Source organism: Nomascus leucogenys, chromosome 7b (assembly GCF_006542625.1).
Source record: "Nomascus leucogenys isolate Asia chromosome 7b, Asia_NLE_v1, whole genome shotgun sequence".
Classification (NCBI taxonomy): domain Eukaryota; kingdom Metazoa; phylum Chordata; class Mammalia; order Primates; family Hylobatidae; genus Nomascus; species Nomascus leucogenys.
Genome location: NC_044387.1, coordinates 24,746,207 through 24,890,385, shown reverse-complemented (window position 1 = coordinate 24,890,385; position 144,179 = coordinate 24,746,207).

The window sequence follows — 144,179 nt, the reverse complement described above, 5'->3', positions numbered from 1 at the left end:
TAACATATTAACATATTAACATATTAATGATATCAGTAATTACATAATTTACAACCAAGAAAAACAATTTAAAATATCTACTGGTGATCCAGATATTGTAATGATCAGATAATGGCTTTAAAAGATCAATAAATTGATAAAAATATGTACAGAATAGGTTAAAAGTTGTTCAATTTTCAAAGAATTTTATTCAAATGAGTGTCCTGGAATGCAAAATATAAGATATGCAATTAACACACAATTAACACACAAAATATAAGATATGCAATTAAACCACTGAGAATTTAAAATTTATTAGGACATTATATCCTAGCTACACTGATATAATGCAGTATCCAAATCTCATATAAAGCTTTTCTCTTCCACAACGTTATTGTTTTCAGAGAGCAAGATTATGTTCCCTGTACATAGTTCATCCCCATGCTTTTTTTAAAGTATATGATATATAAACTCATGGTACCTGATAATTCATAAAAGATGTATGTTTCAAATCTAAAAATCAGTATTAAAAAGTAAAGTATATGATAAATAGCTGAAATTTAGTGTCTAGCTATTTTACATGTATTATTTATGTATATAGAGTGTAATTAGAATGTCCAAGAATTGCATTTATTTAAAAAATAGAGAGTGTGATGTTAAGACAAAACTACAGTCCTGACTGCCATAATAAGCAAATGTTCCTTGTGAAATGTTGAGAAAGTGGAAACACTTAAATTACTGAGGACAAAGAAACCATGCTATGTGTGTTATTGTATTTCATCTTTATAGTAAATCTAAGACTCCATTACTCTTATTATCATTTTATATATCAAGGAATAGAGCTAAAGGAATTATGTAACTTTATACAAATTTATATAGCCTGTGAGCATCAGTATGATTTTAAAACAGATTTTACAAGTAAATTTAGAATTATGCTTTAAACCTTATACATAGAGCTACTAAACAGAGGCATATTTCTCTGATGGCTATGATGTTGTTTTCTATGTACAGTTAACAGATATTGGGAAAATCCTCTTCCGTAATCATCTTTTTCATAATATGCTGAATCAAAACTCAATGAGTTTCAATAAAACATTTATGTGGTATAATAAAAAGCTAATTCTTTCATCTATTTGCCAGAAGTTGGCTTAATTTTTCTAATTTGTAAAACAGCTGGTGATCAAGGTTAAGACATTTAGCTGCAATAACAAAATTTACAACTAAGATTATTTAAAATAGTAAATTAACTTATTATCATATGCATTACAAAATACGGAGGTGGTATGTGTTTAGCATTAGTTGACCAAATCAGTGTGGTCACTGGTACTTCTTTGCTCATGGCCAGTGGCACATTCTTTCTTTGTTAATCTTGAATATAAGTCCACTCATCAATATTGTTGTGCCAACTTAGGTTAATACCCTTGTGTGTGTGTCTGTGGTGGGGACGGAGGGTGTCTCCAAACAGCTTTGAGCTGTTTTACTTAACTAGGGTTCTTAGATAACATGGCCGGAATAGTAGGATTATCATGATTAGTTTAGAATAATTGAGGGAGGAACAAAGAAGAAACTGGTCAAGCAGGTAGGCAGGGTGAGTCGTCAGTACAACTCCTTCAACATAAGCAGCCTGAAAATCAAGCTGCAGTCCCCAGATAAGAAAGAGCCCATGTCCTTGAATTGCAACGCCTATTCTGTGAACCTAGATGAATAAATGCCACTTCTCTTTTGGACACATTTTTCTCTCTTTGGCCAGCCTTTGTCTTGCTTCATGTGCTTCCTCCCGATTGGCCCTTACTTTTCATTGATTTTATATATATTTAATACCTCTCTTCCTGTGATTGGTCCTGGGCCACCGTTCCAGGCCAAGCCTTCACCTCTGCCTCCAATTGGTTCTTTTCACTATCATGTCTTTTTCTGAGTGGTGCTTTTTCCAAGATTGCACAGAGACCAGTAAGCACATTCCTCCCACTCCCCAGACCAGTAAACCCCGGGAACTTAGTCCCACAGCGGCAGCCCTTGTTCTGGTCCCCTCTCCTTGCCGAGAACTTTTCTCTCACTTAAGAAATCTGACTCTGCCTTACTCACTGTCTAGTGTCCACATGCCTTATTCTTCTTGGTCGTGGAACGAGAACCCCAGAGCTCGCCAGCAGTGGCAGTAAAAAAGCTGTTAACACTCCCTCCCACTCGGGACAACAGGAGTGAAAAACCTACAACATAATCAGAGTTCATCTTTGGAGCCAGTGATAGGCTTTGATTTCCTCAAATCATTAGTGCTATTAAACCCTTAGAAAACTATATGGTTAACTTACATTAAGTAGTCCACACAATAAAACATGTTTGGGTGTCTATTATGAGCAAAGCTCTCTACTAGAAACTGAGGATATACTAAAGAGCAAAATTGACATGGTCATTGCCCCCATGGAGATTACTGCCTTTAGCTAATAACTGCCAATTACAATTGTCACAGTGTAAGTCTGTATGCTATGCGCTTTATAAATTCTCCTCAATTTCCACAACATTTCCATGAAAAGGATATTATTTTAATCTTCATGTTAAAATGAGGAAAGTCAATTTCACTAGCTTTAGGTAAAATGCACAAGACTGCACAGTTATTAATTGAATGGGCCAGGTTTCTAATCCACTCAGTCTCATTCTGCTGCCTGAATATAGAACTTATCAGTGCTATCTACCCTTATTTATCACATATATTTCAAACTGCATATACCCTTAAAAAGAGCTGTTATCTTTGGGAGTGTCCATTTTTTCTCAATAGTCCATTCACACTACATGTGTATTAAATTAACAGTTGCTTAGAGTTGCATAGGTGTTGTACCCAATTTGTGTTTACCAGAAATCTGGACATGTTCAATATTATGTTTATGTATATTATGTTATTTAAATGAGAATTGAATGAGTTGCATCTGTGCTGTAGTAGAAAGAACACAGTTGCTGGAATCTCATGAACATGAGTTCATTTCCTGGTATTTTTTCCTTTTAACAGTTCAGTGGCCACAGACAATTCAATTAGCATTTATAGATTGATTCCCAACTTTAGATAAAGAGATGTGAACAGTAATATATAGGTATTAACCAACATTAAATTACACCCTAAAAAATTTCTGTTCAATCTGGCATGCAACATCAAATAATTCTTACTTATGCTTCTGCTGCTTTTTTATTTTCTGTTTTGACAGTCTTGCTTTGGTTCAAACATTTGATTAATAACATTTATATTTGCTTAATGAATGATAGCTACTTCCCATGCATAGTAGTTTTGTAAGTCATTTTCTAGTTGACTTGGATTTGTAAACCAACTTTGAAGCGGGGATCCTTACCTAATCTAGAAATGGGGACTCAGGTCAGAGTGGGTCTGTCATAGTTGCTAGATTACATGATGACACTTCTGGGTAGAAAGTTGTCATACAGCCACCATTATAGACTAACCAAAAATCAGAAGTCTAGTTTATTTAAATTATCATCTGGCTTGGAGTCAGAAAGAAATATTTTAGACACATTATTTATCATTTTGAGTCTGTATCTTCCACCATGAAATTTCAGGGAACAAGAATAATTAGCATTTCTCTTCACGTGGTATAGGTCAAATTATCTCACATGCATAAAAATACTTTATGAATTGTATAATAAAACAAATGGAAACTAGTGTGTTAGAATTTTCATCACCAATTATTAATAAAACCTGAAATTATAGTACACTAAGAAGAAATAGCCATATGTAGGCAAAAACATATCAGAGTATTATCAAGTTCCTATAAACAAGGAGCTTTATTACTTTGGACCTAATGTATTTCTGAAATAAATAAAATATATGAAATGTCATCCTGCTTACTAATAGTTTGCTTTTAAATTTATTTGACGTTTCTCTATGATTTAACATTAAATTGAAAGAGTTATGTATCACAAATATTTTAAGTGAAAGCTCACCTTTTTCAATGTGGCAAACACAATAATATTTGAAAAAATATCCATGTAAACATAAGCTTTTGTTGACCAAATATGGAAAATATAATAGAAACTGATTATATCAAATCATAAATGTGCATTTTTGATCTTTTAAAAAAGCTTCTCCTCTTATGGAAATCAGACATGAAATCAATTTCCAATATGACTTTAGATAAAGAGATATAAATGGTAATACACATTTTTTAATACCTGGGCCCAGATTAAAAAATTAAGTGCTTCAAGATTTCAGCTGTCACTTACTGCTCTCCACTAGGGTTTACATTTGTCATCTATGCTATACTGAAAGAAAAACTATTTTTCAACTACAAGTGACTACATATATGACAACAAGATGAAATAAAATAGAAAAATACCATTTATGTTTAGAAAAAAATACACATTAAGTCTTTATGTTTTTAAATAGTCTGTCCAGATTAATAATAGTGATAGTGACTGATATATTCTCAAAATTCTTCAGAATTTTGTTGTACTTGAAACTTTGCTTATAATCTTGCAAAAATATATAAAAACATATATAAAGCTTGTAATATTTAAGTATTCTGACACTCAAAAATAGTGTTTCATTTTAATTGTACCATTTTTCATTGTATAGAATAATTAGGTTCCAAACTTTCATTGACACACGTATCATGGAGAGAAATATTTCATCAACACAATGTTGGATCTAAGATGTTCAGTAATTGATAACATTCTTTCTCCCTATGAAGAAAGTTTTGGTATAAGTTATATTCCTAAGATTAGAGAGTGTGCATCAGCATCTAATTCGAAGGAAAATTACTTTATAGAGAGTAAAATTTAAATATAAATTAATATCATTTCAAAAACTCTAAGATTTGGCTTAGATTTCATTTTATGGTAGTGAATTAAAGTTCCATGGTTCATTCTTTTAAAAATCTTTGTATTAATATTTATTTTGAAGAACTGAATTACTTGACTGAGGAAAAGGATGTTGTATTCATCAAATCTAGTAATAGATCTGCCCAACATGACATTAGTGGAATAGGTACCATTTCATTTACGATTATATTTGAAAAATATAAATAATTCAATGAAAATTAAAAATACAAAGATAAATACCAAGTTTACAGAATCAGGCAGAGTCAAATAATTGTCGTAAGTAAACTTTACCCAATGGCCACAAACATTTTTAAATACTTCATATATAGATTATATATGATGTATTTTATAATAAAAGCTTAGTTTGACCTATATTTGGGAAAATCTTAAGTATTTTGACATGGATTGCTGCCAATTTATCAAGTTTTGGATTTGAAGAAGTTGTATAATTTGGTAGTATTTATGTGGGAGATATATGTGTGTATACAGAAATTTGATATTTAAATAAAATTTTGTGTTGGAAATGTATCGAGTGCCTACTCTCTTTGGATTCACATATGAAGATATATTAAAAATTTATACAATCTGAAATATTTAGAACCAGCTAGAATAACTGAAGAGATATTTCATAGTCTTTGGCTTATCATAATATCTTACCATAGTTAGTAGTAATCTGAAAACCAAACAGTTATTGTGGATCAAATGTATAGCTATGAACTAAATCAGATGTTAAAATTGAGGATTTTGGCTGGGCGTGGTGGCTCATGCCTATAATCCCAGCACTTTGGGAGGCTGAGGCGGGTGGACCACAAGGTCAGGAGTTCAAGACCAACCTGGCCAAGATGGTGAAACCCCATCTCTTCTAAAAATACAAAAACTAGCCAGGTGTGGCGGCATCTGCCTGTAATCCCAGCTCTTCAGGAGGCTGAGGCAGAGAATTGTTTAAACCCGGGAGGTGGATATTTCAGCGAGCCAAGATCATGCCACTGCACTCCACCCTGGGTGACAGAACAAGACTCTGTCAAAAAAAAAAAAAAAAAAAAAAAAGAGGATTTTTTTTTTCGTTTAAGAACGGAGAATTTGTGAATTCTGGGTTTGTTGCATACCTCTGGCCAATGAAAACAATATTTCTTGATGCAGTAGAGTTATAAAGTTCATTTGTAAGAATTTTGTAATACTCTGAGATCCTTTTTTGCCTACCTATGCCTATTTCTTCTTAGTAGATGCTAAAAACATAGTTTAGTTCTGAGTTCTTATTAGCAAATCATTTCAACTTTGTTAGAAAAACAGAATGTCTTAATGGTTAGTAATGATTACTATGTCCTATAAAAAGAAATGCTTGGAAAAGTAATTATATATTTAGCAGTAATATTCAACAGAGTTAAAGACCAGAGAAAAAATATTTTGTAAATCAATAAAATTGCACTTTCATATGGGATATATATTTTTCTGACTTTGATATGGCATTTAACAGCAGGATGTACCTTCAGAGAAATAGACATCTTTGCTCAACAAATGTTGATAAAAATGATAAGTTTTGTTCAAATCTCTCAAAATCTTTCACACAATAACTCAAATTTGTTTCAATGATTTGTACTTTTTGTTTAAATGCAGATTAAGAAATATTATAAAGTAGCACAAAAGCACAAACCAGGATTTTCTCTTTCACAAAACTATTAAGCTCTTGAAACTTAAAAAATAACAAAAGCAGAAACATAAAACCAAGTATCTCAGCATGAGTGTGTTTTAAACTACTTACTAAGTGATCTCTTCAATGCTGCTTAGCAGAACTATTAAAATGAAAAAGAAAAAAACACATCCCTGATACTAGTCACATTTTGATGTCTTCTAATGATGTACATTTTTTTCTGGTAAAACAATTCCAGGAATATAGAATATTAAGTCTTTCATTCATCTTGTTTTGGATTCACATAATCAGTCACTACATGGTTTCTTTGTCCACAAGCATATTAATTTCATGTTGTGTCTTTGATATGGTTTAGCTGTGTCTCCACCCAAATCTCATCTTGAATTGTAATCCCCATAATTTCCACGTGTCAAGGGCGGGAAAAGATGGAGGTAATTGGATCATGGGGGCATTTTTCCTCATGCTGTTTTCATGATAATGAACAAATCTGATGATATCTGATGGTTTTATAAGTATCTGGCATTTCCCCTACTTGCACTCACTCTGTCCTGCCGCCCTGGGAAGAAGGTGCCTGCTTCTCCTTTGCCTTCTGCCATGATTGTAAGTTTTCTGAGGCCTCCCCAGAAATGCAGAACTGAATCAATTAAAACTCTTTCCTTTATAAATTACCCAGTCTCAGGTATTTCTTCATAGCAGTGTGAGAACGAACTAATACAGCCTTACTCAAAGAATTGCCACAAAAGATCTGATTATACCTCCCTTTAAACAAGTCTAGGAGATAACTGCTTCACCCTTTAATGTGTTTTACCAGTGCACACACAGTAAAATGGGCATATAGCACCAAAGTTATATTTGAAATATACTTGCTCTAATTTAGAAATTTTTAAATACAGTCATGTGTCACTTAATGATGGGAAAACTTTCTGAGAAATGCATTCTTAGGTGATTTCATTCTTGTGTGAACATCACAGAATAAATGTACTGACACAAACCTAGATAGTGTAGCCCACTACACAGGTAGGCTATATGGCATAGCATATTGCTCCTAGACTACAAACCTGTTACAGCATGTTCGGGCACTGAATACTGCAGGCAATTACAACAGAGTGGTAAGTATTTGTGTATCTAAACATATCTAACCATAGAAAAGGTACAGAAAAAAATACCGCATGGCTGGGCGCAGTGGCTCATGCCTGTAATCTGAGCATTTTGGAAGGCCAAGGCTTGTGGATCACCTGAGGCTAGGAGTTCAAGATCAGCCTGACCAAGATGGTGAAATTCCATCCCTACTAAAAATATTAAAAATTAGCTGGGCGTGGTGATGCCTGTCTGTAATCCCAGCTACTCAGGGGGCTGAGCCAGGAGAATTGGTTGAACTCAGGAGGCAGAGGTTGCAGTGAGCTGAGATCACCACAAACATCCAAATGAATAACCAACAAATACATTTACACCTTATATTTTAGTTGTCCTATACTATTAATAATAATGCAAAATTTAACTAAGTCTGTGAGAATATAATTGCTAAAATAACATTGGCTTAAGCCAGGTGAAATGTATTTCACTCTCTCATAAAAGTACACATGTGCAGTGCAGTTCTACTCCATGATGTAACGCTGTTTCATTCTTCATATCACCTTCATATTCATATTCATAAGACGTTTCACTTTCTGTGTGAGGTTCAGAATGGCTTAAACTCACGTTTATATTCCAGTTTAAGTGAAGAGGGAAGTGAGAAGAAAAGGGTCTCCATTCTCTTTTTAAGGACTTCATATCACTTAGACTCAGCTCCATTTGACCAGAATGATTAAACATAGCTTTAAGAGGGCCGAGGTTTGAGAACTTTATTTTGAGTAAGCATAAGTAACAGTAAAAATTACAATGCTTATTATCATGGTAATTGAGGTTATAACAATCCTATCATCTGTGAAAAAGAAACAAAAATGCCACATAAGCTACATTAGGTGTGTCATATTAATATAATTTAATAAAAAAATTGATAGGCATCAGTGATCTAAAAAGGTATGAGAGACAGAGATGTAAAGAATAGAAATTTTAGCAAGCAGCTATCATTTTTATAACTGAGGGAACAAAAACAGAAGAGGTGCAGTTTCTAAAATCTAGGAGCATTGTTGAAGGGCCTCCTCCCCAGGAGATGTGTCCACTTGAAGAATTCACACCTGGGAGAACAGACTGTGACTACTGGAGAAGACATCATTTAGGATAGAGCTAAAAGCTTGAAGGACCATTAGCTTAGAGAAATAGGAAGAAGTAGGAAGACAGTTGGAATGCAACAGGAAAATAATACAATTTCTCTTGTCCTCTTAATAAGAAAACAATTGCAAAAGAACTTTGGAATGCAGAATCCTACAGTATATTACTGAAGAGTGGGCTGATTCTGACTAGCGTATTCTGAAGGCAAAAATTACCTTATTCTCTTTCCAAAAATAAGAGAAAAAATAGCTACTATATCCATTTCCAGTTTTTATTAAATCTGATTTCTAATACAATCCCACTCTTGTATATTCCATAATTTGAAGACTAACATTTGAAATTAACCACCACTACTAATCTGAAATCAGAGAAATAAAAAAGAATGTAAATATGTAGTAGATGGACAGATAATAGATAATAGACGGTAGGTAAATTAGATACAAAGATAGATAGACAGATAGACAGACAGATAGATAGATAGATAGATAGATCATCAAGAGAGGGAGAAAATACACATAGTAATACTGTTTTGTTTGTGTCCATGGTAATAAAGCTACAGTTTGTTATAATAACTTTATTCTTCCACCAGTTATTCCATATTTTCTTTATTCTCATCTAGTACCTCAACTGGTCAGGGTTCTATATCTGATAAGGTAATCAAAACTTTATTCCCCAATACTCTAGATTCCCAAGTACCTCTGCCTTTGTTAGGTTACACTGTTTTTTAAATTAACTTACGTGGTTGATCATCAACTAATAAAATCCCTAAAATACTTCCAAGTTTCAGATATCGTTCTCCCTGTTCTCATTGTGTGTCAGCAACCCAAAAAGTTCCCTCTGGCAATTGTGATCAGTTGTCATCCCAGCCAGTACAGATATTTACTTTTTTGACTAAATATTCAGTGGCATGTGGAGCCTCAAACTGCAAAGTTCTAGTGTTGTCCTTCCATTTAATGGAACCTTTATTTTCTCTATTAAAAACATTCCTTTTTTGGTAACCCTGAACTCTACACCAATCAATGATAACCACAAATAACGTTTTACTAGATAGAATTCAGGATTCTGACAAGTGGGAAAGATAGAGGGACAGGAAGCTTTTCTCAGAAGAGAGTAATTATCCACAGAAGGGAACACGGCTTCACCCCAAAACCCTAAGCACTTGCACCATAATATTCTGAATGTGGCTTGTAGTCCCTCTGTAGAGTATCCTGTTTTACCATAAATGCTTCAAGTGCCACTGGATGTACTTAATTACGAAAACTAATAGGAAGAGAAGTCTAAATATCCTTCAGAGTATTTTCTTGCTTTAGGCCTCACTGAAAACTGGAAATCTTACGAGCTTTTCAGTAAATAGGACAGACAAATACACACAAATGTTGCATACGGTATCTCAATTTTCAATATGCTCAACACGTTTGGCCTATTTCTTGATTGTAAGGATTACAAGATTCAGAAACATATATATATATGTTATGTATATAATATATATGTTTTATATATATGTTATATATAATATATATGTTATATATATGTTATATATGTTATATATAATATATGTTATATATAATATATGTTATATATATTATATATGTTATATATAATATATATGTTATATATATTATATATAATATATATGTTTTTTATGTATATGTTATATATATATATATTTACTTTAGAGTAATTATTCTGGCATGCCAGACACCACTGGAACCTGAGAAACTTAATTGGCATTACAGGTTTTGGCAACTTCCTGAGTTTAACTCAGCTTACTGTGTACACATCTTAGGGAGCCATCTTTGAGCTTGTTACTTTCTTATAGTCAAATTCAGTCAACTTATGTCCTCAGTAAAGTGGACCAGAATAATAGTTTAATGTAATGTCAGCCCGACTATAATATGGCAAGAAACAAGAATACTGACACAGCCCCAAAAGAGAGTGAAGTTGCATTTTTGTCTCAGCTAGTAAATAGAAAATGCTTCTGCATAGAAATGTGTCCCAGTGTTCGGTGCTATAATGCATTTCACCTGCAACTGAAGTCACCATCTAATTAAGTTCATTACAATTAATAATCCTTATCTATGATTCAGCAAACTTTTGTCCAAGCCAAAGAGGCAGAAAACAGGGAAGGAGAGATGCCATCCTTACATTTCCAAGTCTTTGATTGTGCCAATGATCTCTCAAATTCCACGAAGATAATATATTATGAATAGCTCATTATTCTGGTAGGGAGAAATTCCTGGAATTTACATTGATCCTTCCTCAAATAATAGTCTCACTCCATGGGTAAAGGGGATGATGCAGAGATTTCACCATTTGTTGAGCAGGCCTGTGGTAGTTATACAATTAGGTACTGGGAAAATAACCCAAAAATATATTTGTAGGCCCTCTGAACTTAATGTGAGACAGCTCACAGTAAAACTCCATATATCATTTGACCTCCAGAGGATCACATCATAATCTTGGATCGCAGTGGAGTTTTGGAACCTAGGATTTAGTGTAAATTCTTGAAATACAAGAGTATTTTCTCTTTCCTCTACACACGGTCATCTCACAAAATGACCATGGGTTTATTTAAAGATAGCTGAGAATAGGTTGAAGAAAATGATGCCACATATTAGTCAAAGTCCAAAGGAGGAAAACTGAGGAGGGAAGAAGAAAATTATCTCTTTTTCTATCTTCTAATCTCCTTGTACTGCCTTCCACTGGCAAAAATTAACAGCTAGGGCAGGTTGCCAAGGAGCTTCAGAAATCCAATTTGCATACACCCAGCTCCAGATTTACACAGCAGCACAGAGATAGATAGGCTAGGGACTGAGATACAATAAAAACATAACCAGCAATGCTAAGCAACTAGCCATTTGTGTCATAATGAGAAATTAATAGCATAAACCTTAATTATATAACTGAGAAACAATTTATTTTTATATATTCAAATATTTGCATCCAAACAACTTTCTCGCACCATTCTTGCAGAATATATTAGGTATTAACTGATAGGTAACATACTACTCAAAATTTAATGGCGTAAAATCATTGCTTATGGATAAGCTATGCTTGTTTTTAAGCTTCAGTTGGACTGACTTACCTGTTTTTGATGAGCTGCAGATTGGGTAGGTAGCTCTAAATATATTGGCTTGGTCGCATATCTAGAGCCACTGGGACAAGTGGGCTTTCTTCCACATAGTCTATTAATGTTTATCTAGCTAGAACAGGCAAGAAATGGTGGTGGTTTATTTCTAAGTAAGTGAACCAAATCATTCATGATTTTATGATGATTAGGCTTGACAATGGCAAATAATCCCTTTTTCTACATAGTCTTGGTCTAGCAAAGTAAAACCAGAACTGATAAATAAAGGGTTAAAAAAATAAACTCTACTTCTTAATACAAGAAGCTGAAAGACATGTTGTAAAAAAAAGCACTGTGGCAATCAGCTGCCATTAACTCCATCTCTTGGTATATGACTTTGTCTATTCTCCTATATTGTATCAGAGTTAGTCTCTAGGACAAATGGCATATGGCAAAAGTGATGATATGTTACCTTAGAGACTAAATCTTAAAAGATGGTCTAGCTATTGCCTTGCCCTCTCTCTTTGATTATTTGCTCGGAGTCATATGTGGTGAGGAAATGAGTTGTACTGCCAACAGTGCTCAGAAGAAGATTCTCAACCAAGTCAAGTATTCAGCAATGGCAGCTCTGGCTGATATTTCAACTGCAGTCTTGTGAGATGCCATGAGCCTGATTTATACAATTAAGCTTTTCACAGACTGCAGAAGCTCAGGAAACATTTGACATAATGTGTGTTGCTTTAAGCTGCTAAGGTTTGGGATAATTTGTTACATAGTAATATATAACTAATCCAGGTGTGAATACAAGAAGATGGTTACTTTTGGCAAACAAGCTGAGACACAGAACTTTGAGAGACGTAATTCACTTTTTGAAAATGAATTCAGGTATTATTAATCTTATTGTATAATTTACCAGTACAGCTTATCTGCAATGAATAGACCTCTAAGTTCTTCTAATTCAATTTCCTGAATGCATCATAGTTTAGCTCATTGGATGCCTTTTCCAAAGCAATAAAACATTTTAAGGAAAAATTTGGTTCCATATCAATGAAGAAAATATTATCACGATCTAGAAATAAGTAGCTTGAGGAATGGGTGAAATATCAAAATTTGAGCAAATGTTAAAGGACATTGAGATAAAGTATAATGACTAAATATATACTGTTTTTTGAAGAGGCTGATGTAGAGACTTAACATATAGCCCTATGGCAAAAATAAAAGGACTAAGAGTTATTAAACTTTTCTTATGTATCAAGTGCTTTTCTTATGTATCAAAGATTAGTCTAAATTTAACAACAGAAATCTTATGTGTTATATTACAGATATGAACACTGAAATTCAGAAATAGTAGTTACAGCACTAATCCAAGGGCTTTCTAAGTAATACTAAAATTCATAAGCATTACAGGAAGCCAAAAGAACAAAGCTGGAGGCATCACGCTACCTGACTTCAAACTATACTATGAGGCTACAGTAACCAAAATAGCATGGTACTGGTACCACAACAGAGACATAGATTAATGGATCAGAACAGAGCCCTCAGAAATAATGCCACATATCTACAACTATCTGATCTTTGACAAACCTGACAAAAACAAGCCATGGGGAAAGGATTCCCTATTTAATAAATGGTGCTGGGAAAACTGGCTAGCCATATGTAGAAAGCTGAAACTGGATCCCTTCCTTACACCTTATACAAAAATTAATTCAAGAAGGATTAAAGACTTACAAGTTAGACCTAAAACCATAAAATCCCTAGAAGAAAACCTAGGCAATACCATTCAGGACATAGGCTTGGGCAAGGACTTCATGTCTAAAACAACCAAAAGCAATGGCAACAAAAGCCAAAATTGACAAATGGGATCTAATTAAACTAAAGAGCTTCTGCACAGCAAAAGAAACTACCATCAGAGTGAACAGGCAACCTACACAATGGGAGAAAATTTTCACAACCTACTCATCTGACAAAGGGCTAATATCCAGAATGTACAATGAACTCAAACAAATTTACAAGAAAAAAACAAACAACCCCATCAAAAAGTGGGCGAAGGACATGAACAGACACTTCTCAAAAGAAGACATTTATGCAGTCAAAAAACACACGAAAAAATGCTCATCGTCACTGGCCATCAGAGAAATGCAAATCAAAACCACAATGAGATACCATCTCACACCAGTTAGAATGGCCATCATTAAAAAGTCAGGAAACAGGTGCTGGAGAGGATGTGGAGAAATAGGAACACTTTTACACTGTTGGTGGGACTGTAAACTAGTTCAACCACTGTGGAAGTCAGTGTGGCGATTCCTCAGGGATCTAGAACTAGAAATACCATTTGACCCAGCAATCCCATTACTGGGTATATACCCAAAGGACTATAAATCATACTGCTATAAAGACACATGCACACGTATGTTTATTGCAGCAGTATTCACAATAGCAAAGATTTGGAACCAACCCAAATGTCCAACAACGATAGACTGGATTAAGAAAATGTGGCACACATACACCATGGAATACTATGCAGCCATAAAAAATGATGAGTTCATGTCCTTTGTAGGGACATGGATGAAACTGGAAACCATCATTCTCAGAAAACTATCGCAAGGACAAAAAACCAAACACCACATGTTCTCACTCATAGGTGGGAATTGAACAATGAGAACACATGGACACAGGAAGCGGAACATCACACTCCGGGGACTGTTGTGGGGTGGGGGGAGCGGGGAGGGACAGCATTAGGAGATATACCTAATGCTAACTGATGAGTTAATGGGTGCAGCACACCAACATGGCACATGGATACATATATAACAAACCTGCACATTGTGCACATGTACCCTAAAACTTAAAGTATAAAAAAAAAAAAGATTAACATGGCCATAAAGCAAAAGGTAGAATATTGAATGTTCAGATAAAATAAAGTTCACCTTTAAAACAAAAAACAAACAAACGAACAAAAAAAAGACTTTATTTGATAACAGCTTGATGAAACAAAATATAAAGAAACTCAAAAGGAAAACGCCAAAATACATATGACAAGCTGGGATATAAAAAAATGGAATATCTTTGAGATAAAAACTTCAGCTTTCTTAATATACAAAGATTTTACACAGCATTTTTTAAAAAAAATCATGAAACCTCAAACTAATATCTTATTACAAAAATATGTAAGTGGCCTATAAGTATATGAAATGGGTTTTCAAGAGGAAAAATGCAAATCAAATAATAAAATGTTGTCATCTATAAGATTTTTAAGAATTAAAATTTATCAGTGTTGGCAGTGAGGAAAATTCAAGCACTACAGTACCCTGTAGAATACTGTAAATAGGTAAGTATTTTCTAAACAGCAATTTTTGTATATTCGTAGTTTAAATGCATACAATATGGTGTTGAACAAAACATACTACTTGTCAGAAATTTAAATAAGTCTCCAATATGAAACCAAAATTCTAAATAATTCAACTGTAAAGAGAATATGAAGTGCTTTCTAGAAGAGGCATTTTTATCTGAATAATTTTCATGGTTAGATCACTTGCCAACCTTCCCTTCTATCTTCTAGAGTTGGGAGTAAGATGGAACAAGATGGTAAAGTTAACAGGGTAAATAGCTTTTGAAAGACATGCATGTTCATTGAGAATATGCAAATTTATCCCAGGCACAATGGATCGGCCACCTCTGCAGGTGGCTGAACTAATGCCATTTAACTTGACAGAAGACAGTGTTCTGCCAGTGTCAGGAGTAGAGGAGAGGAGGGTGAGGTTTAAAAACAGCTTGATGTTCCACATAAGAGGACTATAGGGTGGAGAAGCATCAGAGTCTCTGAAAAATCAATATGTGTTTTCCACAATAGAGTCTATTTACATAAAAAGTACAAGGGCAGGCAGCTTGTCCTTATTCATATCTCAATAAAAATAGAATTGTAATTCGGTTCAGTTAGGTAAAACATAGTTACCCTTTTTTATTAGTCCCTATTCTACTTTTCTTCAGTAACCCCAGAGGAGTTGGAACCTGGACAGGGATTCTCTGTATGTACACATGTACACACTGACCTTTTTGGTCCCAATGTATCTCTAGCATGTATTTGGAAAATAGCTCTGCATTAGCTTAATATTTTTAAGTTAGGATGTACTAATTATTGCTAGCTAAAAAAAAAAAAAAAAAGATATGCTCATGATGTTAGTAAGTTATAATAGGGATGATTCAACATCCCAGAGTTGAGAACACTGACTATAAAAGAAAAACACCTTCATGTGTAATCATAGCAATTTGAGCACTTTAATAATCCACACTTTGAAAAGTGCTACTAGCTATGTGTGTATTGATTTTCTCACGGCAGCATTGTCTGCAATAGAGAAAAATAGGAAGCAAACAAGATACACAGTCATAGTAACTTTGAACCTCATTTATCCTAGTGACATATTTTCATACTCTAAAAACAGACTTAATTTGGAAAAAGAGAAAAAATTACTGTCATTCACTCCCATAATTTTTATTATAATTTCCCTTGTGTTACAAAATGATTGGCATAATAAGAAAAATCTACCAATGGTTTCTTCACTGTCTGAAATATTAGAATCAGTATATAGTCTACTCATGTTAACAGTTTGACAAAACAACAGGTTTATTTTTGCTATTGAGGTTATCATATGTCTTGAAACTTAAATCCTCATCTCTTTACATTCAATAATTTTCTAACAAATCTTTATAAGCTTTTCTTTTGTTTAAACAAAAATGTCTCCAAAGTTTGAGTCATCACTTAGGGACACTGAAAATATTTCAAAAACAGATACACCAAAGGTTTATTTTTATGCTTAAGCTTTACATTTAAAAATTTAAAAACCAAATGCCCTAATAAGATATAAAATACTGTGTTCCATTCCACTTTTTCATCCCCCCACAACACACACACACACAAAACAGAAACTAAACCTCACAAATAATTGTTTTTTAATTTTTCTTAAACATCCACTAATCCCAGTTTTACAAGTATGTGGCTACAGCTCAACCCATGAAGCAAAGCTTATATAGAGAGTATCGACTGTTTTAATTACTAATGGTATCAATGTTTGTATAAAAAGAGAAAGATAAATTGAGTTTAAGAGAGCTATAATGCTACCACAACTTTATAAGTAAAGGTAATTGGAATCAGGCACTGATACATCTTTTCATAAATGAAAAGTCTTCACAGAAGTTCTAGAGGGTAGCCCTGTCTGTTTTCTGTCCTATTTCTTATTATCAATATTTGTTAATGCAAATGTCACTTGCCAAAGCTTGATAAACTCAGCTCTAAACTTTTGCTTCTTTCCTTTCAGTGAGGAACTCTGACAATAGGGCCTAAAGGTCTCATACTATTCGTATGTCTTTGCTTCTGATGTTTGCTGACTGGCAGCAATGTATCCCTAGATCACATCTACCTGCCTAAGTCCCAGGCACAACTTGTTGATAGCACTTCCTACAAATTGAACAGGCTGTGGACCTCTTTAAGATTTTAAATAAATTGCATCTGTGAAGCACTGATTCACTGTGGCAACTGAAAACCAAGCCTTCAATTCTGTAATTCATTTCTTGAAAGACAGTATTGACTTGCAAAACTCTAGGGATGCGGATAATTCTTCTCCCAACCCTCAAAGGTTTGAGTCTACTGAAACAAACTGACAATAGATGGATAAACAGGAGAAAAGACATACAAAGTCATTGATGTGCATAATCATGAGAGCCATACAAAATATGAGAATCAAAGAAACAACAGATGGTTGAAGTTCATAGGGGAGCTTCACAGGGGAAAGGGAGATGGGGAAAATCTAAGTAATTTTGAGAGGTTGTAAATAGTTTTTAGATAAATTGAATGGATCTAAACAACAGACAATCGTTTGTAAATGATTCTCTTTGGACACTGAATGTGATCAAATTATGGAAGGTGAGAGGTAGAACTGAACTTTAAACAAAGGTTGTCTTGTTATGCGGATAAAGTCTCTTAGTATCTCTGGGCTTCCCTCAGAAAAATAGATTAAAAGTCTGTCTGGGCATGATGACAACTTTTAGTCTCTTCTTTTCTCTGGTGGTCAATCCAACCTGCTTATTTGATAAGATTCCTGTGGAGAAGTTTTTAAGACAACTGCATTTCTTTTGGAAGAATGAATGATTGTAAATGAATTATTTAATTCAATCATCTAATCTAATCTCTTTGCAATTCTTCAAATTGCCTGACTTGTAAATCTTTATAGCAGTATTCAGCAAATTGCATTTCGTGGAAATTCAAGTTTCCCAAGTTACACTTTTTTTTTTGGTAGCGGGGTGGCGGAAGAACTTTTCCTCAGTCAGGTAGAGGAACTCCCAGAAAGACCCCTTCCTACCTTTGGGAGAGGGGCAAGAGAAGATGAGAAAGTCCTTGGTTTTGAGCTTCTAAAACCTTCTGATTTTCTTTCATTCAAAAGTGCTCAGCATGCCAAAGCATCATACTTTAGGGTATCATTCTTTGTGCCCCAACTACGCAAAATTAAATACGGATGTGAACTCAATTATTTAAAATTATATTAGTTAAATATGCATGTAATATGTGAGCAATATGTTTATGATTTACTGCTATATTTTAGGAAAAGTAAACATTAGATAAGATAAATTACAAGAGAAATCAGAAAAGGGAGAGGTATAAGAAAATATAGGTTGAGAATAAACGAGTAGATGGTGAAAGAACTACAAAGAGAAGTACAATAGCAGAAACAGTGTCAAAGAAAGCAAAGATTATGAAAGAAGTCAATATGTAGATAACCAAGAGAAAGTAAAAGAGCAACCAAGGACTATGAGAAAGATGGAAAGGTAATTAGTAAGTTCTAAGTTATCAGTCAAAGCACATTGCTCTTAACATGTATTTTTAATTAAACAATGCATTTTAGTAGAATTTCACACTGGGTTTTTATAAATGAATGATCTAATTACCCTAAAATTGCCTAACTAGAAAATCTTTAAAGCAGCATTTGTAAATTGTATATTGTGAAAATTCAGGTTTCCCCAGAAATGCCTCAATGCTCTGTTAAAATAAATCTTTAGACAAATTAAATGTAGAAAATTTTAATTGAGCAAAGAGTGATTTGCAAATTGAGCAGCGCCAGACCAGAATAAGTTCAGAGCAACTACAGGGCTGCCACATGGTCAGATAACATTTAAGGACAGAAAGTGAAAAGTGATGCAAACAGAAAATAGAAGTGAGGTACAGAAACATCCAGATTGGCTACAGCTCAGCATTTGCCTTATTTGAACGTGCTTTACACACTTAGCTGCATATAGTTGACTAAAGTTTGGCTGCTGTTATTGCCTGAGACTCAGCTACTTGTTACAAGCATAGGTTAGTCCATTTACACATCAAGTTGAGTTACAGTTCATTATGTATGGAGAAACCTTCAGGCCAAACTTAAAATAAGTAAAGGAGGCAGCTTTAGGCCAAACATAATTTAACAGCTATAGTGTTTAATTCTAATTCAATTTAATTTTAAATATTTTAAAACATCAATAAAAAACACAAATGCTCAAATATATTATGTACAAGTCTGTAACCCATTGTGATCTTAGCTGCTGGATTAACTGTTTATTTTTATTTATTTATTTTTTTTTGAGATAGAGTCTCACTCTGTCATCCAGGCTGGAGTGCAGTGGCACAATCTGGGATCACTGCAAGCTCCACCTCCTGGGTTCACGCTGTTCTCCTGCCTCAGCCTCCCTAGTAGCTGGCACTACAGGAGCCCGCCACCACGACCAGCTAATTTTTTGTATTTTTAGTAGAGACAGGGTTTCACCGTGTTAGCCAGGATGGCCTTGATCTCCTGACCTCGTGATCTGCCCGCCTTGGCCTCCCAGAGTGCTTGGATTACAGGCGTGAGCCACTGCGCCTGGCCCTGTTTATTTTTATTTTTGTTTCAGACATCAGGATAAAGTTTCTCCTGCCATTTCTGTTTAAATAAATTGCATCTTTTAAAGTAGAAGGCATAATGTTAAAAAAAAAAAAGCATTTCTATTTTGAACCATTCATCTGAATCAAGATTATTTCATAGCTTATGAATTTAAAGAAAGAGAAACCTGATTCAATGTTCACATTAAAATAAACTTAATAATATTGTTTAAGTATAAAATAAAGCATCATTTATTTTGATCAGAATTTACTGAAAAGTTTTATTTTGAAAACAAAAAGCCAAATTGAGTACCAGTAGAGCAGTTTTAAACAATTAAGTCCAGGTCAGACTTCAGCCCAGAATAGTAGTGCTCATGTTTTACTACCTCTCTGTGAAAGAAGGGCATTTTGATTTTCCTCTTCATATTCATTTCAGGAACTGGAAAAAATTCTTTTTAAAAAAATACACTAAAACTAAAACAGCTCATCATATTGCTTCCCCAAGGAAGTTTTGACTTATAGACAGCAAATTAAGAGCAAGTGCAGGGTCCTCGTGGTTATTTCTTTCAGCATGCAAAACAATTTTCCTTTTATAAATGAGTTTAGCTAATGTGCCTTTGAGATGATTCATAGTTCACTGACAGCTGTTCACCTTCAAGCCCACCTCAGCTAATTTACCCTTCTCTCTAGTCGCATTTGAATTTAACATAAACATGCTCAGTAAATTCTCTTGGTAACAAGTTAAAGGTTAGATGGTTTTTCGGCAATGGATTTCCAACCAGGTGGAAAGCAGAGAAAGAAGTTGCGGATACTTGCAAGAGCAAAATTAAAGACAGGAAATTTTAATTGGCCTCTAGGTATGACTATTATTGGTTAAATTCTGATTAAGTGGTGTGAATTACATTTTATTAGTATGTACCTAATATTATTCAGAATTACCATATTCTATTTTCTTTATGTTTGTATAATTTTGAGATCACTAACTTATTAAAATATGCAATGTGATATAAAACCCAATTATATAATTCATATATTTAAAGTTGTCAATGTGAATACCACTCAAAACCTTTCTGAGGATATTATTTACAAAAAGTTCAGAAATGATGCCTACTCTTTAAGGTCACATTAGAAAACTGTAGTGTAGAACACATTATGTTATATATTTGCTTTATTTTCTTATAGTGGTGGATTAAATATAATAGGTCACATATTATGGCTTAGAAAATATTTTGAGTATCATAAATATTCTGTTCCCCAAACACTCTGTAAGAGAGACTGCAAATTTTCTTATTTCCATTTTAAAATAAATAATACTAAAAAGCTCAGTGACTTGACCTTTGTTACACTATTGGTAAAGTAAAACCAGAAACCATGCATACGTACTTCAAAACTTTAAACCATACTGCTTGTACAATGTATTTTATTCTAGCACAGATGCCCAAAGTAAAGCACACATTTTTGTTTTATTTCTCCCAGTTCTAAAATACTGGGTTTGCTGATTTTTAATTTCTATACAAATATAACTGGTGAAGATATGTTTCCCAAAGACCTTTTTTGATTTGGTTGGCTGATTATTATCATTTGAGGATCTTAACTGACCTCCTTAAAACAATCTTTGATAAGGTTGGTTGTAGGAGTGGGTTGTAGGATGTAGTCGGGGTACCCATAGAGAAAATAAAAAAAGATTCATATTTTCACTGACATCTTTACATATTTTGCTGCAAGATTATATTTACGCAGTTCTAAAGAAAGTTTTGAGTGTTGTATGATTGAGGCAAATAAATGAACTTTGGTTTTTTTCTGAGTTTTGGGCACTAGGAAAAGTATTAGTCTAACAGAAAAGACAGATACTGGAAGAAATCTAGATTTTTTGGAAATCTTAATTTTGGGTAATATTAATTTGATTTTAACTGATAGAGAGTACATTAATCCCAAATGCCGCTTTTCAGCAGCACAGTGTGAAGATTCGTAACCCTGGCATCACCTCCAGAGATTGTGCTTCAATTACTTGGTTAGAGCCCAGACACTGCTATTTGTATAAACGTCCCATGAGAGGCTAAAATGCTGCCATGGTTGAAATCCAATGGTGAAACTCATGCTAGTTTTGGGGTTGACAAACCTGGGCTTTCTCTCATTAAACACAGGTGTGGATCATGCTGCTATTTAACTTTTTTAAAATATCAGATCCTTTCTCTGTAAAATGAGGTTATTAAAGCTTATTTTGAAGAGTTTCTGTGAAGACTGTTAATTATCCATACCTTCCCATTTTGTTTACCATTACATACTGGATTTTTTTTCTTACTAATTTTTTATTAAGAAAAAACAATCTAAATTAAAAATTTGGAAAAAAATCAATTTTTAAAAATGGAATGAACTATTTTCACACAACACAGAGCAACATTTCTCATAGAAGTGTTTGAGATATGGGACTATCTCTAAGTCCCATTTCTCCAGCAGCCTTATCTCCAAACCCCTTTGTTCATTGTTAACTGTACTCCCAGTGCTATTTATCTCTCATTTTCCTCTGTTGCTTCTCTTTTCCTCCAACTTCCATACTTTATATGTTTTCTCTTCTATGTAGATCTCCTTTTTTGTTTATGTCAATCTATTTAGCGTCTCCCAGCTTCTCTTAAACCTCTTTTTCACAAATTAATATAATCTTCACTATAAAGGCCTAGAAGCTTAAGTGTTCAGATAAAACGAAAACAAAAACAAAGCAAGACAACTCTTTTAATGGCCACTTACAAAGTGAATAATTTTCAAGAATTCTTATATAGCTAGAATGTTTTTATAAATGAATAAAGAGTACTAATTAAGATATAAAAACTGAAAGTTACTATGCCCCCACCAAAAAGTTTAAACTACCTAACCAAAGGAAGATCCCTGTTTTCTGAAGCAGAGAGAAAGTGGCCCAGTTGCTAGAATTTAAAGTAGCTTTATTTCAGTCTGTAGGCAATAGTAACAGTATAAATTTTGGGGTCATGTTTCTTAAATGAATCCACACTTGACTTCTTTAGAGGTATTGTCAGTTGTTGAAATTTTATTTGAAAAACAATTTAAATTATATAAGCGCAGTCTGGATCATCTTTATTATCTTAGCCTTACAGAGAAGTTCTATTCAAAATTTACTGTGCATATAAAACACCTGAGTTCTTGTTAATTTGAAAATTTGATTTAGTAGTCCTAGCATGAAGCATAAAATCTGCATTTCTAAGGAACTCTAGGCGATTCTCATGATGACTAATTCCTATACTGTGGGTCTGTGAACCACCTGTTTTTGTATGTAGGCAAAGACCTAGACACTGTTTTTATATTCCAAGAGAAACAAAACAACACCAAGAAACAAAGAAGTTACTGTATTTTAATGATGAAATACGCATTTTTAAATAATAGCTTGGGCCCAAAGTGGAACTGTTTAACTGTCACAGCCTAGCAGAAAATAATAGAAGCAGATGCAGTACATTTATAATGTCAACACATGGCTCAGTGACATCTCACTATAAGATCTATATAAAAGTTTCAAAGGAGTTTAAATAATGATGGAGTGAAATATGTTAGCGTGAGGGTATTTTCGTGTGTGTGTGTGTGTGTGTGTGTGTGTGTGTGTGTGTATAAACAAAAAATATATAGAGAGATCAAGTTAAAAATAACCCTGTAACATATTTATGTTAAAAATGTAATTTATTTTAGTGATAAAAATCGAACATCATATTTAAATAATTATGCTCATTTGAATATCAGAGGTTCTGAAATATAGTGTGTACAGATTTAAAGTAAGTTTGTACTTCATGGCTGGATATGTTATAATAATGGGTACTTTATACTTACTAATAAGATTTTTGAATATTTAAGTCTTACTATAAAAATACTTTATTTCAACATTATGGACATGAAAAAGTATACATACAAAACATCCAGAGAAAAAGTGGGAAGGGAAGTTAAAAATTAATTTTCATTTAAAAATAGAACATTCTGTCATGTCTACATAAAAAAAAAATTCATTCTGGCTGGGTGCAGTGGCTCACTCCTGTAATCCCAGCAATTTGGGAGGCCAAGGCAGGCAGATCATGAGGTCAGTAGATTGAGACCAGCCTGGTCAACATGGTGAAACCCTGTCTCTACTAAAAAAAAAAATACAAAAATTAGAAGGGCTTGGTAGCATGCACCTGTAATCCCAGCTACTCGGGAGGTTGAGGCAGGAGAATCACTTGAACCCGGGATGCGGAGGTTGCAGTCAGCCGAGATAGTGCCACTGTACTCCATCCTGGGCAACAGAACAAGACTCCGTCTCAAAAAAAAAAAATTCTATATATATAAAAAAAATTGCTACTTAAGATGCATGGTAGGGTAATTACTTTCCTTTATAATTTTAATTTATTTTATTAAGTCAAAAGGGTAAGATGGATCTTTTACATTTGAAAATTTATTTGAAGTCAATTTGCATTCCCATCAAAAATTAGATTATGCTGTTTATATTTTTGGTTGTAGTAAGAGTGATTTATGCTATTTAAAAGTAATTTTTAGTGAGAAATGAGATGTTTACCCCTAGAATTAGAAATGAGACAAGGATCATCCTTCTTACCTCTCCTTTCAATATCTTACTGGAAAAGTTCTGTATAATGTAATAAAATGAGAAGAGAAAAGAAAATATATACAGACTGGGAGCAAAGAAATGAAGCCATCTTTGCAGATCACATGATCGTCTATGTAGAAAATCACAAAGAATAAAGAAAAAACAAAAACAAAATAATTCTCCTGGAAATAATAAGTGATCGTAGCAACGTTATAGGATACAAGCATAATATACAAAGGTCCATCACTTTCCTATATACCAGCAGTGAACAATGTGAGCTTTGAATTAGAAGCACAGCATTACTTACATTAGCATAAAACACAAATGAAACATTTAGCTCTAACAAAATTTATACAAAATCTATACCAGTAAAACTACAAAATTTGATTAAAGAAATCCAAGATCATCTAAAACCAGAGATTTTATGTTAATGGATAGGAAGTCTCAATATTACTAACATGTACGTTTTACCAATGTGTTCTAGAAATTCAATGCAGTCCAAATGAAAATTCTAGCAAGTTATAAAGTTTATATGGAAATTGATTTTCCCAGAAAAGCAAACACAACACTGAAGAAAAACAAAGGGAGGACTTAACACTACCTGCTTTAAGACTGACTAGGAAGATACAAGGATCAAGACAGTGCGGTATCAGTAAAAGAATAGACAAGTAGATCAATCAAATAGTATAGAAAGTCCAGAAATAGTAACATACACACACATACCGTCAGCTAATCTTTGATGAAAGAGCAAACACAATTCAATAGAAAAAAAAAGACTGCCACAAATGGTGCTAGAAAAACTGGTATGCACACGTAAAACAATAACAACTAAACAACCGCCAAACAAATCTATACACAGATCTTACAACTTTCACAAAAACTAACTCAGATTCAATCATATAATTAAATGTAAAACGCAAAACTATAAAACTTCTAAAAGATAGCATAGAAGAAAACCTAGGTGACTGTGAGCAATGCCTTTTTAGATAGAACACCAAAAGCACTAGCCAAGAAAGTGAACAAATAAGTTGGGCATTGTTAAAATTAAAAAAAAAGATTGATCTGTGAAAGACTTTTTTCTTGTTAGAATAAAATGCCAACCAACAGTCAGGGAGAAAATATTTGCAATTCATACCTGATGATATACCTATATTAGTCTGTTCTCATTATTACTATAAAACACTACCTGAGTGAGATTGGGTAATTTATAAAGAAAGGAGGTTTAATTGACTCACAGTTCTGTAGACTGTAAAAGAATCATGGCTGGGGAGGCCTTGGGAAACTTATATTCATGGCGGAAGGCAAAGGGGAAGCAGTCATGTCTTATTTGGTTGGAAAAGCAATCAGATCTCATGAGAACTCACTATCATTAAAACAGCAAGCGGGAAATTCACCTCCATGATCCAATCACATCCCATTAGGCCCTTCCTTCAACATTGGAGATTCCAATTTGAAATGGGATTTGGGTGGTGACAAAAATTCAAACCATATTAGTACCATTATATAAAATATACAAAAAAACCCTTAAAACTCAACAGTATGAAAACAAACAACACAATTTTAAGAAGACAGACAAAAAAAATCAAAAATACATCTAACCAAAGAAGATACAAATAGCAAATAAGCATTTGAAAGATGCTCAAAATTATATTTCATAAAGGAATTATAAGTTACAGCAACAATGAAATTCCATTACAAAGCTAATGGAATGGCTAAAATCCAGAATACTGACAATACTAAATTTCAGTGAGAATGTGAAAGAAAAGGAATAGTTTTTTATTGCTTATGGAAATGCCAAATGGTACAACCACTATCGAAGACAGGTACGCAACTTCTTTCAAAACTAAACCAAGGCTTGCTATACAATCCAGCAATTACACTCCTTGATATATATGCTGAGTTGAAAACTAATGTCCACACAATACCTTGCCCGTAAATGTTTACAGAATATTTGTTCAGAGCCACCAGAAATTAGATGCAGTCAAGATCCCTTCCAAACGTGAATGAATAAACAAAGTATGGTACCTTCCACACAATGAAAATATATTTTAGTGATAAAAAGAAATGGGCTATGAAGCTGTAAAAAGACACAGAGGAACCTCAAATACTTATTGCTGAGCAAAAGAAGCCAATCTGAAAGGCTCTAAATTGTGTGATTCCAACTATATAACATTCTGGAAAATACTGCACTCTGAAGACCTAGAAAGATCAGTGTTTGAGAGGAGTTTAGGTATGATAGGAAAGGATGAATAAATGTACCACAGGGCATTGTTAGGGCAGTGAAAATACTCTACGATACTGTAAAGGTGGATTATTGACTTTATGCATTTGTGAAATTTCATAGAACTATACAACACAAAGTGTGTAACCTAATGTAAACCATGGGCCTTAGTTCATCATGTATCAATATGGGTTCATCACTTGTAATTTGGTCATCAAATCTACCACACTGATGCAGGATATTAATATGAAGCAAATTGGCAGTGTAGGAGAGGGGAGAGTATATGGAAACTCTGTACTTTCTGTAAAATGATTTTGTAGCTTAAAACTGCTCTAAAAATAGTGTATTCAAAATTATTTTTGGCAAAACTGGAAACAACCAGGCTTTTCTTCAAGAGTATAGCAGATAAACACATCATGGTATATCCATTCAGTAGAATACTTTTCCATAATTACATGAAATATGTTCCTTATTCATATACCAACATGGATGAATACAAAATACATTTTTATAGGTGAAAAAAGCCTGACCCAAAGACTATATATTGTGTTCCATTCATACAACATTTTGGGAAGATAAAACTATATGAATGGAATTCAGTGGTTTTCAGATATTGGAGAATGGGATTGACTACAAAAGTGATGCACGGGGAACTTAAGAGGGCGATAGAAATGTTCTATATAGTATTAGACTAATGGATACATGCTTCTAAGAATTGGTCAAAACCTACAGTTTACAGATTGAAAAAAAAAACAAGCAGGATGCCAAAGATCTCAAGATGGAATGCAACTGTGACAAATTAATTAAACTATATTTTTATTGTACGAAATAACCTCTCTGAAGGGGATGGGGATAACAAAGAAACTGACCTAGGTAACTTTGGAAAATAATGCTTTGATTGTAAATGCTAGTCCAAAGACAAAATGTACTACATAAACACTATACTATGAATGTATTTATCATTTGGCAGGAGAGAATATGAGTTAACAATTGTAAACCTTCTTTACACTTAAAGTGGGGTTGAACAAATAAGTAAATGAACGAAGGATGGTAGGAACCAGGTGTCTTATTGTCATAGACAGAAGCTACAGATATGCAAGAAGATAAGTCTAGGATAAATCCTTTTGTCCTGAATTTGAGTCACAGAAATAAAAAAAAGGCATATTCTCAACTTAAAATATATATAGATAAAGATTTATTGACAAACAGATACAGAAATAATATAAAGTTAAGATATGTTAGGATACAGCATGTATTTCTCCTAGATCTGTCTCCTGAGGAAGCAGTGACCTTACTAGCAAAGAATGCAGCTAGCACTTAGATCTTGGTTTCTAAATACCATTCTCCAAATAGAGGAGCCAGAGCTCCTCAGAGGAATTGCTGTTTCCTAGGTTTAGGACAGAGGAAATAAAGTAAAGATGTGCTCAAACAATAGAATGACAGCATATCAAAGGGAAACACAAGTTAAGCTAAAAGAGCTCCTGATGACCAGACCTGGAAAAATTTAAGCAACAAAATAAATAGTGCAGCATTGGATTACAACTCAAGATATAAAATAAACATGCATGAGACTATACTGATATAAATGAAAGTTGGAATATAAACACTTTGGCTTACAAAAAATTACTGAAAATATTTGTTGTTATTGTTTAAAGAGCAGATACATATGAAGGTAGGAATAGGAAAAGAACTAAACTAAGAAAACATATTGACTTTCAAAATTAAGAATAACAGTAGTGTATGGGGCAATGGACTGCTGAAATTCATTTTAATTTTGCTCACACTTTAACATGTTAATGCTTGTTTTCACTTCTGATTTAAGTTCTTTACAAAATGGTTCAGATTCATTGGCAGGGTGTGAAAGACTCTGCCAATGGTCAATTTCAAGGATGAGACACATACTGCAATGTCATGTCAGATACAATTCTGTGTTCTCTGAACTGGGTTTCCAGAGTAAGTTTTTTTGTTTGTTCATTTTTTGTTCTTGTTGTTCCTCACTCTATCGTCATTTAAAGGCAGGCCAAAGTTTCCATTCACCATCATTCCTAAGATTATTAGCAGTTAAAAAAATAAAGAATTGCCTATACTGGGTGAGTCAACCATAATTCTGGTTAGAAATATACATGTTGAATTTCTGCCTTGACACCAATCCAATAGTAGTGATAAACTCTTGCATCAAAGGTTTGCTTTTAATAGTTCAAGGAAATTAAGTATATGTAGCAACATATACTTCGTTACAACATACCCTCTATTTTTCTGTAATACTTATTTCTCTTCATCTATTTGTTGTTTACTCTCAAGATAAAGTACAATGAGTTCTAAGTAAATGCATTTGTGTAACTGGGAACGAATATATTAAAAATGAAATATCTAATCAAAACTAGTCCATTACTTCTTCAATATGTTCATGAGTTTCAAGTCTTGACTAAGACATACCAAAAATCTGGCACATGCTTGAAAGCATTCCTTTCAAATTAAAAAATGAAAATATAATCCAAATATTTTAACACATTTTATTATCTTCATTTTGTTGAATGTTGAAATCAAAGATCCACACAGGCAGAGGAGCAGCCTAGATTTCATATTAAGAATTAAATTTCTAAATTAAATAATAGAATGCTAAAGCTGTGGGTCTATGTGTGCAGTCTTTCTTGCATGTTTGCCAAATGAAGTTGGCAGTGTTCTATGGTTGATTTTTGTATTTGCAAGGGAAGTAGCAAATTTTACATGCAGATGTTGAGGATTTTTTTGGTGATCTGCAATATTTTGGAAAAAGCACCTAACAGAGCACTGCGCAAAAGTATATACAATGGATTATTTAATAATGTTATTGAGTTAAAAGTATCACATAGTGCAATGTGGTCTTTTCTGATATAAAGCCTTTGCCCCCGTGCATGGCACAGTGGAAGTTCCATAGCTCGGCTGGGCGCGGTGGCTCATGCCTGTAATCCCAGCACTTTGGGAGGCCGAGGAGGGTGGATCACGGGGTCAGGAGATCGAGACCATCCTGGGTTACATGGTGAAACCCCGTCTCTACTAAAAAAAAATATATATATATATATATATATATTTATAAAATTAGCCGGTCATGGTGGCGGGCGCCTGTAGTACCAGCTACTCCAGAGGCTGAGGCAGGAAAATGGTGTGAACCCGGGAGGCAGAGCTCACAGTGAGCTGAGATCGCGCCACTGCACTTCAGCCTGGGCGACAGAGGGAGCCTCTCTCTCAAAAAAAAGAAAGAAAAAGAAAGTGCCATAGTTGTACATACAGCATTATAATTAAGATTGAAAATAAAGAAGAGGGTTTGGTGGAGAGTTAGCAGTTATTATTCTCCATCTAACAGCTTTACCATGTTGCTGGTGGGTTACTCATGTTTTTTCAGTTTAAACAATTGCATATTTTAGTCAAATATGAAATGTTCAAGCATTAGAAATAAATGTTACAACAAAGCCAAGTCAAAATTTAAAATTCAACATCAAATAATTTCTAATATACAAAAATAAAACATTTTTACTCAAAAATTATATTAGATCTTTTTATTAAAAACTAGACTAAAATTTATCTTTTGAAATTTTATGTATAATTTTGAAATTTCTGATCATTTTGGAATCTGAGAAAACAAAATTAATATTCTACTTTTTATTGATTAAATTATCTTTTCTTTAAAAACTCAGAGTCTAATATCACTGTATGTCCAATAATTCAAGGTTATTTTAAGTGATAACTGGCACGTTATTACCCCAAACAGTTCGAATCTATTATTCTGCCTTTCCTTATTACATAAATGATTATTATCATTAATTAAGCTAAAATGAGAACGTTCTCTTCCTAAATTTATTTAGACATTGTGCTGTTCTTAATAGTTGCGTAGTGGTCAATTTTTTTTTACCATCTATATAATTACTTTTAAATTGCTCACATTTTTTGAATGTTAAATTCAATGGTTTCATAATTTTAGCTAATTATGGCTGCAATAATAAACCCTTATTCTTCAACTGACCAAGTAATTATTCATAGATAATTCACGTAGTTTACAAGTTATATCTAGAATTCTCATCTATATTCTGATAATGAATATATATATATATATTTTTTTCTCATCTATATTCTGGTAATGAATATAGCTTATTTAAAAGGATTTAAATGATAGTTTTTGTTCATAATAACTGACATTGTTATCTAAATTAAATTAGATATAAGGTATGTAATCCTTGATGGATGCAAAATCAAGACTGAAATAAAGGCACAATCCAAATCAAGTAGAAAATAAAATGTGTTCAAATATAAAGATTAAAGTCAATACTTTCATTTTATGTTGACATTAATTTACGTACCATTCAACCTCTGTAACTTCTGCATTTACAAAATGACTTTTTCTATTGCTCTTAGAAATTAAGAGCAATAGAAATTACAGTCTGAGAAAAATTAGCTAACAATAAAGTTTAATAAAACATCCATTTCTACTCTACAGTTTATACATACACACAAGCACATTCCCAAATATGTAAATATTTAATAACAATACTAATAACAAAATAATGTTAAATACTATAATATCTTAACTGCCAGTCTAAGACTGATCCAAAATGAGATGCTGAAGATTCTTCCGCTGGCTGTAACGGGGAAGATAGTATCAGACTAAACTGCCTACTGATAACAGTAAGAAATGCTGGGTAAATGAAACACAATAGCTGTGTAGAAGAATCAGAAAGCCACTACCACAGATAGGACGTGAGGAATTGAGCTCCTCAAACAAAGGAAAACATTGGAATATGAGTCCTATAATTCTGATTGCAGGGGTATAGTGGATAGCCGTGGAGTATAATTTACAACAGATTCATTCGCCACAGGAGATAAAATGTTGTTTTCAGAGCTACTAAATAAATGACGAATTAGGGGTTAATATTAAGGAAAGTGGAACTGCAAAGAATGAAGCCCAATATCCTCTGTGCAATCTTTTATGAAGAAAATAGCTGATTCATGAGTTTCAAATGCATGGAGTCAGAGGTGGAAATTTCCAAGCATAAAGCAGTTCCTAGAAGACTGAAAGCCCAAGCACAGACTTTGGCAGTTTGAAAGTTATAGTACAGGCAAAAATTAGACATCAGCATTCAACCAAGAGAACAGACTTAGTAAATAACCCCTGCACTTAGTGGAAATGCATGAAGGTCAACCTCTAGGAGAAAGAAGGAAAAAAGGAATAAGTATTTTATCACAAGGACTGAAAATTAAGTCTTGAATCAGCTGAATGTCTGTTGGGGTCAAGGAAATTTGCATATACTATTACTCTTTCAGATAAATATTAAATTTTCTCTGAGCAAAATTCATATAATTCAGACACTGGCAATTGTCTGGCAATCAATCTCAAAATTACAGGTTCACCAGGACATAGGAACAACTGAGAGAAAACCAGAGAAAAAAATATATAAATAAAACAGACTAAAAATCATTCCTCAAAATGGAAACATCAGCTATAAACTTCAAAATAATTGCTGCTGACAAGACCAATAGGTGCTAAAATTACTAGACAAAAAGTATCATGGAAAAGAAGATACTTATATTCTGTCAAAATATCCCTTTACATCTCAAAATATCAAACACTAATTACAAAGAGACAACATAACTTCATGGTGGAGAAACTCAACAAGCACCACCCTATCAATGTACTCAAAGTTAGTATTACCAGAAATAAGATATTAGGACGACATCATACAACACATGACATATGTATTAAAGATAAAATAAATTCAGTACTATATGCCTACAATAAAATTAGTTTTCTAAGGGCAAAGTTTTTGTCAGGCTGGGTGTGGTGTTTCATGCCTGTAGTCCCAGCATTTTGGGAGGCTGAAGTGGGGGGACTGCTTGAGCCTGGGAGGTGGAGGCTATAGTGAGCCTAGATCACTCCACTGTACTCCAGCCTGGGCAACAGAATCTGTCTCAAAAAAACAATTGTCAGGTTTGTTCACCATTGAATCTACGGAAAGCATACGACTTTTTGTATGTTCAGTATAATACTTTCCATACATTAGGCCCTAAATAAAAACTTGCCAATTAACTGACTAAATAAATGAGTGTCTTTCCCCAAGGCAAAATAATTACAATATTTCTTTGGAAACTTTGCAAGCCTTCTAAAGGATAAGGCAGTGTTGCCTTCTTCTCTCCCCTTTGTGGGCACACACTCCATTACTCTCATGCTTAGGTAAGGAGAATTCTCAGGGATACAGCTGATTTGTTTTCTTATTTTGAGAAATAATGCATTTATGTGATGGAATGATCCTTTCCAAAATGGACCACAGAATTTTAGGAAAGTTACAAAAAACAGTGTTCACCTCTCATTTGTTAAATAGTAGCTGCTGAATTAAAGATTAACAACAACAAAAATGAAAAAACATATATTGAGAATATAATGAAATCTAGTTGTATGATGAGAGAGGAAATTGAGGAAAAGCAAGAAGTAATAAGTTTTTACTAAAGACTGAGGCTGATCTTCTGTGTTCCAAATATTAGTTATACAGCCAATACAAACATGGGGACTCGATTACTTCGATGGGGAGAGAAGGTAAGTCGCTGCAATGGGAAATACAAATATACTTGGTGAGGATGAAATGTAAGTGGAAAAAACTGGAAAGGAAGGAGGAAAAGCGCATAGGTTAGAGAATTTTAGAAGTCCATATTTAATGGTTCCCTGAAATCTGCAGGTGTTCCCTCTTCCCCCAGATAGTCGACGAGACCTCTCACTCCTGTTATAATTAGAAAAAGCAAAGAAGTTGGACTAAAGGAACAATTTCAGATTTCCACAACACTTACATACACATGAACACACACACACATGCACACACAGACCACACATTATTTTTCAGTTTTGCAACATTTATTCCTGCAGTAAAATTTTTTTAAACTTCATTTTGGTGATGATTTGACGTATATTCACTTTAAGAAAAGGTTGGTGTTCCCCCCTTCATTTTAGCTGGGGGCATCTTTCTGTATTAGCCCATATATGTGTGTGCCATATTATTTATAATAGCCACATCTTTCTATATTGTTTGACTCTAATATTATTTATTTAATAAAGAACCTGAAATTTTATGAGAAACTGAAATATTATGAGACCAATCCTGATAAATTGTTGGAAGCTATCTTTATGTGGAGTCTGTTCACCTGTAACACATTTCTATAATAAAAATTAGTTCACAAGCAACTAATACATAGAATGATATCAGTATAATGTAATTATGAACTTCAGCAGAGGAAGGCAAAATTATTCATCAACTTAGCTGCTGCACTGGCATCAGTGAACATGTTAGTTCAATTTTGAGAAAAATAAGAGCAACCACCGGTACTAGGATTTTCTCCCCAGAAAGGTACACTGTGAGTCTGGAGTGGTTATTTGTTCCTTCCAGGTTGCCTTGAATCCCACAGAGAAGACCTGGGTGGTAGTGGGTGCTGATAGCAACAGAGATTTAACACAGCTTTTGGTTTACATTCTTACTGTTCATTAAATCCTCTGGTTTAAAAATTGCATAGATTTTGCATGGATGCCTCTATTTTCCCATTAATTTTACTTATTATTTCTCATATTTGTACTTATTAATCTCAGTATCTGATTTTATAAAGCACGAGCTTTTCCAAGAATGCATAATATTATTTCCAAAGAGAAACTCCTCATGTACCATATTCTATTAAATACTGTAAGTGTGTCAAATAGAAAATGAACACAAACTCTTTCCCAATGTAAAATATTAATTTTACAGATTTGAAACTCTTAGCCTCTATTTGGTAATTGGGTCTGAACTATTCTGAATTCAATGATGTCTTTTCACTTACAAGGTGATATTCCTTACCATCCCAATAAACACAGATTCAAATCTATTAATAGTGAAACATCCAGTTCATTGTGATTACCTCCAACATTTTTCCCTTCCTCTGATTATTGCTTTTTAAAGGTTTCCTCTGTCTTAATACTTCAGCAGTACTAAAACAACTCTATCTTGTGGGGGAGCATTTGTATTCAGAGTCTCAGAGAACGTCTAGGATCCTTTGCCCTCTTACTTTTTTCTGCATCAGCAAACATTATTTTAGGATAGAAAAAAATAAAATCTCCATTTAAATAGTCCATAGATCTTTCAATCTCAGTATATCCACATTGAAACTCACAGTCTTTGTCCCGAAACATGACTTTTTTCCACTTATTTATTTGATCATTAGCAATTAACTCATCCAATAAATACTTGTGGAGTCTTTGTCATGTTGTCAATATTGCACTGGGTGCTGTTGAGAAACAGTTTGCTAAGCATTGTTTCCTATGCCTTCACAAATTTGCAGTCTGGTAGAAGATGCCTCCTCTGAGGAATCTGACATTTGAGCTGAGACTTGAAGGATGAGTAAATATTAACTAGGTGAAGGCAGAAGCAGAAGAGAATTAACTCCTGGCATCCTGCCAAGCAAGAGCTGTGGCAGAACCAATTACAGTATGCCAGAAGAAATGAAAGGTGGCTAGTGTCCCTGGAGTGCCAGGTGTAAGCGAAAGAGTGCCGCTGGGCAATCATGGAGACATGAACAGAGATGCCCAGAGCCTTAGTAGGGATCATTAGGCCATATCAGTGAAGTTTAATTTCATAATTAACATTATTGTATGCTTGTGAAGAGTCAATTATTATGTAAATTTTTTTCACATTGTTTTTAATCCATATATGTGCCAGCACTCTGAGAGACTTACAATTATTATCACCATTTATAGAGCCAGAAACCAAAGGAGGTTAGGTGTTTTAGACTGATTTTAGACTGCATATATTCTAATTAAGAAAGCTCAATTTGAAAGTACAGGGAATCCAAATTAGAGTACTTTTTTTTTTTTTTTGAGACAGAGTCAAGCTCTGTTGCTCAGGCTGGAGTGCAGTGGTGTGACCTCAGCTCACTGTAACCTCTGCCTCTGGGGTCCAAGCAATTCTCCTGCCTCAGCCTCCTGAGTAGCTGGGATTACAGGCACATGCCACCATGCCTGGCTAATTTTCGTATTTTTAGTAGTGACAGGATTTCGCCATATTGGTCAGGCTGGTCTCAAACTCCTGACCTTGACCTCATTATCCACCCACCTCGGAATCCCAAAGTGCTGGAATTACAGGCGTGAGCCACCGCGCCTGGCCAGAGCACTTATTCTTTTAGCCACTAGCATCCATCTTCATTGTCTTGGCAATGGAAACCCATGATAGAATTTTAGGCAGAGGAGTAGGAGTAATCCTCATACCCTGTTCCCCTCTGTCAGTTTACCAGCACCTTTATACTTAACAGCAGCATCTCCTCCTCCTTACTCAGAATCTTAGTGGTTTTAACTACAAAACATAGCTCTAATTCACCATCTTGGGCTAAATCCATGGAAACTATAGTTGGCTTTGTGTCTGACCTATTATGTGTTTCTAATGCCTTCCATTACAACCAATATATCCAATATTATTGTCCTAGTCTAAACTCTTCTCCATCAGCAGTGTGAATCATCTCCTTCAGTAGCAAGGCTGATTATGTCAAATCACACTTAAACACCGTAAGCTCCTTTCCGTTGCATGTAGAATAAAATCTTCATCCTTCACTCTCTTAGAAGCTCTGTAGGATCCGTTCATTGACTCCGACTTCAGCCCAATTTTCTGCCAATCTCCCTTTCACTCATTAAGCTCCAGAGATATCAGCCTTGTCTCCATTTTTCAAACATTGAGCATGTTCCCAATTTATCGTCATAGACCATGCTCTGTCTTTACTAAAATGCTATCTCCCCGTGCCCACCACATTTTCCTACTGGCACTCATTCATCTCTCAGGTCTCAACACACAATTATTTCCCCAAGGACATATTGTGTTATATTCTGGGCTAGGTTAAGATTTACTTTTTCTTACAAATTTCTGTTTTGTTTTGTCTGTTTTATCCTCACAAACTAATTACTTAAACACAATTGTTACTAAATGATTTTTGTATAATCAATTATCCAACGACTGGCTTCCTTTGCACTTGTTTCTTGCCAAATTTCCATGAGAACAGGGGTTACATATCAGTTTTGATAACTATTTTATCAGCATTGTATAGCACACTCATGGACACCAAGATACATATCTGCAAACTAGATATGGTTATTAATTCTACCCTGTATTTGGTAATAATAGGAGATTGAGCTTCAAATGTGAATTCTATACATTCTGTGCAACACTTTCCTCACTGTATGAGAAAGCTATGTGTTCTATCTAAAAGTAAAAACAGTTTAAATGTCAGAATAAAACTACCAAGTTTTCACACATGAACTCTCTGCCCTACTTGTATTTGCAGTTAAATGTTGAAAACTGGTTACAAACTATGAAAATCATATTAGTATAGCTGGATGGGGTGAATAGGAGAAAGTGCTTCAGACTAGCAATTGCTGTTTGCTATTAAGGATTATTTTTTTTAAATCTTCCAAATGTAATTAAAATCATATTGTATAACAGAAGGCCCATGACCCAAAGGAAAATAAAATGGTGACATGGACTATTTACAGATGATCTTACAACACGGTAAGAAATAAATTAAGAACAATAAATATCTAGTTTTCCAAAAGTTAAAGGAAAAGGTTTAAAGAGCTAATGTTTTCTTAGGTCTGAAAAATATGTATGCATGAGAAACAGGAAGGTTTGCTCTTGAAATTATTATTCCTCTCCTCATTTATTGCCTGTTGCTAAAATGGCACCAGGTCAAAACAATGAGATACTTTGCTGATAGTATCACTATAAATACATAGATTTATTGATGGAATTATGACACTGCAGAAGCTTTTCAATTAGTATTAGAGTCATTAACTAGGCAGGGAATATATGGATAGTGGCACTTTTTTCAATTATACTTATAAAGATGTATTACTGCAGATAAGAAGAATAGAAACACTTGTATATAACAGTGTTTAAATGAAATACCAATAAAATGCTGTTTTTTTTCCTCTCAAACAATGTAGCTGATAGCATTTTGCTACTCCCACAACTTCCAATCTTGAGGATTGGATCTGTTCCCTGAGTGTTCTTGGCTTCCTGCAAGTCATTGAGTTTAGTGGTATGAACAAAGTCATGTAAAATTCTCTGTGCCAGCTTTTCATAGCTTGTTATTTCATATCATTCAAATATCTGCTCAAATATCAGTTCATCAAAGAAACTTTCTCTTACTAGCCTACCAAAAATATCCACAACTTTATGAATACTACTTACTCACTGTTCCAATGTTTGAACTCTTAGGGATAAAAGTATCCAGGTTTGTGGAATTTAGCAACTCTTACCTTTGACACATTGTGAGGTAAGTGTTACACAGAATTCAAATTACTTGCTTTCATTACAGCATGCCAACTATAATGGGGCGACTTAATAGCCCACATATAATGCTTATTAACAACTGGCAATACAAGAAATCTCAGTAAAATCAGCAGTGTTTTTTCATATACAAAGCATATAATAATAGTGGTAATAATAAAGATATATAAAGAGACACAATAAAACTAAAAACTAAAACCACATGTCCCCAGACCTTGGGAAATAAAACCATAAATACAGGCAGATTGTAAAGATCCAAAAGGTATTCCAATAAATTAGGCAATGTTGGGCTACCACAACTCATAGACTCAAGTACATAGTGGTTCAACATAATAGAAGAGTAGATCATTTAACAGTCCAGGGTAATTGGTGAGGGGATGAGAGCATATTTTCCACAGTCATTCAGGGACCCATGCTGAGGACCACTCTGCCATCTTCAATTGTAAGGCTAGTCCAGACCACTAGGTGATTATTCTGTTGCCAGAATCAACCAGAGGAGGAAAAGGACAGGCTAGAAGAAGCATGCATTATTTTTGTTCTCCTTCCATTGACCTGAATTCAGTCATATTATCACAGCTAAATGTAAAGAATTCTAACAAATTTGGCTCAGTTGTCTTCCCAGCGAAAAGAAACAGAGATTTTTATGGTCAAAGAGCAGACTGCCACAGTAGCACCAATTGTTGGTATGTTGGTGATAGCTTGTACAAAATCTTCCGTAACTCAGAATATGTTCTGCAAAACTCCATATTCTGCAAAATTAGTAGGATGACTACCTGTTCCAGGTTGTTTGAGGTAGTACTAAACATGCTGTCCCCAGAAACTATCCAGTTATTATCCCCTTTCCCTTTCAAAAATGCCCAGTTTAATTTTGTGAATTATATGACAACCTTACTTATGAGAAAATAATAGGATTAGCACAGCCCACTCAAAATCTTGGCCCTGATAAACAAGAACAGTCATTAAAAAAAAAATGCCAGCACAGTTATATTTCCACTAACATTAGTAGCCAGCATTATAATCAGTCTATCCATTGAAGCCTTAGTCCTTGGGTCTCATGTTTCTCTTTTAGTTAATATTTGGCTTCACGTAATCTGATATACACTCTTTCTGTGTGGTTATTTAATAATTCAAAACCAAAATTAAAAATTTACCCTCAAGCTATGATTATCAAAATTCTTTAGCTATACTTACTGCCATCTATACCAAGGATTTATTAAATAGTATAATGGACATTTGTAAATATTTTTCACTTCTAGGATGAGTAATAATTAAGATGTGAATCAGGAAAAATATTGGGAAGTCACTTCCATGATTATGCAAAGTAGAGAAAACAAAGGATCCGACGTAAATAGGTCCTCATGCCTGTAATTCCTATGGGTTATGCGCTGACACTGATTAGAAGGTTCATCAAATTTTGCTGCTAGAGTATCGTTACTTGTGACTCACAGGAACCTTCAAGATTTGGGGAAGACACAACACTTGGAATTCATTGAGCCTCTAGAATTGTTTTATAATTTTTTTTGCCTAAATGGCAATAACATTTCCCAGCACAGTAGAATTTATTCTGAGACTTGTTTTCATTATAACATATCATCTGACAGTAGGGAGACTGATATCAAACGCTTGCATACGTCCTACAACTGAAGAATTACTACAAAAAGACATCTAATGATTGTGAATGACCGTACTTACATCAGTTTCCAATAGAAAGTTCATCAGTATCAGGCCGGGCATGGTGGCTCATGCCTGTAATCCCAGCACTTTGGGAGGCAGAGGCGGGTGGATCACCTGAGGTCAGAAGTTCAAGACCAGCCTGCTCAACACGGTGAAAGCTTGTCTCTAATAAATATATAAAAATTAGCCAGGCGTGGTGGCAGGCACCTGTAGTCCCAGCTACTCGGGAGGCTGAGGCAGGAGAATGGCGTGAACCCGGGAGGCGGAGCTTGCAGTGAGCCGAGATAAGGCTACTGCACTCCAGCCTGGGCGACACAGTGAGACTCCGTCTAAAAAAAAGAGAAAGTTTGTCAGTATCTTCTTTTGACAAAATTTATAGTGTAAGTTTGGCAGTAAGTGGCTGAGCCCATTTGAAAGAAAAAGCATTTTTTTTAAACCTTGATGTTAAACTTCTCAAGGATGCTGTCAGCAAATGGTCAGTCAACAAATAAAGTACGTCAGACACAAAAACCTTTAATGTATGAGTACATACTAGAAAGAGAAAGGTAATTGTGTAAGTGAAAATATAAATATCAATGTGGTGGAGGTTTTGTTTGTTTTCTCCATGAAAGCTGCGCTTAATTGAAAGAAAAGTAGAAAAAATTTAAAAGATACAAATCCGATCACCTAACCCTATGAATGGTAGGGTATAAGAAAATTAAGAGGTATCATAAAAGAACACCTTTTGAGGCTAGGGCATAAAATGTGTATATTTCAAAGGGATTTTGCTGCAGTAAGTGAATATGCTGAGCACAGTGTTGTATCTTGGGGCACACAGTGAGATGGTGAGTGTGTGGAAAAGAGATGAGATCTGGGTCACAGCCAAGGGAACATAAAGTAATAGTAAAGTGCAGCACAGCCATGATAGAAAGTAGTATGCATTCCATTGACTATACGCATGATTATAGGTGTTATCTAGGCACTGTGTTTAAAATTATAATTTAAATATGTTTGTTTTAAATTGCAGTACAAGAGCAATATATAATACTTCAATATATTGTCAAGGTAATTATTGCGTAAAATAATGATAGTAAAACAGTACTTAAAAGGACCACAAAACAGTACTTAAAATGAGCATTTACAGTACTTAAAAGGAGTACAAAACAGTACTTAAAAGGAGCATTTATATTTGAAATTATATTTTTAAATAAAAAACTAATAAAATATGTCTACATAGCTATATTAATAAAATATATTAAATAACATATATAAATATATACACACAAATATATCTTTTTCTCAATATTGACAAAGATTTGTATACTTAATTCATCTTTTAGGAACCACTGTTTTAACTTGCTTGCTCTTCTCATATAAAATTATTCTGGCATGATTTTGAGCTCTTATTTTTATTATTTTCGTTATTGTATTATTTTTGGTTTTATTATACTGTCCTTCCTAACTTCTTGTTAAATATTTGGCTCATTTAGTGTGAACCACTCTAATTTTCTTCTATATCATTTCAAATATAAGTGCTCCTTTAAATGCTCCTTTAGTACTGTTTTGGCTGAGCTATGTATTTTATACTTATATAGATGAACACATATATACGCACACACATATATACATACACGTACACACATACACATGTATACACATGTATATAAACACATACATACATGTGTGTATCCTTAACAGGCCAAGATATTTCTATTCTATACAGTAAGATTTTTAAAGTAATCAGTTGCTTAAAATGTGTTTTCGACGTATGTTTATGTTCATATACTTTTCAAGCTATATGTAATTGATTCTAATTTAATTGTACTGTGATAAAAATGGCATCTATAGCACTGTTCCTTTTATTTTTTGAGGCTAGATCATGTTCACTTTTCATAAGTCATCAAAATGTTTTTGAAAATGCCATCTATTTTTCAATGTCATGGTGCAATGTCCCATATATTTTTATTAAATCAAACTTACTCGCTTTTTATCATTCAGGTCATCTAGATAACTTTTGAGAGGTGACAACGTGCTAGCAGCCCTTGCTCGCTCTCCGCTCTCCTCAGCCTCGGCGTCCGCTCTGGCCGCGCTGCAGCAGCCCTTCAGACCGCCGCTGCGCTGTGGGGGCCCCTTTCTGGGGCTGGCAGAGACCGGAGCCACCAGCTCTCTCTGCTGGCGGGGAGGTGTGGAAGGGGAGGCGCGGGCGGGAGCCGAGGCGGCGCGGGCGGGAGCCGAGGCGGCGCGGGCGGGAACCAGGCTGCGCGGGTGGCGCTCCCGCCAGCGCGGGTTCCTGGTGGGCGCAGGCTCAGTGGGCCCCCTACTCGGTGAGGCCAGCAAGTGCCTGCTCAGGGGAGGATCTCCCGCTGGGCTGCTGGAGTGCCCCGGGCTAGGTGCCGCGAAGTCCAGCAGTGAGTGCCATGGAGAGGTGAAGCTGGCTGGGTCGGGTGGGGACTTGGAAGGGACTTGGAGAACTTTTTTGTCTAGCTAAAGGATTGTAAAGGCACCAGTCAGCACTCTGTGTCTAGCTAGAGGTTTGTTAACACACCAATCAGCACTCTGTCAAAACGGACCAATCAGCTCTCTGTAAAATGGACCAGTCAGCTCTCTGTAACATGGACAATCAGCAGGATGTGGATGGGGCCAGATAAGGGAGTAAAAGCAGGCCACGGAAGCCAGCAGTGGCAACCCACTTGGGTCCCTTTCAATGCCATGGAAGCTTTGTTCTTTCACTCTTGGCAATAAATCTTGCTGCTGCTCACTCTTTGGGTCTGCCCTGCTGTTATGAGCTGTAACGCTCACAGAGAGAGTCTGCAGTTTCACTCCTGAAGCCAGCAAGACCACAAACCCACCGGGAGGGACAAACAACTCCAGACGGGAGGAATGAACAACTCCGGACGCGCCACTTTTATGAACTTTTATGAACTGTGACACTCACCACAAAGGTCTGCAGCTTCACCCCTGAGGCCAGGGAGACCACAAACCCACCGGAAGGAATGAACAACTCCAGACGCACTGCCTTTAAGAGCTGTAACACTTACCGCGGAGGTCTGCGGCTTCACTCCTGAAGTCAGCGAGACCACAAACCCAACAGAAGGAAGAAACTCCGGACACATCTGAACATCTGAAGGAACAAACTCCGGACACACCATCTTTAAGAAGTATAACACTCACCGCGAGGGTCCACCGCTTCATTCTTGAAGTCAGCGAGACCAAGAACCCACCAATTCCGGTAGGTAAAAAAAGCTCGTGCCAGACTGTAAATTAAACCACTGCCTCTTTCATGGAGAATGTCTTAAAATTAACCAAGAGAAAAAAATTATGACAGATAAAAGTGTGCTTAGTGAGAGAGAGAGTTTGTTTACATTCTAGCCCAAGTTCCAGAACTTGTTGCAGATTTATAAAGGTTTGGAGAAAGCATTGAGTGTGGTCCACTCAGTACGGATCATACTTTGAGGATTACTTGGGCAAGTTAGATTTTGCTAACAAACATCCCCAACCTGATGTCTACAGCAAGGACATGAAGTAATTTAGGGAATAGTAGCCTCCAGTTCCTGTCATCCTCACTCAGGGATCCAACTTTGGAAGATTTCACTATGGGAAACAATGAGATGGGAAAAACAGAAAGTAGTGAGTCATGCACTGGGCCATGAAGGATTTTCTTCGGCAGGGACTCTGCTTTTTTCATGGACTTGCAGTAAATAACACCAACGTGTTTAACTTCAAAGAAGCAGGAAAGGGAACTATAGATATTTAGTGACTAACATGAGTTACCTTCATGACTGTCATGTTTTTGTAATAGCCAATGGCTATGTATTTTTTATCTTTCCATTATTGAAGAATATTAAAATCTCCCAATATTAGTTCAGTTCTCTATCCAAAACTGTGGGTTTTGAATGTATACATTTTTCAGACCCTGTATTTGTTGCATCCAAACATGGAATCTGGATAGTTATAAGTGCATACTATGTAGTAAACCTATTTAATTGAAGCATAAATTTTGCTTTAAAATAATGCATATTGACGTGACTACTCCAGAATTATTATGGTTATTATTTGTCTGCTACATATTTTATATTGTTTTCATATTGTTCCATAAGACTTTCAATTTTGCTGAGGTTTCACATTTTAAGTGTAAAAGTAAATTTAGATGGATTCATTTATTAGTAAATAAATGGATTGGATTAATACATCCATTGGATTATTAATAAATCCATTGGACTAATAAATAGATGGATTCAATTTAGATGGATTCATTTATTAATAAAATGTAATGTCACAAGATTTTCTTTTAGTTTGGGTAGTTGGTACTTTTTCATTTTTACTAATTTCCCCTGTTTTTAATTTATTTCCAATATCTTATTTTACAACTTGTATATTTTAAACATCTTTACATTTGCATTCCCCTTATCTTTTAAAATATTTTTCCGATTTTAATTCCTTCCTTCTCTTACTTGAAACATTAACAATTTCAATATTAATTAACCAACGTCTTACACTCCTCTTGGCCAGATATCAGAATAATTTAGATAACCTACTAAACATACAAGTTTTCCTAGTCTAGTACTTTAGTTCAAACTTTGTCCTATTAGATATATTATTATGTTAGGCAGTTATTGTTCATTTGGATTTACCAATGTCATTACTCCTCCTTAAAGCACAACTTTTCTATTTGAAGTCTTTTCCCTCAGCACCCAGAAACTACTTCAGAAAATGTTCTCTTTTAAATGGGTCTTGTGTATGTATCTGTGTAGTAGACTTTTACATTTTGTGTAAAAGATGTCTTTCATTCACATTACTTTTGTTGTAGGTATTTTCGTACTTTTTTTATTTTCTACATGTTTACTATTTAAGACTATATTTAAACTCCTTAACTTATTTCTTTTCCTGAACCTGATAATTATTGTTTTCCAACAGTTGTAGAGAATTATCAGAGAATTATCATCAGTTGTCTCCTCAGACAATGCCTTTCATTTTCTAATAATTTCTAATAAATTTATTATATATATGTGTGTGTGTTTGTGTGTGTGTGTGTGTGTGCGCGCGCGCCTCATCTTCTTTTACCTGTGTCTCCTATGTCATGTTTTAAATATTTCATCTAGGTTTTTTTTCCATACAACATTATGCATGAATTTTTCAGTTCTAATTTCTAGTTTGCTTATTTTTTATTAAAATATTCTTAATTCCTTAATCAGATCTTCGTCATTTGTTTTTGTAATTTATAAATCATACTTTTCTATTTTGGAAATTTTTTTTTTAATATTCATTTTACAAGTCTGATACCTGAAATATCTATGTTATGCTTTTGCCATTTCTTGTTTCTGCTGCTTCTCAATTATGGTGACTTATTTCCCTATGTGTTTCACAATTTCTGTTTTCTATCTGCTTATATCATTTAACCTGAGTTTTTCCATATAGATTTTGCTTAATGTCTGCAAGTTTTTGTGGTTGCTATCAAATTGGATAAATTTTTAACTGTGTTTCTCACTTAAGATTTTTGATGATGCTCAGACACCAAGAAATTGGATTGAAAGTTTGCATTTGGGGCAGATTATGATAACCAGTTCTTAGAGACAACTCTTTTTTTCTACTCAGTTTCCTTGCAGAGTGATGTTTATTTCTTGTTCCAAGTTATGATGCAGTCCAGCTCTTTGTGGAGCCATCTGTGTGCTGCTATATTGTTTTGGATTCCTTAATGCAAAGCCGTCCTGGCCTTATTACTTTCTCTATATTTCATGAGTTCCTTGATAGGAAAACTCCAAGTGTCCAGCATTTTACAGTGACCCTCAGGATAAAGTTCATTGAAGGCATTATTCATAACCTCTGAGTTTCTCATTTTATTTTAAAGCTCAGCATATTCATCATTTTCAAGGAAGCTTGTATTTGTGTTTTAAAATACGTTTTAGTCAGCACATTAATTACTTTTGCTGATGGAGTCGTTCAGCTCATATCATTTTTGTTTGCTATTAAATCCCTGTCTGTGAATATCTACTGTTACACCAATGAGGTCGTAAGATATTTGAAGGAATGGGTAGATCTTACATATCCTTTTACCTGTAAACAACATTAGATTTAGCTTTTCTTTCCAACCAGTACCAATCCAATTCCTGTCACTTCCTCTCCCCAAATAACAATGTAACTACTTGTAGTTTTAAACAAGAGCCATGTTTTCCTTCATTATCTTGCATGTGTTTCTGTCAACATGTCCATTGTTTTATCTGGAATACTATTCTTCCTTTATTAAATATAAAAATATACATATATATTTATGTGTGTGTATATGTATATTTATATATTTACTGGATTCTTTGTGCCTAGTACTATCTGATTTACGAGATTACTATACAAATCTTAAACACATACAAAAAGACTTTGCCTTTCATTCTTCTAAGACTATGTTGAAAGAGATGGACATTTGGAAACAGTCACACCAGTACCAAGAAGAGTATTAAAAAAGGAAAACTATTTTATACTGTGGGATGTAAGAAACTGTTGCAACAATCAATTTGTTGTTTCCCAGATCCAGATCAACCCTTCTATGTCCTGACTTTAATACAAGAGAAGGACCTTGTAAATATTTCTTCTTTGCCAACTGGTGCAACATTAGGTCTTGGAAATGGAGGGCACCAGAAGAACACTGAACGAGGAAGGAACTTCTCTTTGTGGTTGTGATCATTTATTTTATGCTCCCATGGCAAAGTTGGCAGCAGCAGAGTATTCAAGCCAGGCTCCAGATTCCATGGAAGTTTTGTGTAGGAGACTCAAGGGCACCCAAATTGAAGAAAGTTTTAGCAGTGGCCTTGGAAGAGGATTCCCAGTGTGTTTCATCAGTGCACAGCAGGCAGATTCTCTGAGCGATTTTCCATCCCCCAGCAGGTGCCTTTCTAGGGAGGCTCATTGTCAACTTACTCAGTGGTTTTCTAGAGTTTTGCTTGTACCTGAGTGGGAAGTTTTCTACTTCTCTGTTTCAATCTATGACATCTCAATAAACATCTTTGATATCTAGTAGGCCACACCATACCTTGTTTAATAAAGTTTGAATCTCATTTTTTTAAGTTTGTCTCTTTAGCATTTGTCCTTGATCCTAGAGGTTATAGATTATTCCTTACACTTGCTATGTCTGTATTCTTTAGCTTTGTCTATGCAGTTTTAGTAGTTAATTAGGTATAGCTAGTTAATAATTCTTCATATTAGATGCTTCTTATTCCATTTGCTGATACAATTTGTATCTCATTGATGAAACTGCCCAATACAAAAAGGCACATGACAGCAGAGAGCTCTATTATGCTCTGTGATATGAAGCATACATTAAAAAGATTACTCAACTGATCTTGTAGGACTTTTATTTTGGAGTAACAACATCCTACTTATCCTTATACCTGAAATTAATAAAATATGAGGATATAGAAATATACATATATATGAAGTAATATATTTCAGCATATTAGGCATCGATCAATGGAAAACAGCAATCCTTGAAACACTGGGAACAAATCACACTCTACCTTAATCCCAGGTCACTTCAAAGCTATAGCACATGGAAGGGAAAACAAAGTGGAGCTTATTAACTGCCCTGAGTTCACATGATAACCCTGAGAACTCAGAGAAAGCCAAGTGGGTAGAACATGCAGGGCAAAGTATCAAAGAGAAGAGAGGTGCACAGAGAGAAAAACTGAAAAATAGTTCTCCCCCTCTTTTCTCCTCTTTCTCCTCCTTCTCATCCTCCTTCATCTTTTTGTTATCCTCATCTTCTACTTTTACTTTGTCCTTCTTTTCTTCTTCAAAAGAAGATACAATCGTCCCAGTATCATTTGTTAAAAAGATTATCCACACATTACTGAGTTGCCTTTGTACATTTGCAAAAAATGATATGTGAACACAAATGTGGATCTATTTCTGGACTCTGTATTCATCCGACTTGATCTATCTTATGGCCAGGACCACAAGCTCTCAGTCACTGCAGCTTTATAACAAGTCTGTCTAAAGCTTTCTTCTTTCTCAAAGTTACTTTGGCTAATGAATGTTCTTTCCATTCCATATGAATTTTATAATCAGCCATTTGTCAGGGCATAAGGTGTTAAATGGTCAATTAGGGCAATGAGCCAAATGGAAAGTAACAAAACTTTATTCACTTACTACAATAGTACAGGAAAGAAAAAGACAAAGAGAAAAAAAGGATTGTTTCTTTTTTTTCTTTTTAATTTTTATTTTACATTTGGGGGTACACGTGAAGGTGTGTTGCATATATAAACATGTGTCATGGGAGTTTGTTGTGCTTATTATTACATCACACAGGTATTAAGCTCAGTATCCAATAGCTATCTTTTCAGCTCCTGTCCCTCCTGTCGCCCTCTAGTGTCAAGTAGACCCCAGTGTCTGTTGAATCTTTCTTTGTATTCATAAGTTCCTATCATTTAGGTCTCATTTATAAATGAGAACATTCAATATTTGGATTTCTGTTTCTGTGTGAGTTTGCTAAGGATAATAGTCTCCAGCTTCATCCATGTTTCTGCAAAAGACAAGATCTTATTCTTTTTTACGGCTGCATAATATTCCATGGTGTGTATGTACCACATTTTCTTTATCCAGTGTAGGCAGTTAAGTTCATTCCATGTCTTTCCTATTGTGAATATTGCTGCAATTAACATTCGTGTGCATGTGTCTTTATGGTAAAATGTTTTATATTCTTCTCATTATATACCCAGTAATGGGATTGCTGAGTTAAATGGTAGTTCTGCTTTTATCTCTTTGAGGATTTGCCATACTGCTTTCCACAATGGTTGAACTAATTTACACTTTCACCAACAGTATGTAAGAGTTCCCTTTTCTCTGCAACCATGCCAGCATCTGTTGTTTCTTGGCTTTTTAATAATTGCCATGCTGACCGGTGTGAGATGATATCTCATTGTGGTTTTGATTTGCATTTCTCTAATGATCAGTGATGTTGAGCTTTCTTTCATGTTTGTTGGTCAAATAAATGTCTTCTTTTAGGAAGTGTCTGTTCATGTATTTTGCCCACTTTTTAATGGGGTTGTTTGTTTTTCTCTTGTAAATTGTTTATGTTCCTTATAGATGCTGGGTATTAGACCTTCGTCAGATGTATAGTTTGCAAAAATTTTCTCCCATCCTGTAGGTTTTCTGCTTACTCTGTTGATAGTTTCTTTTCCTGTGCAGAAACTCTCAAGTTTAATTAGACCCCATTTGTAAAATTTGCTTTTGTTGATTGCTTTTTTTACCTTTGCCAAATCTTTGCCTGTTCCTAGGTCCTGGATAGGATTGCCTATGCTGTCTTCTGGGGTTTTTATAGTTTTGTGATTTATATTTAAGTCTTTAATCCATCTCGAGTTAATTTTTATTTATGGTTAGGGAAGGAGTCTAGCTTCAATTTTCTGCATATGGCTAGCCAATTATCCCAGCACCATTTATTGAATGGGGAGTCTTTTCCCCATTGTTGTTTTTGTCAGCTTTGTCAAAGATCAGATGGTAGTAGATGTATGGCCTTATTTCTGGGCTCTCTATTATGTTCCATTGGTCTATGTGCCTGTTTTTTTATTTTTTTTTATATATATATTTTTAACAGTACCATGCTGTTGATTGTTTCCCTAATGCTCCATTTTTCCCAATAGAATGACACTGGACAAGGTTCTGTCAGATGACATGAAGCCCAGGAGGGGGGAATAGAATCATCACCCTGCTGAAAAGCCCTACATACAAGGCTCCTTCTGTATTATGAATCCAGGAATAGGACAGGTGAGGGAGAGGAAGAAGGGCTAGGAGTGGAAAAGTACTGACTAAGAGTGGAGGAAAAAAGTATCTTAGTCAAGTCTACAGTCATCCCTCAACAAGACCTCCTTTGAGGTTCTTGAAAAGGCTTCAGCCAAAGATTCACAACAAGGAGACCTCCAACAGGAATCTCCTAGGCTAAGAATGCAGAAATCCATATGAGCATGGCTGTACTGGTGGATGCCTTAGTGCTTGACTGTATCTCTCTCCAGAAAAGTAAAATGCACTGGCTGTGCGCCAAGTCTGATGAGGAGGGCAACTTTCCCTATGAGGCCTACCAGTAAAGTCTTTGAAATTGCCTAATTACAAAGGTCAGGCCTAAAGAATCACACATAGGATTCTGCCCCAGAACCAGACTCTTCAACTCCACCACTTGATTCTTCAGGGCCTGAGCCTGAAGCATAGGCTACCTCATAGGAATAAAAACAATTCAATTTAAGGGACTTTAATTACACTAGTTAATTTGTCTCAGACAACAGTTAATGACCAGAATGATGACTAAACTTTAAGTAGGGTAATCAGACATGCCATGGAAGAGTGAATATAGCCATAAGTTCCAGTCATTATTAAGTCAGAAAAAGATGTTCCAAAGCCCAATAGAATCTATTCTAGAGATCCAAGAGACCAATTGATATGCTTTGGCTCTGTGTCCCCACCCAAATCTCATCTTGAATTATATTCCTATAACTCTCATGTGTTATGGGAGGGACCTGGTGGGAGATAATTGAATCATGGAGGCAGTTCCCCCATACTGTTGTCATCGTAGTGAATCTCACAAGGTCTGATGGTTTTATCAGGAGTTTCTGCTTTTGCATCATCCTATTCTCTTTTTGCCTGCTGCCATCCATGTAAAACGGGGCTTGTCCTCCTTACCTTCCACCATGATTGTGAGGCTTCCCCAGCCATGTGGAACTGTAAGTCCAATTAAACTTCTTTCTTTTGTAAATTGCCCAGTCTCAGGTATGTCTTTATCAGCAGCATGAAAATGGACTAATACACCAATCTTCTTATGTTTTTATATGATTATTTTTAAAATCTGGCCTGAGACACTAATCAGTCATAGCACAACTCTGGCCAGTAAGTTAAAGCTGCCCTAAATGCTTTCTAGGATTTACGCTGTGTCATGATGATCAGGGTATAAACATAAAGTACAATCCCAGCAGGCATACATGGTGCCACTGTAAATAAATAGTTTACATTGTTAGGGCATCCTGATCAGGATATACATTATTTAGTTAGTCAGGTTAATAGCACCCCCATGATGTTCTTGCACTATGGGGTTTTTTGTCCACTGAGAAGAATTTAATTTAGTCCTTGCTTTCAAAAGGACTAACTGAGACAGTCAGTTGTGAACAGTTTTATTTGTTCATGACATTAGTTTATCAGCCTCAGGAGTGTGAATGACATCTGGAGGTGTTCTCTGTGGAAAATCCAAGAGCTGAGGTCACCCCATGCTGTCTCATAATCAGCATTATCAGGTGTGATCCTAGTCTCAGCAGTCTCTGAACTTGATGTGTTCACAGCAGTTTGGAAAGGTAGTGCAGGGAAGTGGTGGTGGTGGTGGTGTGTGTGTGTGTGTGTGTGTGTATGTCTTTCCCCAGAATGAACAGAAAACTGTCAGAAACTGATCTGGAAAATAAAGATCATTAGTGTCCTGGCCTGACCCTACCTCTCACCCCACCACACACATCTCCCCAGGTGTCAGCTGGGGCTTTGTTTGTTTGTTTGCCCACTGCCACTTTGTTGCTTCATTCAATAATCAAAATTTCTTACTTTCTTAATTTTCTGCTATTCTCACCAGAATTTTTATTCAAAAGAGTTACAAGCAAGATGTAAAATAAAAGCAGTTTGACGTAAATAGTTTTTATACAATATATCCAGAAAGACACAATATGTTTAAGAATTGATTGGGACAAAATTCTGAAAGATTTAAAATGGGTTTGCATAACCTCTTTCAGTCCTTCCTGTTTAAAGCCATTCTGGTCTGCCATCAATTTGAGCCTTCATAAAAGGGTAGAAGAGAATGAAAGGCCGTGATAGGGTCATGCATGGAGAATTACATATCAGTAATTATAAAAGAAAGGTATAACATTGAAAAGGGGGTGGCAGCATGGTCAAATATAAGTAGCAAATGAGAAGTGCCTTTTTTAGGGAATTGCTGCAATGAGACCCTACATTGCTTCCCCATGATGTACAGTCTAGGCTGGTTTTCTTGTTTCCTCCCAGTTGTCACTTAAGCCTATCATTTAATTATGAATTGAAAGGTTAACCACCCCTGCAAGTTGGGATCGTTATGGAACATGGAGATTCTATCATAGGATCCATGAGCTCAGTGATATGCAGCTTTGGCTGCAAATATGGGGCTATTAACAGATGCATTGTGCCGAGGGAACATAAACAGAAAACAAATGTGGACTTGCCAGGACTGGGTAGTGTGGCTTCAGTTAATGGAAAACATCAGAATCCAAAAAAAGTGTTGATTCAGTGGAACTCTGTAGATGGGATGGGAAGCCTGATGTGATCTATTTGCCAAGAAGTCCCTTCCTCACTGGCTCAAGAGATATATCCCTTTGACCAGGATGTGGCAGGTAGGGCAGTTTTGTTTTGGTGGTGTTGATGTGGTTTGGATACTTGTCCCCTCCAAACTACATGTTAAAATATGATTCCCAATGTTGGAGGTGAAGCCTGGTAGCAGGTGTTTGGGTAATGAAAGAGGATTCCTCCTGAATGGCTCGGTACACTCGCCACCATAATGAGTTCAGATGAGATCTGATTTTGTAAAAAGAGCCTGGCCTCTTGCTGTCTCTCACACCGTGTGACACACCTGCTTCCCCTTCACCTTCTGCCATGATTGTAAGCTTTCTGTGGCCCTCACCAGAAACAGATGTTGGCACCACGCTTCCTGAATGCCCTGCAGAACCGCGAGCCATTAAAACCTTTTGGTTTCTGAGAAACAGAAAACAAAACATCCCACAATTTTTCTTTATAAATTGCCCAATCTCTGGCATTCTTTCATAGTAGTGCAAATAGACTACACAGATTGTCTTCTGATAGAGTAGCAGTTTGTGTCTATAGGTTCAAGGTAGGATGGTGTCTGAATTTCCATGGGCCATTCTCTTACAGATCTAGAAGTCTATCAATTCTACATGTGCTTGTTCTGGGAGAATAATTGAGTCTCGTGTTCAGCTGATGAGGTTGGGTTTGCTCCCGTTTATCAGCATAGGTTTTTTTTTTTTTTTTTTTTTTTTTTTTTTGACAGTCTTGCTCTGTCTCTCAGGCTAGAGTGCAGTGGTACAATCTCTGATCACTGCAACTTCTGCCTCCTGAGTTCAAGCGATTCTCCTGCCTCAGCCTCCGGAGTAGTTGGGAGTACAGGCGTCTGCCACCGTGCCTGGTTTATTTTTGTATTTTTAGTAGAGATGGGATTTCACTATCTTGGCCAGGCTGATCTTAAACTCTTCACCTCGTGATTCACCTGCCTCAGCCTCTCAGCCTCCCAAAGTGGTGGGATTACAGGCCTGAGCCACTGCGCCTGGCCTAGGATAGGGTTTTTTTTTTTTTTTTTTTTTGAGACAAAGTTGTCGCCCAGGCTGGGGTACAGTGGCACGATCTCTGCTCACTGCAAGCTCTGCCTCCCAGGTTCACGCCATTCTCCTGCCTCAGCCTCCCAAGTAGCTGGGACTACAGGCGCCCGCCACTACGCTTGGCTAATTTTTTTTTTTTTTTTTTTTTTTTGTATTTTCAGTAGAGATGGGGATTCACCATGTTAGCCAGGATGGTCTCGATCTCCTGACCTCATGATCCACCCTCCTCGGCCTCCCAAAATGGTGGGATTACAGGCATGAGCCACTGTGCCTGGCCTAGCATAGGGTTCTTTGTAGTGAGCATCCACATAAGTAACAATGAGTTTATAAGTAGCAGATCTGATTTTTGCACAAATGTCTTGTTTCCACTGGGAACTTTATTTTATATGCTAGTCTAAGGCTTGCCAGTGGCCTGATCAAATACTCAGGCTATGGTGTGACAAAAACCAAGAGTCAAATTAAATATAACATAATATATTAGTATGTTTAAGAGTTGGTCAGGACAAAATGGGCCTGGACCATTGATGTGGCCTGAATAGCCATTCCTAGCACATGATGCTCTGCCCATTGTTTATGGGAGACAACAACACTAGACGCTGATAATCAGGTCTGTGTTTTATTTTGAACAGCATATATTTATTTTAATGCTTCTTCGCATGTCTGCTAATTTCAATTGAATGCTGTATATTGTGATTTTTGCCTTTCAGGATGCTGTATACATTTATATTTCTGTTAATGTCTTTTAGCTTTGTTCTATAATACAGATAAGTTATTGGGAAATAATTTCATGTTTTAAGGACTTACTTTGAAGATTTGTAAGGTGAAACAGCAGCATTTTGTCTAAGGGTAATTATCATGTACTACTGAGGCAAAACCCTTTGACTATTATCACCAATCCCTTTGAATCATCAGGTTTTCTGTATTACCTGGAGAAAGCTGTCACTCTCCTGGCCTGTGTAATCTCTTGGTACTGTTTTCACCAATTCTTATTGGTGATTTGTTGCCTAACTTCTGGTAGTTTCTTCACATACATACTTGACAACTCCTGACTACCTTAGGAGGATCTAGGTCCATCTATTTAGGACAAATGGGTCATAAAACTAAATATAAATAGAAAATTTATACAACTTCTAACAGGAAACACAAGAAAAAATCTTAAAGACATTTGCTTAAGTAAACATTTTTTATTTCATTTAAGATGAAATGAAACCACCAGAAATATACAGAAAAGAAAAATTTTGATAGGTTCTACTTCATTAACATGAGAATCTTCTTCTTTTTAAATATACAAGTAATAGAATAAAAAAGCAAGCTACAGGCCAGGTGTGGTGGCTCAGGCTTGTAATCCCAGCATTTTGGGAGGCTGAGGCAGGTGAATCACTTGAGGTCAGGAAATCGAGACCATCCTGGCCAACATGGTGAAACCCCATCTCTACTAAAAATACAAACATTAGCTGGGCATGGTGGTGCGCGTCTGTAGTCTCAGCTACTCGGGAGGCTGAGACAGGAGAATTGCTTGAACCTGGGAGGCAGAGGCTGCAGTGAGCCGAGATCACACCACTGCACTCCATCCTGTCAACAGAGCGAGACTCCGTCTAAAAAAAAAAAAAAAAAGCTACAGCCTGGAGGAGAAAAGATTTACAAATAATCTAAGTAACAAAGGTTTTGCATTAATAATTCATAAAGAACTTTCAAAACTCATTAATAGAATCCATAAAAAAATTTAAAAGTCTATAGCTAAATGCAAAAAATTTGCAGCTACGTCACAAGATTATATATATTTGTGTGTGTAAATATGACCACAGAAACATTTTCAACATCATTTTAAACATTTTCCACATCATTTTAATTAATGTAAGTAAAACCACAATGAGATACAACTATACAACTGCTACAATAGCTCAAAGTTAAAAATATATGTAACAGTGTTGCAAGTGTTGGCAAGGCTACTGTGAAACTTGAGCTCATACACTCCCTGTAGCAATGTAACATGGCAACCACTTTAGAAATCACTTTGGCAGATTGTTTAAAAATTATATGCATCTAGCTTATAGCCTAGCTATTTCATTCCTAGGTATGTGTACAAGACAAATAGAAGCATGTATCCATGCAAGGACTTGTATATGATTGTTTATAACTGATTTCTTGTGATAATCAAAATATGAAAACAAACCAAATGTCCACACACATGAATGTATGAACAAATTGTGGCATCTTCATACAATGAAATTCATCTCAGCAATGTAAAGGAAAAGTACTGTTAGTGCCTGTACCCACATTTTTTTTTTTTTTTTTTTTTTTTTTTTATGAGACGGAGTCTTGCTCTGTCACCCAGGCTGGAGTGCAGTGGCGCGATCTCCGCTCACTGCAAGCTCCGCCTCCCGGGTTCACGCCATTCTCCTGCCTCAGCCTCGCCGAGTAGCTGGGACTACAGGCGCCCGCCACCACGCCTGGCTAATTTTTTGTATTTTTTTTAGTAGAGACGGGGTTTCACCGTGGTTTCGATCTCCTGACCTCGTGATCCGCCCGCCTCGGCCTCCCAAAGTGCTGGGATTACAAGCGTGAGCCACCGCGCCCGGCCGCCTGTACCCACGTTTTTAAGATAACTCTTTAAATTATCATATTGAGTGAAATGCACCATGTAAAAGAGTACATACTGAAAGATTCCACTTCTGTAAAGTTGTAAAAAACAAACTGATTTATAGTGACAGAAATTTGAGCATGTGCATAGGTTCTCATAATTAGGGGGAAGGAGAGGGAGACATCATATCCATCTAAATGGTTATACTATAAAGATAATAATGATAATAATGTATGTTTTACTCATCATTTTCTCATACCCCACCCCCTCCCACCATCCCACCTTTCTTGAGTCTCAAATGTCTATCAGTCCACACTCTGTGTTCATGTGTACCCAATATTTGGCTCCCACTTAGAACTGAGAACATGTGATATTTGACTTTCTATTTCTGAGTTGTTCTACTTAAGATAATGGCCATCAGTTCCATCCATATTGTGGCAAAAGACATGATTTCATTATTTTTTATCGATGAACACTATTCCATCATGTATATATACCACATTTTCTTTATCCAATCATCCATTTATGGACATTTAGGTTGATTCCAAAGCTTATTGCTGCAATAAGCATAGGTGTGCAGATACCTCTGCTATATACTGATTTCAATTCCTTTGGATATACACTCACTAGTGGGATTGCTGGGTCATATGGTAGTTCTTTTTTATTATTATTATACTTTAAGTCCAAGGGTGTGTGTACAATGTGCAGGTTTGTTACATATTTATACATGTGCCATGTTGGTATGCTGCACCCATTAACTCGTCATTTACATTAGGTATGTCTCCTAATGCTATCCCTCCCTGCTCCCCCCACCCCACAACAGGCCCTAGTGTGTGATGTTCCCCTTCCTGTGTCCAAGTGTTCTCATTGTTCATTTCCCACCTATGAGTGAGAACATGCGGTGTTTGGTTTTTTGTCTTTGCGGTAGTTTGCTGAGAATGATGGTTTTTTGATCAAAATAAATTTCTTTGCGAAAGGCATAATTTCAGAAATAGTATCATTGCCATTAGATATTAACAAATAAAAGAAAAATGACTACTGTTTATTGTCTATCATATTTTCTCTGAGTTCTAATTTTATGATTTATGACAGCATTTGGGTTTCTTTTGTTTTTCAAATTTTCACTTTATTTGGAGTGGGGTGAATAGGTAGCCGAAATATTAAAAATGGTTCAAAACAATAGGAAATAATGACACTTATACATTCCAAAGAGCATGGAATTATTACTATTCTTAAATGATACACTCTTACAATAGGTTTTCCAGTAGTCACAGACAAGCCAATATGAGCAATTTATTGTTATGAAATCATGTGTTTTTAACGTTTGAATGCTGAAATTTGTAAATGATATTTCTATTTACTCCAATAACCTGCTATAGATCAAATTTATCTCCTTCAGAGGTTCTTCAGAAGGACTAGAGAAAGCCTTCAAAACATAAAACCATAATAAATAAATTAGTTGTACTTAGCAGGTTTAAATGTTTTATGTTCCATTTGTAGTCATATATAAAAACATATAATATGGAAGATCTTTGACATTTTGTAGGTCTTTTGTATCAATACAAAAGTCAACTTAATTCCAATCTTTAAAGCACATTGAATTTGTATCTTTTTAGTAGTTTTCTTTGAAAAGAGTTAAAACATTTTTTGAATCCTTTTTGGAATAGGCTAACATGATTTATGCTTTCTTTTCCTATTTTCCTTAAAGCTCTCCCCACCCCTTAACACAGGCTTCCAAACGTTATCTTTCTAAAGATAACTCTAGGAAGGATTATGATTAAGTATCTGAAACATACCAATGCTCACCTTACAATGTGGTAATAATTTTTGTACGCATAATAAACCATATTTAATTTTAAAACTAAATGAAAAATTGAGAATTATTCAGAAATAAGAGTAATCATTATGCAATTGCTATCATTAAGCATGGTAGCAATTAGAATTAGAAAGGGGAAATAATTCAGTCTCTCTATGTTGGATAATTGAGGAGGTTAGTACTCCTGATTATGGTTGTCAAACCTAAGAGCAGAGTATATTTTTCACAAAGTGTCCTCTGAGGAGTTAAACACCAGAAAAACTTCAGGCTGATAATTAGAAATGAATATACCAAGGTGTCAAGGACTCACTCATACACACTAATCAGGTGTTAAATGATCAGGGCAATAAAACTACATTTACATAGAAATTTGTTAATTGGTTAATTATATCATTATTTAAAAATACAAAATTGTTGCATATTTTCCAGTGGATTACCTTTAAATCTTTATTTATGTTCTTTGATCTTGAAAGAGCAGTTGTATACTGTATTGGAATTTAATAATTCTTTCTCTGTTATAACACCATTTAGTTATCTATAGCCATTCTCAAGAGTAGAGGTAGTCCCAGCCCTGGCTTCAAATTGGGGCTTGTAAACCAAAAATGAAATTCTTAACCCCCTGAGTCCCTCAAGGTCTGATAAGAGACATTTACCATCTACTATCTCTAAAGCCTACTACTTAGAGGATTCATCTATGTAACAAGAACCTTGGCTTTCACAACCCCATTTATCTTAACTCTAGCATTTCTTTATGCTGCCTTCAACTCTTCAAGCAAAGTTTAAGTCTTTCAACCAATTGCCAATCAGAAAATGTTTGAATCCACCTATGACCTGCAAGACCCTACTCCACCCTTCAATGTGTCTCATCTTTCCAGGCTGAACCAATGTTATTGCTTTATGTATTTGCCTGTAACTTCTGACTCCCTGAAATGTATAAAACCAAGGTGTAACCCAACCACCTTGGGCACATGTACTCAGGACCTCCTGAGGCTGTTTCATGGGCCACACTCATATTTGGTGCAGAATAAACCTCTTCAAATATTGTTCAGAGTTTGGCTTTTCTCATCAACAGGCTTAAAGCTAAACCTCCCATCTCATAGGAACCAATTTCTTAAACTCCACTACACAGTTTTATTGCCTGAATTTCTATAAGTCTTCAGTTTTATTTAGCTCTGCTCAGTGTTTTGTTTTACTATTACATTTCTGGTTAACAAATATGACTATCTTGTGTTTGAATCTTAATTCTATTTTCTTTTTTCTTGCTTATATCTATTATTCAGTGTATCTTTTGAAGTCAGTGTCATTCAGAGTTGACTCTCCACATTTCTTGATCAAGAAATTGCAAATACTTCTCAACTTTAAAGAAAAATTTCAGTCCTCAGGAACACACATACAGTATGTTTTTGTTGAGTGGAACAGGTTTAGAAGAAGCAGAAAGCAATGCTGCTTAATTTTGAACTTGTGAGGAAAGATCTTAAAGCACACACAACACAACGAAGTATACATCATAAAGAAAACTACTGATATATTTTATTAAATATATTTTCCTTTGAAAAGAGTTAAAAAATTTATATCTCTGTAGATATAGAGATATAAATTTCCGTAGAGAAAATAATTATAACAGACAAGTTAAAATCTGGAAGAAGGTGTTAAATGTATAAATATTTAAAAGGATAGATATTTAAAATATATAAAGAATATTTGAAATAAATAAAATAAAAGAACCAATAGAAAATAATGATCATAATGTTTGATTGTTGACTTTAAGAAGAATAAACTCAAATGGCCAATAAACTATATAAAATATTTTCAACTTTTTAATTCAAATTAAAAGAAGATAGTATATCATACCTATCAGATGTCATATACATCGATGGTGATATTATTGTATGTGTTGGTCCAGATATGGAGCAAAAAGAACTTTATGCTATTCTAGTGAAGAGCAAATTTGTCAAACACTTTTCAGGCTTTGCAGTGTCTTCACTTGAAGATTATTTTGAAATGCTATATAAATCCATCTTTTGTTCATATTGTAAATGCCTCATAGAAATTCCTGTGTACAGAGGAACTTCCATAAAATTATTTATTGGAGTATTGTGTGTTACATGAAAATGTTTAAATAATCTAAAATTTCATGAAGAGAGCAATTAAATTAAAGCTTATTTACAAGATGAGGTTTTTATAGAAAAAACTAAAACTACCTATATCAACAAGTATAAATCTCAAAAAATCAAAAATGTATATTACAGAATATTCATACATGTTGATGCCACTTTATATATATATTCATATATGTTGATACCATTTATAAACAATTAAAAACCTGTTCATGGGTGAATATATTCTAAAAACATGCAAAAGAATGATATATCTTGATTTCGTGGTAGTGGTTATTTCTGAAACAGAGTGAGGAGAATGTTGTCAAGGAGATTATCACAGTGGTCTCAAGTACATATGTAGCATTTTATTTTTCATAAAAACAAGAACTAATATGACACAATATTAAGACTTTAAAGTTTGATCGTATGCAAATGACTACTGATTGTATGGACTTGTATGCTTATTTATATACTTTAATGTTCACTATTATTTTAAATTTATAATATATGCAATAATTATAAATTCATATATTTAGTATTTAAAATACTTTTGTCTTGCAGAATCTTGAGTAATCACTAAGTTTATTTTTCTTATTTTACTTTAAGTTCTGGGATACATGTGCAGAACGTGCAGGTTTATTACATAAATATACATGTGCCATGGTGGTTTGCTGCACCCATCAACCCGTAATCTACATTAAGTATTTCTCCTAATGCTATCCCTCCCCTATCCCCCAACCCCTGACAGGCTCCAGTGTGCAATGTTCTCCTTCCTGTGCCCATATGTTCTCATTGTTGAACTCCCACTTATGAACGAGAACATGCGGTGTTTGATCTTTTGTTCCTGTGTTAGTTTGCTAGAATGATGGTTTCCAGCTTCATCCATGTCCCTGCAAAGGACATGAACTCATTATTTTTATGGCTGTATAGTATTCCATTGTGTACATGTGCCACATTTTCTTTATCTGGTCTGTCATTGATGGGCATTTGGGTTGGTTCCAAGTCTTTGTTATTCTCAATAGTGCTGCAATAAACATACGTGCGCATGTGTGTTTATAGTAGACTGATTTATAATCCTGCTTGGACAAATGGTATTTCTACTTGGAGATCCTTGAGGAATTGCCATACTGTTTTCCACAGTGATTGAACTAATTTCCACTCCCACCAACAGTGTAAAAGCATTCCTATTTCTCCACATCCTCTCCAGCATCTGTTGTTTCCTGACTTTTTAGTGATCGCCATTCTAACTGGCATGAGATGGTATCTCATTGTGGTTTTGATTTGCATTTCTCTAATGACCAGTGATGACGAGCTTTTTCTCATACCTTTCTTGGCCTCATAAATGTCATCTTTTGAAAATTGTCTATTCATATCCTTTGACCACTTTTTGATGGGGTTGTTTGTTTTTTTTTCTTGTAAATTCGTTTAAGTTCCTTGTAGATTCTGGCTATTAGCCCTTTGTCAGATGGATATATTGCAAAAATTTTCTCCCATTCTGTAGATTGCCTGTTCACTCTGATGATAGTTTCTTTTGCTCTGCAGAAGCTGTTTAGTTTAATTAGATCCCATTTGTCAATTTTGGCTTTTGTCGCAATTGCTTTTGGTGTTTTAGCCATGAAGTCTTTGCCCATGCCTATATCCTGAATGGATTTGTTTCAGTTTTCTTCTCAGGTATCTATGGTTTTAGGTCTTATATTTAAGCCTTTCATCCATCTTGAGTTAATTTTTGTATAAGGTGTAAGGAAGGGGTCCAGTTTCAGTTTTCTGCATATAGCTAGCCAGTTTTCTCAGCACCATTTATTAAATAGGGATTCCTTTCCCCATTGCTTGTTTTTGTCAGGTTTGTCAAAGATCAGATGGGTGTAGATGTGTGGTGTTATTTCTGAGGCCTCTGTTCTGTTCCATTGGTCTATATATCTGTTTTGGTAACAGTACCATGCTGTTTTGGTTACTGTAGCCTTGTAGTATAGTTTGAAGTCAGGTAGCATGCTGCTTCCCGCTTTGTTTTTTTTGCTTAGAACTGTCTTGGCTATACGGGCTCTTTTTTGGTTCCATATCAAATTTAAAGTAGTTTTTTTCTAGTTCTTTGAAGAAAGTCAGTGGTAGCTTAATGGGAATAGCATTGAATCTAAAAATTACTTTGGGCAGTATGGGCATTTTCATGATACAGATTCTTCCTATCCATGAGCATGGAATGTTTTCCGTTTGTTTTTGTCCTCTCTTATTTCCTTGAGCAGTGAGTTGTAGCTCTCCTTGAAGAGGTCCTTCACATCCCTTGTAAGTTGTATTCCTAGGTATTTTATTCTCTTTGTAGCAATTGTGAGTGGGAGTTCATTCATGATTTGGCTCTCTGTTTGTCTATTATTGGTGTATGGGAATGCTTGTGATTTTTGCACAATGATTTTGTATCCTGAGATTTTGCTGAAGTTGCTTATCAGCTTTAGGAGATTTTGGGCTGAGACGATGGGGTATTCTAAATATACAATCATGTTATCTGCAAATAGAGACAATTTGACTTCCTCTCTTTCTATTTGAATACCTTTATTTCTTTCTCTTGCTTGACTGCCCTGGTCAGAACTTCCAATACTATTTTAAATAGGAGTGGTGAGAGAGGCCATCCTTGTCTTGTGCCAGTTTTGAAACGGAATGCTTTCAGATTTTGCCCATCCAGTGTGATATTGGCTGTGGATTTGTCATAAATATCTCATCATTTTGAGATACGCTCCATGAATACCTAGTTTATTGAGTGTTTTTAGCATGAATGGGTGTTGAATTTTATTGAAGGCTTTTTCTGCATCTATTGACTTAATCATGTGGTTTTTGTCATTGGTTCTGTTTATGTTATGGATTACGTATATCGATTTGCATATGTTGAACCAGCCTTGCATCCCAGGGATGAAGCTGACTTGATTGTGATGGATAAGCTTTATAATGTGCTTCTGGATTTGGTTTGCCAGTATTTTATTGAGAATTTTTGCATCAATGTTCATCAGGCATACTGGCCTGAAATTTTCTTTGTTTGTTGTGTCACTGCCAGATTTCGGTATCAGGATGATCTGGCCTCATAAAATGAGTTAGAGAGAAGTCCCTCTTTTTCCATTGTTTGAAATAGTTTCAGAAGGAATGGTACCAGCTCCTCTTTGTACCTTTGGTAGAATTCAGCTACGAATCCTTCTGGTCTTGGGCTTGTTTTTGGTTGACAGGCTATTAATTACTGCCTCAATTTCAGAAATTGTTATTGATTTATTCACGGATTCTACTTCTTCCTCGTTTATTCTTGGGAGGGTGTATGTGTCCAGGAATTTATCATTTCTTCTAGATTTCTAGTTTATTTGCATAGAGGCATTTATAATGTTCTTTGATGGAAGTTTGTATTTCTGTGGGATCAGTGGTGATACTCCCTTTATCATTTTTTATTTGTCCATTTTATTCTTCTCTCTTTTCTTCTTGTTTTTCTGGCTAGTGGTCTATCTATCTTGTTGATCTTTTCACAAAAACCAGCTCCTGGATTCATTGAATTTTTGGAAGGGTTTTTTGTGTCTCTGTCTCCTTCAGTTCTGCTCTAATCTTAGTTATTTCTTGTCTTCTGCTAGCTTTTGAATTTGTTTGTTTTTGCTTCACTAGTTCTTCTAATTGTAATGTTAGGGCATCGATTTTAGATCTTTCCCACTTTCTCAGGTGGGCATTTAGTGCTATAAATTTTTCTGTAAACACTGCTTTAGCTGTGTCCCAGAGATTCTGGTACATTTTGTTTTTGTTGTCATTGGTTTCAAAAAACTTATTTATTTCTACCTTAATTTTGTTATTTACCCAGTAGTCAATCAGAAGCAGGTTGTTCAGTTTCCATGTAGTTTTGCAGTTTTCAGTGAGTTTCTTAATCCTGAGTTCTAGTTTGATTGCACTGTGGTCTGAGAGACTGTTTGTTATGATTTCTGTTCTTTTGCATTTGCTGTGGAGTGTTTTAATTCCAATTATGTGGTCAATTTTAGAATAAGTGCTAAGCGTTGCTGAGAAGAATGTATATTCTGTTGATTTAGGATGGAGAGTTCTGTGGATGCCTGTTAGGTTTGCTTGGTTCAGAGCTTAGTTCAAGTCCTGAATATCCTTGTTAATTTTCTGTCTCATTGTTCTGTCTAATATTGACAGTAAGTGTCTTACTATTATTGTGTGGGAGTCTAAATCTCTGTGTAGGTCTCTAAGAACTTGTTTTATCTATCTGTGTGCTCCTATACTGGGCACATACATATTTAGGATAGTTAGCTCTTCTTGTTGCATTGATCCCTTTACTCTTATGTAATGCCCTTCTTTGCCTTTTTTGATCTTCGTTGGTTTAAAGTCTGTTTTATCAGAGACTAGGATGGGAACCTCAGCTTTATTTTTGCTTTTCATTTTCTTGGTAAATGCTCCTCCATCTCTTTATTTTGAGGCTATGTATGTCTTTCCACGTGAAATGAGTCTCCTGAATACAACACACCAATGGGTCTTGACTCTTTATCCAGTTTGCTAGTCTGTGTCTTTTAATTGGGGAGTTTAGCCCATTTACATTTAAGGCTAAGTTTGTTATGTGTGGATTTGATTTTGTCATTATAATGCTAGCTGGTTATTTTGCCGATTAGTTGATGCAGTTTCTTCATAGTGTCAATGATCTTTACATTTTGGTATGTTTTTGCAGTGGCTGGTGCCAGTTTTTCCTTTCTATATTTAGTGCTTCCTTCAGGAGCTCTTGTAAGGCAGGCCTGGTGGTGACAAAATCTCTCAGCATTTGCTTGTCTGTAAAGTATTTTATTTCTCCTTCACTTATGAAGCTTAGTTTGGCTGGATATGAAATTATGGGTTAAAAATTCTTTTCTGACTTGTAGGGTTTCTGCAATGAGTTCTGTTGTTAGTGTGACGAGCTTTCCTTTGTGGATAATCCAACCTTTTTCTCTGACTGCCCTTAACATTTTTTCCTTCATTTCAGCCTTGGTGAATCTGACGATTATATGTCTTAGGGTTGCTCTTCTCAAGAACTATCTTTGTCGTGTTCTCTGTATTTCTTGAATTCGAATGTTGGCCTGCCTTGCTAGGTTGGGGAAGTTCCCCTAGATAATATCCTGAAGAGTGTTTTCCAACTTGGTTCCATTCTCCCCATCACTTTCAGGTACACCAGTCAAATGTAGATTTAGTCTTTTCACATAGTTCCATTATTCTTGGCGGCTTTGTTCATTCCTTTTCATCCTTTTTTCTCTAATCTTATCTTCACACTTTATTTCATTAAGCTGATCTTCAATCTCTGATATCCTTTATTCCACTTGACAGATTCGACTATTGATACTTGTGTATGCTTCATGAACTTCTCGTGCTGTGTTTTTCAGCTCCATCAGGTTACTTACCTTCTTCTCTAAACTGGTTATTCTAGTTAGCAGTTCCTGTAACCTTTTATCAAGGTTCTTAGCTTCCTTGCATTGGATTAGAGCATGCTCCTTTAGCTCAGAGGAGCTTGTTATTTCTCAACTTCTGAAGCCTACTTCTGTCAATTTGTCAAACTCATTCTTCACCCAGTTTTGTGCCCTTGCTGGCGAGAAGTTGTGATCCTTTGGAGGAGAAGAGGCATTCTGGTTTTTGGAATTTTCAGCATTTTTGCTCTGTTTTTTTTCTCATATTTGTGGATTTATCTACCTTTGATCTTTGATGCTGATTATTTTTGGATGGGGTTTTTGCTTGGGTGTCCTTTTTGTTGATGTTGATGCCATTGCTTTCTGTTTCTTAGTTTTCCATCTAACAGTCAGGCCCCTCTTTTGCAGGTCTGCTGGCATTTTCTGGAGGTCCACTCCAGATCCTGTTTGTCTGGGTATCACCATTGGAGGCTGCAGAACAGTAAAGATTGCTGCCTGCTCCTTCCTCTGGAAGTTTCACCCCACAGGGGCACCTGCCAGATGCCAGCCGGAGCTCTACTGTATGAGGTGTCTGCTGACACCTGCTGGGAGATGTCTCCCTGTCAGGAGTCATGGGGATCAGTGACCCACTTGAGGAGGCAGTCTGTCCCTTAGCAGAGCTTGAGCACTGTGCTGGGAGATCCTCTGCTCTCTTCAGAGCTGGCAGGCAAGAATGTTTAAGTCTGCTGAAGCTGTGCCCATGGCTACCCCTTCCCTCAGGTGCTCTGTCCCAGGGAGATGGGAGTTTTATCTGTAAGCCCCTGACTAGGACTGCACCTTTCTTTCAGAGATGCCCTGCCCAGAGGGCTGGAATCTAGAGAGGCAGTGTGGCTACAGCGGCTTTGCTGTGCTGTGATGGGCTTCACTTAGTCCAAACTTCCTGGAAGCTTTGTTTACACTGTGAGGGGAAAACCGCCTACTCAAGCCTCAGTAATGGTGGATGCCCAGCCCCCCACCAAGCTCGAGTGTGCCAGGTCAACTTTGGACTGCTGTGCTGTCAGTGCAAATTTCAAGCCAGTGGATCTTAGCTTGTTTGGTTCCATGGGGGTGGGATCCACTGAGCAAGACCACTCGGCTCCCTGGCTTCAGCCCCCTTTCCAGGGGAGTGAACTGTTCTGTCTTGCTGGCATTGCAGGCACCACTAGGGAAGAAAAACAACAACAACAACAACAACAAAAATCTCCTGCAGCTAGCTCAATGTATGCCCAAACAGCCGCCCAGTTTTGTGCTTGAAACCCAGGGCCCCAGTGATGTGTAGGCACCTAAGAGAATCTCCTGGTCTGAGGTTGTGAAGACCATGGGAAAAGTGTAGTATTTGAGCCAGATAGCACCATCCCTCATGGCTTCTGTTGGCTAGGGGAGGGAGTTCCCTGACCCCTTGAGCTTCCCGGGTGAGGCGATGCCTTACCCTACTTCTACTCGCCCTCTGTGGGCTGCACCCACTGTCTAACCAGTCCCAGTGAGGTGAATCGGATATCTCAGTTGGAAATGCAAAAATCACCTGCCTTCTGCATTGGTCTCGCTGGGAGCTGCAGATTGGAGCAGTTCCTATTCGATCATCTTGCCCAGGCCCCAAGTTTCTATTTTTGAAGGACTGAGAATGTTAGTCAGCAACACATAATAATTAATTAAAATTCCATGATAGAAGGGAAAAAGTTTGAAATCTGATTGCTCTGTCATCAAACACTAACTGTACATTTAACTTATTTATGACATTCATGACATGAGCATTCATAAGTATGCCCATTCATAAGTAAGCCACATTTTTTATTTATTTGCATTTTTATTTTTTTGAGACAGAGTTTCACTCTCTCACCCAGGTTACAGTGTGGTTGGCATGATTATGACTCACTACAGCCTTAATCGCAGGGGCTCAAGTGATCCTCCCACCTCAGCCCCCCACCCCAAGTGGCTGGGAATGCAGGCAAGCACCACCATGCCCAGCTAATTTTTCAATTTTTGGTGGAGACAGGATCTCACTCTGTTGCCAAGGTTGGTCATGAACTCTTGGCTTCAAGCAATGCTCCCTCTTTGGCCTCTCACAGGGCTGCTATTACAGATGTAAGCTACCATGCCTGTCAAATTTTTAGACTAAGCTCTTTTTGTTTTGTTTTGTTTTAGAGACAGATGGAGTCTTGCTCTGTCGCTCAGGTTGGAGTGCAGTGGCGCAATCATAGCTCGCCGCAGCCTCGAACTCCTGGGCTCAAGTGATCCTCTTGACTTAGCCTCCTGAGTAGCTGGGACTACAGGCATGTGCCATTATGCCTGAATAAAGCCATATTAAAAAATGTCTTCAGTAGAGCCCCCATAATGCTAACAAAACAGGGATAAGAAGATAATGTTTGTCTATGCAAGATCTTTATATCAAGTATAGATTCATGTTTTGTATCATTTCTTAAGCATTTCATTCATTTAAAAATATGTACTAAGTGCTATTATACCTCTGTGGACTTTGGCGGGCAAGATATATTGAAGAAATATTATTCTTTATTTATAATGTAGGATTAATCTATCATATCTGATACAAGTAAAATTAACAAAGCAGCAATAAAGTGATAGAGAAAACACTTGTTTTTATAGTCAATGAGCTAGTTAAATTAGGGATCTTGATTCTCTGTACCAGCCCTGATCACTTCACAGAACATAAGTGAGGAGGAATTAGCATTACAGTTTTTAAGACATTGTATTTTTGTGACTTTTCTTTATACTGTGTTAACCTCAATTCTACCTAATAAAATATTTGGATTCAAGCAGTGAAATGTTATCATAAAGTAGCCCAAAAAAGGCATTTTTTATCAGTTGAGAAAGAAACAGCAAATACACAGATGCTATAAATTAGAAAGCTGTAACTTTTAGTAGTCTATGATAATATTTGGTAGTATTATCACCTACTTTACTTTGAAAAACATACCACATGCAGACTGAGCTTAGGTTTGGGGCACTGTTGAAAGTCAGAATTTTGGCATATAAGGCTACCTCCTGTTTCTTTTAATAAAGACTGATTGAATTCCTCATTAACAAGCTGAAATGAATGTGAGTTTATTTCTGTCAAGAAAACATTTTTCTTTCTAGTCCCCCAAATCTAAATTATCTGATGATCTATTCATTTGAGTCTTCATAAGATTAAAAAAGCTAATTATTTCTGCATTTCAAACTGAAGATCTTCTATGATGTGGCTTTAAAAATTAAGCCTCATCAAAAGATAAGCCAATGGATGCAAAACTTTCTCAAAAATGTCAGAATAAATGCTTTCTGTTAGACACTATGAAATGCTTCAGAGAATAAGATCAGATTAACAATCTTTCATTTATAACTAAAGTTCTTTAAAAAAAAGTTCTCAATATAGCCTCCATTAAACTGACAGAAGAAAGATGAGATCACAGAATGCTATAAATACAAGATCAGAGTTTTTGAAACTAAGATGTATGTCTACACATGATCTTTGGCTATGTCAGAGATGAATACAAGTTTTGTGGGGAGTCAAATGTATGCAGTACGTAACTAATAGGCCACTGAAAAGAATAATACAAAATTATGAACACAAAATTAGGTTCAGAGTCTTGGATGGAGTCCATGGAAGTGAGGGGTCTGACACTTTAACTTTGTTAGCTTCATGGTAAATTCTTTCCTTGAAACAGTTAATTTTGCATGGAGTTCATTGTAAGTAAATAATTAAACAGTGCATCTCAAATAATTATTAAGCATAGGCTACAACAACCTGTGATAGTGTAAAAATAAGGCCAAAATCTGTACAGCTGAAGGACACTTTGAAGTACTTCAGAGGACAATGGATAAGGAGTACATTAAAACCTCCCACTATAAACTGTAGACTTGCTTCCTTTTTGCTACTAGTTACTCTAATTTTTTATTTATATATTGTAAGATTATCATATTAGGGTCATGCAAATTGATATTTTTACCTTTTAATTGCATTTGCTTTTTGCTTCATGATAGTGCTATTTTTACCCATTTTCTCTTTTAAGTATTGCTTTGTCTTTGTCTCTGCTTATTCTGGGATTCTAATTACACATTTCTTAACACCCCTCATTGTATCTCCATGTCTTTTACAGTCTCTTTTATATATACATATTTTTTGTTTCTTTACATTTTATTTTACATAATCTCTTCTTTCTCTAGTGAACTAATTATTCAGACGTATTGGATTTTTTGGTAAGTTAATTTACTAAATTTTTGATTTTTTCAATATTGTGTTGTTGTTTTGGAGATAATTTTTGTTTAGTTCTTTGCTTGTAGTTTCTACTTTTTTGCCAAATTTGCACGTTTTCTGAAACATACAAGTATACTTATTTTAACAACTGATTCTAATAACTTCATGTCTGAATTTCTTGTGGCACTGATTCTATTTTTTTCATAAATTTCAATCATCTGATGTTGACACCTTGTAATTGTATTTATTTTTACTTGTGTGCTGAAACTTATATAAAATTAATTGTAGAAATAATGTCAGACTTTTAATGAAAGTGTCTTCTTTATGCCATGCATTATGTTTGTTGCTGCCTGCAGTCCCTGATTGGGCTGGTCTATATTCAACTTACCTTTCTTAAACAGTGTAGCCTTCTGACATCCAATCAAAAGTGTTTTATCCTGATTCTGTCCCCTTCCTGCTGACAATGACTGAAAAGGCTAGAAAAGAACTAGAAAACGTCAAGACAGCTACTGAGGGAGTGAATAATAATGAGATCATTATTCAGAATTAAGAAAAAAAAATTAAAAGACAGTGAATGTAATCCCAGCACTTTGGGAGGCCGAGGCGGGCGGATCACGAGGTCAGGAGATTGAGACCATCCTGGCTAACATGGTGAAGCCCCGTCTCTACTAAAAATACAAAAAATTAGCCGGGCGTGTTGGCTGGCACCTGTAGTCCCAGCTACTCGGGAGGCTGAGGCAGGAGAATGGTGTGAACCCGGGAGGCAGAGCCTGCAGTGAGCCGAGATCGCACCACTGCACTTCAGCCTGGGGGACAGAGCAAGACTCAGTCTCAAAAAAAAAAAAAAAAAAAAAAAAAGACAATGAAGTGTTTTTATGGAGTTTGGGCCAGTTTTCTCTTAGGATTCAATTCTACATGGCACGGCAAAACTGAGGAGCTGAATAGCATTTTTATGATTTACACATAATTTAAAATATTTTAATTTAACTCCATATTACAGTGTGGGCAAGTAAAGAAACCTAATCCATTTTAAGAATAAGTCTGCAGGTGGCAATTTTATAGCCCTTTCCTAACACATAAAGACAGGAAACAACAGTAACCATATTGAGACCATATGTCAGCAAGAAGGACATGAGCTCATAATTGTAGGTCCACTTTAATATGAAATCTTAACATGCAAATTGTCTTTCTGTTATTTATCCTTGAAGTAGACAGACCACTGTCTAACATATACTCTTCTGCAAGTAGAAGGACAAAGAAGTAGCACACATATTCTGATTTGCTGTTTTTTTATTCAAGTTGTCTCAGATAAGGTAGTGAGAATGATTTGCTACATTAAATTATTCTGCTTTTGCTATTTGGGGTGTGTGTTTTAGCATTGAATCCTGGCAATAGGGATTACAAAGGAACGTTATTCTGTTTGAAAAAATGTTTACTAAACTGTTGATTTTTATTACAGTAAATCTGCTTTTTGATCCCAACCTATTAAGCTCTGATTTATCTTTCACCCTTTAAACAATAACACTTATTTGAAGCACCATTTCCTCCTCAGAGCTCAAATTAACTGTTATTCCACAAATGATGGTGATTTTTAAAAATTTTAATGAAATTTTATTTCTAAATGTATTTGATAGTAAAACACTCAGTAAACACTTAATGTCAGACAGCATGTCTGCATAAGCAAACAGGTTAATACATGTTATCTTCTTTAACTCAGCTATATAAAGATGATGATGTGTCCTAATCATAGTACCAATATGTCACTGAAAAATCAAAACTCTTTGATATGTAGTTGATTTTGGTATATACACAGGCATTTGCCTTCTAGTTCTGGACATGTGGTAATGAAATGGGAAATGTTCCCTTGTCCCTCTAGCAGGGCATGCGATGGGGCTGTGGCTGGCTTCTTCATTCAGTGCCCCGATGCTCACACCTCTAGGGGGAGCATTCAGATGGGCAGACTGTGGGGCTCCCACCCCATAGCATTGGCTAGGGATGAATGTTTATAGCTGCAGTGTCAGTGGTCGTGTGTTACAGTGTCTTCTTTCAGTTTAGCCGTCCATAGGTGGCTTGTGTTAGTTTAATTAGACCCCCTGCCTTACCGCAAGGACAGAGGACTTTCTGTATCCCAGCGTTTCTTGCCTTGGTGTACCAAAAGAATCAGATCACACGTGGGCTTGGAGAATGAGTACAAGGTTCTATTGAGTAGTGGTAGCTCTCAGCAGATGGATAGAGAGCCAAGCCAGAAGGGGGATGGAGTGGAAGGTGGTTTTCCCCTGGAGTCGGGCTGACCAGTAGCTGGGCTCTCCTCCCACTACCCTGACTAACAACTCTGTATCATTCCATCGATCGGCCTGCCAGCATCTGCTGGTGTCTCTGTGTGTTCTGCCAGCATGCTCCTCTCGACATCCAGTTGCTTGTGTGTTCCTCTCGGCGTCTAGCCGCTTGTGTCTCTGCCCACTAGAGTCTCAGGGTTTTTATAGGCACAGAATGGGGGTGTGGCAGGCCAGGGTGGTCTTAGAAAATGCAACATTTGGGCACAAAAACAGGAGTGCCTGTCCTCACCTAGGTATGTGGGCACAGGTCCAGGAGTGGAGACCTCTCCAGGGACCTCACTCTTCTCCTCCCAGCACTTCCCTACCTCTTTCTAGTATCAGAAATATTGTTCCTTCCCACCCCTGTGAAATTGGGTATTGCCATGTGGTGTTTTAGATGCTGAAGAATTTGATGGAATGGTTATTGTCATTTCAGAGCAAAAGCTTTAAAGGACGTTATACTATGTGTTATAATGCTTTCCCCACCAAAATGATGGTATTAGGATGCATGGGGATGGCCTGTATCAGCCGGGATCTTTAAAGGACAATCACAAGCATTCTCCCCAAATCCATTGCAGACATATCACATGGATAAGAAATAAACACTACTTATTTTAAGACAGTTATTTTAGAATTGTCGTAACTGCAGCAAATCTAGTCTATTTTGAATTATGTACTACCAAAGGCTCCCCATCTTCCACATCTAAAAGCATGTAGCTATAGATCTAGTTTATTTGGGAACTATAATATTATTCTTCAACAGTTTTCTTCTGACCACAAATTTTTAAAGATGCATGAACACACAAAAGTCATATTTATGTATTTTAATCCAGCCTGAACAGTAATACTAATAGAATTTATTATAATGAAGACCAATGGAGAAGCAAAATAACAGTAGGTGAACAAGAGTTAGTTCTGAATTGGAGAAAATGAAAGTTGTGTATGATTTTAGAATTATGTATTTATAATAGCTTAAAGCTCAGATGTACCACAGATACCAGTTTTTTTCCTCTTAACTTCTTTAATTTGTAAATTGACACATTGGATCCATTGAGTTTACTAAAGATGTAGCAGGAGTGGGAGAGCTAGATCTAGAACCGTGTTTTCAGTATTCCCAATCCAGTGCCCTCTTCAGACAGAAAAGTGAAGTCAGTTTTACTGCTTCTAACATTTAACTGCTTGGTTTATTAATGGGCCTTAATTTACTCAAAATATATGAGTAGATAGAAGAACTGAAACCATTTTCTATAACTTTCTCTCATTAGTTCCAGGTCATTCTAAATGACAAATGTTTTATATGAGAAAAAAAGTAAGTCTTGTCCGAATTTTACACCCAGTGGAGGCCGAACAAAACCATTACTGCCTAAAACATACATAAGTAATGGATAAATTATGAAGAGAGAAGTGTAGGTGAGCTCAAGAGCAAGAACATGATCTGCCATAAACAAAGAGGTATCCCAAAGGCAGAGTAAGAAATAGGGGCTATCAAGATTGCAAGTCTCAAGCCCCACAGATGGTTAAGTAGCAGGACGTTATTCTCTACATAAAGCAAAGAAAACTGTCAGGATAAAGCTATCTTTCATTCATGAATTAGGATTAGAAAAATTCTACTCATCATCCTGGAGGTATATTCTAGAAATTGGTTGCCCATTCTGGATGTAAATGGAATAACACACAAGATTTATGAAGCCTTAGACACTATTCTGCATGAGTGTGGTAACAAAATTTGCTGTGTGCATGTGTACTGAGACTCCAGGTTAAGGAACAAACCCCAAAATTGGTCTTGACCCAATAAATGACACACAGTACAGACTGAGATAAATGGGAAATTACCCCACAATATTTTATTTACAAACAAGATCATGTGAATGACTTTTATGTCTGTTACCCAAACACTGGGGGTTTGGTCTAGGTCCTGCTCCTTGCCACATAGAAAGCCAATCACTGAGACAATGAATATTCCCAGGAGAGAAGGTTTTTATCCGGAACTGCACCCGATGAGATCAGTCTCAAATCCATCTCCCTGACTGACTTAAGTTAAGAGTTTTTACAGCAAGGAAAGAATGCAACTGTGTGAGGAAACAGGAACTAGGGAAGGGTAAGGAAGAATAGTTGGTTAACAACAAGCAGGTGGTCAGTGAGGAAAATATGAACTGAGAGGAGTAAGGAAGCAATCATGACAAATGAGAGCCCTGGCATCTCATTGTACAGGTGCTGTGATATAGTGAGTTTTATTTCTTTGATACTTTTGAAGAGGCTGAGGGTCTTCTGATAAAGGAACTCAGATAAAACAAATGGAAGTTTCAAGCCTTAAGACCAGAAAGATCAATTTCTATGTTCATCAAAAAAAAAAAATGTCAGTGGGACTATTGGGTTGGTTTCAGATCTTGCTAATGTTCTGTTAAACACACACATGGACATTCATACACATACGTACATACAGATATGAGTAAATCCTCTAACGTTCCATTTAGTCAGTGGATAAAAGAAGCACAATTGTACTAGAGTAAATGAAAATAATATTAAAAAATACAGAGGGCGTTATAAAACTAGGTTAAGTTTTTTTAAATACTAGAGCAAATAGAATGCAAAAAATAAATCATTAAAATATAATGACAATAACAGATGATAATAGATAATAATAATAAATAATAATAAATAAAACTACAAATCATCTAGACAGAAAATTAAAAGAAATGTGTGAAAATTAAAATAAAATAAACATCCAATAAATATGTTAAAATAGACTAGTAATACATAAAAAGAAAAGTAAGAAATTGAAAGTCATATCTAAGTCTGAGGAATTTGTGTCCTGACCAAAAAAACCACGTGTGATTTTTCAGGCTGAATTATGGCTAATTACAAAGGCTTGACGCACAGTCAACACTGACAGTCTCAGAGGGGAGTTGCAGTCAAGGACTCAGGCTTCTCTTGCCAGCCATGCTCCTACACACATTTACATTCCTAGCTGGGCACCTTTATCTCTAGGTCTCTTTACCTGAGGCTTTGCCACCACTGATAAGACCTTTCTATGGAAGAGGAAGAGTAGAACCTTTAAGACACTGTTTCCCAATCTTACATAGTACTCAGAGCTTTCTACTCCTAGCCCTTCCCCCCATTTTTCTTGCCCTTATCCCCCTTCCCCACCCTATAACCCACAAAACTTCAGGAGCCTTTTGTTCAAGGTTCTCGTGGCAGTGGGATGAGCCTCACATCTGTGTTGGAGGGTCAAGCTTCACTTGACCCTCACTTGACCCTCCACTGGTATGCTGTTCTGTGGGGGAAAAATAAAACAAGGAAGAGTCTAGATTTTCTCTGGTTTAGCCTCTTGCTTATACTATTATAATAAGTAATTAAAAACTTTACCATTGCTTCCATTTTTAATCTGCTAATCTGACACCTGGCAGCTCAGCTATCCCTCTCCAGGTGGTTCAACTCCTGTCAAAGTCAGTAGGACAAGGTGCTATATAATTATATATTAAAATGACAAATACAAAAAAAATTAAGAGATGTGAAGGGTGAGATAAAAAAATCATACATCTAATGAGCCTTACGAGTTAGCACTAGAATGATAAATAACATATACTAGTTATTTGAAAAGGCAAATAAATATATCATTGGCAAAACTGAACAGAATTTTAAAGAGTAAAAAAGAAATGATGAAAATATAAGAAAGGACAGCAGTAGATTATAGTATTAAAAAGTTTTCAAAACTAAGAATAATTTTATGCCAATAATTTTGACAATATAGATGAAAGAGATGGAGAATATCTAAGTTATTCATAATAACCCAAATAATAGAAATAGATAAATGGCCTAAGCAAAATGTTAAGATGGCCCCACACTCATTGGTGTGGAAGTCCTCAAGGGGGTCCTTTTAAAGAGTATTTAGAGTATAGAGATGAAAGAAGTCATAGAGACTTAAAGCTGCAGCAGCTTCTCTTGTTAACCTTGAAGAAGCAAACAGCCTTGTAAAGAGGTGCAGAATCCCATGGGCAGCTTCTGAAGGGTGAGGATAGTCCTCCGTTGACAACCAGTCAAAAAATTATAACCTCAGTCCTACAACCTCAAGAAACTAAATTTTACTAACAGCTTTAATGAGGTTGAAAGAAGACTTCAAGTCTCTGGAGATACTGCTGTTGTGGCCAACACTTGATTTTAGGCTGGTATGGGACCCAGCTAACCCCTACCTGAATTCCTGACCCACAGAAATGAACATAAATAATGGGGGATATTTTCCATTACTAACTTCATGGTAATTTGTAATGGATTAAGAGAAAACCAATCAAATAAACAACTCACCAATTTATTCTATGAAGTTACAACCTGGTTAAAAATATGTAAATATTTTGAAGGAAAAAGAAATGAAAGATAAATTAAATATATGACAATAATTTAAAATAAAATATTAGCAAAGTAGCAATACAAGAGGGCCTCTCTCAAGAAACATATGTTTAATAGTATGTATAAAAGAGTCATATATACAAAAATTTATACTACTAAATCTTCAAAGATATTTACCTTCCATGTAATCATTTATATTTTTATTTTAGGGTAAATGAGTTCCCAAAGTGCAAATTATGTCAATTTAACATAAAGACAATTTTGCCAATTATCTTTAAAGTTAGTATTCTTTTGTTTTTTAGTCAAAACTTCTAATAATGTTGTGCAATATTTTTAATTCACAGTTCTACCCCATCTATAATTTAATACTGATTAAATATTTACATATGTAATATGTTTTTTATCAATTGTTGGAAAAAAAATAAAATATTTTCTCATTGTAAAATAATTTATTGATAAATTAAGTAGCGACTAGGGTATGTGCCAATCATTGCCTTATACTCCTTTAAACAACAAGTGTAATCTCTAAATAAAAAAAAACTTAAGTAAAATATTGTAACAAATTTAATATTTACAACTGTTTTATGACATTGGAGTATTATCTTCACAAAGAGATGAGTATCTTTTCCAGTGTTGTATAGCTGCTAAGTGGTAGAGCTGGGATTTGAACTAAAGCACTCAGATTTTAATACCACATCATTAATCATTATGTTACTGCTCTATGCTAAAAATAGTAGGGTAGAGAAAAAGGTAACTCTTATCTATATCTCCATATATTAGTGTTGGAAAGATGAGTCACAATGATAAGTATTAACACATTTTTCAGTGCAGAAGTTTATTTAAAAATAATCTGTAGGATAACAGTTTTCAAATGGAATCAACAAAATCAAAACATATGTGACAGACTTGAAGAAAATATTACCAAAATATGAATAGAGATGTGAATAATTCATAAGATCTAGACAAGCAAAACAAGCACAATAAATCGATACACAAAAAGGTAAACATTTCACAGAAAAGAAATATTAGAGGAGAAATAAATGTATACAATTATTTTTATCCTAGCTGGGAGAGAAGTGACAGTTAATACAATGAGATAAATCCTACAACTATCATATTGTAAAAAATAAAACAAAATTTTCTAAGATCCAGGATTGTTGAAGATATAGAAAAAAATAATAATTTTATATTTTGTTTATCTGACAGTGAATTGAACCCGCCTTTTCAAACAGAGTTTAGCATTCTTTAAAAATAATTTCTGGGAAGTGGCTAAGATGGCTGACTGGAAGCAGCTAGTGTGCATGGCTCTCACGGAGAGGAACGAAAGGGGCAAGGGAACACAGCACTTTCAGCTGAAACATCCATGTCCTTGCGTTAGGACTTTTCAAGAAAACAACTTGACCCATGGAGAATGGAGAAAAGCCAGGCAGGATGACCATCCACCAGGGAGCAATACTGAACCAAGGGGACCTCCCCTGTCCTGGGAAGTGGTGAGTGAATGTGCAACCCTGGGAACCCACACTTGTCCCACTGATCTTTGCAACTCTCGGATCAGGAGACCCCCGACATAAACCCACTCCACTAAGGCCTTCAATCTGAGTGGAGTCTTGGCAGAATAGCCACTCAGGCACACGTAGAGACCCAGGAGCTTTAGATACTCTGGCTGTCTGGCAAAAGTAGCTGCAACTCCAGCAAAGTGGGAGTTTAGACCCCCGTGCATACCCCTAGAAAAGATACTGAATTTAGGGGGATGAGCAGTGATAGTTTGCAGGCCCCACTTCCACGGTGCCTCACAGGATAAGACTTAAAATTCCAGCCAGGCACTGGTAGCAGCATTGCACCTCCCTGGGACATGGCTACACTAACTTTTTAGGTGGGTCCTCAATCTTGTTACTACTGACTGGGTGAGAATTCTGAACAGGGGTGTTTAGCCAGCATTCTGGCTGGCAACAGGCCTGTACTTTTCTGGGACAGAGCTGCCAGAGGGAGGTGCAGGCTGCCATCTTTGCTGTTTGGCAGCCTTCACTGGTGTTACTTCCAGGTACTGGAAAATCCGAGTTGACTAGGGACTGAAGTGGACCCCCAGCATACTGCAGCTGCCCTACAGAAAAGTGAATAGAATTTTAAATGGGTGCCCATTCCCATATTTCCCAACTGAATAGTTCCTCCAGGCCTGAGCCTCTAGCCACCCCCTACTAAAGCTACTGAGCCAGTAGCAGCTCAGCAACTCCCTGGACAGACCCTCCAGGGGCAACTGAAAGGCACTCTAATGCTGCCTCTACAATTGAACTGCCCTTGCCACCCTTTGACTAATGAAGGAGCAAAAACCGTAATTGCCTTATCTACACTTCCAACAAGCTGCAGTCAACCCAAGGAGAGGAAGACAGTCTGTCTCCCATGGGTCCCACACATCCCCCACTGCTTATCACGAGACAGGGAACCCCTAGCTTGCTTTTACAGCACAGACCCTCCATCCAGGGCTAATTGCACTAAACAATTGCTAACCCACATCTCCTGGTGTGGAGCAACCAATAGACAAGCAAAGTGAGGGAGCAGCAAGCCAGCTGATGTGGAGTCCACAGAGTTTGGTGCAGGAGCATCTGTAGCAGAGCATGGCCAGGGCCAGCCATCCTTCTAAGCCTGACTTTCTCCCATAAGAGACTTAGCCCTAGGAAATTGTCAGACCTGATCTTTGCAGGGCAGTCTTGCACATCAGATGGAACTGGTCAGACCTGAGCACTCCTTGGTGTGCTGGCCTCTCCTGGGAACCCAGCCTAGTCTCATGTGCTTACAGGGCAGTTGTGGGTTCCCTGAGGGCCCATACCATAGCTTCTGTGCTGGTGCATTGTGCCTGACTGGTGGAGAGCTCCACTGAGGCGGCTCCTACACTCACACACCAGCCCACATGTTTCTTCCCCATAATGTAGCTTCCCCCAAGCCATGGCAGCAACTCTGCACATCAATTTGCGGGTACATGTCAGCACAGAAAATTTTTACTTCACTTGCCAGCACACAGGAGTGCAGCACATCCCCTACCCCCACTGACCACCATTGCAGACTGACCCTTGGTGGGTTCAGAGTCAGCAAGCCCCACATCTGCCAGCACCCCGCCCTTGCACTAACACTGTGCAAAGACCAGGAGATCTTCCCACACCGTGAGTGATGGCTTTTGCCTGCAGGGCACAGAGAAGGCACCTAGACCTGAGCCGGCCAGCAGCCTGCTCCAAATAATGAAATTAAGGCAAAAATTCAAGAAGTTATTTGAAACTAATGAGAACAAAACTACAACATACCAGAATCTCTGGGACACAGCCAAGGCAGCATTAAGACGGAAATTTATCGCACTAAATGCCCACAAAAAGTTTAAAAGATCTCAAGTTAACAACCTAACATCACATCTGAAAGAATGAGAGAACCAAGAGCAAACAAATTGCAAAGCCAGCAGAGGACAAAAAATACCCAAAATCAGAGCTAAATTGAAGAAGACAGACACAACATATCATTCAAAGGTCAACAAATTCAGGAGCTGTTTTTTGAAAAAATTAATAAAATGGGTAGTTTGCTAGGTAGACTAATAAGTAAGAAAATAGAGAAGATTCAAATAAACAGAATCAAAAATGACAAGGAAGATATTACCACTCACCTCAAAGAAATACAAACAACCATCAGAGAACATTATTAATAATATTATGAATATTATTTCCAGTTTATGTTATGCACATAAACCAAAAAAATCTAGAAGATGTGATAAATTCCTGGATACATACACCCTCCCAAGACTGAACCAGGAAGAATTTGAATCCCTAACCAGACCAATAACAAGCTCTGAAATTTAGTCAGTCATAATAAATAGCCTACCAAGAAAGAAAAAGCACAGGACCAAATGGATTCATAGCTGAATTATACCAGATGCACAAAGAAGAGCTGGTTCCATTCCTACTGAAACTTTTCAAAAAAAAATTTAAGAGGAAGGACTCCTCCCTTACACATTTTATGAGGCCAGCATCATTTTGATACCAAAACCTGGCAGAGATATAACAAGAAAAGAAGACTTCAGGCCAACATGTTTGATGAACATCAATGCAAAAATCCTCTGTAAAATACTGGCAAACTGCATCCAGAAGCACATCAAAAAGCTTATCCACCACAATCAAGTAGGCTTCATCCCCAGGATGCAAGGTTGGTTCAACATATGCTAATCAATAAATGTGATTCATCACATAAATATAACTAAAGAGAAAATATTACATGATTATCTTGATAGGTGCAGAAAAAGCTTTAAATAAAATTCAACATATCTTCATGTGAAAAACTCTGAATAAACTAGGTAATGAAGAAACATACCTCAAATAATAAGAGCCATATGTGACAAACCCACAGCCTATATTATCCTGAATGGGCAAAAGCTGGAATCATTCCCCTTGACAGCTGGCACAAAAAAAAGAATGTTCTTTCTCACCACTCCTATTCAACATAGTATTGGAAGTTCTGGCAATAGAAAGAAATAAAGCACATCCAAATAGGAAGAGAGGAAGTCAAACTATATTTGTTTGCAGATGGCATAATCCTACATCTAGAAAACCATCACTTAGTCTCAGCCTAAAAGCTTCATAAGCTGATAAACAACTTCAGGAAAGTTTCAGGATACAAAATCAATGTGCAAAAGTCACTAGTATTTCTATACACCAAATAAAGTCAAGCTGAGAGCCAAACCAGGAAGAAACTCATTCACAATTACCACAAAAAAATGAAATACCTAGGAATACAGCTAACTAGATAGGCAAAATATCTCTACAAGAAGAACATCAAACCAATGCTCAAAGAAAGCAGAGATGACAAAAACAAATAAAAAAATCCATTCTCATGAATGGGAAGAATAAACTTCATGAAAATGGCCATATTGCAACAAGTAATTTATAGATTCAGTGCTATTTCTATTAGACTATCATTGACATTCTTCTCAAAACTAGAGAAAACTATTTTAAAATCCATATAGAACCAAAAGAAAGCCTGAATAGCCAAGACAATCCTAAGCAAAAAGAGCAAAGCTGGAGGCATTATGTTACCTGACTTCAAACTATACTACAAGAATACAGTAACCAAAACAGCATGGTACTAGTACAAGAACAGATACATAGACCAATGCAACATAATAAAGAACCCAGAAATAAGAACACACACCTACAACCATTTGATCTTTGACAAACCTGCAAAAAACAAGCAATGGGGAAAGAATTCCCTGTTTAATAAATGGTGCTGTGATAACTGGCTAGACATATGCAGAAGATTAAAACTGGACTCCTTTACAATCTGTACAGAAATTAACTCAGGATGGATTAAAGACTTAAATGCAATAGCCAAAATTATAAAAACCCTGGAAGACAACCTAGGCAATACCATTCAGGACATAGGCATGGTCAAAGGTTTCATGATGAAGATGCCAGAGCAATTGCAAAAAAAGAAAAAATTGACAGATGTGATCTAACTAAACTTAAGAGCTTCTGCACAGCAAAAGAAACTATCAACAGAGTGCACAGACAACCTACAGAATAGGAGAAAAATTTTGCAAACTATGCATCAGACAAAGGTCTAATATCCAGCATCTATAAGGAACTCGAACAAACTTACAAGAAAAAAAAAAACCTATTTAAAAATGGGCAAAGGATATAAACAGACACTTCAAGAGTAGACATACATGTGGCCAATAATCATATGAAAACAAGTTCAACATCACTGGTCATTAGAGAAATGCAAATCAAAACCATAATAAGATACAATCTCACACCAGTCTGAATGGCTGTTATTAAAAAGTAAAACAACAACAACAACAAAACAGATGCTGGCGAGGCTGTGGAGAAAAAGGAATGTTTATACGTTGTTTTGGGAAGTGTAAATTATTTCAATTATTGTGAAAGAGTGGCGATTCCTCAAACACATAAAGACAGAAAAACCTTTATGCCAGACAGAAATACTTCAAAGACATAAAGACAGAAATATTTATTTGACCCAGAACCGCCATTACTGGGTATAGACCCCAGGGAATATAAATCATTCAATATAAAAATGCATGCATGTGTATGTTTGTTGCAACACTATTCACAATAGCAAAGAAAATGGATCAACCTAAATGCCCGTCAATGGTAGACTGCATTAAGAAAACGTTGTACATACATACCATGGAATACTATGCAGCCAATATAAAGAATCAGATCATTTACTCTGGAGGGACGGTTGGAGCTAGAGGCCATTATCTTTAGCAAACTAAGGAATAGAATACCAAATACCACATGTGCTCACTTATAAATGAGCGGTAAATATGAGAGAACACATGGGCACATAGATGGGAAAACACTCTGGGGCCTATGGGAGGGTAAAGGGTGGGAGGAGGGAGAGGATCAGGAAAAACAACTAATGAGTACTAGGCTTAATACCTGGGTGGTGAAATAATCTGCACAACAAACCCTCATGACACAAGTTTACCTCTGTAACAAACCTGCACATGTACCCCTCAACTTAAATAAATGTTAAAAAAAAAAAAAAAGGTAAACTCAACTGGAAAAAAATTAAAATAAAAAAAGTGTAAATGTGATTACCTTTTGACTTTTAAAATAATGCATGCCAATGAAAATAAACGTTATTTTCAAGGCTAGGATGTTAGTGTCCTAAGATTATCAAGTTGCAACCTACTTGTAAGAGATCACTGAAGAAAGTATAAAATGATACACAGTTATTTTTAAAAGTTGTCACATAAGTGGTATGGTTAGCTCCAAGAGTTCTAAAGCAAACATAAAAATACATTTTTACATCAAATATATTTATTTTTATCTGCACATACTTAAAATTTAATATGCTAGCAACCATTGTATATCAAATTTGAAAATTTATTAATTTACATGTGGACTAACATGAGAAAAGTTTTATTTTTAAAAAAGTCAGGAAAAGAAGAATTGAATGGGAGGAAGGGAAGATGAGAATTTAAAAAGACTACCAAGGAAGTAGGGGAAGGAGGAAAATTGGAGAAAGGGTTAAATAATAAAAACAATGAAAGCATTAAATGTGCAATTAAAATAGAATCTATGGTATGAATTAAGGAAGGAACAAAGAAAGATAACTCAATAAACCCTACAAGACCCTTACTTGGCAAATTTTTAGAAAAAAATATACTTAGAAAATTTTTTATTAAAGTCTCATTATAATTAGTAAATAATTGTGTAGGAAAATGAAAATGGCTATACATACTTATAAATCAATAAAAGCTTAGAGCACAGTATTGTTGTCAATTCTTATCTTTAGTTGGGATAAAAATTTAAAAAGAAAATACAAAAATATAAAAGGTTTTACAGATGTTGTCATTTCCCTCACATATATATTAGGACTCATATATAATTATTCAGGAGACCACGAAGTGAATTAAGGAGTTGTGTTCTAGTAAAACAGATCCTGACAAATTCAAAGTTATAGGTATATGGGACGATAGAAAGTATAGTATGGTCTCCTTTTCTGCATATATTCAAAATTTCCTTTATAGATTTTTCTTTTAATCCCTATGTCCTGGTTTACAGATTTTAAGATATATTACACCAATGGGAAGGGATTAACATACTGCCTGGCATTCAGTGGGCATAAAAGTAATCATCCATATTATTGTGTCTGATTTAAAAATTGCCTTTGATAAGATGGACAAAATTACCTAAGATTAAGTTCATCTATGTTATTAAGAGGACCTTTTAACTCTCCATGAAAGAGAGAAAGAAAGAAGGAGAGTAAAAAGAAGGAAGGAAAGGAAGGAAGGAAAGAAAGAAAAAGAAAGAAAGAAAGAAAAAGAAAGAAGAAAGAAAAAGGAAGGAAGGAAAAAGAAAGGAAAAGAGAAAGGAAGGATGGAGGGAAGGGAAGGGAGAAGGAAGGAGAGAGAGAAAGAAAGAAGGAAAGAGAGAAGAGAGAGAAGGAAGGAGAAGGAAGGAAGGAGAAGGAAGGAAAGGAAAGAAAGGAAGGAAGGAGAAAAAAGGAAGAGGAAGGAAAGAAAAAAGGAAGAAATGAAGGAAGGAAAGAGAAAGAGAAAAAAGGAAGGAAAGATGGAAGGAAGGAGCGAGAGAGAGGAAGGAAGGAAGAAGGAAGGAAGGAAGGAAAAAAAGGAAGACAAAGAAAAAATAGAAAAAACGAACAGATTTAGGCAGAGGCTTAAATTAGGGTTTCCTTGAGCTCTCCAGAGCTCCAGTTATTTTGAGTAAATCTACTTCCCCATTACATACCCATACCACCCACTCACCAGATTAGTGTCTCCATCATGACTAAAAACTGCCTATGCAACCAGTTCCCCAAAATAGATTATGTTGTAATGGAGGTTTCCCTAAGCCAGTCAATCATGCAGGCACCACCAGTAGGTAAAGTCTCCAGGTTGTACATCATCACCAGGGCTTGCCTCCATCAGTCTGGTCTGCTCCAAAAATCACCATCCCCAACCAAGTGATGTACTGTACTTTCTGGAATTTCCAGCCTGATCTAAGCAAGATCCTACAGTTTTCAATATTTTAAAGAATATTTTTGTTTCAGTTGCAATTGATTCCTTCCATCTGTAACATATTCTTTGCTAACTGGGTTAACAAATATAGGCATATTTTTCTCACATAATCTGAAGTCCACATATAGGCAGTTCCTAGCTTTGGTTCGGTCTCTGTTCAGGATCTGCAATTCTCACAATGTTGGTTTGTTGCCTTCATAATTTTGCCTTGCCTCTTAGTCATAAGAAGGCTGATGTATCTCAAATCATCTGGCCATATTTGAATCTGATAAGATTTTTAAAAATGGAATTTGTCCTGTTGTGTCTGCTGCTTGAGCAAGAAAACAAAAGCTCTCCAATGACTCATTCTTACCACTTACTGGTTAAATACAGGTTGTGTGACCTCCTGTAATTGTAAGAGATACTGTTTTAATTATGGAAAATGGGCTTCCTGAGAAAGAGAAAGGCAGCCTGTGTCATTCAAAGCTAGCCCGCTACTATCGGCTATGCTTTGGTGGTGACAGAAGCTGGCCTGCTGCTCACAGTGAGGCCTTGGTGTTTTCTGTTGAACATAAGGACTTTTTTTGAATATTAATGGAATATTAACATCAGACAAGGCAAATCTGCGACTGTGATTAATCAATGAAAAACAAGTCAGTAACATAAACTTGTATGATCACAGTACAAAATATATTTTTCTAACCACAAAAATGTCTAAATGTCTGCTGATGTTTTGAAACAGAGTCTCACTTTGTTGCCTAAGCCAGAGTGCAGCATTGTGATCAAGGCTCACTGCAGCCTCAACATCCTGATCCCAAGTGTTCCTCCCACCTCAGCCTCCCAAGTAGCTGGGACCACAGGTCTATGCCACCACAATGAGCTAATTTTTATTTTTATTTTTGTAGAGTCCTAGAGAAGTCTCCCTATGTTGCTTTGGCTGGTTTCTAACTTTTGGGCTCAACTGAAACCCCCACCTCAGCCTCCCAAAATGTTGGGATTAAAGGCATGAACCACATCTGGCCCCCTTATCTTAACTAATAGGAACGACTGCCTCTTCTTTAACAATTACTAGTTTATCCTTGACCTAGTCTATCCTTCTTATAGGTAAGATGAATTAAAATGATCATAGATTGACCCCTGCCTCTTGATAGCATCCAATCTAGAGCAAAGCCTTGATACCCAAAGTCCATTTCAATCTCAACCAAAGTCCAAAAATATAATAATTCCTTTGTAACATCGTCTTACTAAAATGCCCCACATTTCCCCATGGTGTGTGTCTCACCTTCTCACAATGTGCTGGTCAAGTACAAGTGTGCTCCCAGGGGTCTTTACCTGGAAAGCAGTGGTGAATAAAAGCAGTAGTGAATACCTCCACTCTGACTTCTCTAGTTCCAATAGCCTGTTGCTCCAGTTCACTCAGTCAGAAACTCCCATTGTTATATTCTAAGCTTCGTGATTGTCAGTAGCTGTAGAACTATAAAAAAACTCAATTTCAAGCATCCCACTTTATTCAACACTTACCTTTTTCCAACACTTTCTAATTTGTCTTTTTTTAGTACCTACATTCCAAAAATATTTTTACTTCCTCAAAGTCTGTAATTAATTGACTTGACCCATTTTTTTCTATCTCATTAGCCATTTCTTTACTGATCTTTCCTAGATATTATTCATGCTTGGTCCATTTTGTACTCTTCATTGCCCTTGGCCATTTATACATTTATACACAGTCCTTGCTCCAATTTTTCTATTAAACATATTTCATATAACTGCAACCTTGATAGAAACTAAATTCTCTGTTCTGTTCCTTTCCCCGAGCAGCAGAATGTGCACATACATGAAAGATAACTGATCCATCCATCCATATAAAAAATAACTTTTCTGACTTAAATATGTAGCTACAAAATTTGTGTTTCATACTTTCTTACTCTCCCCCAAAAATATTTCACATCTTTATCTCTTTTGAACATCCCATACATATTCTATCTTCCTATCCTCAGCTGATAATTTCCTTCTATTCTGCAAGGGACTGAATATTTATACCCGCCCCCCACCGTGGCTTCCACCAAATTTAGATGTTGAAATTGTAACCTCCCAATGAGATAGCATTACAAGATGGTGCCTTTAAAGGATAATTAGGTCATGAAGGTAGAGCCCTCATGAATGAGATTAGTGCTCTTATAAAAGGAACCCAACTTCTTTTTGCCAGGTGGGAATACAATCCTGTTGTGCAACCCCAAAGAGGGCTCTCACTGGAATCGAACCAGGCTGGCACCCTGATCATGGGACTTACAGCCTCCAGAACTGTGAGAAATACATTTTTGTTGTTTGAAAGTGTCTCAGACTATGGCAGTTACAGCAACCTGAATTGGTGAAGCACTATTCCAATGAGATAATTTGAAGCATTTGGAAGAGTCTAATTTTCCGGGCATCAAATTTAGCAATGAAACTGTACCTTTACCAATATATTCTATAGTCCATTCTGATGTCACAAGTTTTTATTTTTATTCAAAGCCCCCTCTTTAGAGCTGTATCCTGGATCATTATTTTTTTCATCTTTTCTCAAATACTTTTTTCTGGAAATTACCTCTTCTCCCTCTGGTGTAATTAATTGTCTTCTTTTTATTTACTCATCCCATCAGATTAAATACATGTAATATCTTCCATCTTAAAAGAAATTTCTCTGATCTCACATGCCACTGTTTATCCAATGTCGTTCCTTTTTATAGCAAGTATCCTTGCAAGTGTTGTTTTTATTTGCTGTTTCAATATTTTACTTCTGACTCTCCATTAAAACATATTTTATTATGAAATATGTTATATAATCAAAGTGACAATACATACACTATTTCAAGAAATTGAAGATGACATTAATTGTAGGACGTATCACTGTTTTATCTATCAATAAGAGAGCAGTAACAGTAGTGGGTACAACTATAATATAATAACATTGATTGGCAGATACATTGCAATGGTGATAATATGAAAAATGAACATTTTAGAAATGCAGTACCATATTATTTTTATTAATATAGTAGAAGAATTTAGCAAATAATATTCTTGTACACATATAATAAAAAGAAGGACTCTGGGTTGGGGTTATACTGCCGACTGCTTTCAAGTCCCTACCCCTCCTCTTTACTTTATGCTTCACATCTGGGCAATCTGTGGTGGAAGGTGGCACAGGCTCTTAATTCTGATCAAACTAGGCGAACCTCAGCTGTAGGGGGCAGGCTCCACTATGGTATTCTGGTCATTTTGCACATATCTAAGTAGGCCACATGGGCATAGGCTTGACCCGCACCTGGTCTGAGTTTTTGCTGGAGCATGGTGTGATCTGATCTGCCTGGGACGTGAGTGGGATCCTTGTAAGAAGCTGTTCCGAGATAATCTCCCACTTGCCTCTTTGTCTTACTTGGGAGGCTGGGAGAAGGCAGTGTTTCTGAATCTACCAGTTTCTGAGGTATGGGAATATTGGCCTTGCTTTCCCCCTCAGAGTAGAGCTATAAAATTTAGACTCCTCAGTAATGAGATATTCTACTACTCATGTTGTGGTAATTAAGCACTTTTGTTGTGATGCCAGCCTTCTTGGAATATGGGACCAGGATCACAGGGTTCCATCATTTTTTCCTTTATTCTTTTTTTTGCTATCTATGCACGTAATAAACTATACTAATGTAGATATTACTGAGGCGATGCATCAGTCCTCGGCTTTTCCTGTCTTCTGCATCTGTAAGCTTGACACCAGCCTCACCAGCTCCACCTTCCGACCAACATAAAAGCCCAATACCACCTGCATCCTCTTGCTTTTCTTTCACTTTAGGCTTAACATTGGCCCTTCTACTTCTGTCAAAGACAAAATTAAAACAAATTTAGTTTAAAGATCTCAGTCAGCATTATTGTAAATTGGGCAACACTCCATTCTATGAAATAAAATAAGTGTTCCAATGAGCTGCGTAGAGGTGGGTGGTTTTATGAAAAAAGTAGCCAAAGAAAGCAGAAACAAAGATCAAAGTGCAGATTGGTCATTTCAAAACTTATTTTCCTTGGAAGGTGGGGTCAGGGACACAGAATAATAGAAAAATAACTGGTTACCATCAGATTACTTCAGGTTTCATTTTGTGGTAAGGATTAAAATGGAGGAAATTTTGTTATTCCAATCGAAACTGGCCTGCTTGGGAAACCAGACAGTTTTCTCTCTCTCCTGATCTCCTGGAAGGCCAGACTGCAACTCAGTTTCAGTTTGGTGTTGTGCAGCCTCAGCATGAGTGACTTTATTTTGATTTTTAGTGTAGCCTATTGGGGCTTATGGAGGAGCTTAGTCTGCAACAATGACGTCTTATAATTTTTATTCAACACCTCATATCTATTAATACCCATGTATCATTCATCTTAAGATTCATAAATTTCCAGGCAGTAGGGGATACCTGTAATTTCCTAGCAAGGGATGCTAGGGCCTCAAATAACACAACAGGTATACTTCTGTAGAGCATGATTGTTATTTTTAAAAATATAACTGGGAGCTGTGATCATGCCACTGCACTCCAGCCTGTGTAACAGAGTGAGGACCAGTCCCCCCCAAAAAAAAAGTGAAGAAAAGAAATAGAACTAGGAATGTTATTATTTGGTCATAGTGAATGCTTATTAAAATATACCTAACCACTAGTAGGTAGTTTGTGTGAATTCCCATTATTCCATATCTTTTTTCAAGCTTTGGAAGAGTCTTCTTTCTTTTGATTTTAAAATGCTTAAAAACATTCTTGATATTCTTTCCTGGACATTATAAAGTATTATTTTTCATATTTAAATTATTATTTATATTAGAATTGTATAATTAGTGAAAACAATATTTTGTGGTATATAAATGCATCCAATTTTTTGGCACTGATACCCAATTATTCCAATAAAATCTATTAATACTCTTCTTGCTTTGCTGATCCATAATGCCATCTTTGTAATGACATATGCCTTTCTTTTTGTATCTGATTGAGTTTCTTTCTGGGACCAAAATTCTGTTCCACTGGTTTATTTAATTATTCAATATACTGAGGGGGTATTGAATTACTTAGCAAAAGTTTATTTAAAACAAATTTATTTAAAACAAAATCACCATATTTGAATAAGTACTATCTCTAGTCTCATTATTGGTCATAAACATTTTTAATTTTGTTTTTATTTTTCTCCCTGCCATAAACACAGCCCCCACATACCAGTATACACATGTGTATGCATATATAAATATTTATATAATTGAGAAAATTGTATATATTGTACTGTGTTGAATAATTTACTTTTTATCAAAATAACATTTAAAAATATTGAATTTATTTGTTAACCATTTGTAAATTTAGGAGAAATATTTTTTTAAAATATTTCACCAGCAAAAATGAACTTATTGTGAAAGAAAGTGATATAAACCTAGAGAGAAAATGACTGTGGTGTGGCAGATGGTGTAGATCCCCATCACCTATCTTCTTGGCCCACCTCTCCTTTCAGCTCCAGCTTCTTTTTATCTTTAGCTGTGAGAGATCATACTGACTTTGATAGCTCCATGCCTCAAGTACCTGACCCTCTATTTCTCTCCCTGAGAGCTTTAACTATGTATCCCAAGCTTGCTCAATAAAAGACAACAGCAACCAAGAAGTGTGAGAAAACTGACACTTCCCAAGGGCAAACTCTAAAGCCATGGGGGCTCAAAGCCAGCCAAAGAGTGCCCCAACCTCTCTGTATTCTGGTGGGCAATTCTGGGAGGTGTTCTAGATCACATCTTAGAGGCAGTCAATGAGATTAAACCTCAGTTGCCCACAGTGGAAACTTACTCATTCATGCAATTTTCATTGTCTTAAAAATGTCTTGTTTTTACTCTCCTCATACTCTCAATCATGAGTCTTGGCATCACCTACTAACACCCTTCTCCTAAGTTCTTATTTTAGAGTCTGCTTTTGTGGGAATTAAAATTAGGACACATGCCATCATAAAATGTGCAATAAAATGTGCAATAGCTTCAAAGAAATAATATAGTCAAGTATATATCAGATGTAATAAGACAGATTTATTAATAAACAGTTCATTAAAGATAAATATGAAAACATAACTAGTTCATTCATAAAATAATACAGTTAAAATGAGAATTTTTACTAAAAGAGGGAGCAGAGATTCTGACTATATAAACACATGCATGTGTGTGTACACACACGTCTTTGACTTAGCGTGTATACATATATACACAATATGCATGTGTATACACATACACACATATATGAAGAGTATGTAAGTATTATATATTATTAATGAGTAAAAGCACGTTGATTGCATATAAAGTTTTAGTTGTGCAAGATGAATAAGTTCTAGAGATCTACTGTACGACACAGTACTTATACTTAACAATACTGAATCATGCACTTAGAAAATTTGTTAACAGCCCTGTTAACACCAGCTCTGTTAACTCTCTCTGTTTGTGGTTAGTGTTTTTACCACTAATAGGAAGAAAGGCTCAAAAAACCTTTGGAGATGATGGATACATTTATTATATTGGTCGTGGTGATGGTCTCCTGGTTATATGCATATGTCCAAACTCATTAACATGTATACATTGAATATGTGCAGTGTTTTGTATCAATTATAACTCTGCTATAATAAAACTGTTAAAAAGAAGAAAAGAAACAAATTGAAAGGTTAAATTATTACAAACCTAAAAATATAAAATACTAATAAATAAGAATAAAAAATTTAAGTTAATGTACTACAAAGAATTTTCTTCATTCATAGACTTTATTTTTAGAACTGTTTTAGGTTTACAGAAAAATAAGCAGAATACAGTATATAGCATTTTCATACTAGTTTCTTTCACTTAACAATACATATTTAAGGTTCTTCTATGTCTTTTTATGTTTTTGGAGTTGATTGCTTTTTATCTTTGGGTAATATTCTACTGTATGGATATATCACAGATTGTTTAGCCATTCACCTATTGAAAGATGTCCTGGTGGCTCCTAAATTCTGGCAATTATGTGTAAAGTTTCTACAAATGTTTGTATGCAAGTTCTTATTTTGACATTAGTTTTCAACTTACCAAATTTTCAATTTGGGTAAATAGGAAGAAATATGATTACTGGGTTTAATTAGTAAGAACAGGTTTAGATTTATAAGAAACAACCAACCTGTACTCCAAAGTGGCTGTATCATTTTGCATTCCCAACAGTAGCAAATGAGAATTCCTGTTACTGTACATCTTTGCCAGCATTTGCTGTTGCTAGTATTTTGGATTTTAACATTTTTAAACATATGTAGTGGAATCTCATTTTTGTTTAAATTTGCAATTTCCTATAACATAAGAAGTTGAACATCTTTTCATATGCTTATTTTTTTATCCTTACATCTTCTTTAGCAAGATATATGTTCAACTCATTTTTAATTAGGTTTTTTTTTGTACTTTTTTAAGTTAAGGAGTACATGTGCAGGATGTTACATAGGAAAATGTGTTCCATGGTGATTTGCTGTGCAAATCATCCTATCGCCTAGGTATTAAACCCAGCATTCTTTAGCTATTCTTCCTGATGTTCTCCCTCCTCTCCCCGCTGACCCTCTGACAGCTGCAGTGTGTGTTGTCCCCCAAATTATGTGTCCATGTGTTTTCATCATTCAGCTCCCACTTTTTTTTTTTTTTTTTTTTTTTTGAGACGGAGTCTCGCTCTGTCGCCCAGGCTGGAGTGCAGTGGCGCAATCTCGGCTCACTGCAAGCTCCACCTCCCGGGTTCACGCCATTCTCCTGCCTCAGCCTCTCCGAGTAGCTGGGACTACAGGCGCCCGCCACCATGCCTGGCTAATTTTTTTTGTATTTTTAGTAGAGACGGGGTTTCATCGTGGTCTCAATCTCCTGACCTCGTGATCCGCCCGCCTCAGCCTCCCAAAGTGCTGGCATTACAAGCGTGTCAGCTCCCACTTATAAGTGAGAGCATGTAGCATTTTGTTTTCTGTTCCTGTGTTAGTTTGCTGAGGATAATGTCTTCCAGCTCCATCCATATTCCTGCAAAGGACATGATCTTGTTCCTTTTTATGACTGCATAGTATTCCATTGTGTATATATACCCCATTTTCTTTGTCCTGTCTATCATTGAAGGGCATTTAGGATGGTTAAATGTCTTTGCTACTGTGAATAGTGCTTCAGTGAACATACATGTGCATGTATCTTTATAATATTTTATGTTCCTTTGGGTGTATAGCAAGTAATGGGGTTGCTGGGTCAAATGGTATTTCTGCCTCTAGGTCTTTGAGGAATCACCACACTGTCTTCCACAATAGTTGAAGTAATTTACAATTCCTACCAACAGTGTAAAAGCATTCCTTTTTCTCCACAACCTTGCCAGTATCTGTTGTTTTCTGACTTTTTAATATTAGCCATTCTGACTGGTTTGAGATGGTATCTGTATTAGTCCATTCTCATATTGATATGAAGAACTGCCTGAGACTAGGTAATTTATAAAGAAAAGAGGTTTAATTTATTTATAGTTTGACATGACTGGGAGGCCTCAGGAAACTTACAGTCATGGTGGAAGGGAAAGCAGGCACATCTTACATGGCCCCAGGTGAGAGAGAAGTGAGTACACCGGAAGAAAACTGCCAATTTTAAATCCATCAGATCTCATGAGAATTCACCCACTATCACAAGAACAGCATGGGGAAAACAGCTCCCATGATCCAATGACCTCCCTCCCTCTACAAGGGGAAATTACAGGTCCCTCCCTTGACATGTGGGAATTACAATTTTACATGAGATTTGGGTGGGGACACAGAGACAAACCATATTTGTATCTCATTGTGGTTTTAATTTGCATTGCTGTAATGACCAGTGATTTTGTTGAGCTTTTTTTCATATGTTTGTTGTCTGCATGTGTGTCTTCTTTTGAGAAGTGTCTGTTCATGTCTTTTGTCTAATTTTTAATGTTTTTTTCTTGTAAATTTGTGTAACTTCCTTGTAGATGCTAGATATTAGACCTTTTTCAGATGGATAGATTGCAAAAATTTTCTCTCATTCTGTAGGTTGTCTATTCACTCTGCTGATAGTTTACTGTGCTGTGCAAAATTTTTTTAGTTTAATTAGATCCCATTCGTCAATTTTTGCTTTTGTTGAAATTGCGTATAGTGTCTTCAACAAGAAATCTTTGCCGGTGCCTATGTCCTAAATGGTATTGACTAGATAGTCTTCTAGGGTTTTATATTTAATTATTTAATCCATCTTCAGTTGATTTTTGTATATAGTGTAAGGAAGGGGTCCACTTTCAGTCTTCTGTATATGGCTAGCCAGTTCTCCCAGCACCATTTATTGAATAGGGAATCATTTTCCCACTGCTTGCTTTTGTCAGGTTTGTGGAAGATCAAAGGATTGTAGGTGTGCAGTCTTATTGCTTGGTTCTCCATTCTGTTCCATTGGTCTACGTGTCTGTTCTTGTACCAGTACCATGTTGTTTTGGTTACTGCAGGCTTGTAGTATAATTTGAGGTTGGGTAGCATGATGCCTCCAGCTTTGTTCTTTTTACTTAGGATTGTCTTGGCTATTTGGGCTCTTTTTTGGTTCCATATAAATTTTAAAATAGTTTTATTCTAATTCTGTGAAGAATGTCAATGGTAGTTTAATGGGAATAGCATTGAATCTATAAATTGCTTTGGGCAATTTTTGCTTTTGTTGCAATTGCATATGGTGTCTTCAACATAGCCATTTTCACAATGTTGATTCTTCATGCTGCTATAAAGATACATGCACACATATGTTTATTGCGGCACTATTCACAATAGCAAAGATTGGAACCAACCCAAATGTCCATCAATGATAGACTGGATTAAGAAAATGTGGCATATACACCATGGAATACTATGCAGCCATAAAAAATGATGAGTTCATGTCCTTTGTAGGGACATGGATGAAGCTGGAAACCATCATTCTCAGCAAACTATCACAAGGACAAAAAACCAAACACCACATGTTCTCACTCATAGGTGGGAATTGAACAATGAGAACACTTGGACACAGGAAGGGGAACATCACACACCGGGGCCTGTTGTGGGGTGGGGGGAGCGGGGAGGGATAGCATAAGAGATGTACCTAATGTAAATGACGAATTAATGGGTGCAGCACACCAACATGGCACATGTATACATATGTAACAAACCTGCATGTTGTGCACATGTACCCTAGAACTTAAAGTATAATAAAAAAAGAAAAACAAACAATATTGATTCTTCCCTCCAAGAGTATAGAATGTGTTTTTATTTGCTTGTGTCATCTCTGATTTCTTTGTAGTTCTCCTTGAAGAGATACTTCATTTTCCTTGTTAGCTATATTCATAGGTATTTTATTATTTTTGTGGCAACTGTGAATGGGTGTTTTTCATGATTTGACTAACTTGGTTTGCCCATTGTTGGTGTATAGGAATAATAGCAATTTTTGCACATTGATTTTGTATCCTGAGACTTTGTTGAAGTTGCTTATCAGCTTAAGAAGTTTTTGGCCTGAAACTATGTGTTATTCTAGATGTGAGATCATGTTATCTGCAAACAAAGATTTGTTGCCTTTCTCTCTTCCTATTTGAATTCCGGTATTTCTTTCTCTTGCCTGATTGCCCTGGACTACATTGGAGTGGTGAAAAACAGCATCCTTATCTTTTGCTGGTTTCCCAGGGAATGCTTCCAGCTTTTGCCCATTCAGTCTGATATTGTCTGTGGGTTTGTCATAGATGGCTCTTATTATTTTGATGTATGTTCCTTTAATATTTAGTTTATTAAGAGTTTTTAACATGAAGGGATATTGAATTTCATCAAAGGCCTTTTCTGCATCTCTTGAGATAATCGTGTGGTTTTTCTCTTTAGATCAGTTTATGTGATGAATCACATTTATTTATTTGCATATGTTGAATCAACCTTGCATCCTGGGGATGAAGCCTTCTTGATTGTGGTGGATAAGCTTTTTGATGTGCTGCTGAATTTGGTTTGCCAGCATTTTGTTCAGGAATTTTGCATTGATGTTCATCAAGGATATTGGCCTGAAGTTTTGTATGTGTGCGTGTGTAGTATCTCTGCCAGGTTTTGGTATCAGGATGATGCTGGCCTCATGGAATGAGTTAGGGAGGAGTCCCTCCTTTTTAATTTTTTGTAATAGTTTCAATTGAAATGATATCAACTCTTTCTTATAACAATAGTAGAATTCAGCTGTGAATCCTTCTCGTCCTGAGCTTTTTTTGGTTGGTAGGCTATATTACTGACTCAATTTCAGAATTCATTATTGGTCAATTCAGGGATTCAATTTCTTTCTGATTCAGTCTTAGAAAGATGAATATGTCCAGAAAATTGTTCCTTTCTTCCAGATTTTCCAGTTTGTCTGCATAGAAGTGTTTGTGGTATTCTCTGATGACTGTATTTCTGTGGGATCAGTGGTGATATCTCTTTTTTCATTTCTGATTGTGTTTATTTGAATCTTCTCTCTTTTATTCTTTTTATTCTAGCTAGAAGCCTATCTATTTTCTTAATTTTTTCAAAAATCTAGCTCCTGGCTTTGTTGATTTTTTTGAATTGTTTTTCATTTTTCTATCTCCTTCAGTTCAGCAATAATCCTAATTATTTTTTTGTCTCCTGCTAGCTTCGGGGTTTGTTTGCTCTTGGTTTTCTAGTTCTTTTAGTTGTAATGTTAGGTTGTTAACTTGAGATCTTTCTAGCCTTTTAATGTGAGAATTTAGCCCTATTAATTTTCCTCTTAACACTGCTTTAGTTGTGTCCCAGAGATTCTGGTAGGTTATCTCTGTTCTCATTAGTTTGAAAGAACCTCCTGATTTCTGCCTTAATTTTATTATTTCCCCAGGAGTCTTTCTGGAGCAGATTGTTCACTTTTTATGTAGTTGTGCGGTTTGGAGTGAATTTTTAAATCCTGAATTCTAATTTGATTGTGCCGTGGTCTGAGAGACCTTTTTTTATGATTTCAGTTCTTTTGCATTTTCTGAGGAGTATTTTACTTCCAATTATGTGATCAAGTTTAGAGTAAGTGCCATGTGAAGTTTAGAGTAAGTGCCATGAGAAGAATGCATATTCTGTTGTTTTGGGGTGGAGAGTTCTGTAGATATCTATCAGGTCCACTTGATCGAGAGCTGAGTTCAAGTCCTGAATGTCTTTGTTAATTTTCTGTCTTGATAATCTGACTTATATTGTCAGTGGGTGTTAAAGTCTCCCACAGTTATTGTGTGGGAGTCTAAGTCTCTTTGAACTTTTCTGATAACTTGCTTTATAAATCTGGGTGCTTCTGTATTGGGTGCATATATATTTAGGATAGTTAGCTCTTCTTGCTGAATTGAAGTCTTTACCCTTATGTAATGTCTTTTTTTGTTTTTTTTTTTTTTTATCCTTGTTGACTTAAAGTCTGTTTTGCCAGAAAGTAGGATTGCAACCCCTGCTTTTTCTACTTGCCATTTGCTTGGTAAATTTTCCTCCATCCCTTTCTTTTGAGCCTATGTGTGTCATTGCATGTGAGATGGGTTCTCTTAAAGACAGCATACCAATGGGTCTTGGTTCTTTATTCAGCTTGCCAGTCTGTGTCTTTTAATTGGGGCATTTAGCCCATTCCATTTAAAGTTAGTATTATGTGTGAATTTGGTTCTGTCATCATGATGCTAGCTGATTATTTTTCAGACTTGTTTATGTGGTTGTTTCATAATGTCACTGGTCTGTATACTTAAATGTGTTTTTGTAGTGGCTGCCAGTGGTTTTTCCTTTCCATATTTAGTGCTTCCTTCAGGAGCTCTTGCAAGACAGGTTTGGTGGTAATAAATTCCCTCAGCATTTATTCGTGTGAAAAGCATCTTATTTCTCCTTTGCTTATGAAGATTAGTTTGGCACAATATGAAATTTGGGATGGAATTTCTTTTCTTTAAGAATGTCAAATATTGGCCCCCAATCTCTTCTGGCTTGTAGGGTTTCTGCTGAAAAGTTCACTGTTAGTCTGATGGGTTTCCCTTTGTAGGTTACCTGGCCTTTCTCTGTGGCTGGCCTTGACATTTCTCTTTCATTTTGCCCTTGGAGAATCTAATATTGTGTGTCTTGGTGATGATTTTTCTCGTGGAGCATCTTACTGGGGTTCTCTGCATTTCCTGAATTTGAATGTTGGCCTGTATTGCTAGGTTGGGGAAGTTTTTCTGGATGATATCCTAAAATATGTTTTCCAGCATGGTTCCATTCTCCCCGTCTCTTTCAGGTACCCCAAATCAGTCATAGATGCAGACTCTTTACATAACACTGTATGTCTCAGAGGTTTTTTTCATTCCTTTTCATTCTTTTGTCTCTATTCTTGTCTGCCTGTCTTATTTCAGAAAGATGGCCTTCAAGTCCTCTGCTCAGTCCTTTCTGCTATTAATACTTGTGATTGTGAAGTTCTTGTAGTGTGTTTTTTAGATCTAACGGGTCAATTATATTCCACTCTAAACTGGCTATTTTGGCTGTCAACTCCTGTATTGTTTTATCATGATTCTTAGCTTATTTGCATTGGGTTACGACATGCTCCTTTAGCTTAGTGAAGTTTGTTATTCATCTTCTGAAGCCTACTTCTGTCATTTCAGCAACCTCAGCCTCATCTCAGTTCTGAGCCCTTGATGAAGAGGTGTTGCGGTCATTTGCAGGAAAAGGGGCACTCTGGTTTTTTGAGTTTTCAGTGTTTTTTGCAGTGATTCTTTCTCATCTTTGTTGGCTTGTCTACCTTCCATCTTAAAGATTTCTGCTCTTTGAATGGGGTTTTTGTGGTTTGTTGTTGTTGTTTTCTGTTTGTTTTTCTTTTAACAGTCTGGCCATTCTTCTGTAGGGCTGCACACTTTACTAGGGCTCCATTCCAGGCCCTAGTTGCCTCAGTTTCTTTCTGTACCTGGTGATCTCACCAGTAAAGTCTGTGACACAGCAAAGATGACAGTCTGCTCCTTCCTCTGGAAACTTTATCCCAGGGGGATACTGACCTATTGCCAGGCCAAACACGACTGTTGTAGGTGGCTGGAGACCCCTGTTCTGAGGTCTCACCTAGTCAGGAGGAATGGGATCAGGGACTTGCTTAAAGAAGCAGTTCAGCTGCTTTTTGGTAGAGCATCTGTGATGTGTTGGGAATCCCTTGAGCCCCTTATCCATTTGGACTTTCCAAGGCCCGCAGCCTGGACCAACTGAGAAGCCCGAAAGGCCAAAGTGGTGGCCTGCCCTACCCCTCAGTCACTCTGTCCCAGGAAGAACACAGGCATGAGTGGCCGGATGCCCTGGCTGGGAGGACCTACCCTGTGAGGAGGAGTGGACTGGTGTCCCACTTGAAGAAGCAATCTGGCCACTCCTTGACAAACCAGCTCTGTCATGGTGGGGATCACTTCTGCCCCTATCAGCTTGGACTCTCCAAAGCCCACAGGCTAGAATGGCTGAGCTGTCCAGCCAACCCGGGTGGACAACTCCCCTTCCCTGGCAACTCCATCCCAGAGGGAGATCAGAGCTCTGTCACTAATACGTGCTGGTGGGCATGGCTAGAGGGTCTTGTTGGGACATCCTCCCCAGTGAGCAGAAATGAATCAGGTCCCACTTAAAGAAGCAGTCTGGTCACTATCTGCCAAAGCCACTGTGTTGCGTTGCTCGGGGGACCCCTCTTCGTCCAGATGTTTGGATTCTCCAAAGCCTACAGACTGGAACGGCTGAGTTGACCAAACAGCAGAGATGGCACCTGCCCCACCGCCCAGAGCTTTGCTGAGTCTCAGACAGGCTCCACCCTGTTGCCTGTGGCTGGCTGGAATTCCAAGCCAGTGCATCTTATCTTGTTAGGTGTCCTGGAAGTGGGACCCACGGAATGACACTGCTCAGCTGCCTGGATTCTGCCCCATTCCTAAGGGTATGTGCGGATCTCCCACCTTGCCTGAATTGCAGACATCTTTGTGGGGGATCCTAAGGAAGGAAAGTGTAAAGCTCTTGAGTCTCTGTGCTTGGCTGAGCAGCTGCTCTGTCAAGATTTCATACTGTTCTATGTGTCAGACCCATGGCTTTTGTAGCATGGGCTCAGAAGGGGATCTCCTGATCTGCAGGTTGCAAAGATCTCTGAGAGAAATGTGGTTACCAGGGGTTGCAGTCACTTATGGCTTCCCTTGGCTGGGAGTGGGGGTTCCTTTGGCTCTGTGTCACTCCTGTGTGGGTCATTGTCCCACCCACCCTACTTTTCTTTGTTCTCCATGTGTTCAGTTTTTTCCTAATCAGTCCCAATCCGAGAACCTGGATATTTCAGTTGAAGGTGCTGTATTCACTTGCCTTTTCGTTTGTCTCTGTGAGTGCCACAGACCGCAGCTGCTTCCAGTCGGCCATCTTGACTCCTCCTCCAGTTTTCTCTTTTTCTTTTTTTAATCTTATTGTTGAGTTTTAAAAGATTTTATCATGAGTTTTAACATGAGATTTTCTCTTAGTTTGTGGCTTGTCTTCTTATTTTCTTAACAGTAGTGATCAGTAATGATGGCTTTTCTTTCATTCCTGATATTAGTAATTTGTGACTTGGCTTTTTTCTTAGCCTAACTAGAGATGTATAAATTTCATTGATCTTTTCAAAGAAATAATTTCTTGTTTTATTGATTTTTCCTATTGATTTCTTATTTTCAATTCTATTGATTTCTGCTCTAATTTTTACTTTTTCTACGACTTATTTGGATTTTATTTTTTCTTCTTCTTCTAGTGCCCTAAGCTGGAAGCTTAGATTATTAATTGCTCTATTTTTTGAAAATGCACAATTTGTATTAATATGTGTAGGTTATAAAGAAAAGAAAGAAAAGTTAAATGAGAATTTTACCATATTGTTTTCAAATTATGAATATTGATTTGAAATGAAAAAAGTCTTACAACCATACTCTAAATGTATTATTAGTTAGATTAATAATTGCTTAAAAAAGAATATGTGGGCAGATTTTTTAAAATACTTTAACTTTTCCAATGCATATATACTTTATTAAAAAACAAGTTTAACACAGTGAAAGGCACAATGATATGTATCCCTTCGTTTTTCCCACCAACATATCAATAAGTAAATGGCCTTAGAATTCTTAATATTAAAAATTTATTGTACTGTATGATCTGAAATGACACCCATTTTTGTAAGTTAGATATATATGGGTAAATCCCCCATTTATCTGCCAGATATTTACATCTCTCTAAATATAGTGAATAGTGGATATGTTTCTCACATGACTTTAATTTTTCTAAAATTATACATCAAATTAGCGTAATTATTATAGTGTTTCTCAATGTGTGTTCTATTATAGCTATAAGAAATATTTGTATTTTACTTTAGGGTTGTGATAATTGTTAGCATTAAGATTTTTCATTAACTTTGAGGTTTTGTTGTGGTTGAAGGCAAACACAATTCATCTAGTAGTGATCTAGAAGGACTGGAGGCTGGTCTCTTTCCAATAACTGTGTCTATGGAGATGGTGATAATCCTATCTGCACCATTACAAAGACTAAATGTTCACATTCAAAGTTCTGGAATTATGTTACAGATGTCTTTATTTCATTAGGTGGTTGCTGGGGGTTGTTTCATCTGGTGTACTTTGATACTGTGTGTACCTTAACAAGCAATCTGGAATAAGCCTTCTGTTTATAGCACTAGAAAACAGAGCATTGTTATATATCATGGCTACTGTTAATTACACTGCTGTGCAAGACATCATTAAAGCTTGAAATGCTCAAGGCATGTCAGGAGAATTTGTTTTTACTTAAGTTAAATTACTTTTAAGACTCAGATTTAAATAAATAATATATGTGACAATTGGCAAGTTCAGGTTTTTGGTCAAATTTAACTCTTTGTAGTCAGAAAAAATTTCCATTATTTCAATTAATTTCTGACAATTCCATTTCACTTTAATTGAATACACATGCATTTAATGTTCACTACATACACGATTTGAATTAAGTGCGATGCATAGTAGACACAACTTCTGCCACAAAATTCTTTACAATTTGTGTTACCTGCACATATTAAAAACTATAGTGCAAATAAGACTAAAATAATTCGGAAAATAATTGCTGAATATTTGCATTGTATGTCTCTATTTAAATAGTGATAAAATGAAAGGTGATGAAGTTTGCGCTGTGTACTGCTTATTTGATATATATGTATATATAAAATGACATTGAGCCAGGCACGGTGGCTCATGCCTTTAATCTCAGCGCTTTGGGAAGCCAAGGTGGGCAGATCACATGAGGTCAGGTGTTTGAGACCAGCCTGGCCAACATGGTGAAACCCTGTCTCTACTAAAAGTACAAAAATTAGCTGGGGATGGTGGCAGGCACCGGTAATCCCAGCTACTCGGGAGGCTGAGGCAGGAGAATTGCTTGCACCTGGGAGAAGGAGGTTGCAGTAACCCGAGATGGAGCCACTGCACTCCAGCCTCGGTGACAGAGACTCCATCTCAAAATAATAATAATAATAAAATAAAATTTAAAGAAAAGAATTGCAAGAAATCATCAAACTTAAAACTTTTTATTCAAAGAGAATAATTAAAAGGAAAACATTAACTTGGCATATTTGGCTATAAATGAGGAAAAAAATGTTACATGTGATTTTTTTTTTTTTTTTGAGACATAGTCTTGCTCTGTTGCCCAGGCTGGAGTGCAGTGGCGAGATCTTGGCTCACTGCAAGCTCCACCTCCCAGGTTCACGCCACTCTCCTGCCTCAGCCTCCCGAGTAGCTGGGACTACAGGCGCCTGCCACCACGCCTGGCTAATTTTTTGTATTTTTAGTAGAGATGGGGTTTCATTGTGTTACCAGGATGGTCTCGATCTCCTGACCTCATGATCCGCCCACCTTAGCCCCCCAAAGTGCTGGGATTACAGGTGTGAGCCACCACGCCTGGCCTACATGTGATTATTAAGAGAATGATGTATCACTCTCATATAGAATAGTGTATGTATGTATATATAGATACATATCAGTTCTGTTACCTATTAGCTGTTTAGTCTTAGACTAAATATGCAGTTTTGCAAAATCTTGCTTTCTTCATTTTAACACTTAGCTTCCTAGCTTCTTTCAACCCTGATATCATCACAGGTTAAAGAAAGCAGTCTTTTTGTCTACTTCCCTGAGTTGTTCTGAAACCTAAATAAAGCATTATGTTATATAAAATGTTTAATAAGGGCTCGGCTTATAAGGAAGCACTTAACTGCTCATCATCATTATATTTTGACTTATAATAATGGTCTAAACAAAATAGAATATGTAATCTAGGCAAAGCCCAAAATCTTTTAGTATAGAGATTTCTTCATAACCAAATATGGTAATTAAGTTTCATCAAATTCTCATAAGTGCATTTGCCTTTTTAAATTTTTAATAACCAAAAGTGTATTTTAACTTAAAAAATCTATCTGTAATTGTTATACATTTATATTTAAGAATGCAACTAAGTTTACATTTGATGAATTTGAAAGAATAGTAACAAATTTATGAATATTCATTAACAATGCTATCTTGATTTTTTATCAGTGATACTGATTGTAATCAATATGAATTCCAAATGAGAATTTGAACACAAAAATAAAATAATTTTCCATTTTAATAGAAATGGAATGGAAAAGTTTAGGATAAAGCTCTGGAGAAAGACTTACTGCATTTGAATCCAGGTTCTGCCTCTTATTAACATGATGACCTTTGGCAACTTACACCCTCATGGTGTGTTAATGTCTCTTCTCTAGAACAGAGAAAATAGCATACCTCCCTCAAGGGTTATTGTAAGGAATAGGTAAATTAATATATGTAAAGCACTGCTATTGACTGAATGTTAATGCCCCTGCCAAAAAATTTATATGTTGAAATCTTCCCCAGTGTGGTGGTACTAGGAAGAAGGGGGCTCTTGAAAGTGGGCAAGTAGGGGCACCTTGCAAGGTGATTAATGCCTTTATTTTATTATTATTATTATTATTTTTGGAGACAGAGTCTCGCTCTGTCGGCCAGGCTGGAGTGCAGTGGCACAATCTCAGCTCACTGCAACCTCTGCCTCCCAGGCTCAAGCAATTCTCCTGCCTCAGCCTCCCGAGTAGCTGGGATTACAGGCATGTGCCACCATGCCTGGCTAATTTTCGTATTTTTCATAGAGACAGGGTTTCACGATGTTGGCCAGGCTGGTCTCGAACTCCCAACCTCACGTAATTCACCCACCTCAGCCTCCCAAAGTGCTGGGATCACAGGCATGAGCCACCGCGCCTGGCCAATTAGTGCTTTTGTAAGGGAGACTTGAGAGAGACCCATAGTCAGTTCTGCCGTGTAAATATTAGTAAATAATAAGTTGTTTTCTGTGCATTTTTCTCATTGTTTTAACTGTATTTAATCTTCAGTAAATTGTATATGTGAAGTTTCAGGATGAAATTGTTCTCTGATAAACTTTTGTTGGAATCTACTGCAGTAATATGCTAAAATCCCATACCGATTCTATTTTCAAGAATTTTCTAACTTAGCAGATTGTTAAATATTATTCATATTAATTTAATGACAATTTGAGAAATTGTACAAAAGGATGTGTAGTATTGAAGGTAAGTATAGAATACTAAATGACTATACTCTGTATATATATATTTTTTCAATAGGCTTTATTTTTAGAATTTAGAAGATAGTAAATGGTACCCATTTATCTTGTACTCAATTTCCCTTATTATTAATACCTTTTATTAGTCAGATATATTTGTTGCAATTAATGAACCAATATTGATACATGATATAATCAGATTATCTTAAATTCTATCTAATACAATTTGTTGTTTGTTGTTATTGTTGCAGGATCTCATTCAGACACAATATTTCATTTTGTTGTCATTTTTCTCTTTGGCTCTTCTTGGCCTAGATAGTTTCTAAGATTTTCCTGGTTTTTGGTAACGTGAATACTTTTGAGGAGTGTTGGTTAGGTATTCTATAGGATAAGCCTCTGTTGAAATTTGCCTGATGTTTTTCTTATGATTAGACTGAGGTTATATATTTTTGAAAGGAAAATCACAGAGGTAATGGGTTATTTTCCTCCAGCATATTAAGGATATATATTATCAACATGATGTATAATTGTTGACGTTGACATCTGGCTCAGGTAGTGTTTGTCAGGTTTCTCTACACTTTCTCTTCGTTTTCTTCTATCCTTTCTAGAAGGAAGTCACTATATGCATTCCACACTTAAATAGTGGGGAGTAATGTGCCCCTTCCTGAAGGTAATAGGCCCCCTTATCCATGGTTTCACTTTTCATAGTTTCAGTTACCTATAGTCAGCTACAGTCCAAAAATATTACATGGAAAGTTCCAGAAATAAACAACTCATACAGTTTAAATTGTGTCCTGTTTTGAGTAACAGTGATGAAATTTTGCACCACCCCACTCTATCCCATCTAGGACATGAATCATCCTTTTGTCCAGCATGTCCATGCTGTAATGCTACCTGCTCAGTAGTCACTTAGTAGCCCCCTGGGTTATCAGATTGACTGTCATGGTATTGTAAAGTGTGTGTTCTATTAACCATTATTTTATTTAACATTGTCACAAGTACAAGAGTAGTGAGGCTGGCAATTTAGATATGCCATATAGAAACTATAAAGTGGTTCCTTGAAGTAAAAAGGTGAATGTTTTTGATTTAATAAGGAGAGAAAAAGTATCCTATGCTGAGATTGTTAAGATCTAAGGTAAGAACAAATTCCTACTTGTAAAATTGTGAAGGAAAAAAAGAAAATTTGTGCTAGTTTTGCTGTTGTGCCTCAGACTGCAAAAGTCGTGGCCACAGTGCATGATAAGTACTTAGTTAGGTGGAAAAGACATTAATTTGTGGGCAAAAGAGATGAACAGAAAAGTGTTCCAACTGACAAAAAAAAATGGGTTTTGTAGTACCTGTGGTTTCAGGCATCCACTGGAGGCCTTAGAATGTATCCACCATAGATAAGGGAGACTACTGTACATAGATTATTTAGAATTCTACTGCATGAGTGACTTATCTACTATTTCCTGATGGTTAATTTATTCAACCATTTATTTATATTAGTATGGAATCGCACATATTTAATTTTACACTATGGGACATTATCAAATACTATTTTATTAATTTTATTGCTCAAATTATTCTAGCATTGACCAACAGGAACTCTTTCAGTGGGCTGGTTCCTGTGCCACTTTGATATGTTTCTATCGATGTCTGTTTGTGGGTGTGAGTGTGGGTGGGTGTGGGTGTGTATGTGCTGAGCATTGCCTTACTTCCAGAAATACAGGATGCTCCAGGATTATCTTGTTTATTTTTTGCTTCAGTCCTACAACCAGACTTTCTTCAAGGAGTCCTGGCTCCTTTTATTGAAGAATAATATTAGAAACCAAAATCTGAGTGGTAGACCTGCTCTTTACTAGCAAAGTGTCCCTACATGCTTTGATTTATTTTAACCAAGGAAAAGATACCAAGCTCTGTGTTTATGGTTATGCTCTGAAAAAAAAAAAAAACTGAAAGTGAAAATAACACCAATTTATGGAGCACCCCATGGCTTCTCAGTGCTCTGTAATTTAATAATTTAGGAAATAAATGATTTTGTATTATAAGATAATGTCATAGACAAAGATGAATGAATCAAAAATTGTATTGATTTGAAAATTTTAAAGAACACTCAAGAGAAAAAGTTTCTACTAAACCTATAGAAACTATGACTAGCAGATGAAAAGAACGTCTAGATCAATGAAAAACAACTGACAAAATGAAAGTGATGGTGACAGGAAGGTGACTGGAAATGTCTAAAGAATTACTGTTGTTTGAAGTATATGGTAGGCTTTAATTGTGTTAAGTCTCTATTATATGCCTCTGTAGCATACACCTTTGAATACTGTTATTATTATTCCTAATTTGTCCAAGTTGCTGGCTTGTACAAAATTGTTCAATTGTAAGAAGCAGAACCAGTAATCCTTGCGTTTTAGCTATTGGGGTCACAGCTATATAATAAGCATTGCTTTAAAATATGTATCTCATGTAGAAAGGCAATGCCTCAACTATGAAGAATACTGCTGTCATTAATTTGTTTCTTTAGCTGCACCTTAAACATGTTTCAACATGTTTTTCAGCTTCTAGGTGACTCGAGTGTGGCAGGACAAGTCCCTATTGTCCCACCTCCTTGAAATAGTATGCATACCTTGGGCCAAGAGATGTTATACAAACATCTGTGATGACAAATTAGACAACCTGCGAGCCAAAGGACAAAGGCGTTGACCAAGGCACTGAAGCCAGAGAAAGAAAATCTCTATTTAGGATCCATATTGTTCTTAACACAACAATGAAAATAGAAAATTTATCACCCAAACTTTTTCTTTTTGCCACTTCGCACTGAATCCCTATTCTATATGCCTTGAACTTTCACAAACACTAATCTAATTTTCATGACCATGGTTTTGCTTTTTCCTGTAATTTCAAATACCTGAAACTATACGTATAATAGATAACATATGTAGTCATATTTTTCTCATTGCATTAAGCATAACTCTTTGGAGATGCATCTATATTGTTCCTCTATCAAGAGTTCACTTCTTCTCTTTGCTATGTAGTGTCCCATTGTCTATATTTGGCACAATTGACTTTCCCATTTTTGCCTACCAGTGTTTTTCAGATTTTGTCGATTACGTATAAAGCCATGGTAAGCATTCTAGTGCAGATCTTTGCGTGAATATGTTTTCATTTGTCTTGATCATGTGGGTGTGGGTGGGTGAAAATGCGGATGTGGAATGCCTGGGTTAAATGATATGTATTTAACCATATAAGAAACTGCCAACTCATTTCCAATATGACTCTTCCCTCTCCCTAAAAAGGCCTCCCAAACACACATGAAAACGAGCTTTTCCAACACAAGACATCAAATAGTAGGCCTATGCAGTGGTTTTCATGTAACAGATAACCAAAGACTACAGCTTCAAAAAGAATATATTCTTTTGTAGTCTACAATAAAATTATTACTGTATGCAATGTTTTATTTTAAATCAGTGTGAGGCTTAAACGAGTTATTCTCTTAAAAATATTTTCTGTCCTTTATCTGCATATGTATATTCATTGAGGTAATAAATCTACAAGATATGTTGTCTCTTATTTTAAATGATCATGATTTAGTAATAAATCAAGAGGAGTGCTGAGATTTGACCTTAAGGCGTCTGCACATTTTAAGATGTTACTTAGGTGAACCTGAAAGATTCTAAGCACAGCACTATCAGAGAGAGAAGAATGACAGGTACAACTCTGTTTATCGTTTTTCTAGTAACTATAAGATTATTCATGAAGTTCCTAGCCCTCATTAGATCAATTCTGATGTTTTATATAGAACAAATTAGTGGTTTTAAACTCCTTTGTATTGGTAGTATTTATGAACATAATTAATCCCAATGAAGCTGAAACTTCCAAATGTTTGACAAACTATGACACATTGATCATTTTCAGTAACTACTACCCTAAACTTTGTGATTTTGTTTTTGTGATGATAAGAAGTCATTTAATAACAAAAATAGGCATTTAAAGGCTGTTATCATACCACCAGAAAAAAATAAGTCAATGTAGATCATCAAATAGTTTAGCCATTCACATTTATCTTGTTATTCTAAGTTTAAAAGGTATCTATCAACTAATATATTATTAAGCTGCTATATTAGCAAAGAAAATTTAGGGAAAGATTTAGAGAAAATTAAACTGGTAAGATCCTGTTTCTAAGCCTGTGTAAGAAAGCTCACTAATACTTACCGAGGGGGTCTTAAAGTTCCCCTCATCTTGACTAAACTTTAGACAGGCTTCTTCCTAACTTGAAGCCCTTAAACTCCCTTTTCTTAGAATATTTATTGTAGAGAACTTACAAATTATTTATCTAAAAATTTGAGATGTAAATCTTTTTAATAGCCTCTTACAAGCTTGACAACCTGATGATGTTTTTTTTTCAAGGACCTTGGAGCCAGCCCTTTGAAATGTAATCATGAAAAAAAGAATGCTCTTGTCTTCCAATTTCTGTGAGAAAATGGGAGCCTAACTTTGGAGGGCAAGTATCTCCAACTTTAAAACTACCTCTGGACTTGAAGATACAAGAAAGTTTTCTTTTCCTTTTGGTAAAGCCAATTAGCAAACACAAATAACCTAAATTCTTTACCACGCCATCTCTTAAAAGTTGCTATCTTTTGAGAATCCTTACATAAATAATTAAAACAAAATAACATGAGATTCTAAAGAATGAAAGAGGTTTTGTTCAGTAGACAAAATATCTTTTACTGATGTCAGAAATTGTCTGTAAGGTGTTTTTCTTCTAATCTATTTCTAATCACTACTATCAGAAAGCTCTAGGGTATAATAAAAAATATGATGCTAAATCCAAGGATACACTGCCTTATAGTCTATTAAACATTTTGAGTAGTATTGTTGATAGCAAAAAATTGAGGCTTTTCTCCTCAGTGGCATGCAAATTGCAATTGGTTTTGCAATCAATTGGTGCATTTTCTTCCCTTCTAGTCTACCATAGTTCAAATTTTTATACAGTCTTCTTCCAGCATGAATAAGAAAATATCATAGGCATAAACTATTGTTATACTTACATAAATACATATATTTTAATTTTATACCAACTATGTAAAGACACCAAAATTTTTAGAAATGTACTGGGATTTGTAAACTATTTAATTCAATCCTGTTTTATAATACATGAGGAAACTAAGTATAAATAATATAGCAAAGGTCAAAACTGTTGATTAATGGCAGATTTAGTATTCTCATCTAGAATCCAGCTTATAGTACAGTTCTGTTTTCATTTTTACATGCCGAATATAGTACTTTATAAACCTTTATCAATCTCTTTTGAAATCAATATATTTCTTTCAGTATTATGTACTATATATATGTAGGGTTAAATGGAAATTAAACAAAAAAAGTGGCCCACACTGCTAATGTCGGGGCTTTCTTCGTATCTCATTCATGAATAAAACAGTGATTATTATTATCATTATCATGGAAAGTTTTGGCACACATATTAATGACTCTACATTACTTATTTCATTTAATTTCAAATAACATAGCTCATTTTAAGCTTAGTAAGAATTCTTAGAAAGTGGTGCTGACTCAGATATCCTCATAAAATGGACATATATCTATATATGCCTATATTTGTGTGCATGCATATATGATATTTCTAAATTTATATAAGTATATATGTTTATGTATGTATGAGTATATATTTCCTAAATTATATAAAATGTATATGCATGCATATACAGTATTTCAGAAATTATTTGTTTGGCTCTAAGAGTATTTATTGCCTGTTTCACTTATAAATATTTTATGTACCGCAAGAAATTTTGGCAGAATAATTATCTGTGTTTGTATATCTCCTTCGTTTGTTTTTGTTTCAATTTCTATCTGAAAAAGGCAACTTTTTCCCCAGAAGCATAAGACAAAAAAAATAAAGAATTTTCAGATGGGTAGATTGCAAAAATTTTCTCCCATTCTGTAGGTTGCCTGTTCCCTCTGATGGTAGTTTCTTTTACTGTGCAGAAGGTCTTTAGTTTAATGAGATCCCATTTGTCTATTTTGGCTTTTGTTGCCATTGCTTTTGGTGTTTTAGTCATGAAGTCCTTGACCGTGCCTCTGTCCTGAATTGTATTGCTTAGGTTTTCTTCTTGTATTTTTATGGCTTTAGGTCTAACATTTAAGTCTTTAGTCCATCTTGAATTAATTTTTGTATAAGGTGTAAGGAAGGGATCCAGTTTCAGCTTTCTACATATGGCTAGCCAGTTTTCCCAGCACCATTTATTAAATAGGAAATCCTTTCCCCATTTCTTGTTTTTGTCATGTTTGTCAAAGATCAGATGGTTGTAGATGTGTGGCATTATTTCTGAGGCCTCTGTTCTGTTCCATTTGTCTATATATCTGTTTTGGTACCAGTACCATGCTGTTTTGGTTATTGTAACCTTGTAGTATATTTTGAAGTCAGGTAGCTTGATGCCTCCAGCTTTGTTCTTTTTGCTTAGGATTGTCTTGGCAATGCAGGCTCTTTTTTGGTTCCATATGAACTTTAAAGTAGTTTTTTTTTTTCAATTCTGTGAAGAAAGTCTTTGGTAGCTTGATGGGGATGGAATTGAATCTATAAATTACCTTGGGCAGTATGGCCATTTTCATGATATTGATTCTTCCTATCCATGAGCATGGAATGTTCTTCCATTTGTTTGAGTCCTCTTTTATTTCGTTGAGCAGTGGTTTGTAGTTCTCCTTGAAGAGGTCCTTCCCATCCTTTGTAAGTTGGATTCCTAGGTATTTTTTTCTCTTTGTAGCAATTGTGAATGGGAGTTCACTCATGATTTTTGTCTGTTTGTCTGTTATTGGTGTATAGGAATGCTGGTGATTTTTGCACATTGATTTTGTATCCTGAGACTTTGCTAAAGCTGCTTATCAGCTTAAGGAGATTTGGGGCTGAGACGATGGGATTTTCTAAATATACAATCATGTCATCTGCAAAAAGGGACAATTTGAATTCCTCTTTTCCTAACTGAATACCCATTATTTATTTCTCTTGCCTGATTGCCCTGGCCAGAACTTCCAATACTATGTTGAATAGGAGTGGTGAGAGAGGGCATCCCTGTTTTGTGCCAGTTTTCAAATGGAATGCTTCCAATTTTTGCCTATTCAGTATGATATTGGCTGTGGGTTTGTCATAGATAGCTCTTATTATTTTGAGATACGTTCCATCAATACCTAGTTTATTGAGCGTTTTTAGCATGAAGGGCTGTTGAATTTTGTTGAAGGCCTTTTCTGCATCTATTGAGATAATCATATGGTTTTTGTCATTGGTTCTGTTTATGTGATGGATTACATGTATTGATTGGCGTATGTTGAACCAGTCATGCATTCCAGGGATGAAGCCAACTTGATCATGGTGGATAAGCTTTTTGATGTGCTGCTGGATTTGGTTTGCCAATATTTTATTGAGGATTTTTGCATCGATATTCATCAGGGATGTTGGTCTACAATTCTCTTTTTCTGTTGTGTCTCTGCCAGGCTTCGGTATCAGGATGATGCTGGCCTCATAAAATGAGTTAGGGAGGTTTCCCTCTTTTTCTATTGATTGGAATAGTTTCAGAAGGAATGGTACCAGCTCCTCTTTGTAGTTCTGGTAGAATTTGGCTGTGAATCCATCTGACAAAGGGCTGATATCCAGAATCTACAAAGAACTTAAACAAATTTACAAGAAAAAACCCCCACCAAAAGTGGGCAAAGGATATGAACAGATATTTCTCAAAAGAAGACATTTATTCAGCCAACAGACACATGAAAAAATGCTCATCATCACTGGTCATCAGAGAAATGCAAATCAAAACCACAATGAGATACCATCTCACACTAGTTAGAATGGCAATCATTAAAAAGTCAGGAAACAACAGATGCTGGAGAGGATGTGAAGAAATAGGAATGCTTTTACACTGTTGGTGGAAGTGTAAACTAGTTCTATCATCGTGGAAGACAGTGTGGCGATTCCTCAAGGATCTAGAACTAGAAATACCATTTGCAGTGATCCCATTACTGGGTATATACTCAAAGGATTATAAATCATGCTACTATAAAGACACATGCACACGTATGTTTACTGCAGCACTATTCACAATAGCGAAGACTTGGAACCAACCCACATATCCATCAATGATAGACTGGATTAAGAAAATGTGGCACATATACACCATGGAATACTATGCAGCCATAAAAAAGATGACTTCATGTCCTTTGCAGGGACATGGATCAAGCTGGAAACTATCATTCTGAGCAAACTATCACAAGGACAGAAAACCAAACACCTCATCTTCTCACTCATAGGTGAGAATTGAACAATGAGAACACTTGGACACAGAGCAGGGAACATCACACACGGCGGCCTGTCATGGAGTGGGAGGCAGGGGAAAGGTTAGCATTAGGAGAAATACCTAATGTAAATGATGAGTGAATGGGTGCAGCAAACCAACAAGGCACATGTTTACCTATGTAACAAACTTGCAGGTTGTGCACATATACCCTAGAACTTACATTATAATAATAATAATGAAAGAATTTTCCTTCTCTCTCAAACTGCTCCTTTATTTTTTTCTTCCCATTTTTCTCCTTTCATGCAATAATTTTCATTCCTTCTTAAATGTTATCAGTTTTCTTTGCATTTTGTCTAAAATATGTTATGACTTTTATCCAGAATAAAGTGGAAGTCTCCTAAATATCTGTCAGTGATAGGGATGAACTACTGTCAGAACGTTTTGTCCAGTGGGCATGAAACAGGAAGAAAAAACATGTAACATATAGGGAAATAAAGAATTTGGATAAGCAGCTTTTTTCTCCCCTTTTTTGGCATCACTAAAATCTCTCTAGCAAATCTTTTACAAAATATCCCATCAACTTTATGCACACCAAGACTAACAAACTTACTTTTCTTTAAGATTAATTTGACATTATCTATGATCAATTGAAACTTGTCATGGTTCTTGCAGCATGCCACGTAGAAAGGTAGACATTTTGTGGTGAAGACAACAAATGTTTATGAAAACTAACCCAGAACAAGTGGTCCTATTGCAAACCACAGCAAAACCCACAGGATATTCTATTTTCTTCCCTTATGAAGAAAGGTGTATTTACTTCCTTAAACTTTGTTGTGTCTTTAATCCAGTAGACATTTATTGACTGTTTCAGTTTTGCACTGTGTTATGTAGAGGAAACAATGTAAGCAGGATGGCATGTGCTCTGATAAGGAAAAGAGATACTATATATACAAAAGATAGTGAAAGGTAGCTAATGACAAGTAGTGGGGTGGAGGGGACAATACAGAGAAAAAGAGAGAGAGGAAAATGCATGACTGAGGAACTTCAGAAGTTTCATGCTTTTAATGTGGGCATTGGGAACTAGAAGTTCTTCAAGGCATAAATAAGAGACAAGCATTTCAAAGAGTGTAAAACTGAATAAGAGCAAGGTTACACAGACTATTTTTAATGATTATAAGAACTGTCATGTCTCAAAAAAAAAGAGCCATCTTTTTTACTTGGAGTCTTTTGAGATAATCGTGTTACTTATTTTTTAAAAAGATCTAAAATATAGTTGAATTTAATGCCAGTTTAGGGTATAATCCTTTGTCCACAAGTAACTTCCAATTAGGTTAAGTGGCTCTTTTTATCTATCTATCTATCTATCTATCTATCTATCTATCTATCTATCTATCATCTATCTATCTATCTATCTATCTAATCTATCTATACATCTATCTATCTATCTATTTACTATTGTCTATTTATCCTTAATAACTTCTCTACCTATTTAGTCATCCATGCATCTGTCCATCTGTCATTTTGTCTTCTCTCGCTACCCATTATTTTTGCATAAGACATATAAACAATAATACTGTAATGTCTAAAGGAGTTATTGAATTGTACAGTGGTACTATCATCTGATAATGCTTCAGAGTGGATCTGACATTTATGATTAGAAAAAGAATTCAATGAGTGATGTGGTTTAGCAAAGAGGAAGAAGATGATTACTTTTAATCATCTGAGAAAAAAATATAGACCCAGAACTAAGGCTGACTACTTACCTCATTTGTTTGAAATTTGTGGTTTTTCTAAGATTACAGTAGTTAGATAAAAGTTCGAAGAGCAGGCAACAACCACGTTTAGAAAACTAAAAAATATTTTCAAATAAACTTCTCAATGAAAACAAGCTTTTTTATCTGTTAAAATACATATTATGGGTGAAATTATAATTTCTCCACGTAAATCGTTGTAGGAAAATGAAGAGTTATGTGTTAGTACAATTTCTCACTTTCTGCTTTTCAAAATAAATTTTAAATGAATCTTTATAAATTTTAAAATAATTTATTAGCATAAAATTGTCACTCTGTTTTTTCATATATACATGTTGATCAGGTTAATCCCACAAAGGAAGTATATATAATATACAACTATTTGGATCTTATTAGTTTTAAAATAAAGTTCATAATTGTGATTAATAATTAAAATAGTGAAATATTTTTCTTTTGAAAAACGTGTAACTTGATATCTAAATACTGTCATTGTGATTCTGTTGCAAATTCTCTATGTTTTAAAGTAGTGATAAAAATCCACTTTGAATACAATTTCATGAAAAGGTGAACATCTATTACTGTGGCTTGCTGACTATCTCCTGTAAGTTCAAAGGCTGTAGAATTTCTAAGATATTGACATATTACTGAGGTAGTAGATCAGCAGGGCTTGTTTTCCAAGTACTGGTGATGACTCCTGTCTCCACACTGCTGATCAGAGCAGGATGTGGTTGAAACAGTGTGCAGTAAAGAAGCCTGCTGAAACCAGCCGATGGTGACAGAGAAAAGCGACCTCTGGTTTTCCTCACTGCTTTTTAGCACAAAGACATTCCTACTGGTGCCATGAAAATTTACAAATGACATAGCAACAGGTCATGACAGTGGCCCAGAAGTTACCTTATATGGTTCTGGAACCTCCCTGCCCCTTTTCCAGAAATTTCTGAATAACCTAGCTCTTAATTAGCATATACTTAAAAGAAGGTATAAATACCACTGCCAACAGCCCATACACTGCTACTCTGGGCACACTGCCACTGGGGTAGCCCTGTTCCACAAGGGGCAGTACCTCTGCTACTGCCGCTGCTGCTGCTGATGATGTTCATTGCTGCTTCAATAAAAGTTGCTGACACCACAGGCTTGCCCTTGAATTTCTTCTTGAGTGAAGCCAAGAGGTCTCTGGGGCTAAGTTTCAGTTTTGGGGCTTGTCTTCCCTGCATCTCTATGAACGTGTAAATGTAGTGTCTTACTTTCAAGACAAATTCAATAATCATTTCATTTGCAAAGCTTTCCATGGCACACTTAGTACCAAAGTCAGCAAACTTTTTCTATAAGGAGCCAGATGGCAAATATTTTCTGCTTTGTGCTCAGTACATATGGTCTCTGTCACAACTACACAACCCTACTGTTTCAGTGTGAAATATAATCCTCAGGGACAAGATTGGTAATAGCAGAAGCCACAAATAGTAAGAAAACTCACAGAGAATACAGAACTCAAGAAACAATATCAGTATCAGCTGCCCCTTGTTACTTTAAGATTATCTTTTCCCGTATCCTCACTTGTGAATTTTTTTTTAGCTTAATAAGGATGGTGTTCTACTTAAAAATCTCCTTTCATTTGCCCTAACTTAGAATATACTCAACCCTTTTTTACCACCTTAATAAGCAGGTTAATTAAGTGAGCACTTTCTGGTAGTGGTCAAAAAACACCCCTGACTCATACCTTTAGTTTTCCTATTGATTGTACCTCCAATCTGTGTTACAACTAATACTAAGAGGATAAGTCCCTTTTGTTCTGATAGTCTCAACTTCTTTCTCTAAGACAGGCAATACATTTACTAGTGAAAAAAATAAAATTTAAACCTCCTAATATAAATATTGCATTTGATTCCATTCTTTTTACATGTAATATGCTCTATCAAAATGTGAAGACAAAAAGATCCTCTTTATTTTCTAAAATTGTTTTCAGAAGGATGAGTCAAAATCGGCCCCCTCCAAAGAATTTAGACTGCCAACACTTAGACATTTATTTAGTGCTTCCCCAATTCTTCATATACGTATATGTATGTATATGTATCAATGTTAATTAAAAATTATATAGAGGGGTTATTATACAGTATTCAACTAGTTAGATTATACATTTGGTTCCATATTCTCTGGTGTGTATAAAATTTGGAGAGTGGAGGGACATTAAGACTCATCTGGCCAGTAGGAGAGTCGTAATTTTAAGTTTGGCAAATAAATCACCTTTTATTTAGAATTCCAAAGTGCAGTCTCAGTAAGTAAAGCACACTGAGTTGAATGCAGAGTGAGAGGCATAATCATTATACTTATCATTATTATGTAGTCATTGTTTAGCTCTCGTATTGTCTTTATAGATACGCTGTGGCTTCCAAAGAGCCATGAACTATTTTATTTTATCTTTATATCCCAGGATCTGGCACAAAGCTTGGTGCACCTAATGCATTAAAAATGTTGAGTAAAAGTGTGAAAAATTCTGCAGGCCATTGAATGATCTGTCCCTAAGTCTACTTAGGTAGACTTGTGTGACAAAAACAAGACTCTGCAAATATTTTCTGGATGTCTGCACATGTGAATAAGTGAATGATGCATTAAATATAATACACACTAACACATATCTAATTAATTTAGCTTCTTATGCCTGATAAAAGAATAATGAGAAACTCCAAAAGATATTGCTTTGAGATATTTCCCTCTGGACTCATTTACAAGCTAACAGAAGGATGTAAATCTGGTAATCGGTAAAATTTGCAAATTTGTGAAAGAAAGATCTGTGAGATGATAGATCACTAGGAACTTTGGTCTATTTGATATTTTATAAGTTCATGCCATCAGATGGTGAATCCATTTGGGGAAAAAAAATTCCTCCTAGAAAATTTGACGCTAAACACTGAAATATAATAATATCCAATGTGAGAATGTCTCCTTTGACTTCGTATTTGCATTTCCCTGCACATCACAAAGAAGCTTGCACATCACTCATGAGTAAATTAATATGGTAATAATGGTAATAAAATACAAAACTATTTGAAGATCTTTGAAAAATTAAAAAATCCATCCCTTAGATTATATGAATAGCCTTCTATTATCTGTGTTAATATCTTAAAATTAAATGTTCTCCCCCAAAATCAAATACAAACCTAAAACATTTATGTTTCCATTGAGTAAGTGTTTCTGACTTAGGGAATACAGCTAGCAGTCAGTGATCTGACAATATACCCTAGATACTGTAAGAGGAATAACGCATAAGTGAACACTCTACAGAGGAGAAGCCATAGATAAAATGGGAGTTTTAAGAGCCTGTAATCAAAGATGTGTAAGAAGCAGAGTGGCACATTAAAGGATCAAGAACCTTAATTTTTGACAAAATATGGGTAAAAAAAACCTTATAGGTGCATACTATTTAATATTAATATTATTAATATTTTCTTTTAAACAGTTTTTGTAATGTTGTTTGAAAAAGAACCACCCTTTGTGCTTGCTATGTTCTCTATCGGTTAGATAGATCTTCACTTAATTTACTATCTTACCACTATGTACTCATCAATTACTTTTGGGTCTTTTTTTAAACATCTTCTTTGACCACCTTATCTACAGTAATTACTTTTGCCATTCTTTGCTACCTCTTTATTCTACTGTGGTAATAGTGTCATATACTATCATATATAGAACTTATAGCACTTTACAAAGGCACACATTGTGATGTTAGTGATATTGTGTCATTTTTGCTACTGTGTTCTCAACTATTGGAATACATCACAGGTGCTCAATAAATAATTTTTGAATGCTAAATGTTGAATGAATTAATGGAGAAAATTCCCTGTTCAATCTAGTATTGATATTAAATCTCAACATATTCAACTTAACCAACACCTTTCATGTTGTACGTTCATAATTTTAATGAATAAATGCATCAACCATGTAATTTTTAAATTGAATATGTATCTTTGTTAAAATATTCCTACATATATAATTGCAGAAGATATTCAACAAATATATTTGAATCTGTTATGAATAATGCATGGTTTTCTGTTTTTAATTGTTAAACTGCAAGTATTTTAATGCCAATGGACTTACTTGCTGACAAATTTTAACTAACAAAAACGAGGTTAAAATAAAAATGACTTACAGCTGAAAATGGCAAAAAATGCAAACTACAAAAGTATAATTATGGTCAATAGTAAAGAGCATGAATGTTTTAAAATAAAAATATCAGGCTATTTTTCAAATTTTCTTGCTTATTTTCATGTTGATTTGGTTCTCAAAATGAAATAAAATAAATATCCGAAGACTATTTTGGCAACTATAGAGATAAGTCAATAGATATATAACATAATCATGCTCAATAAGAAATTGCTATTTTGATCATTTCTTTCATTACTGTTGTCAGTAACTGTGAAAATAACCTAAGAATATAGATGACACTCTACTCAGGAATGAAACCATTTCTTGCCCTCTAAAAGAAAAATGATTATGAAAACAAAATAAAGAAAAAAGTCAGTTTTGACAGAAAACATAGCATGGAAAAATAAACTAAATTAAAACGCAAATTATCTTATATATACGATATTGCTAAATGTGTTAAAATGATTATTTTCTGCACTATGATTTTTCTTATTGTTTAATATGTTATTAAGACATAAACATTTCTTAGAAATTAGGTTGAAAGTTATTTACTTTGTAGTGAGCTAGATATTTGAAAGAAATTAGCTGCTATGATTTCATTTTTTTATTTTTTTAAATTTTATTTTATAAGAGCACTAAGCATGAGATCTACACTCAACACGTTTTTTAAATTTTTTATTTCTAATTATAATGGGCACGTAATAAGTGTATATATTATTGGGGTACATGCAATATTTGGATACAGGCATGCAATGTGTAATAATCAGATCAGGGTAAATAGGGTATTCCTTTATCATTTATTTTTGTTAGAAACATTTCAGTTTTACTCTTGTAGTTATTTTGAAATAATAAATTATTGTTGACTATAGTCACTGTTGTGTTATCAAATACTGGATAATATTCATTCTAACTATATTTTTGCACTCGTTAACCACTCCTGCTTTATGTCTCATCCCCACTACCATTCCCAGCATCTAGTAACCATAAATCTAGTCTCCATGAGTTCAATTGTTTTAACTTTCATTTTTCATATATAAGTGAGAACACGCAAAGTTTCCTCAACAAACTTTAAGTGTTAAATATAATATTGTTATCTATAGGTGCAACATTGTATATCAGATCTCTAGAACGAATTTCTCTTGCATAATTGGAATTGCATATGTGTTGACTAGTAACTCCCCATTCACCTCCCCCAGTCCCTGACAAACATTATTCTATTCTTTGCACCTATGTTTTTGTATATTTTAGGTATTTTATGTAAGTGGAATCATGCAATATATGTATTTCTGTGATTGGCTTATTTCACTTAACATAATGCCCTCTGGGTTCATTTATGTCGTTTACATGTTGTAGGATTTCCTTCTTTTAAGGCTGAATAATATTCCATTATATATATGTATACCACATTTTCTTCATTCATCTGTTGATGGATATTTAGATTGTTTACTCATGTTGGCTACTGTGAATAGAGCTGCAGTTATTGTGGGAGTTGTTATATCTCTTAAGGATTTCAACTACGTTGGAGTAATATTAAAAGTGGGTATGGTAGCTTTATTTTTTTAATTTTTATTACATTATTTTATTTTATTTCATTTTATTTTATTTTTGAGACGAAGCCTCGCTCTGTCACCCAGCTGGAGTGCAATGGCACAATCTCAGCTTACTGAAACCTCCACCTGCCAGATTCAAGCAATTCTCCCACCTCAGCCTCCTGAGTAGCTGGGACCAGAGGCACTCCGCACCACGCCCAGATTTTTTTTGTATGTTTAGTAGAGATGGGGTTTCACCATGTTGGCCAGGTTGGTCTTGAACTCCTAACCTCAAGTTATCCCCCCACCTTGGCCTCCCAAAGTGCTGTGATTAGAGGCATAAACCACCACACTCGTCTGGGTAGCTTTATTTTATTTTTAATTTTTGATGAATCTTCATTCTGTTTTCCACAGTGGAAAAAGATAGATAACCAATTTCCCCCACACCATCTGTTGAAGAAACTATCCTTTCCTTATTGTGTAACTTGGCACCTTTGTAGAATGTGATGGTTAATACTGAGTGTCAACTTGATTGGATTGAATGATACAAAGTATTGATTCTTGTTGTGTCTGTGAGGGTGTTGCCAAAGGATTAACATTTGAGTCAGTGGGCTTGGAAAGGCACAACCACCCTTAATCTGGGTGGGGCCAATCTAATTAGCTGTCAGCATGGCTGGAATATAAGTAGGGAGAAAAATGTGAATAGAGACTGGCCTAGCCTCCCAGCCTACATCTTTCTGCCATGTGGGATGCTTCCTGCCCTCTAACATCAGACTCCAAATTCATGAGTTTTGTAACTGGGACTGGTTCTCCTTGCGCCTCAGACTACAGACAGCATATTATGGGACATTGTGATGGTGTGAGTTAATACTTAATAAACTCCCCTTTATATATATTTTTTTATATATAATGTTTATTATATATGAAATACATATATATGAAATACATAAAATTATGTATGATATATGATATTTTATATTTTATGTAAAATATATAATTATATATAATTATATATTAATTATTAATATATTACATATTACATATTAATATGTAATAATTATATATAAATATATATTATATATAAATTATATAATATATAAATATATATAATTTATATATTATATATAAAATATATAATTATATATTTTATATATATTTCATTAATTCTATGTCTCAGAGAACCCTGACTAATACATTGAAGATCAATTGAATATCTATGTGTGAATTTATTTCTGAGTTCTCTATTCTGTTCCATTGGTCTGTAGTTCTGTCTTTGTTCTAGTACCATACTGTTCTCATTACTGTACTTTTGTGATGCTTTTTATTGTCAGTCAGGAAGTGCAATGTCTCCAGCTTGATTCTTTTTTTTCAAAATTGATTTGGCTATTGAGTTTTTTTTGTGGTTCCTTATGAATTTTAGAATTGTTTTTTTCTGTTCTTACAAGAAAGGTTATTGAGATTTTAATAGAGATTCCATTGAAACTCTAGGTCTCTTTGTTTAGTATGGACATCTTAACAATATTGAATCTTCCAATCCATAAATATTAAATGTCCTTCCATTGTTGTGTGCCTCACTTAATTTCTTTCATCAATATTTTGTAGTTTTCAAAGTACACATCTTTCACTTTGTTAGTTAAATTAAGGCTAAGTATCTGATCATTTATAAATGCCCCACTTTGTTGATATGTTTCAAGTAAAATAATTTTCATAACAGCCCTTTTATTAATCATATGTGTTTAAAAGTAATGGATATATCCTTCTATATATTCTTCAAAAATTAACTGATTTTCTTTAGGAGAAAACAGTGTTTTGCTAGTCAAGTAATATGTATTAATTTATATTCTAAACTAGACATTCTGCTGAAGTTCAGATATTAAAGTATGAACAAGACAAATGTATTTATTATTTTTAAAAGAATCTGTGGTCTTTATGGGGAAGATAATTAAAAATATACCTAATTACTAAGAAGTGATATTTTTAAGTTAAAGGAAATAGGCTGTGAGAGAGGCGTTATATCTAATTGTATGTATATATAATCCAAACAATCTTATATCTAAGTGCTAAATTTTTGCTATGATTTAAATTTTTTTTGTGCTCAAATTTTATGAAATTTGCCCAAAGTAAAAATTCTGAAAAAGGCATCTTTGAAATGCTTTGTTTTCTTTCCTCATGTAGGCTAGTCGTGCCCCCCAAAAAAATTATCCCAAACGATACACGGTTGATTTAAATTATTCATACTTTTAAATAATAAAAAATAAATTACTTTTATATTTTAATTAAGTTTACTACAAATCTTTAAATGTAACTAATGTAATGTAAGAAAACTAAGCTTACACTTTGTCTTCGAGTCTTCAACCATACCTTAAACCCCACAACAACATATTTAAATTTAAGAGATTGTAAGAAATAGTGGCTAGAGAATATTAAGTGAGAAGAGCTAGACTTTGAAAACCTTGCTTTTCTTCAAAATGCAATGTCCTCTCTGTGCCTCTGGATGTCATAAGTATCAAAAGAAATAATTTATGACCAAGCTGTTGTGTTTCGTATTTTTTACCTGCTACATACATGCTTAATAAATAATCATTTCACAACTTTTCTTTAAACCATACTATGGTCAATGAATCATGTAACATTTGAGATTGTCATCAGGTGAAACTGGGACTTACAGAGCTCAGATAAGCCTTCTGCAATGACAGAATGTGAACTCTTCAGTATCAACACCAACTGACTTCCATCTAGAGATTATGTTAAAAAATAATCTGTAGCACATGATCTAAACCTAGAAGGCACAGAAATTGGCATCTTTATAGTATCTTAATAGTAATGGTTTGAAATTTCATAGTCCTCTCTCAACACTATAATTATCTTCTTTGAAAAATTTTTTGAAAGTAAGTACTTTTATTATTTTATTGCATAATAGTATAACAGATTATACTTGGTTTTGGTAACATATTAAGTTACACTCGTTGAGAAGAAGAAATATATTGGCAAGTGCCAAAATAAGCAACATTCTCTCTTCAAGATACATGCTGTTTTATACTATAAAAATAGGCTTTTTAATGTGTTTTTGAAAGATAATATACATCTATTAAATTTCCAAAATATGTGGTTGTAATTTTTCACTATTGTTATTTAATTTCATTGGATATACAATATAAATTTTTGAGGAATAAATTATTGTAACAATGTAGAGAATGATAAACTCCTAAAATGGCCATTCTGTTAAATGTAGTGAGTTACATGTTTACTATTCCTGTGACTATATTTAAACATTGAAATATCGTCTTTCCATCCATTTAACTTATAATTTGGTATGGTTTGGCTGTGTTCCCACCCAAATCTTAACTTGAATTGTATCTCCCAGAATTCCCATATGCTGTGAGAGGGACCCAGTGGGAAGTAATTGAATTGTGAGGGCTGGTCTTTTCCATGCTATTCTCGTGATAGTGAATAAGTTTCATGAGATATGATGAGTTTCTCAGGGGTTTCCACTTTTGTTTCTTCCTCGTTTTCTTTTGCTGCCACCATGTAATTAGTTCCTTTTGCCTCCCTCCATGATTCTGAGGCCTCCCCTGCCACATGGAACTGTAAGTCCAATTAAACCTCTTTTTCTTCCCAGCCTCAGGTATATCTTTATCAGCAGCATGAAAACGGACTAACACAGTAAATTGGTACTGAGGGTGGGATGTTGCTGAAAAGATACTCGAAAATGTGGAAGCAACTTTGGAACTGGAAAACAGGCAGATGTTGGAACAGTTTGGAGGGCTCAGAAGAAGACAGGGAAATGTGGGAAAGTTTAGAACTTCCTAGAGCCTTGTTTAATGGCTTTGCCCAAAATGCTGATAGCAATATGAACAATAAAATCCAAGCTGAGCTGGTCTCAAATGGAGATAAGAAACTTATTGGGAAGTGGAGCAAAGGTGATTCTTGTTATGTTTTAGCAAAGAGACTGACAGCATTTTGCCCCCACCCTAGAGATTTGTGAAACTTTAAACTTGAGAGAATTGATTTAGAGTATCTGGGAGAAGAAATTCCTAAGCAGCAAAGCATTCAAGAGGAGGTACCTTGGGTACTGTTAAAGACATTCAGTTTTATAAAGGAAGCAAAGCATAAAAGTTTGGAAAATTTGCAGCATGGTTATGTGATAGAAAAGAAAAACCCATTTTTCTGGGGATAAATGTAAGCCAGATGCAGAAGTTTGCACAAGTAGCAAGAAGTCTAACGTTAATTTTCAAGACCAAAGAGAAAATGTCTCCCGGCCATGTCAGAGACCTTCACAGCAGCCTCTCCCATCACAGGCCCGGAGGCCCAGAGGCCCAGAAGGAAAATACGGTTTCATGGGCCGGTCCCAGGGCCTCTGTGCTGTGTGCAGCCTAGGGACTTAGTGCCCTGTGTCCAAGCTGCTTCAGCCGTGGCTGAAAGAAGCCAATGTACAGCTCGGACTGTGGCATCAGAGGGTGGAAGCCTGAAGCCTTGGCACTTAGTGCCCTGTGTCCAAGCCGCTTCAGCCGTGGCTGAAAGAAGCCAATGTACAGCTCGGACTGTGGCATCAGAGGGTGGAAGCCTCAAGCCTTGGCAGATTCCATGTAGTCTTGAACCTGCAGGTGCACAAAAGTCAAGAATTGACATTTGGGAACCTCCACCTAGATTTCAGAAGATGTATGGAAATGCCTGGATGCCCAGGTGGAAGTTTCCTGCAGGGGCTGGGCTCTTATGGAGAACATCTGTTAGAGCAGTGCAGAAGGGAAATGTGGAGTCAGAGCCCCTACACAGAGTCCCTACTGGGGCACTGCCTAGCGGAGGTGTGAGAAGAGGACCACCGTCCTCCAGACCCCAGAATGGTAGATCAACCGACAGCTTGCACCGTGAGCCTGGAAAAGCCGCAGACATTCACACCAGCCCGTGAAAGCAGCTGGGAGGGATGCTGTACCCTGCAAAGCCACAGGGGCTGAGCTGCCCAAGACCGTGGGAACCCACCTCTTGCATCAGGGTGACCTGAATGTGAGACCTAGAGTCAAGGGACATTATTTTGGAGCTTTAATATTTGACTGCCTTGCTGGATTTTGGACTTGTATGGGCCCTATAACCCCTTTGTTTTGGCCAGTTTCTCCCATTTGGAATGGCTGTATTTATCCAATTATCTGTACCCCCATTTTATCTAGGGAGTAACCAGCTTGCTTTTGGTTTTACAGGCTCATAGGCAGAAGGGACTTTCCTTGTCTCAGATAAGAATTTGGACTGTGGACTTTTGCTGAAAGTCATTTAATGCTGAAATGAGTTAAGACTTTGGGGGACTGTTGGGAAGGCATGATTGGTTTTGAAATGTGAGAATATGAGATCTGGAGGGGCCAGGGGCTGAATGATATGATTTGGCTGTGTCCCCACCCAAATCTCAACTTGAATTATATCTCCCAGAATTCCCATGTGTTGTGGAAGAGACTCAAAGGGAGGTAATTGAATCATGGGGGCCGTTTTTTCCCATGCTCTTCTCGTGATAGTGAATAAGTCTCACAATATCTGATAGGTTTATCAGGGCTTTCCACTTTTGCTTCTTTCTCATTTTCTCTTGCTACCGCCATGTAAGTAGTGCCTTTTGCCTCCTTCCATGATTCTGAGGCCTCCCTAGTCTTGTGGAACTGTAAGTTCAATTAAACCTCTTTTCTTCCCAGCCTGGGGTATTTATTTATCAGCAGGATGAAAAGGGCAGACTGATCCATAATCATAGAATCTTTCTCCATTTAAGCAAGAGTAGCATTATACGTTTTACATAAATATGTGTGTGTGTGTGTGTGTGTGTGTGTGCACCTGCTTGGAATATTTTAAGATCTTAGTCAATTTCTTAAATTTCATCTTTTTCAAATCTTTTATTTTTTAAATACAGAAGCTTACAGTCATATTTTCCTAAGGTAATTTTGGTACATTTCACATTTAATGGCTTATTTCTGATAATATTATTGATAGCAAAAAACCTTTTTAGATAATAATGTTTTGTTATAAAAAATTATGCTTGTGTATTCAGTTGAGTGTCTGGCCTTCATTGTATTTATACATGCAGATTTAAAAATTCAGGATTAACGCCAATTCACCTCATAATTATTGCTTAAAAACAAATAGCAGGTATATAGGTCTTATGAGTAGGTAATAATTAAATACTGTTAAATCATTATAAGTACAATTATATCCAAGAAACAACATTGATGGACTATAATGGCTGAGATCTTAATTAAACACAAGTCAGCAAATTCTAAACAAATGTTCTATGACTACCACCTTTTCCTAACTCTTTATATAAATCATTAGGCTGTATCTTTTTTTTTTGAACATGAATTTCAACATAAAATTTAAGTGCATTATTTAAGAAGACAGAATATAAAAATCTCAGTTGAATATTAAAAGAATGCAACTGCTATAGTTTAAAATGTACTCCTTACAAAATTCATGTAGGTGCTTTATCTCTACTGTGGCGGTATTAAGAGGTGAAGCATTTGGGGAAGTGATTAAGTCATGAGGGTTCAGTCATCATGAATGAAGTTAGTGTCTTATAAAAGAGCTGGAGGGAACCATGTTAGGTCCTTTTTGCACTTATGCTTTCTGCTATGTGAGAAAACAGTATTTGACTCCTCAGGAGGATGCAACCTGACATCACACTGGAAAGAGAAAACAAGGCCCTCATCAAACATCAAGCCTACCAGCACCTTGATCTTGAACTTCTCAGCCTCCACAGCTATGAGAAATGAATGTCTTCCTTTATAAATAACCCATTCTTAGGTATTTTATTCTAGCAGTAGAAAAAGACAAAGACAGATATTAAATCACCTTTTGAAAAATCTGCCAGAATATTTTTAATGATCCAAACTCATCATCAATTGTACAAAATAAGAATTATCTCCCTGGAACGTGCAAATTAGGATGTGGGTTTAGTTCTTTATTGAATTTATTTTAGTCCAGGTCATCTTGATCATTTTTGACAAACTCTAATTAAAATATCTTAATTTATATTAAAATGGTATTATTATAAAATAAGTAGCTCTCAGCTCTCAATTCAGAAATCTGCTCATTTTTCTGTGTGGCTGTCTAACCCAACACTGGTATAGTTCACTCTTCATATCTCAGAAGGCTACAGGTCTGTCTGGAAGTTTGCTGGGCCACTGAGTAGTGTAATTATTTATGCTCATCTTGTAATTGCTTCCTCAATTTCACAATAATTGGGGAAAATGAGTTAAGGATAAAGGCAAAGTGCTTAGGTACTACACAAAGAAAATGATGAATTTTATTGTATTCTGACTCATTTAGTTTTAGGCTACCTCAGAGGAAAAAAATGTCTAATTTTTTAGTAGTCTTTAATATAGTACATTATCCAGTATCTATATAGTATGCTTCTAAATTTAATGCATGATTGAAAGGAATAATTTGGTGTTTTCTGATATGTAAACATGGCTTAAAATTACAATTTGAAAGCAGTAGAACTTTCTACTCAATCTATCCAATACTTTAAGTAATAAGAATTAATACATAGTAAAATCTCCTTATGTTATAGATTACTAACAGTTTTTTTTAATTTTTAGTGAATCTTTTTGGTTTCTTTAAAATGATATATTTTCAAATACTGGCCCTTTTCTTCCTGCTGTCTAACTGAAACACTGCACCCTTTGACCAATCTCCCTATTCCTCCACTCTCTAGCCTCCTGTAGCCACAGTTCTGTTCTCTTCTTCTGTGTGTTCATTTTTTAAATAGCTTATTTTAAATAACTATAAATTATCACAGTAAAGGTAGAATATGACTTGAAATTTTAACATATAAAAGCCCAAATGCAGAAGGGTAGTGTCAAGTTTGATGTAGTTAAACTATGTAGTGCATGGAATCTGCGTAAGTTTGCTAGAGGTGCTCTAACAAAGATAACAACTGGTGGCTAAAAACAAACAAAACAACAACAATAACGAACAGGTAATTTATTTTCTTCATGATTCTTGAGACTGGAAGTCCAAACTCATGTTGTCATCAACTTTGGTTTCCTCTGAGACCTCTCTTCTTGGCTTATAGATGGCTTTCTTCTCTCCATGTCTTCATATCATCTTTCTTCTGCAGATGTTCATGTCCAAATGTTCTCTTACCATAACAACATTAGGGCCCAACTTAATGACCTCATTTCCACTAAATTACCTTTTTAAAGGCCCTATTTTTAAATATAGTCATACTCTGAAGTACCGGGGGTTAGAATATCAACATATCAATTTTGGTGGGACACAATTCAACCCAAAACAGAATGATAAATATTAAGGCTGGCAAGGAGGAATGGTTATAAATATTTTCCCAATGTTACTACTTTTTCTGTGATAGTAAAGCAGAATGGTACATTATAATACTGTAATAAAATGTGGTCCTCACAATATAAATTATTATTTATCTATTATTATAGAAAGCTTCAGAACACAATACCACGAAATTAGTAGCTTGAAAGCATATCTAGTTATGATCTCCCCATTCTCTAAGTTTGAACTCTGGGCACAAAATTACACATTGTGCTTAGGCTCTCACAAGCCTGAAATCTAACTCTCGGTCAGGGCTTGTTCCCATTTAAGGCTTGGGCCCTATCCCTAGAACATGTGGTTGTTGACAGAATTCAGTTCCTTACAGTTGTAGGACTAAAATCTCTACTTTCCTACTAGCTTTTGGTCCAGGGATCAAAATTGGCTTCTAGTGCTAAACCTTGAGTCCTACCTACTTGGTGCTTTCACAGCATGGCAACTTTATTTCATCAAGACCAGCAGTATAATCTTTGTCACACTCTAAATCTCTGATTTCAGGAAGAAGATAAGCCCACCAAAACTGATAATTTCAAGTAATAAGAAAAGAAAAATATAATCTTGTGACATAAGTTACCTAGGATAGACAAAAATTACATTATTTTCTCTAATTTTAGTAGCAAATATAACCAGACTTAGTGAAATACATTTATGTTTTATATTATATTTTCAAGATTGCATTTCCAAGGATTGGAGCTTCCCAAGGAGGCAAATTTCCAACTTTTTTGTAAAAGCTGCTGTTAACAAATTATTCCATAGCCCGTTTTTTTCTCAACTTAAGTTTAATCATTGTAAATAATTTGTCAACTGTTAAATATACACTTATTGAGAATTAACACTTATCTTCCTGAGATCACATTAGGTGTTGTATTAACGTGCTTAGATAAAACATTCTTCTTTTTTTATTATTATAATACTTTAAGTTCTGGGATACATGGCAAAATGTGCAGGTTTGTTACATAGGTAAACATGTGCCATGGTGGTTTGCTATACCCATCAACCCATCATCTACATTAGATGTTTCTCCTAATGCTATCCCTCCTCCTGCCCCCCACTCCCTGATAGGCCCCAGTGTGTGATGTTCCCCTGTCTGTGTCCATGTATCCTCATTGTTCAACTCCACTTATGAGTGAGAACATGTGGTGTTTGGTTTTCTGTTCCTGTGTTAGTTTGCTGAGAATGATGGCTTCGAGCTTCATCAGGTCCCTGCAAAGGATAGAAACTCATCCTTTTTTATGGCTGCATAGTATTCTGTGGTGTATATGTGCTGCATTTTCTTTATCCAGTCTATCATTGATGGGCATTTGGGTTGGTTCCAAGTCTTTGCTATTGTGAATAGTGCTGCAATAAACATACGTGTGGATGTGTCTTTATAGTAGAATGATTTATAATCCCTTGGGTATATACCCAGTAATGGGATTTCTGGGTCAAATGTTATTTCTAGTTCTAGAGCCCTGAGGAATTGCCACACTGTCTTCCACAGTGGTTGAACTAATTTATACTCCCACCAACAGTGTAAAAGTGTTCCTATTTCTCCACATCCTCTCCAGCATCTGTTGTTTCCTGACTTTTTAATGATTGCCATTCTAACTGGTGTGAGATGGTATCTCATTGTGGTTTTGATTTGCATTTCTCTAATGACCAGTGATTGTGAGCTTTTTTTCGTCTGTAGGCCGCATAAATGTCTTCTTTTGAGAAGTGTCTGTTTATATCCTTCCCTCACTTTTTGATTGGGTTGTTTGTTTCTTTCTTCTAAATTGCTTTAAGTTCCTTGTAGATTCCTGATATTAGCCCTTTTTCAGATGGGTAGATTGCAAAAATTTTCTCTCATTCTGTAGGTTGCCTGTTCACTCTGATGATAGTTTCTTTTGCTGTGCAGAAGCTATTTAGTTTAATTAGATCTCATTTGTCAATTTTAGCTTTTGTTGCCATTGCTTTTGGTGTTTTAGTCATGAACTCTTTGCCCATGCCTATGTCCTGAATGGTACTGCCTAGGTTTTCTTCCAGGGTTTTTGTGGGTTTAGGTTCACATTTAAGTCTTTAATCCATCATGAGTTAATTTTTGTATAAGATGGAAGGAAGGGGTCCAGTTTCAGTTCTCTGCATATGGCTAGCCAGTTTTTCCAATACCATATTAAATAGGAAATCCTTTCTCCATTTCTTGTTTTTGTCAGATTTGTTGAAGATCAGATGCTTGTAGATGTGTGGCGTTACTTCTCAGGCCTCTGTTCTGTTCCATTGGTCTATATATCTGTTTTGGTACCAGTGCCATGCTGCTTTGGTTACTGTAGTCTTGTAGTATATTTTGAAGTCAGGTAGCGTGATGCCTCCAGGTTTGTTCTTTTTGCTTAGTATTGTCTTGGCTATATGGGCTCTTTTTTGATTCCATATGAAATTAAAACTAGTTTTTTTCTTATTCTGTGAAGATGTTCAATGATACTAGCAAAACTAAGCTTCATAAGCAAAGGAGAAATGAAATCTTTTACAGACAAGCAAATGGTGAGAGATTTTGTCACCAACAGGTCTTCCTTACAAGAGCTCCTGAAGGAAGTATTAAATATGGAAAGGAAAAACTGGTACTAACCACTGCAAAAACATACCAACTTGTGAAGACTCTCAACACTATGAAGAAACTGCATCAACTAATGGACAAAATAAAGAGCTAGCATCAAAAAGACAGGATCAAATTCACACATAACAATATTAATCTTAAATGTAAATGGGCTAATGCCCCAATTAAAAGACACAGACAGGCAAATTGGATAAAGAGTCAAGACCCATCAGTGTGCTATATTCAGGAGACACATCTCCTGTGCAAAGACACACATAGGCTCAAAATTAAGGGATGGAGGAATATTTACCAAGCAAATAGAAAGCAAGAAAAGCAGGGGTTGCAATCCTAGTCTCTGATAAAACAGACTTTAAATAAACAAAGATCAAAAAACACAAAGAAGGACATTACATAATGGTAAAGGGATGAATGCAAGAAGAAGAGAGAACTATCCTAAATATATCTTGGGCACTCAATACAAGAACACCCAGATTCATAAAGCAAGTTCTTAGGGACGTACAAAGAGACTTAGACTGCCACACAATAATAGTGGGAGACTTTAACACCCCACTGTCAATATTAGACAGTTCAACAAGACAGAAAATTAACAAGAATATTCAGGACTTGAACTCAGCTCTGGACAAAGCAGATGTAATAGACACCCACAGAACTCTCCACCTCAAATCAACAGCATATACATTCTTCTCAGCATCACATCGCACTTATTCTAAACTTGATCACATAATTGGAAGTAAAACACTCCTCAGCCAATGCAAAAAATGGAAACCATAACAAACAGTCTCAGAACACAGGGACACTGAACAACCTGCTCCTGAATGACTACTGGGTAAATAACAAAATTAAAGCAGAAATGAATGAGTTCTTTTAAACCAATGAGAACAAAGACACAACCTACCAGAAACTCTGGGACGCAGCTAAAGGAATGTTGAGAGGGAAATTGATAGCACTAAATGCCCACATGAAGAAGCGGGAAGGATCTAAAATCAACACCCTAACATCACCCTTAAAGAACTAGAGAAGCAAGAGCAAACAAATTCAACAGCTAGCAGAAAACAAGAAATAATTAAGATCAGAGCCGGGCACGGTGGCTCACGCTTGTAATCCCAGCACTTTGGGAGGCCGAGGCAGGTGGATCACGAGGTCAGGAGATCGAGACCACGGTGAAACCCCGTCTCTACTAAAAATACAAAAAATTAGCCGGGCTTGGTGGCGGGCGCCTGTAGTCCCAGCTACTCAGAGAGGCTGAGGCAGGAGAATGGCGTGAACCCAGGAGGCGGAGCTTGCAGTGAGCCGAGACTGCGCCACTGCACTCCAGCCTGGGCGACAGAGCAAGACTCCGTCTCAAAAAAAAAAAATAAATAAAAAATAAAAAAATAAATAAATAAATAAATAAATAAATAAAAAAGATCAGAGCAGAACTGAAGGAGATAGAGACACAAAAAAATCCTTCAAAAAAATCAGTGAATCCAGGAGCTGGTTTTTTGAAAAGATTAACAACATAGATAGACTGCTAGCTATAGTAGTAAAGAAGAAAAGAGAGAAAAATCAAATAGATGTAATAAAAAATGATAAAGGGGATATCACCACTGATCCCACAGAAATACAAACTACCATCAGAGAATACTATAAACACCTCTATGCAAATAAACTTGAAAATCTAGAAGAAATGGATAAATTCCTGGACACATACACCCTCCCACGACTAAACCAGGAAGAAGTCGAATCCCTAAATAGATCAATAACAAGTTCTGAAATTGAGGTAGTAATTAATAGCCTAGCAACCAAAAAAGCCCAGGACCAGACTGATTCACAGCCGAATTCTATCAGAGGTAAAAAAGGAGCTGGTACCATTTCTCCTGAAACTATTCCAAACAACAGGAAAAGAGGGACTCTAGAGGGACTCTTCCCTAACTCATTTTATGAGGCCAGCATCATCCTGATACCGAAACCTGGCAGAGATACAACAGTAAAGGAACATTTCAAGCAAATAACCCTGATAAACATCGATGCAAAAACCCTCAATAAAATACTGGCAAACTGAATCTAGGAGCACATCAAAAGCTTATCCACCATGATCAAGTCAGCTTCATCCATGGGATGCAAGGCTGGCTCAACATATACAAATTAATAAACATAATCTATCATATAAACAGAACCAATGACAAAAGCCACATGATTATCTCAAGAGATGCAGAAAAGGCCTGCAATAAAATTCAACACATCTTCATGCTAAAAACTCTCAATAAACTAGATATTGATGGAACATATCTCAAAATAATAAGAGCTATTTAAGACAAACCCACAGCCAATATCACACTGAATGGACAAAAGCTGAAAGCATTCTCTTTGTAAACAGACACAAGACAAGGATGCCCTCTCTCACCACTCCTATTCAACATAGTGTTGGAAGTTCTGGCCAGGGCAATCAGGCAAGAGAAAGAAAGAAGCGTGTTTAAATAGGAACAGAGGAAGTCAAATTGTCCCTGTTTGCAGATGACATCATTGTATATCTAGAAAACCCCGTTGTCTCAGCCCAAAATCTCCTTCAGCTGATAAGCAAGTTCGGCAAAGTCTCAGGATACAAAATCAATGTGCAAAAATGACATTCCTATATACCAATAATAGAGAGCCAAATTGTGAATGAACTCCCATTCACAATTGCTACCAAAAGAATAAAATACCCAGGAATACAACTTACAAGGGATGTGAAGGACCTCTTCATGGAGAATGACGAACTACTGCTCAAAGAAATAGGAGAGGACACAAACAAATGAAAAAAATTTTCATGGTTATGGATAGGAAGAATCAATGTCGTGAAAATGGCAATACTGCCCAAAGTAATTTATATATTCAACAACAATATTCTTTAAGTGATTTTTATATGCTAAGGAGATTGCCTTCCATCAATTGATGCACTTATAATTTAATATTTAAAAGTTCCAGGAAATTTATAGGCAGTGAGAAACAAAACAAAATGAAAGTGCTTGAAACCTGGGAACCTGGAGCAATCACTTACTATATAGACAGGCACCAACAGCGTTTTTTGCTTGTGGAAGTACCTCAGTCTTTTTATACTGATATGAGTATTGAAAATGTTCAGTGAATATTTGTTGAATAATAAGTGATCATTTATATCAGAAGTATACTTAAATTAGAAAGAGGAAACATAGAATCAGCCCTGAAACTGAAGCTGGAAATCCATGCAGAGTGAACGGATATATCGGAATCCAAAGTCTCAGCAATGTGATAGGTGCAAAGATAACTATCCATTCTGGAAGACACAAGGCAAATAGATTAAGCCTTGAAAGGGAAATGGCTTGACATCACATGTTAGGCAACCTTTTCTGTTGTTCTTTGCCTCAGAGAATAAATGTTTGAGTAAGACTTTCCAAACTGCTTGCATATTTTGTCTATAAGTAGAAAGCATTTGCTGTACTTAAAAGGTACATTTCTGGTGTTTAGGGAGAATGTAAATTCAACCTCTCTGGCACTCTATAATTACCTTACTGTAATGTAATTTTCTACAACACCCTGAAAGCTTTTCCTTTGATAATTCTTGAAACTCCTACTGCTCAAGCATAGTTCTGTAGAAATTGCTTCATTTATCATCCTTCATTGAAGAACAAAACTTGTACTGCCCACAGCTGGCTATTTATGTCTCCAAACACCAGACTGGCTTGATGGCCAAGACCAAACATCAGTCCTCTTTGGCTTTCATATCTGGACAAACATTCCTGATCACTGGTTCCTCCACCTACTGACCAGTTTCACCTTCCCTTCCCAAATATTTCAATTCACTGAAAACTCTTAGTCATAAATAAAAACTCCTAACTGATCACCTGAAAACTCCCTTTTTTGTGAGTCCACAGTCAATCTGTCAATGAAATATATTAATTCTAAATAAGATCAATCAGTTTTTTTAAAAAAATTAATTCCTAAGGCACAAGGGCAAAGTATAATAATGCGGCTCTTGATCGAACACATTTGTTTCCTTATAGGTCTCTGTTCTTGTGTGTATGACCTCTTCCAGTATATATTTTTTGTTGATCAGATAAACTCATCATTTTGAAATGCAAATCAGATAGCTCCACTCCTTGCTTAAAAACGAGGGGTGCTTGCTTTTTAACATGTACCATAAAAGGTCCTATTTGATCCTATCCCATCCAGTTTCTCTAGATTTTATACCAGCTATTTCTTTGCCTTTTATCGTTTTTTTTCTTACATCTACCTGGCTAACTTGATGGGGAGATCATTTCTAAGAAAGTATTTTCCTAATTATTCTCTCAAAATTATCATCCTCTGACCTCCTGCCTTCAGTTTATAGTCTGTCTCACAGAAGCCATCTCTTTGTGTCATGAAAATTATCACCATTTGAATTTGGTATTGATCAATATGCTTATTTTTAATGACTTTCTTCTGGAGTAAACTACAAGCTTAATGAGGGCAAAAATTATTTCTTACTTGTTTATTCCTACTTACTCAGAGTCTGAAACAATAATTAGCACAGCGATAATGTCCACAAAATGTAAATTAGTGAAATAATGATTCCTTTTTGTTAACACTTTCAGGAGGAAAGAGATAGTTGTTAAAGGTATACAACAAAGCATCGCCAAATATTATTATACATTATGGCTTAAGCTCTGTTGTGAGTATGTAGATGTTAGTTAATTTTTACCTGACATAAATGTTTGTATGCCCAAATATTATATTAAATGTAGGGAAAATAATTTTATCTACCTAAATTTGCTAAACATACCCATCATTTTCTATGCATGCTCTCTCAGTGTGATGAACTGGGTCATGATGTAAAGAAGTCAAAGTAATGGTGTTTCTTTAATAAATGCAAATATGTATATTCCTTCATTGTGATATACAATGGGAATAATTATCAGTTCAGAATTACATAGAGAAACTGAGTTGTGAGCACAGTGAGGACAGTTATCATGTCTTATTTAATTTTCATAATGTGTGTTATCTATACAATATATCAACACTCAAGTATTTGGTAAATCAATAGATGGATGGATGAATGAAAGAACAGATAGATGAATAGATGGAGAGATAATCACATTTCATATGTAGAGATTTATGACAAGGGTTAGAGATTATGCATTAAGTGGTTTCACAATTTTATCCTCTGAAAGTATTGTGATGAATTAACTTTTAGAAACCTGCAACTCATGAATGTTTTTCATTATTTTCCTGTACACATCTTTTGAAAATGCAAATCTTTACATGTGACCAAAGTATCTTAAAAGTAAATTTAAAAGTATTCATTATTGTATTTACTTCAATATACATTTTTATTTGTTCATTTTACATTACTGTTTTGTTTAAAATATTATCTAAGGTTACAAAATATAAAATAAGCTCTTGGTGCTTCTGCACAGCAAAAGAAACTACTAACTTATTTAATAATAAGTGATCATCAGAGTGAACAGGAAATCCACAGAGTGGGAGAAAATTTTTGCAATCTACCATCTGACAAAGGGCTAATATCCAGAATCTACAAAGAACTTAAACAAATTTACATAAAAAAATTCAAACAACCCCATCAAAAAGTGGACAAAGGGTATGAACAGACACTTCTCAAAAGAAAACATTTATGCAGCCAACAGACATGAAAAAATGCTCATCATCACTGGCCATCAGAGAAATGCAAATCAAAACCACAATCAGATACCATCTCACACCAGTTAGAATGGCCATCATTAAAAAGTCAGGAAACAACAGGTGCTGGAGAGGATGTGGAGAAATAGGAATGCTTTTACACTGTTGATAGGACTGTAAACTAGTTCAACCATTGTGGAAGACAGTGTGGCGATTCCTCAGGGATCTAGAACTAGAAATACCATTTGACCTAGCCATCCCATTACTGGGCATATACCCAAAGGACTATAAATCATGCTGCTATAAAGACACATGCACACGTATGTTTATTGCGGCACTATTCACAATAGCAAAGACTTGGAACCAACCCAAATGTCCAACAATGATAGACTGGATTAAGAAAATGTGGCACATAAACACCATGGAATACTATGCAGCCATAAAAAAGGATGAGTTCATGTCTTTGTAGGGACATGGATGAAGCTGGAAACCATCATTCTCAGCAAACTATCGCAAGGACAGAAAAGCAAACACTGCATGTTCTCACTCATAGGTGGGAATTGAACAGTGAGAATACTTGGACACAGGGTGGGGAACATCACACACTGGGGCCTGTCGTGGGTGGGGGGAGGGAGGAAGGATAGCATTAGGAGATATACCTAATGTAAATGATGAGTTAACAGGTGCAACACACCAACATGGCACATGTATACATATGTAACAAACCTGCACGTTGTGCACATGTACCCTAGAACTTAAAGTATAATTTAAAAAATATAATAATGAGCTCTTGGTGTTGACTTCTTTTGGTTTTCTTTTTTTTTTTTTTTTTTTTTTTGAGACAGAGTCTCACTCTTATTGCCCAGGCTGCAGTGCAGTGGTGGGATCTCGGCTCACTCAAACTCCAACTTCCTGCCTCAGCCTTCTGAGTAGCTGGGATTACAGGTGCCCACCACCCACCCTGCTAATTTTTGTATTTTTAGTAACGACAAAATTTCATCATGTTGGCCAGGCTGGCCTCGAACTCCTCGTGATCTGCCTGCTTCTTCAGCCTCCCAAAGTGCTGGGATTACAGGTGTGAGCCACCGCGCCTGGCCTTGGTGTTGACTTCTAATAAACAATGGTTTCAGTGACATTCTGTGGCATACCTCTCTATAGAGATCATATAAGACTGGGCTCAGTGGCTCATGCCTATAACCCCAGCACTTTGGGAGGCCAGGCGGGAAGATTGCTTGAAGCCAGGGGTTTGAGACCAGCCCGGGCAACATGGTGAGACCTCAAAAAAAAAAAAAAAAAAAAAAGCCGATGGGGTGGCACATGCCTCTTGTAGTTCTAACTCCTTGGAAGGCTGAAGCAGGATGATCACTTGAGCACAGGATCTCAAGGCTGAAGTGAGCTATGATCAGGCCACTGCACACCAGCCTGGGTAACACAGTAAGACTCTGTCCCTAAAGAATATAATTTAAAATTATACATATATATAATTTAAAATTATGTATATATGTTTTATTTATTTTTATTTATATATATAAAATATTGACTGAAAGAAGAAATTTCAAAATTCACCTCAAATTAGTACACTCATTTCCTTGTCAAACTTAAATGACACTAGACAATATACAATTTAAATAAGTTGGTTAGCCAGGGTTAATGTTTGAAGATACTTATTTCATACATTTTCACTGATGACTATAAAATAGTACTTTATATTCAAATGCTGGCTGCTGATGGAGGGCAAATCAACTTCAATTGTTATGGATATGAAATATATGAAGAAATATCACAATAAATATATTCACAGAAATAGTAACTGAAGATAGACTAATGAGGTCTGAAAATATAAACACTGGGGAATAGGAGTACACAAAGAACAGGTCAACACGATGTTACAGTGACAAAAGCAACTACAAGAAACAAATCAATATAATATTCAACTTTTAAAACGAGTACAAACACAAATAGAGGCTTAAGAGACATAGACAATCATCTTCAAGCGTTCAAGTAGTAAATATTTATGCATATAATTGAATATATGTGTGTATTTATATAATTATAGGAAATTAGAGAAAGAATGGAAGCATCAAATTTCTGAAAGATTATTTCACACGTTAAAAATTGTTATTTCTGTAGGTAAGATTATGAGTGAAAATTTAATCTTTCTTTGTTCTGATGCATTTTCTTCTTCAATTTTCAAAAAATATAACATTTGTAATTAGAATATAATTAAAATGTATTATTTAGAAATAGTTTAGAAGACAAAAAAATCTTAAGTTTGTGATGATGAATGAAATAAAGCAAATGTAGATATCTAAAAGACTAATAAACCCCCAAAATATTGGTACAAAGCATTTGTTAGTCATTGGTTGATTATTTCTAATTAAAATATATAGAATTAATATGCCAATAAATATACATTACATTTTAAATGGCTTTCATTAATATATTTTTAACTTAGTGATATCATTTATATCAATTCATAAATCAACTTAAATGTTTGTTAGTAGTATTTCTTAGATAGCCAGAGTTCAAAAATTAACAAAATGTTTCCTTTTTTACTTTTTCCCTGTTTTTATCGTTTCTCCTTTTTTTTACTTCTGCACAACATACCATTTTGTTCATCAAATCCTTCATATCCTACATTTCCCAAAATCATAAATACATTCAGATAATTTTGTAGCATTTATTCAATTTAGTCAGATCAATGTGTATCTAAAATTTGAACTATGTTTCTGTACTTATCACTGAGGATACAATGTTTGTGTTTTTAAACAGCTGTAACAAACTTGTAAGGGAAATGAAAGTCTTTTGCAAATTATTCAGTTACTTGTTCAGTACTCTATCACTCATCTAACAATAAATTTACATATCTATCTATGGAGGATATAATCTATCCAAAATGCTTTACCTGTTTTTAGGTCCTCTATAGAAAGTTGAAGATACCATGTTATTTTCATATTTTTTATAAAAATGACCACTCTGAGTATTTCTTTGTTTTTTTGGGAAATACAATGGAATAATAATAATGTAGAGAGAAAAATTACCACATAATTTAAGCTTCTATGTGGATCAGAAATTACAAAACCTCTTATATAATAACATTTTTTATGTCTTTTACTTTGTCTACAATGAAATTGTAAGATGAATTATATTGAATTATCTATTTTCAATTTTTTACATCTAGTTTGAAGCCTTTTTATTTATTTATTTTTAGAGACAGGGTCTTGCTCTGTCAACCAGGCTGGAGTGCAATGGCACAATCTTGGCTCACTGCAGCCTCAAACTCCTGGGCTTAAGGGATCCTCCTGCCTCAGCCTCTCGAGTAACTAGAACTACAGGCATGTTCTACCATGCTCAGCTAACTTAATTTTTTTTCTGTTTGTTTGTTTGTTTTTTCATAGAGACAGGATCTTTCTTTGTTGCCTAGGCTAGTCTCAAATTCCTGGCCTCTAGTAGTCCTCCCACCTTGTACTCTCAAACCTGAGGCCTTTTTAGTTCTTTTACGAAATAATTCATCAATAATTTTAAAAATTGTATCATAAGATAAATTCTTACTGATAACAGAAAGGTATCTGCACATCAATAAGTTACAACTTATGCTTCATTGCAATTGTAATTCAAAGCAGGTTAATCTTTACCTTGAATTATTATTCCTGGATAAACCATGTGGAATTCTTAATTAATTCTATAATTTGTCTTCTCATCATTTTAGCAGTGTCATACATAAAGCAAAAGTTTTTACTTTTGGGATTTATTTTTTGTTGTTACTTTTTCTTTTTAGCCATTATACTTTTGGTATTAAGAATAAGAACTGTTTACCTAGTGTGGCTTCCTAAAGGTGATTTGGGTTTTTTTTAACCCCTGAAATTTTGTTTGTACATTTTACATTGAAATCTGTGATCTATTTAGGGTTAATGCTAGTATAAGATGTGAGATATAGTTACTTTGTATATTAGTTTGTTCTCACACGTCTAATAAAGACATAACCAAGACCGGGTAATTTATAAAGGAAAGAGGTTTAATTGACTCACAGTTGCACAGGGCTGAGGAGGCCTCAAGAAACTTAAAAAATTATGTCAGAAGAGGAAGCAAACAACGTCCTTCTTCACATGGCAGCAGCAAAGAGAAATGTAAAGTGAGGTGGGGGGAAAGCCCCTCATAAAACCACCAGGTCTCGTGAGAACTCACTCACTGTCATGAACTCACTGTCATGAGAACTGCGTGGAGGTAACTGCCCCCATGATTCAATTACCTCCCACCGAGTCCTTCCCACGACATGTGGGGAATATGGAAACTACAGTTCAAAATGAGATTTTGAGTGGAGACACAGGCCAACTATATCACTTTGTTCGTTTTTGCCTATGGATATCCAAATATTTCCATACGGTTTCCTCAAAAGGCTGTCTTTCCTCCATTGCATAGAATTCCATTTGCCTCTTTGACAAAAATCAGTTAGGAGTATTTGTGTGGGTCTATTTCTCTGTTTTCAATTCTGTTCCATTTATCTATATGTCTGTCTGTTAAGACTTAAAATGAAGGTTAATTATTATGTTTATCTTGAAATCTGGGGAAAACCAGAGGCCTCTTTTCCAGAGTACAACCCACTGTGGCATCGCACAATATGCATTGTCTTCCTTCTTTGGGCTGTGAATATATATTACTAATAAACTACTATGAAGCTCATCAGTATGGTGTTGGGTGCTGTGTGTTTGACCTGTAGTATAACTTTATGATAGTAAGCTCGAAAACCTAACCATGGGATAAAGAGGATGAGATCAAAACACTGTATCTCTGATAATACAACACATTTTTGAATTTTGTAGCTATAAAAGTCTTGAAATTGAGTAGACCAATATATACCACTTTATTATTCTGCTTCAAAATTATTTTAGCTATTCTAGTTCCTTTGTTTTTGCACCTACATTTTAGAATAATATTGTCAATATCTAAGAATTCTTGCTGGAACTTTGATAGACAAATTGTTAAACCCACATACCAATAGGAGGATAATTGATAGTTTTGCTATATTGAGTCTTCCAATCCATAAACAGGCTATTTATCTCCATTTGGTTAGGTCTTATTTTATTTCTTTCATTACCAACTGCATAGTTTCTGCATATAAGTCCTGTAAATGTATTCTTAGTTTTATACCTACGTATTTTGTTGCTTTGATCTTTTTTAAGCAGTTTTAAATGATACTGCATTTTTAATTTTAACATCAATGTGCTCATTGCTAGTTATAGAATTGCAATTCATTTTTGTAGGTTGGTCTTGCATTCTGTCACCTTTCCAAATAAACCTGCTAGTTCTAGGAACATTTTTTAAAAAGAGAATTATTGGAATTTTCTAAGTAGAAAATTGTGTCATCTGTAAATAGTTTTTCTTATTTGTTTTTGATTTGTATCCCTTCTATTGGTCTTTCTTGACGTATTTCACTGACTAGAATTCCCAGTACTATGTCAAATAAGAGTGACTAGTTTGGACATATTTTTTCACATTCCTGGTAGAATAAAAGCATTCATTTTTTCATGGTTAAGTCTGTGACTGGTAGGTTTTACTGAGTTTATTTGTTTTGCTTTGTTTTTTGTAAATCCTCTTTATATAGGAAATTCTACTCTATTTCTATTTTTCTGACATTTCTTAACAAAAATTATGAATGAGTTGAATTTTGTCAAATGCTTTTTCTATACCAATTGATATAATCTTGAGATTTTTTTTCTTTCTTATAGCGTTAATATAGTGGGTTACATTTACTGAATTTTGAATATTGATTTAGCCTTCCATGACTGGAATAAACCCCATTTGGTGATGGTATATAATTCATTTTTTTCTTTTTTAATAAATTTTAATTTCTTTTTTAATTTTAAAATAAAAAATAGAGATCTCACTAAAATGAGGCCTCACTATGTTGCCCAGGCTGGTCTCAAACGCCTGAGTTCAAGTGATCTGCCTGCATCGGCTTCTTAAAGTGCTGAGATTACAAGTGTGAGTCACTACTCCCAGCCTATAACTCTTTGTATATAATAATTTTGTATCTATATTAATGAAGAACATTGATCTGTAGATTTTTTGTTTGTACTCTCTATCCCTTGCTTTAGAAGTAGGGTAATATTAACTTCATAAAATAAGTTTGAATTTGTCCCCTCTACTTTTGTTCCTGCATGAAATTGTATAGAATTAGTTATTACTTCTTAAAATATTTATATAATGCTCTTCTGAAACTATCTGGGTCTTGGAATTTTTAGTGCGAGGAATTTTTAAATTACAAATTTAATATCTCAAGTAGTTACAGGACTATTAACTTTATTTCATATTGAGTGAATTGTGATAGGGTATGCTTTTTGAAGAACTGGTCCAATTCATCTTAATTGTCAAATTTATACATCGATTTGTTTGTAGTATTCCCTTATTATTCATCAATGATGGTATGATAGTCCCTGTTTCATTCCTGATAGTGATCATTTGTTTTGACTTTTTGTCTTTGTCAATCTTGTTAGGTGTGTGTCCATTGTACTGATTTTCCCCAAGGACCAGCTACTTGTTCGATCATTTTTCTTACTTGCTATTTTGTTTTTGTTTTTGTTGTATTATTTCTGGTCCTATTATTTTCTTCCTTCTGCCTGACTTATTTTGATATTCTTCTTGGTTCTTGACGTGGAAATTTAGATGATTGTTGAAGACAGTTCCTCCTTTTCTAATGTTAATTCTCTTATGTTTCTTCTCAACACTGATTTAGCTGCCTCCCACATATTTTGATATATTACATTTTCACTTTTATTTAGTTCAATTAATTTTTGATTTATAGATTTTTCAAAGAAGTGTGTAGTTTCTAAGTGTTTGGAGACTTCTTATCTTTCCATTACTGATGTTTGGATTGATTCAATTGCATTCATAGATTATATTCTCTATGATATGATATATCCAGATATGCTTTGTGAGTGTTTGAAAAAAATGTGTCATCTGCTACTGTGGGATTAGGAGTTCTGTAAGTATAAATTGAACCCTGTTGGTTGATAGTTTTATTGATTTTTTTCTATATTCTTGCTAATTTTCTAATTATTATATCAATTGCTGAGAGAGGGGTGTTGAAATTTCCAACGGTAATTGTGGATTTATCTATTCCTTTTATCAGTTTTTGCTTGATATACTTTACATATCTGCTGTTTGGTACATAAACATTAGGACTGAGGTCCTGTGTATGGAATGACCCTTTTACGACCTTATCTAGTGTCCCTTTTAGACTGGTCATTTTCTATGCTCTGAAATCTACTTTACCTGACATTAATATAGCCTGTTTAGCTTTCTTTTGGTTAATGTAACACATTAATCAAATTGATACATACAAAGTACAATCAGCCCTGTATCAGTGGTTCTGCATGCATGGATTCAACCAACCTCAGAAAATATTTTAGACAACAATAAAATGGGGCTGAGTACGGTGGCTGACGCCTGTAATCCCAGCCCTTTGGGTGGCTGAGGTGGGTGAATCACCTGAGGTCAGGAGTTCGAGACTAAGCTGGCCAACATGGTGAAACCCCATCTTTACTAAAAATACAAAAATTAGCTGGGTGTAGTAGCAGGTGGCTGTAATCTCAGCTACTTGGGGGGCTGAGACAGGAGAAGAACTTCAGCCCAGGAGGCAGAGGTGGCAATGAGCAGAAATGGTGCCATTGCACTTCAGCATGGGCGACAGAGCAAGACTCCATCTCAAAAATAAATAAATAAAGGAAAACAATAAAATGACAATACAACAATAAAATAATACAAATTAAAAACACATTATAATACAAATATGAACTGTCTACCTAGCATTTAATTGTATTTGGTATTATAAGCAATCTGGTGATGATTTAAAATACATAGAAAAAATTTATGTTGGTTATCTGCAAACACTCCACCACTTTATAAGGAATTTGTGCTTCCAACAGATTTTGGTATCCAGGAAGTCCTAGAACCAATCTCTCATAGGTACCAAGAGATAACAGTATATCTCTATATAGATATTTTAGTGTTTTCTCTAGGTATTAAATTATAAATTTATAACATTGCAGTCTACTTGTGTTGACATTTTACCAATCTGAATGAAATATAGAGACCTTACACTTTACATCCTATTGTTTTTCTCTGTTTATAATTTTCAAAACTATATTCCACATACATTCAGAAGCACATTAGACAGTGTTACGATGTTTGCTGGAACTGTCAAACATAATTTAGAAGACTGAGAAGAGGAGGAAAATATGGTGTCTTTATTTATATTTTTACTCTTTCTCTTTGTTCATTCTTCCTTGTATGTTCCAAGGTCCCTTCTTATAACAATATTTTTTCTGTTTAGAGAACTTCTTTTAACCATTCTTTTAAGTAGTTGACTGTTCTTTTCTTTTAGCACTTGATAAAAACTTATGTGACTTCCTTTGGCCTGTTGTTTTCTGATGAGAAATTCACCATAATCTGAACTGTTTTTCCCTATAGGTAATTTGTTGCTTTTAT